The sequence below is a fragment of the Eublepharis macularius genome, chromosome 4 (assembly GCF_028583425.1).
Source record: "Eublepharis macularius isolate TG4126 chromosome 4, MPM_Emac_v1.0, whole genome shotgun sequence".
Lineage (NCBI taxonomy): Eukaryota > Metazoa > Chordata > Lepidosauria > Squamata > Eublepharidae > Eublepharis > Eublepharis macularius.
The window spans coordinates 75,198,876-75,332,754 of record NC_072793.1 but is presented as its reverse complement, the minus strand read 5'-3'; the positions used below and the strand labels follow the sequence as shown (position 1 = coordinate 75,332,754).

Sequence of the window (133,879 nt, the reverse complement as noted above, 5' to 3'; positions counted from 1 at the left end):
TGGGGGGTCACGTGACCCCGACACCATTTTGTCCCGACGAGATTCCTATTAGGCTTCTAAAATGGGAGAAAGCTGTCAAGGAAGAGTGGGAAAGGAATCCTAGGTCAAGAGCCATATCAGTGATTCTCTTTCAGCCCGAAAAGTTAATGAACGGCATATTGGGACGGGGGTTCTTTGGGAAACGAATGACTATACAAAAAGGCGTGTGGAGGAAACGCTAAATTAAACACAGGCCTTTTAACATGGCGTTGCTAAAGACAAATTAATTGGCGCCTGACTGAATGTATTCGTTGCGAACTCAATGGGATTTACGCTCATAGAGTTGCAACAAAAGTTTTGAAGGGGTCCATTGAAATCGGCTGAGGGGATGATAGGAAAGCCAGAAAAATATATAATCTGTTGTGTTATCTTCAGTATTATATGAAAGTCTGCTAATCGAGCTATTTTTATATATAATGCTTTTATTCCTACATCTTTGGTTGCTCCTGCCTAACAGGTTTAGTGGTCTTTCCATTGGTGTTGCCTAGCTATAATAGAGAGGGTTCATAGAATTAAAACAAGCTTAACATTAAATACAGCATTTATGTTGAGGCTGCCTCCAAAGCTGCCATTGTCTCTAAGGGGACTAATCTCTCTGTAGGGTTGCCAGGTCCCCTTACCCTCCGGGGGGGGGGGGGAGGCAGGACTCACCATTTCACTGCTCATATCATACTCTTTGTGTGCAAAGCACACACACCCCTATCCCCACACGGACCCCCCCCCCCCCAGTGTCTTTGGAAATGACATCTTTGCAGGGGTTCCCACCCACTGGGCCAATTTGGGCCCCAAATGGGAGCACTTTCGAGGTGGTGCGATGACATCTCTCCCAGGAGTTGAGACGTTGGCCACTCTGAGAGCATGCCCAGGAGACCTGTTCCCGCACCTTTCCCCCCTGCTGGCCAGATAAGTGGTGGTGGTGGGAGCGAAGGATGGAAGCAAGGGATCTCTCTCTTCCACTGGGAAATGGGATCCCAATTACTGTGACCTGGAGATCAGTTGCAATTCCAGGAGATCTCCAGGCCCCAGCTGGAGGATGGCAACCCTAGTCCCGAGGGAGTGGCATACAAGGAACTTTCAAATGGTCATAGAAATGCATTAAAGCAGGAGTGCTAGGTTGTTTATTCTAGCCCTGCCATTCCTTTGGTGGTATGGGGGGGTACCCCACTCCAAGCTCTGCCCTCTGCCGTCACTCACCTGGCCAACAGGGGAAGGATCCTGGGAATGGGCCTGAGAGCCAAGATGCCTCCTGGGTGTGCTCTCCATGGGCATGATAACTTCACTTCCAGGAGTGACATCATTATGCTGGCAACGGACATGCTTCCACCCTCTACAGAATTGGCCAAAATTGGCCCTGTGAAGGACGGGCCAGAGCATGCCTGCTGGGTGTGGTGACATCACTCCTGAAAGTGATGTCATTGTGCTACCCCGGGAGTGTGCGTGGGGGGATCCACAAAAAATGGAGTACCAGGTCCCTCCCCTTCCTGCCAGGAGGGTAAGGGGACCTGGTAACCCTAGTTCATACATTGGTATTTAGGGATTATTGTCAAATGAATAAAGAAAAACATGGTAGCATACATGAAAGTTGGAAAGTTTACTTCTGTCCCATACCACTGGTTTCCTGTTTTATCTACATTTGTTTTCTTCAGCTTATTTTCTCTAATATGGCACTTTTAAAATCTCATTCCTGTTTATTTTCCTGTGCTCTAGGGTTGCTATAGTACTCAGAAAGCAATCACTCTTCATAATCGTTTCCTTCTTTGACCCCTTCAATTGCTTGCCCTCTTCAAAACCTCGTTCTCTGACACTACAAAGAATCCTGCCCTCTGTTTTGGCTATCTCCTTCCATAGCTTATCCTGAAGGCTGTGGTAGTACTGCTGTCCTTTCCCCCCAAATTTTGCCAACTCTGGCCCTGCCCACAATCCCATCTCACTACCTTCTACCCTTTGAATTGCATTCTGTACAATTTGATTCAACTGCATAACAGACCAATATTTCTCTTCCCCCTGACTCTCAATCTTTAGTTTACACCATGGTTTTTGACTTATTCTTTATGAGATTTTTCCTCTTGCTTCTTGGTGATCTCAGCATCACGAACTGCTGCGTTGCCTGGCACTTTATCTCTTCAACAGTGCACACAAACCATCTTCCTCACTCCCTTTTGCACCTTCTGTCACCTCTTTTCAAAATTTTTGTCCTGTCATCATTGTTTTTTGTCTACAGTTTGTGCCTTCAAGTCATTCCTGTCTTTAACTCATAATTTCTTTGTCCCAATCTCCAGTAAACGTTCTACCCTCAAGCCTTGACTCACTCCTCCAATTCATTATTTCTGTTCATACTGTCATATTGAGGAAAATATAAGACTTGGCAGATTTTGTCAGTTATAATTTTTACTTCTGCCATCTGCCTGGCTAAGCAAACTCACTTATCTATACTATTGCTAGAAATCCTCAGCAATTTTTTCATCACCTTTGATGGCATATTAGGACCTTCTTCACTGCCTCCCTCCCTTTGATATTTTTCCTCTGAAGCAGTGAAACCTACCTACTTCGTGGGTTGTGGAGAGCCACGTTCACAATTACCATCAGTCAAAAGAGCCACATTTATTTATTTACAAACTTTATACCCTGTCTTTCTGCCTAAACTGGGTCACATCATAAAATCAGATAAAACCAAAAATCAAATGATTTCAAAACCCAGCAATTAAAACAGCAGGAAGGAGAGGTCATTGAGGGAATGGAAAATGAATGGCAAACATTGTTTTTGTTTGTTTATTGTGTTTATATCCTGCCTTTATTTCCCTTTGGAATTCAAGGCAGCACACTTAAGATCCCCAAGGGGTTTCTCATGCAGTCTAGGCCTGTACCCACTCACTCCCAGCAGAGTTGCTATGTTTCTATTGCACTGTTTTCTGAATCTGTAATCTGAGTTTCAATAAGAAAGGTGTACTATACATAAATAAGTAAATATTCTGTGCCCCTCACTCTATCCTCTGAATACACATGCAGTTCCCAACCTGATCTAGCTTCTACAGTTGTGTGCTCATGAGCTGTATTGAGATTTCAGTGACAAGCAGAGCTCGTGATGCAGTTTATTCTTTTGCTCCTGGCTCCCTGTCACTTATATCCTCTTTGTTATACCAGGAGACTTTCTGATTTGGGAAGGCTTCAATTAAGTTCCAGTTTGTCATGACATCCAAATGCAGTTCATGGGAAAACTTGAGTCTGACCCTCTTCCCCCAGATTATTACCCAATTTAGAGTACTGGTTTGTATTCCCTGCGGTGTGCATTCAGATGGCACAACAAATTGGAGCTTGATTGAAAACTCCCCAAATCTGGAAACATTCAGTCATGTTCTGTAGAAGAGGGAGAGGAAGGAGCAAGGGGAGCCCACACATACACACACAAAATGCATTCATTCCTGTCACAAACAAAACTCTATTGTGCGATTGGGGTTTCACAATCCAGTCAAAAGTAGAGCAACACCCTTCTAAGTCCATTTATGTCAGTGTAGAAGAGAGTAGTTCTGCGTAGGATTGCAGTGTAAGTCTACCAGGCACGTTTGGATAAGAAATGAAATATATAGCTATGACTTCATTATAACTGCTCAAAAGTCCTGGTTTGTATGAAGAAATCTTTGTTGGCCTTTCTTATAATTTAAATCCAAAATACTGAGTCTTAACCATGCAGCAGTAATACACGGGAATTATTCAGGAGACAAACACGGCAACAGCATTAATACTTTCGAAGTAGGTTAGTGTGTCATGATTCATGAAGGCTGGCTAGCAGGTCTATTAACCAGCTCTTTTCAGAGCAATGTGACATTGAGCCTGTTTTATTAAAGCATAAAGGAGTTTTTGGACATTTGTTTTATTCATTTTTAAAAGAAGCAGTTGTTAATTCTAAAAATTACATTTTTGGATATTTAAAGACCGGTGTGGTTCATCTGCATTTAGAATTCCCAAGCTTAGATATTTTGAAGTTCATTTATTAAGGAACACAGGTTAGTCAAAATGGTTCAATATAGAAATACCAATTCTAAATAATACATTTATTCAATCACACCATTTTATTCTTTCCTGTGCTTTAACAATCGAAATATGATAAGGCAACTAATAGAGCAATCCTAAAAAGAGATACTCCAGTCCAAGTTCACTGAAATCAATGAGCTTAGACTGAAGTAACTCTGCTTAGGGTTAAACTGTAAATATTGTAGGCTGCACACTGTAAGTAACTAAGTATTGTAGGCTGCACACTGCTGTAATCTGAATGTAGACTTCTCAGTAGCTACTTCCTTACTTTGGAATAGTCTTTCAGAGGCAGTAAGACATATTTATACATTGCCTGCTTTCAGAAGAGGCTGTAAAAGGGGGAATGTATAGTAGAGCATTCCGTTTGCATTGTGTTGAAATCTATACTATATGGATATTTCCATGATTAGTGTTTTTGCAATCTGTTCAATTATTTTTGTGGTTGGAGGTTATTTTATTGTTTTTATTAATGTTTGATGGTTTATTGGCTTGTTATCCCCCTTATGTTCCAGCATTGCTAGGAGAAAGGCAGGTTAGAATTGTTCTCAATAAATAAATAAAATTGATATATGCTGGACCTCTGAGATAAGCTTTTGTACTTCAAACAGCATAGAGATATTATGAAAGGGGGATTTCTTCAGTGAAAGGAAAAACTAGAGTTGCCAAATACTTTCCTAGAATCCTTTAGGACTTAATAGACTTAATTATATCAGATGATAACAAGGGTTTTTATTTTTTTCCCAACTCAGTATTTATCCTACCAGTAGTATTTAGGCTTGCAGAAGTTCTCCCACACCCAGCTTCCAATGCAGCCTTTCTGCCCTTTCCTTTCAAGCTCCTTTGATCCAATGATCTTAATAGTAATAATATTCGATTTATATACCACCTTTCAAGACAACGTCCACTCAGAGTGGTTTACAAAGTATGTTGTTATTATCTCCACAACAAAACACCCCGTGAGGTGGGTGGGGCTGAGAGAGCTCCTAGAAGCTGTGACTGACCCAAGGTCACCCAGCTGGTTTCAAGAGGATCTTGAGCAATGGATAAGGGGTCTTTATTTCTTTAAGGAAAATATGGTGAAGAGATACTTGGCCAAAGCCATCATGATCCTTGGATCTCGATCCACCAGCAAATAAGGGACTATATTGTATTTTGGTACAATAGGGGTAGTTTATTTAAAATAAGAGTAATCCACAGTTTGTGATAAGAATTATAGTGAAGGCATTCTAGTATTATACAGGGCAAAGAATCAACGATTTCCATGTCGCATTTGCAGTCTGTCCAAATAGGGTATATTACGGTATCAACCATGTGAAACTGCTGAAGGAACAGCATTCAGATATGCAAGCATCAATGCTCTACAATAGCAAGGAACTGTTAAGAGTTTAATGTAGGCTGGGATTGTTGGAGATGGAAGAATGCCAAAGAATTGGGTTGAGCACGTATAACTGAGCTAGAGTAATCTAGATCTTTTACCCATTTCTTGATGGAAGATAAAGATCCAGTCTTCCCAAGTCTCAGTATATCATCCTTTATTAACCCGAGGCTGAATAGTTTCTTATCTATTTCTTGCATCCAGCCATAGTATTGGTCTTCATTTAGCTCGTAAAGCAGACTATTCTTTGTGGAGAAGAAGACCTTTAGCCTGTGTTTGAATGCATGCAGCCATGCCTTGGCTTCAATACAGCCCTGACCCAGTTCTAATCTTAAAGCTATTCCAGCTATACATTTTGGAGTTCCTGTGATGCATTGCAGAAAATGGCAAAGTGGATAATCTAAATTCTCCTTTACTTGGAGAATCTTTACTGAAACTCCATAAAGGAGTTGTGGAATGATTTTCATATTAAATACATACAGACCTCCTGGGATGTATTTGCCTCCCTTGGAAAAAAAGAAGCTTTCAATCATTGATACCGAAGGTTTAATTTTGTTTGTTATAAATTTAAAATGAGATTTCCAGTTAAGGTGGGAGTCAAAGGTTCCCCTCCCCCAGGTAAGGAAATTTGGAGCCTTAATCTAATTGGACACCGTCAATTCTCCAGACTGAGGGGGCAATTTTCTTGACTTCGGAGAAGACCATAACCTTTGGTTTTGAATAGTTGATCTTGAGTTCTTTATCTTTACAGTATTTTGAAAAACATCTTAAAAGTCTTCTCAGTCCAACCTGAGTGTAGGACATAAAAATGGCATCATCCGTATAGAGAAGTAAATTGAATGGCTTTGAAGATAGATATCGAGGATGGAATTCTTCTGTTGCAAGGTCATTCAAATACAAATTTAAAAGTAAAGATGCTAAAAGACAACCTTGCTTCACTCCTCTCTCAAGGTGAATACATTCCGTAAGTTCTCCATTTTCTCCACAGTGGACTTGGGCCACACATAAGAAGTAGAGATTTTTTATTATCCAGAGCAATCTTTTATCGATTGGAGTGCATTTCAGTTTTCCCCATGGCCTGTTCCTAAATATGGCATCAAAAGCTCTCTTAAGATCTATGAATGCAACATACAATTTACCTCTGAGTGGGGAGGTGTATTTTTCGACTAGATGGGCTAAGATCAAACAATGATCTTGGAGTGTGAAGACCTTTCTAAAGCCAATTTGTTCCCACTCAAGGATGTTGTTTAAGGTTATCCATTCCTCTAATTTAAGGCAAAGATACGATGTATACAGCTTTGCCACTGATGAGAGAAGACTAATAGCAATCCTAATAATTTGCTTGATCTGACATAACACCTTTCTTAAAGATTGGAACAATGATAGAATGCTTCCAAATTGGGGGAATCTTCCCTGAAAGGTTAATCGCAGAAAAAAATGGGGCTAAGATCATAACCCATTGTGCTGGATTAACCTAGAGTGCATTGCAATAGTTCAGTTAAAATGTAACTAAGACGTGGATTACTGTGGCTAGATCTGACTGAGCCAGGAACAGGTGCAGTTGATGCACCAGCTGAAGCTGGGTAAAAGGACTCTGAACCTCCACCGCCTGGTTTTCTAAGGTGACTGCTGTGTTGAGCAGCACTCTCAGGCTGCAAGCCTGACTTTTCAAGGGAAGTGTAACCCTATCCAAGTCAGGAGAGATCTAAAGTTTGCCTCTCTACTAAACCAGAGAACCTCTACCTTGTCAGAGGTTCAGTTTCAGAGGTTCAGTTTCAGCTTGTTCACCTTCATCTAGCCTATTACTGACTCCAAGCACCTGTTCAAAACATCAACATCCTTGGAATTAAATGGAAAAGAAAGTTAGATCTGGGTATCATCTGCATATTGGTCACACTGCAGCCCAAATCTACTGATGACTTCAACCAGTGGCTTCATGTAGATACTCAGATATTCATGTAGATGATATACATGTAGATATTCATGTAGATAAGGCTGAACCTTGTGGGACCCCGTAGGCCAGTAGCCAAAGGGCAGAGTAGGAATCCCCCAGCACAATCTTCTGAGACCACTTTCCCAGATAGGACTTGAACCATCATAACACGGTGCCCCTTAGTCCTAGAACCAAGAAACAACTCAGAAGGATACTATGGTTAGTGGTATCAAAGGCCACTGAAAGGTCTAGCAGGACTAGCTGGGTCACGCTCTGCCATCTAGTTCTCAGTAAAGGTCATCAGCCAAGGCAACCTGTGCAGTCTCTGTTCCAAATCCTGGCCTAAAGCCAGATTGGAATGGGTCCAGAAAATCAGGCTCTTCCAAGAACCCCTGGAGCTAAGAAGCAGCCACTTTTCTAACACCTTGCTCAAGAACGGAAACTGGAAATTGGAAACTGCCTGGAAGTTTTCCAACATAGTAGGGCTTGTGGAGGGTTTTTTTTCAACACATCTAATTACTGCCTCCTTGAGTGTTGGCACAATTCATGTCTGAAGGAAGCATTTACTATTGCCCTTACCCACTGGGCCAGTCCTCCTCTGGCAGCTTCTCTCAGCCAGGAAGAGCAAGGATTGAGAGCACAGGTGGTAGGCATCACCTCTGCAAGAATCTTGTCAACATCCTCATGCTCTACAATCTGAAAGATATTCATATAAATTGGACAAGCAGGTGTTAAAGGTAAATCATCTGGACTCATCACTTCAAGTGGTATGAAAATATCACAGCATCCCACTTTGGCCTTCGGGCCAAAACACGTCTGGTTTTATTGGTTCTGTACCTATGGTAATGATTTGTACAATTATACCTATATATTGGTGATTTTATTTACATACAAGGTTTTAGTATGTATATGTAGAACTATATGATATTTTTAATCTAATTTATGTATTTCTACTAAAACTTTATACCAGTGTTTACTTTTAATTCATATTTTTAGTTATTTTCTGTAATTTTATTTTTCCCGATTCCAACTTCCTTGGTTGCCTTTCCAGCACCAATTTCTGCAAGCAAGATAACAGGCCCTTGCAGCCTCCCCCCTGAAGTGATGATCCTCTTTGGTTGTATCCTTTCAGTGGCAACCCTGCTGGTGGTGGCCCCACTCCTGTAGGACCACAGGCTTTATCCCAGAGTCTGCGGGAAAGAAGATGATGCAAACCTGGTGCAAGCTTGGGCAAGTAAGTGCTGAATCAGGGACCTGCTCCAGCTAAGAGGCACAGATATCAAGGCAGGAGTCCTACTAGTGAGGTCTGGGCAGAAACCACAAAACAGCTGGATGGTATGGCTTATACTTCTAGATGGTTAGTAGTTCCTGGTCTCCCTCTCTTGACTAGGCTGTGGCAGAATTAAGGATATTATCTAAAGCACTTGGATGAAATTCTAAGAATTATCAGCTAAGATTGCTGATAAGTAGTGGTACTCTGATTCAGTGGAATGTGTTGCTAACCAGCAGATGTCACTGTTGTGTTTACAGTATACCAGTGGCTGAATTGGTCAATTAGATTTAATTCCAAAAATTCAGCTGTTGCCTCCTTTGTGCTCAGAAGTGTGTGCATGCATGCACTTGCACCCTGTTAGTTGTCATCAACAGAGTTCATCTTCCTGTTGAGAAATTTTAGGAGTCAAGCTACAGACTATAAATCACAAAGGGAGAAGCTGCTATGGTAGACAACAAAATAAATTCTTTTTGTCTGAGGAGGACAGGAGGTGGGGATTGGATTAATCTTGAAGTAGTGATATGGTGAGGATTTTGTTATGACTACATGTTAAAATTAAGAGTGTATGTTAAAATTATGACAGCATATAAAGAGTAGTATGTATTTTTATATGGGAAGATATAATGTAATCTAAGGGAAGGAAGAAAACTCTGTAGATAGAAACATGGTTAGAAAGCCCATCTAAACCTCTCATTCATTTGTATGACATTTCATTCCCTAATTAGTTGTTACATAAACTTTTTAATTTGTATATACATTTTCTGTGTACAGATATTGAGAGTTCAAGAACATTTAAGACTGTTCAACAGGCTGAGTGGTGGTTACAGGCCCCTTATTTAGAAATTTTCTAGATACAATTGCCCCTTTAGGAACATGCTCAGAAAAGTTCCCTTCTTGGCTGCTTTTCCCTGGACAGGGCTTCCTTTGTTCTCTCCTGTAGCCTCCTCCAGTTTTGCCCATCTAGACCGGTCACAGACTCAAAGACCCTCCATGAATAAATATGTTAAGGCTGTAATTCCAAGAGTATTTTCCTGGAACCAAGCTGGGAGCCCCACTGAATAAAATGGGACTTAATTTTTAATAGGTCTGCTTAGGATCGCTCCTGTAATGCCTGATCCAAAATGACTCAATAATATCCACATGACCTATTCCTGCGGGGAGGGGAATGCTCAACTGAAATTGCTCCATTAAATAAGATATGGCTGATAAATGCAAATTTTTAACTTTGACATCTGTTTGTAAACCCCTTCACTGTTAAGCAAAACAGCTTCAAGAGGTTATGTGGGAAGCAACAAATTTGGGTAATGTATTCCAGCCTTGAAAAAAAATTAAACAAACTTCAGATAAATAAGTGCCAACTTCATAAATGTCAAACACTGATTGTGGTTTATGCTGAACAACTCTAGATATATTGTTACAGAGATAACAGCAGAAAAATAGAATTCAAATTAAACTGGTTAGAAAATCTTTTCAAATTGCGCTTGAGGAAATGAAAAAGCTCCTGATGTCAAAAGAAATTAGCATCTACTACCAGGAAAATAATTAGAGTAAAGGGATTTCAGAATAAGCTGTTGTACTTTTTGGAGGTTTATGACAAGGTAATATGAGGGATATGCTCACTCACTCACACATGCACTCACACACACTATGCTCACTCACACACTCTTTAAACCATTTCATTTCATTTTTTTCTTGGATCAGTCTTTGTGACTTTCTGCTTTTGCACAGATTTCCTTATCCAAAAGCTGTGTCTACAATTCTTTTAAAATAACTTTGTTTTTCTGCAATTAGGAAAATAATTTTCTAGCTGGGAAGGAACAGGACAATGGCTAGGAAGAGTTACAATCCATATCTATACTGCCTGTGCCTCTTTCAACAGGTAGTTAATTTTTGCATGAATAAGCCACAGCAATGGTTGTGAATTGACTTCTGAAACAAATTGGCAACCAATATATGTTTTAACATAAGTGTAATATGGTCAGGCTGGCCAGCCCCAACAACAAATGTTCTGCTGCATTTTATACTAGGTGCATTGTTTGCTATGTCTTTGACAGCTCCACATTACTGCATTACAGTAGTCCTCTGTGAGACTACACATGTATGGATCAGTATGGCCAGACTGGCTGATTCAAGAAAGGAAGAGAGCTGACAAACTATAGAATCAACAAAGGAGCTTCCAACAACAGTATCTACTTTCAAGTAACAAGGCTAGGTCTAAAAGCCTACTTCCCAACACTTTATCTGAAAAGGTTCAGGAGCAGATGTGTCTTCCAAGCTTGCTTCCCATAATTTTGCTTCCACTCAAAAATGTTCACCTTACCCTAAAATGGGAGATTGGAAACATGCCTATAGTGGCTCACATCCTCCTTAGCCTGCAGAGGATTATTACCTTTTCAGATGTTTTGGGAGGACTCCTGTGACAGACAGGACTGGCTCCAGCCCCATCTCTCCTGAGAAACAACCAATGAGAAGAGGCAGAATGTCTGGGTCAGTGACAGACAGTCCATTGAAGACAGTGAGAAAGGAGATGGCTTTGGGTCTGCTGAGGGAAGGCAGCAGAGATACTGCTGGCTGATTACAAACCTTTTCTGTTGCATTGAAATATTCTCTATTTAACTCCAGTATATTTGTGAGTTTAAAACCGTTCACTCCTATGTTCCATCTTGTACATAAAGGTTTTTTGTTTTATTTTGTTTAACCCTGGCTGGCTTGAAGTCATTGGCTGAAGGGAAATCGACCTGAAACACTCTGGTCACATTAAATGGACCAAGTTTAAGTAAATGGTGGAAGCCTACATAGGGAAAATAACCTAAGTTCCTTTTCCCCAGTAGCCCTAGGCAGTAGCTGAGTGAAGAGAAGTAGAGGGAATGGACTACCTGTCTTGTGGAGCCTCTGAATGAGGAGGGGACCCTGTTTATTCGGGTTAGCGCTCTCTTCCTGATAAGAGGTGTTAGATAGGTGCCATGTGGTGACTGCCCTTTACTGCCTGGGAAGTCCCCAAATCTGAGAAGGGAGATTTAGGATGGGTGGTAGTATGGAAAAGGTGGGTCGCCATAACCCCTTTCCCAATGAAGTATTAATAATTTACATGAAGGGTCTTAACACTTTTTCCTGATGAAATTTTGTAATCCAGTGTCTTACTTAATACCAAGAACCCAGTCAGCATCCCTCAATCTACACAATTCTAACAAATGAATGTTTCTGGGAACTAAAGTACCATATTCACCTTCATCTTGTCATCCAAGTCACATTGTAGAAGAGGAATTTTCAGTAAAGACTCTCAAAAATCACAGATACAGGGTAAGTTCCAAATTACCAAAAGGAAGGTGAGGTCTATGGTTTAATCTGATTTGGCATGAGTTTTCTGCAAACTTTGTTCAAGATGTCTCTTCAGGTACAGCATTGTTTTTGTTATCATGATTTTTCAGGATTATTGTTATCAGTTTGGGATTCTGTGAGGGGGGTTTCTGAACATTCAGGACCATTATTTATGTCATCCCCCCACTTCCCCCCACCAGAGGCAGCATGCCTTTTCCTTTGTATCTCTACAACAGAAGGAGCTAGAGACTTACTTCTTTAAAAAATGAAAGCTGGGAATTCAGAGAACCAGATACACATATTGCTGTACTGTTATATCAATATAACATTATCAATTGCAGATTTAAATTTCTTAAAACCTTTGGTAGTCTAGGAACCTGCCATCCTGCCTGCCATTTTCCAGCGGTGGGGGCAGGCTCTGCTGCCTCTAATGCTGGTGGTGGGGAGAAACCTCTAGTAGGGACAATGCCAGCATGGTAAGTCTGGGGCCAATTCTGTCTTTTCCTTTTTAAAAGTTAAAGGGGCATGGGTAGAGACCAGGTCTACCCAACCATAGCTGTTAGTAAGCCATTTCCCAAGCCCTCTTACTCTTTCCCTCCCAACTCTTACTCCATCCTGGTGTTCCCAGGTATAATTTTGGCTCAGGTATACTTGAAATGCACACCCTAAATTTATAAACTGAGGAAGAGAGAAGCACTTTCCTCCTCAAAGTTAGTCACCTTCCCCAATAATGATCCTTTGCAAATATTGCCTGTACCCTTCTCCATGTTTACACTTTGTTGATAGACTGTTCTGTTCTTTTTGTGTTTTTTGAAACTTTGTTGCTTTTTAGCCACCTTGAGTCTAAAGATGTAAGTATTTTAAATAGATAATGTCACATCTGAGGTGAGAGCACCTGTTCCAGGCGCCAGGCAGGCAGGCAGCTCACCAGTAGAGCAGGCACAGGAAGTCCAGGAGTTCAGCCAAAGGGCAGAGCCAAGGAACCAGTCAGACAGGGGTGGGCAGACAAGATGGAGAGTCCAGGAGACAGGCTGAGGTCAGAATCCAATAAGTCCATCAGACAAGGGAGCAGGCAGGCGAGCCATTCCACTCAGTTCTGGGCCAGGAATAGTAAACACAGTTACTTCCACGCTGGGTGCTGCTCAGCATCTACCTTTTATGCTTCTCCTAACTAGGTGCAGGTGTTGTCTATTCCTCTGATAGCCTTGCCCTGTGCTGTGCCTGTAAACGAGCACTCTTGCATCACGCAGCTGATTTTGCCTTGTTCTTCTTTCTCTCAGGTGGTTCAGGTTTCTTCTTAGCTCTGTGGGAGTCTTCCTTCACAACAGCCTCCTCAGAGGTTCCTGGCTGCTCTTCCTGGGTTTCCTCTGGAGCTACAGCTGGCTCCAGAGTAGACCCTGCTGGCTCCTCCAGCTTTTCATCTTTTGAGGAGGACTCTGGGGTGAGAGGCATGGTGGCAGAGCGAGGCTGGTGCACGTCAGGGCCAGACTGACTCATGACAGATAATATCTTTTCATGCTTCAGTATTGGGAGTTAGAGACCTCAAAAGCCCTTTTCCTCCCTACCATTGCAATACTGCAGACAGTAATCTTATAGTGCTGCTGCCAGGGCAGATAGATGGAGGGGAGGTTCAGGAATTACTTGTGCTTAGCTCCAGGAGACCATGCAATGCTGGAGGCTGACTTAGCCAGCTTCCCTGAGGTCTCAGTGCAGAGGCAGTGTGATGCACCACTTCTCTGGTTTGAGGGAAGCCCAGGGTGTCATGTTTGACTGTACCCATTCATCCATGCCAATATTAAGTTTATGGTCCAGAGTTACCTCAGTTACCTGGTCTTATGTTGTAACTGATAAGTATATTCCTTCACTTGCAATAATCACTTTCGTTTTCTCTGTCTCACAGCAGAGACGGCAGCTGTGGACAATCTCTTCTATTGATATTATTTAGACTGACCTTGAGTGTCTGAAGTGTTGCTCTACTCGGTACCTTGCCTGTCTAGTGTGTGAACTTTGAAGCTGTTTCCCAGACTGCCTCTGAGTTTGTGGTTTCGGAGGGAGGGGAGTTGTTGAAGTATATCACTTTGCAACAGCCTGAAGCCTTATTCCTTTCAATGAGAAGTTACCACGCTTACCTGCCTTTAACTTCATGTACTCCTATGGACCTGTGTATATGTAACAAGATTGATTTCCTGAATTAAAGTCATTTAGCCAAGGACATGTGTCTTGCTGAAGTGATCCAGGTATCTGTCTGCCATAACCTGTCATCCATAGTCTGACACAGGGAACCTCAATTTCTTTTTCTCTCTTTAGCTTAAGGAAAACAAGAGCCCTGTAGGTTGCTTCCCTTTTAGCTTAACTTCCAGAGAGTAGAGTGATACCTTATATATGTTTACTTCCCTCATGTTGCTAAGGTTCCATGGCAGCATGATGGAATCAGTCTTGAATTCCTCTGTTTGTAGGGCACCCATCTTGGGGAGTGGAAGGTCCTTTTGAGCCCTGGCTCTGCTCTGGTTGAGGCCAGTCTAGCCTCTATGGGGCCCAGGACCACCAGTAGATGTTTGTCAGCTGATCTCAGTGCTCTCCAGGGCACCTATGGTGAGAGGCGGTCCTGCAGGTATGCCTGGCCCTGTCTGGTAAGGGCTTTAAAGGTCAAAACCAACACCTTGAATTTTATCTGGAACTCCACAGGAAGCCAGTGCAACTGCTGCAAGATGGGAGTAATATGCGCCCTATATGGAGCTCCAGTGAGGACGCATGCAGCAGCATTCTGGATCCACTGTAATTTCCAGATCAGACCCAACGGAAGCCCTGCGTAAAATGAGTTACGGTAGTCCAATCTAGAGGTGACCATTGCATGGGTCACTGTCATTAGGTCCTGGGCCGAGATAGGGACAAGCTACCTGGCCTGCCAAAGGTGGAAAAAAACAGACTGGGCTACTGCTGCAACCTGGGCCTCCATTGACAAGGAGGTATCCAGTGTCACTCCTAAACTCCTGACTCTTGGAACAGGAACAAGTGGTGCTCTATCAAAAGTCGGGAGCTGGATCCCCAAATCCAACAGCCCACAAGCCAAGCACAGGACCTCAATTTTCACAGGGTTCAGCTTCAGTCGACTCTGTTTCACCCAACCAGACACAGCCTCCAAAGCTTTAACCAAGACATCCAGGGCAGAGCCGGGCCGGCCATCCATCGACAACACTAGGTAGCTAACAGCTGTTGTATAAATAATAGTCAATTGCATATTGATTTAGCTCTGCTTGTTTGAATCTGTTTTAAGTGTTGCATTTACAGATTTTAATTGTTAGCTAACTTACGTGAGCATATATTTTTAAAATAACGTTGTAACCTGACCTGAGTCTACTAAAGAGGAAAGCAGGCTGAAAATGCCTTACACAGATATTTTAGAAAGTCATATCTTTCTGCATATCTGTGAATTCCCCCAATTCTGTGAATTCCCTTGTCTATCCATGGCGTAATTGTACTGGGTTTTTTTTATTGGCATGAGCCACCCATTTTATTATAGTAAGTACATAATAATGCTGATAACACAATGATGAAATTACTGAGCTCTCATAGAACATTTCCCCATGTTTTATGTTCAGTACATCGTTGAATACCAGATGCTGAAGATAAACAAGGAGAGATCTTCATGTCATGGCAGGAAGAAGGCACCACCTTCATTCCCTGCCTTTGATTGGTTGCTTTTGCTAGTTTTTACTTTGCATACAAATCCTGTATCCCAAGCCCCCGCAACTCCACAATTTTTGACCACTGGTTAGGGCCTGGCTTGTCTTTCTTTCAGTAGTAAATGCTGAGGAAATACTGTTGCCCACCTGACCAAAACTTTCAGGGCCAAGCTACAAGTGACGAATGACTCTTGAACGGCAAGTGGATCAAGTGGAGGGCAAGTGAACAGGGAGGAATACACTTGCTGTTCAAGTGTCATTTGTCACTTGTAGTTTGGCCCTCAGAGTGACCTTGAAAGGGAGAAAAAATAAGGAAAGTAAACAGAAGAGGAAGTTGCACAATAATGGTGACGTCAATTACCTTCACACTGACTATGTGTAAATGTGCATTCTGTGCATGAGAAACACCAAATTTCCTGGTATCATAAATGATTGTGCTTTGAAGGAGTTGGTTAGGGAGCCAACTAGAGGAGAGATGAATCTCATTGTGAGATGTAAATGGTGTTTCACTCACTTAGGACACTCACTTACTGTTAAATTTAGCATTTATGTAAATGGATAATTGCCCCCAAAGTTCAGCAGGACCACATTTGATTTCAGATGAGGACAATTGTAAAAAATGTGAGGATTAGTAAAAAGGAAGATGGACTTGAAGGTAAAGATAGTATGTCCCTTCAATTTGGGCCGATTCCAGACAACTAACCTGAAGGCGCTGCATGCCGCCATGTTCCGGATCGCGATGGGGAAAACGTGAAATATCGCGTTTTCTCGCGCGAGTTTGGCGTGACGTTGCGCCAAACTCGTGTGAGAAAACGCGATATTTCGCGTTTTCCTCGTCGTGATCTGGAACATGGCGGCATGCAGCACCTTCAGATTAGTCGTCTGGAATCGGCCTTGGTTAGAATTATTTAAATCTACACTGGCTGCCCATTTGTTTCTGGCACAATTCAAAGTGCTGCTTTCAGTTTTACATAGTTTCTGGTGATTCCTAGAGCTGTGACATCTATTCCTGGTTTTCTCCAGAAGTAATGTAATGCCATCTTGCCTATGGTGTCCCCTATGTCCTTGCCCCCCCCCCAACTTCTGCTGGTTGCCAACCATTTGCTGGCACCACTATGTAGGGATGCTAAACAAATTATAAACTTAACAAATCACTGGGTCTAGATGGCAAACCCTCTAAAGCGTTAAGTTGTGAAATTCAAAATTGTTGATCTTCTTATGGGGCTTTTTCTATTTGTGAGAGAGATAAGGAGGACAGAAGTGCCCTTTTCTAAAATTCTAATGGGCGTTCAGTGTTAAAGAATTATTAAGCATACAAAGAAACAATCAGCATGGTTTTTCTGAAAGGAAATCGTCCCTATTTAGAGTTCTTTGGGAGCATTAACAAATATGTGGAGTGTGGACCAGGCTAAGAAAATAAATTGTTATTTGATTTGCATAATTAACTTACTATTTTTGGAAAGTACACATCAGCCTGACTTGAGTTGGGGACTTGGAATATGTCAACATTACATGTGAAGTGCATAAAATACTCTAAAGAGTTATAAATAAAGACAAAAATGGTTGCATGTATTGGTTCCCTGATGTTTATCTCTTGATTTACAATTCCCCATTTTGCCTCTTGCTTGCAACTCCAAGTGAATGACTTATAGTTTATACAACACTAAATCATCTGCCCGCCCTGAATTTACAACTAGTACTGTTCCTGTATCAAAAACCTCCACACACCAAAAACATTTCAAAATAATCCCATGGAAATTTGTAAGCTATCCATATTTTGTAAAGCACATGTTAAATCAGAAAGATGATCTATTTCTTTTCACAGATGAGAACTGCTCTAGGGGTTTACTGCTGGAAGTAAAGTATTAATTAAACTTGAACTACAAATATTTCTGACACATCAGGTTCAATTATTTAATGACAAACAGTAATACACAAAGATTTGTGAAACTGGTATCACAGGAAATCAATGTAATAGAAAGATTCTTTTGACATACTCCTTAGCAGAACTGCTTAAGTCATTTCAGTTATATTAATTCCTCAAATGGTTCATCACAAAACACATATGAGAGTTTAGTGCATGATATGCAAACTCAGTGGTTTCTTATAACTGGTGTGCTAATGAATCCAAAATTTCAGCAATTTCTTACAAGAAATGAACTCAGTAACAGGAAACTGCCATTGACTACATATCTGCATGGCTATTTTGTACCTTTACAGCAAATGTCTGGTATGTTGATAATTTGTTCTGCTCTGCCAATAGTTAGTTAATGAACAGCACAGTCCTAAGGACTGCCTTCCCACTGGAACCTACATGCCAGCATATCTGTGGTGCTCCTTGTCCCCTCCCTATGGACTTTCATTGGAGAGCTACACCGGTGCCCAAGCCAGGCAAGGCATGGTGAGGCCGCAGCAGGGAGTGCATGCCTCCTCGTTTCCCTGACAACCTTACTAGTATCTACTAATGGCCACGCTGTACCTCCTGACAGGCCTGAGAGTGGCAAGCAAAGGCGCAGCCAATGCACAGGCCATGATCTCCACTGCCTGTCAACACCTTTATACTCCCCTCCAGAGAGCAGGCAGCCAGGGACTACAGGCCCCCGTGATCATGGTGCCTGAACTGAGGCACCTAGCTCAGGGGATGTTGTCTGTGGGGAGGAGCCCAGGTGATGGCGAGACGGGCCCCATCATTCCCCATCTGGGACAGGCAGGGCGTTGAGTCTCCACTCCTTGATGGATGGCCCCCTAGCATAGACTGTCAATGTTGCTCACCTCCCCTGCAAAGAGCAAGTGCTCGGGGTGTAAGGACCCCCTGCAATCATGCCACACTCCCACAGAGGCACTTGTCCTGAGAGGAGTCCAGTGCATGGGTGGAAGGAGTTGCTCAGCCAAGCAGCAGGCAGGGAACACGGCAAGGGTCAGGCTGGCAGCCAAGGCGCTAGAGTTCTAGAAGTCCATCACCCCCCGCCACTGCTGCCCTAGTAAACAGTCATGTGCCCCCTCCATGGAAGGTGCAGCCTGCTTCAAAGGTGGCATGAGGTGACTGCCTCATCAAATGGGACAGAGCCAGCAGAAGGGTTTCAGCCAGAGCATGCCAGAGGAGCAGCTTGAGGGCACACTCCCTGGTGGACAAGGAGTGGACAGAATCCTACTCAAGGGCATGCTGCTGTCACTGTCTGTGGGGGGAGGCTTCCAGCGGGCTGGTCACATTGCCAGTGGCTACCTGTGTGCCTGGGCCACCACTGCAGGTGAGGGGATGAGAGGGGGCTGGCGATGGGCCACAAGCTACAGCTGTGACCTCCCCAAGCAGCCCCTCTGTGTGCCTGGTCATCACACATGACAACCAACTGATCCCCTAGGTGGTCCACAGCTGCCACTGCAGATGCAGTCAGACCAGCCATGCACATATGACCTGGGACACAGTCTCCCTCCACTCATGGTAGGTCTCCAAGTGCTCCCTCTTGATCACCGTCCACACAGTAGAGAGGATGAGGAGGATGTGCTGAGCAAGGCAAGATGCCCTGTGCCTGGGTCCCTGACATGGCTCCGCTTACCACATGTCCCACTCTGGTCTGGAGCCCACTGAAGCTCCAGTCTGGTCTAACTACCTCATCAGCTGCTACCTCCCTCTGTGTTCCCTGGGAGTGTTGCCCTGCCCCTATTGGAGGATGTCGAGTTTGCCTTCAGTGGCTGCCAGCTCTCTGGACCCAGTGATCCCTAGAGTCTGGAGAACAGGTGTTCCTGCTACATTGGCCTGATGTGATGTGGTCAGGGTTTAGAGATACACCACCAATCCAGCAGTAAATGTCAGTGTGCAGGCTCCTGGGCTGACAAAACCAGGAGCTCAGGTCATGTGGCCAGACCCCAAGCATGCTGCCTGTGTTCTGGGACACGTCTGCTGCTCCATCTACTCACCTCTGTCTCCTTACGTGTCTGCTTCCCTGGCACTGGGCTCATCCCCCACATTGGCTAGCTCCATTTCCTCCTGGCTCCCATCCTCGGCCCAGAGATGGAGGGTGTAGGCACAGGGTCCCCAGCAGGGTTGCCTGCTGCAGGGCCATGCAACCAGTTCAACCTCTTCTGTAGCCAGGGCTGGCTGGCCAATTCCTGGGTTACCCTCTTCCTCACTGCCTCTTCGCCCATGTCACCTGATTACTCAGGAGTGACGTCCCTGCCGAGCAATTCATCTGCATGAGAGATGTGAGGGTGCTAACAGATAACAAGGGAAGGTGAGGCCAGTCCCTAGGCCCCCCACTCTGGCTGGCCCCTTGGCCATTCATCACACACTCACCAGGCAGGACTTTGATGCCAAGCCAACTACGATGGGTGGGATTACCACACACTTGACTACCTCTGCTTCAGGCAAACCCTCCTGAACTGCCTGCTCATATAGGGTGCCCCTGACCACGAGTGCACGCACATGCTTGTCCACACAGGACAATGGATTGCATCGAGGGAGGGACAAGGGTGCAAAACTTTCTGTTTCTTCCTCTTCTACCAGTGCAGCATTGCTGATGAAAGAGGTAGGAAGAGTGATTCCCCCCCCCCCCCCCGTGTCCTGAATTCCTTCAGGGATTTTAAGGTCCCAGTTGACAGCTCTGTTGAGGCAAAAGTAGGAGCATGGAATGGGAAACTCTGGGAAACTATCAGTGTGGTTATTCCCTTCATCCTCTCCCATCTTTGAGGCACAACCCAGCACCTTGGTTCACAATGGAGCTGACTGATCTGAGGAGAGCGGAGTGACGTCTAGAATGGTATTGATGAAATTGATGAAATGTAGAGCTCATTAGAAATCCTATGAAGTGAGCAGCAAAAAAATCTGACTTCTCTGCTGCCACAGCTTTGGCTAGTTCATGCCCAGCTTAGTTGTTTAAAGTATTTTGGCACTTGTTGATTCCAAAGACTGTCTTTACATTCTCATGATCTAATTATTAGTTACAATGCTTTTGCAAAGCTATTTGCTGATAAATCTCTTAAATACATTCTGATTTTGATGCCTGTTGGAATATAGTTAAGACTAGACATGGGCATGAACCAAAAAAAATTAACGAACCTGTGGTTTGTGGTTTGGTGCCACCGACAAATCTGAACAAACGAACCGTAATGAACATTTCCCGTTACTGAACCACTTTGTGGTTCATGGGCATCAGAATGGCCCCCGTTACACTTAGGGAGTCCATATTCACAGGGAGTGTTTAGCAGGATCTCCTCCAGCCAGCACCCAAGTTTGGTCAAGATTGCAATAGATCTTGGAGTTATACCCTCTCCAATCCGAGGCCCCCAGGAAACTCCCACTCGATACAATTAGAGCCACCAGTTGATGTTGGCCCAGTGTACAAGGGGCTGGCTGTCAGAACTGCCTATCAGGGTTTGCAGGGATGAGATTGGAGTGCCATGGCTACAGAACACCCCCTTCCCCCTCCCTCCCCCCGGGTGTCTTCGCCCATGTAACCAACTGTAACCAATTTGCAGCTACATGGTTGGAAGGAAGACCTGCCAATCAAGGTCAGCTGGGCTTCGATTTGGGTTTCCAGGGTGACAGAAGGAGTGCAGACAGAGTTCAGGCATTCCCCTAGTTCCGTTTCCAAAGGAATTGATTGATCGTGCCAGACTGTCTGGCTTCATGAACCACAGGCGAATGCAATGAACCGGGCTTCCAACAAACGCTGGTTCATTGCCATGGACCCTCACGAACCACCGGATCGCGAACAGACGATCAGGCGCTTTGTGGGGGTTTTTTTGGTTCGTAATGCGGTTTGTGCCCATGTCTAGTTAAGACACTAGAAGGGTCCAGTACATTACATGGTCCATTTATTATTTTAATCCAATGCAATGGATGTTAACAAGACCTTGAGACTGATGAAGGTTGCACTGTGTACTTGTACTATGGACCCGTCAATCCTGAATACTGAAATCATGCAAGGTTCACATCAACCAGGCCCTGATGTCCCTCTTAAATCTATCAGTGACCCAGGGCATCTTTCCCCAGTCACTAAAACAGGCAGTCATCTGTCCACTACTTTAAAAGCCTTCACTAGTGAAAAATGATGTGGCCAATTATTGCCCTGACTCTAATTTACTCTTCTTCAGCAAAATGATAGTGCCATGACAAAACAACTTCAGGCTTTCCTGGATGATTCTTCTGCTCTAGACCCCATTCAGACTGCCTTTCGGCTGGAAGTGGTAGCTTTAGTTGACGGTCTCTGTTTGAATATGGACACAGGCCATGCCTCTTTGTTACTCTTACTGGATCTGTCTGCAGCTTTTGACACTATGGACTCCAATACCCTGCAGGAGGCAAAAGCAGGGATTAAAGGTTCCATTTTGGACTGTTTTTTATCATTCCTTATGGAGAGGACCCAGAGAGTTACTGTTGGAGACCAACTGTCATCAGTGTGTATCTTGTAATGGGGTTCCCTGGGCCTCAGTCTTCTCCCCAATGCCATTCAATCTGTATGTCAAGCCCTGTGGAGAAATCATTCATGGATCTGGAGCAGGCTGTCATCAATAAGCTGATGATACTCAACTCTATCTTTCTTTATCCAAATGGCCTGATGAGGCTGTAAATATCCTGAAGCAGTGCCTTACTGCTGTGGGTAAATGGTTAAGGGTGAAGAAGCTGAATCTGAATGCTGAGGCCTTGAGGAACATTGCGCTCCCTACCACTGCAGTGGTCTGCCTGCCACTCACTGACTCAGTCAAGGAGCCAGGGGTTATACTGGATCCAGTACTTTCTCTGGAGAAGCAAGTAAATGCACCAACAAAACAGGCATTCTGCCAGCTTAATTTAGTCTGGAAAATGGCCTCCTATCTGGGTTCATCTGATCTGGCCAGTTGGATCCATGCCATAGTTACCTCGAGGCTAGACTATTGAACTGTAAATGGGTCCACCTTTAAAGCCTACTGGAAAACTCTGCTTGGTGCAAAACACTGCAGCCTATTTCCTACTGGGTTCTAGACAGAACTCAAACGTTACTCTCATTCTGCAATTGGTTACTAATCAGTTATCAAGTTCAATTCAAAGTTATGGTTATTGTGTACCAAGCCCTTATGGCCTTGGGCCCACATATGTGCAGGGTTGCGGCTCCCACTATGCTCTACTGTGACAGTTTTGTTTGTCTGAGCAAAGCCTTCTAAAGGTGCTCATTCACATACATTCTCAATGGTGGCTCTCGCCTTGTGGAACGGCCTGCCTGAGGAGATCAGAAAGTTTCCTATACTTCTGTCATTCTGCATAATAAGCAAAAATGTTCAAGAGGGCATTTTAGAGATTGGAACTGTAACAGAATGGAACAGCCCAGGAGGGCAACTTTACAGTGGAACAGAATTGTAATCCAGTGCAATGATTATTGCAGGTCTTACCTGATTTTATTACATTGCCTTGTACCTTGTCTTATAGCTTGTAATACATTTTCTGTATTGTTTATGGTATATCTTTGTTTTAGATAATTTGTTTAAATTGTTCTCTCTGTAATCCTAGTTCTATTCCATTGTTCTTTGGTTATCTTATACTGACTGCCTGTAATCTATATCCTATAATCTGCCTGAGTTTCAGTGAGAAAGGTAGACTGTAAACAAAATAATAAAATATTTCTCCACATGAGTGCCTTGTAACCAGGAAATAATTTTCCTGGAATCAAAATGGATTGCTAAGGAAAGGGAAAGGAGAGAAGATCCATAACCGTCAGCTTCTTTCACTGATGGATTGCTGAACCCAGGCCACAATTTCTGAATCAGTGCATTTATTTATAGAGAAAACTCTTGGCACTATCTGTTGGAAGATTAAACAGGATATAAAAAAGACAAGGGGACAACCTTTTTTCTTTTTATGAATGCTAGTTTTAAGGTATAGAAAATTACTGACTTAGTTAAGTGATAGATATAATAAATAATGCTACTTTTACGATTCATTTTCATGTAAGGTATTGTCGATCTGTACCAGTTTTTCAAGGGTTAATAGGACATCTTTTAAAAATTCTCCTACATTTCCTCCAGTAGAATTCTTACATGTTCCAGTACAGAGTAAGAACTGTGGAAGAAATAAAAACCACAGATTCATTATATGTTTTATTTATTTATATAGAAAATTTCTAAGCAGCCTCTCCAGTTTTATAAAGCAAATTTATGAAAAATCTCTTGTACAGTGAAGTTCAAATATCCCTTTTTCACTCTTTCAATCGCAGCTACCCATTTTCTACATATTGGTAAAAAGATTATAACAACCACCTTATAAGGATGTTGTCCTGTTTTTTAAAGCAGTATGTGTAAAGCAGTTTTAATGTTTTGGATAAAGTGCTATCCAAATGGTAAGTAAAAAGGTGCTGGAAAGAACCTCATGTTTGGTGTAGTGGTTAAGAAGAGCAGCACGACTCTAATCTGGAGAAATGGGTTTCATTCCCTACTCCTCCACTTGAAGCCAGCTGGGTGACCTTGGGTTAGTCACAGCTCTTCCAGAGCTCTCTCAGCCAGGGCCAGCGTGCCCATTGAGGCAGGTCTGGCCCCCACCTTGAGTGCTGAGGTGCCGAACGGGGCGCCAGGGGCAGGGGTGCATGCTGTGGAGCTGGTGGCGGCAGCGCTGGTGGCTGAACGGGCGGGATGGGAAGCCACTCGCACACCGCCCCGGCCACTTGCCATGCTTGGCCTGCAGCTGCTGCAGCCTGCCAGCCCTCCCGCCCCGCGCTGCCACCGCTGCCAACATTGCCGCCAACAACAGAGTGGGAGGGCTAGGAGGACACATGTGCACCTCCCCAGCCACCCACCGCACCCTATTGGGAACACGAGCAGCCTCCATGCTCCGTCCCAGCTGCCTGCCGCACCAATGGGGCCAGCTTGCTGCATGATGATGTCACACGCAGTGACGTCATCACACAGTCCAAGGTGTGCGTGCGCACTCTTTGCGTGCACATAGGGGCAGGAACAGACCTGATGCTGTCCCCAGCCTCGGGCGCCAGAAACCCTGGTGCCACCCCTGCTCTCAGCCCCACCCATCACACAAGGTCATTGTTGTGGGTGCAGTAATAACACGCTTTGTAAACCGCTCGGAGTGGGTGTTAAGTTTTCTTTGAAAAATTGGATGTTATCTTCTTATGACTTTGGTCAGGCCTGATTCAGATATACGAATTCACTTGGCTCGCCACTTGTTCTGGATGACTCTGAATCAGGCCTGATTACAGTCATTCAGAACGCCCTGTAAGTACCGCTCCCCTCCTGCCAGATGCCAAGGAGACCTGGCAATCCTATAAACTATCAGACCTTTCTCCACATGGGAATTCAAAGCAGCTTACATAATTCTGCTCGATGACATCACTTCTTGAAGTGGTGCCATTGTGCTGACTGTGAAGTGCTCCTGTGCTTCTCATGGGGCCAATTCTCTGAGGATCTGCCTGTTTGGGGCCAAAATCAGAAGTGATATTGTTGCGCCCCGCTGGGTCACCTGGGTTGCCCAGGTGACAGGCAATCACTGAGCAGCTTGCCACCTCCTGCTGATCAACAGTGATTGGTGAGCACAGGAGCAAACCACCGAGACTTGCCCACCACTGGTGGGCTCCTGGGAACCCTAGGTATTTATTGAGTAAATAAATAATAAAAATAGCTGAAGATGAAGAGCAAATTAAAGGTTGCATGGTAGGTGGCAAGGAGAGAAGGAAGCAGATAAGGGTGAGGATATGGAGGTAAAGAGGAAATAGTGTGGGAAAAGGGGAAATGAGGTACCCCTTGTCTTTACAGATTCCCCTCTGTGCAATTAGATCTTGCCCAGAAACTGGCACCACCCAACTATGGGGAGGGGCAGGTAATGGCAGGTTAGCTTGTAGGAGGGAAAGAGAGACGAAAACAAGAAAAGGGGAAGAGAAAGAAGAAATAGTGGGTAGGGGAAATGAGATCCACCCCCCTATATCTTTGCTGGTTCCCGTTTGTTCAGTGTAAGTTTGAAGCCATCAGAACTCAGGATAAAAGGAACTTTGTTCTTTGGGTTCATTACACACCAATAAATACATACACTTTCTCACTCTAGTAACTGAGCACATGGATGGCTTGATACTGATTCCATATATAGCTAAATTATGCTATAGAGCTACTCCCATGCAATTATGGCTTCTCATCTGAGTTTGGCCATGGTTGTTGATATATGACTGGAGATCATGAAGAAAATAAATTCTGTTGATAGTCTTTAAAATTGTCTTTAGAGCTATTGATTATGAAGTCTTAGTGATACAACCATGTTTGACTCTGATATCTTGGTGAAATTTAGGAGCACTGCAAATCAAGCAGCACCGTTTTTCATTGACAAATTAGTCTTCTAAAAACTCGTGCATGTGTATTAGTTATTAACTTACTTTGCAATATTTTTTTATTTCTTCTTCACTTGAACTGAGGACAAGAATTTCTTCAGCACACAAGGAGTTTGGTTGTGGAAACTTATTTCTTATAACATCAAAACCTTCATCAACGCATGTCCACATACAATCAGTTTGGTACATCTACAAAATATTTTAATATTACTATGGGTTGTATCCAACCAACTGCAAACACTTTCATTGACAGAATAATAATGATCATGATGATGATGATGATGATGTCATCAGGGCGCTGGGAACTATTTTGAAAAACTTCGCCACTTATATGGAAAAACTGCAGCTTTCTGATATAACACCTACAGAACTGCAAAAGACTGTGTTACTTGGAACAGCGTACATTTTACACCGATACCTGGCTGATACTTAGGTCTCTGGTGGAAACTTGTATCAGCTCAGCAAGGCCAATCAATGATAACATGTGATCTTTATTTATTATTGATTGTTTTGTGTGAAATTTGAATAACAACAACAACAACAACAACTGCACTTATATACTGCTCTTCTAAACATATTGGTGCCTCGCCAAGAGAAGTGAACGAGTTAGTGTTATTATTATCCCCACAATACAGCTGGGGAGCTGGGGCTCAGAGGAGTGGCTTACCCAAGGCCGCCTACTGAGCTCATGGCAGTAGTGGGATTTGAACCAGTAGAGTGCTGATTCGCAGCCAAACCACGTAACCACTGTGCTACCACATCCCCTCACCCTCAACATTCTCTGAAATGCTGTCTCCCAAGGTTGAAGGGACACCTATGAATATTTTTAGGAATGATTTAGGGGTTTGCAATGGGAGAGAGAAAACAATGAAAAGCACATGCCTCCACTGTTGACAGAAGAGCCTGACAGAAAACTATCATTATATAAAACTCTATGGCTCATTACTCCTATAATAATTGTGGTTGCAGAAAACAAATTAACAAGAAAAAATACAGGATAGAAAATGACTAAGTAATATCTAACTCCTTTGGTATATTAAAAAGTGGTTAAAAACTTACATTAATAGAAATGTATAATTGTCTGACACATTTGGCATATTCCTCATTTGGCAAATTCCTTCCATTTATTTTCTATGAAAATATGTTGAGAACTCCACTCACCATTTATCTTTCATTCTTTTTAGAGAAAGATGTTCACCTTTGCATATATATTGAATCATTTAATAAAGTGGATGGCAAGAGTATAAATGGAATTGATCACTTCAGGTTTCTATACCAAAAGCAATATTTTAAAAATATAATCTTACCCAGTTAATAGGAAGATGTATATGTGCCTAAAAAAAAGCAACAAAGTCAGTATTAGGGGTGTGCACAAACCGTAAAAATAACAAAAATAACTGTTTCTGGGTCTTACTTGTGCCTGTTCAGAATGAACTGGCTGTTTGGTAGTCACAAAACCATGTTTTTGTTTTGTTTTTTTGTTTTTTGAGTTCTGGCATTTACCAGCAATACAGCGTGAGATCACATTCACTTTGAATCTGTACTGAATTTCAGCCTTCCAATCAGATTGTTGCAAGGGAAGAGCAAAGTACAATCCCAAAGGGAGCTGTCATTCCCCTCCTCCCCCCCCTCCTTGTGGGCTGGAGAGAGACTTTTTTCCTTGTGAAAGTAAAAAAAAGCCTAATGGTGAGGGAGGGGGGTTGCTTGTAGAATTCAAACACTTTGCTCAGTTTTCTTGAAACTTGGGGGGTTCTTTGAAGGACAGGCACAAAACACTCCCCTGCAATTTTGGTGACATTTGATTGAAAAATAACTCAGCACCACTAGAAATTCTCCATAGGGAATAATGAAAGTATAAAATGGGGAGATTGTTCAGGGGCCTGTAGAATTCAAATGCTTTGCCCAATTTGCTAGAAACATGGGGGTTCTTTGAAGGACAGGTGGAAGATTCTCTGCTACAATTTTGGTGAAATTTAGTTGAAAATGACAGACCCCCAGAAAGTAGGGTTGCCAGGTCCCTCTTCCCTCCCAGTGGGAGGGGGGCTAGAACTTACCTTGTACTGCTCGTGTGTCCCTATTCATGCAGGAGCAGAGTGCGTATGCACTCCTGGTGCATGCACAATAACATCACTTTGGGGAGTGACATTATTGTGCCGACTGCATGAAAACTCCCACATTTTGCATGGGGCCAATTCAACCCATTGGGGCCGAAATCGGCCCCAATGAAGTGCAAGAGAACTTGCACGGCCAGCGCAATGACATCACTTCTGGAAATGACATTGTTGCACCCCCCCCCCCGAAGCTCATGCACCACGCATATTCCCGGGGTGCCTGCCACTGGTGGGTGACCTCCAGGGTGCTTGCCACCTCCCGCTGATTGCTGGCAGATCAGTGGGCAAGGAGGCAAACCCTCAGTAGTTTGCCTACCACTGGCAGGCACCTGGGAACCCTACCAGAAAGGAATGATGAAATTGCAATGTTGGCTGGGGAAGGGACCCAACAACAGAGGCCTTCCTCTCTTTCTGAAAGGAAATAAACAACAAACCACAACAAGGAAGGAAGAAAAATGCAAGAATTTTCAGTGAAAAGGTTAGTCACTTTAAGAGTAGGGAAATGAAATGAAAGCAAACGGCATTTTTTTGAAAAATGCTGGTGGCTGGCTAGAGATCTCCTGCTGGCTGCTGTTTGATGGCCATTTTAGGAATTAGAAGAGAGAACATAGTGTGGCTGCACAGAGAGAGCAACCTACTTCGGGACTCTGTAAAATCACCCCCCCTTTGTTCAATCTGCTTGAAATTCAAGAGTTCTTTAGATTAGAGAGAGGGCTGTGTTCTGTGCAATTTTGGTACCGTTAAGTTCAAAAACAGCTGCCCAAGATAGTCCAGTTTGCCCTTCTTCCTCTTCCCCATTGGAAACAATGGCCATGAAAATCATGAGAATTGAAAAAGGCTAATGTATTCCCCACCCCACCCCAGCCCAGCAACACCCACTGCAAAACTACCCCATCACGATAAACATTTCACTCAACAGCCCTGGCTATGAAAACATAATGAATATTTTCTAGACGCACCCTTAGTCAGTATTGCTATCAAAACTGTTTGCATATAACTGAACAACATAAAAATAAAATTTGAAGCAGATGAATTTACTTACATATTCGTTAGTCAGGCAAAGTTCAATTTCATTTGACTGAAAGGATAACATTGGAACAATTTTGTAGTTGATTGTTTTTTGGTTTGAAAACACTTTTTTAAATGGTAGGCAACAGGGCTATCATAGATATACTTACCTGGGTAAAGTTGATTATTTTTTTCTTAAAGTCACGAACTTGACATCTTCCCATGACCTCTACTAAAAACAAACTGCAGAATACTATGTAGAACATCATTGCCATATATAAGCTTGAGAGCTATTCAAGTGGATGTTGTCAAAACAGTTAGAAGGACTCCTTGAGGCTTATACTTGAATAAAACCGTTTTTCTGTTGGTGGGAATAAACTGTTCACAAAACTAATATTAAATACTCACTATTTTCACCCCTTTGAGGGTTAGAGTACATTTTAGTAGAGTTTAATTTAAAGATGAACCCTCTGATCTGAGGCTTTTCCTGTACATTGTTGGAAATTCAAAGACCTTTTACCAAAATGAATATTTTGACCATTCTTAGATAAAATCACAATAGGAAACAATGGATTAACAAATATCTATGAAAGCATGGTGATTTCCTAGACCTAGCAGACTCTTATTGAAAACAGAGATTCTTCCACCAGCCTTCTAAAGATACAACATCCCTCATGATTCTAATATGTACATCATAATATGGGATTCCAGTAGGAATGTGAGTGTAACCTTTATACTCTGACAATTCCACTTAGAAGAACTGAGCTCTTGAGGATGAATGACTCTGTAGCTAGTAAGTGCTGCCTTGAGGAACATAGATCAGAATGATCTATACCAGTGGTGATCATTAAAGTCAGACCTGAAAAGATTCGCAGTTCTGCTTAGACATCCCACTTGAGGAAGTGATAAAAGAGCCAACATGAGTTTCAAACAGTTATATAAGAGCAGCGTTTGAGTCCAGTGGCAGTTTAGAGATCAATGAGAGTTTCAGGGTATGAGCTTTTGAGAGTCAGAGCTCCCTCCTTCAGATTATGTAACTGGCTCTTGTCCTTTGAAGCAAGACACTCCCAAAGATATATTTCCAATCAGTCTGGAGGGTGAAAAATCTGTCTCTTTTCTCTTATTTTTTTTTAAAAAAACTTTTATTGATTAATCAAAACAAAACACACAAAATGTACAATAGTCCAATACCCAATATCCAATATTTTTAAAAACTTAAAATTAAAAAATTAAAATCAAAGGGGAAATAACAATTTTTTAAATTTTGTTTGACCAGATAAACTGGTTCACTATTTTTGCCACTTTTAAAATGTATTTTCTGATATTTCTATGAGTAAAGTTCTAAATAGATATATAAATTTAGGCAATATTACACTCTTAACTGTTGTAATTCTATCATGCCATCATTCTATCATTCTATCATGTCTCTTTTCTCTCATATAAATTATCCATTGCTCCTATGCAACTACTTTTCATCCCAATATTCCAGATCTATCACCTTATCACAGGTATGGTACATGGTGAATGGAAAATGATTGAAAATGGCTTGAAGACAAAATTCATCCCCTTCAGTTCTTTGGTCTCCTTTGTCTTGTTACTTTGTGGCATTTATCTCCGTTAAAGCCTCGGGAGGAAGGGAAGAAGGAATATTAGCTGCTTTGTCCCAGAAAAACTGCTCAATTTTGTAGGTGGGAGTCAGAAACAGAAATAGAGGAATCCTATGAATGAGTTCCATGCTTGCTAATAACAACAACAACAACAACATTCGATTTATATACTGCCCTTCAGGATGACAACATCCACTCAGAGTGGTTTACAAAGTATGTCATTATTATCCCCACAACAAAACACCCTGTGAGATGGTTGGGGCTGAGAGAGCTAGAAGCTGTGACTGACCCAAGGTCACCCAGCTGGCTTCAAGTGGAGGAGTGGGGAATCCAACCCAGTTCTCCAGTTTAGAGTCCCACGCTCTTAACTACTATGTTACCTGAACTGGTCTCCTTGCATAAATATGATTTATGGGGGAATTAGCTAGCAAGGAAGACGGCTATACGAGAGGCGGTAACTGGAATCGAATCACCTGTGTCTACGGGGTCCCAATCCCAATAAGCCAAGTGAGTCTGGTGCTTCAAATCAATCAGTAACTTTTATTAAAGAACAGAACTTCATGCACATATACGCCAATTACTGGGGGAAAATAATCACACACACACACAAAGAGAGAGTCCTAGTAAATATAGCCAGAGGTGTGGGAATAGAGCAAGAGGGAGTAATTATATCTACCTATCCTGGAGAAGAGGTCCAGTACATGGAGGAAGAGAGTAGCTTCAAACACCAGCATCCTTAGCCAAGAAAGCAAGAAGCTTAGGGAAGTGACCCTAAGGGAGAATCCAGGAAGCTTGCACAATTTGAATGGGGCCAGGGCCTACCTTTATAGGTGAAATGTGTCCTGAGGTGGAGGAGAGTCCTCCGAGCAGTTAGGACAAAAGCACCAACGGCTAGTTCCTGGGCAAGACAAAAGGCTTGAATACTTTGATTGATAGCTGCTGGGGTGTATGAATATAAATGTAAAACTAGTTCTCGCACTGCATAAAAGGACGGTTTTCCTAATGAAGTACACTGGAACTAGGTTAAGTATTTTTAGGGAGGAGATAAATTCTGCCAGGAACAACTGTATGTGCTTATGAATGTCATTTGATCAGTTCCTCAATCACGGATAGGAGATCTCATCACGGAAGGAGGGAGAGGAATGTGCTAAATGGGTTTGACGCTGCGAGTCCTTCGTTGTGCTGGTCATGGGCGAGGCCAGGAAGATAGCAAGTCCAATCACCGATTAATCACCCCACATTCCTTTGTGGCATTCCATTCATGCCATGTCTCCCTGGCGGGATTCAGCAACTGCTAGAGGTCCTCTGATGGCCAAACCACAGCCATTTTATTCCAGAGGCCTGAACATTTTTGGTATTACCAGCAGCCATAAATATGAAGCTGTTATTAAAATGGCGGAGGCCAGGCCAACCGCTTACAACTACACCAAACTGGCTAGATATTCTCTGCTATGAGGCACACTCTCCTTTTCACTAAAACCTCTATTTGCAGAAGATCAATAGTTTTCAATGGGCTTTTCTCAGAAACAAAAGGATCTCTCCCTTTCTATTCCTGACTAGACATGGGCACAAACAGCATTACGAACAGAAAAAACCAATGAACAGCCGAATCTGCTGTTCTTGAACAAGCTGTTCATGAGGCCCCATCCTAAATGAACAGGTGGTCGTTGCAAGCCTCGTTCGTTGTCTTCAGCAGGCGTTTGGCAAGCCAGAGAGTCTGGCACCTGCTGCAATCAATCCCCTTGGCAACCGGAGGCTGGGAGGGACTGAACTCTGTCTGAACTCCTTCTCGCTTTCCTTCTGGCTTTAACCCTTCAAAGTACTTCCAGCAGAGAGTCCCGTTTTTGCCTCTGTGAAGAGAAAATTACAGCCAACGGGGAGACCTGTGGATCGTGCCTTTTCCGAGGTGCAATCTCTCTGAAACTTGGGGGGTCTTCAGAGGACAGTGAGGACTATGTCCCCTGCAAATTTGGTGGGTATTGGACATTGGGAAGGTCAGTTTCTGGGGTTTTAAAAGGACCCTGCCCCTTGCACATGGCAGGTAAGGGCCCTTTAAACTATCAGCTAGCAGGCAGCAGGGGGGAATCCCCCCCTGCCGCCTGCCAGCTGATAGTTTAAAGGGATCTTTAAAGGGCCAGGTAAGTGGGTTTGAGGGGGGGGTAAGTGGGGGAGTTTGGGATGGGGTTCTGGCCCCCACGAACAATGAAGAACGAACATGTCCGGGAACAGTTCATGTTTGTCCATGTTCGTTGTTCGTGGATGGCACCGAACGACGAACAGGGTGTTCGGAGTTTTTTTCCAGTTCATGCCCATGTCTATTCCTGACTCCTACCTACAAGACTGAGTAGCTTTTGGAGGGGGGGGCAATATGACTGATATCCTTTCTTCCTTTAGGTTTTTTTTCTGTGTAGCTCATACACAATTCTACATAAGCATTCAAAACAGGGCCTACTGTTATTGTAATGGTAGATCACAGTGATGTATTTGGATCATGGCACAGATCAAGGGAGAAAAGTAAGGGAAATGGAAAATGCTACCATATAAGCTTTTAAATACACAGGTTTACAATGGGAACAACCTAACTCTGAATTTCAATATTATAACTAGCATTGATTAAAATAGAAGGGGAGGTCACTCACAAGCAAAGATTAATGCTTGTTTTGCCTCAGGGTAGCCTTACTGAACAGTCCCTGGGTTTGTACAGAAAGCAGTAGAAATAGCAGGAAGATTAGAAATATAGATCCAATTCTACTGCATTTCCGTATAACCATATATTTTTATTCTTTTACTACCATATAACCATTTGCTTTTCAGTTACTTTGCAATATATATTGTTTGTAATCCCACTTCATCTTTCCTTTTAGTCCTTTACCCTTTCTTTTATGTTTCATAAAAACCACTTTGTTTGATTCAGACAAGCATAACTGCAAGTTCAAGGATTTCTACCCACAGACCATGACTCTCACCTCTCTCAACAACAGCCCCAAATGCACCCAGAATAGGATTTGGAGGACATATCTGAACAGCTAGTTTAGATCCAAACCTGTGTTGCCATTAATGCAACATAAATGGCATTAACACTTTTTGCAGCTATAGTTGTATCTGTATAGGATAATAGTGAGGCTGGTGTCCTGGAAAGGAATACACCACATACCATCTTTGAATGAAAACTAGCAACTTTATTGATTACAGCCATTGGATCATTGGCGAGGCATAGGGCTACAGATCTACTGCATTGAATGGTACCTTGCCACTTGATGGTATGCTTTCCCAGCACGCCTGCTGGGCACCTCGGGATGGCAGGGGATGTACTCCCACCCAGGCATGGCCCAGGCAGTGTCTGCAACCCAGGGTGAAGCCTGCAACAGCCAGCCCAGGTGTGTACCCTTTGGCTTCCCCAGGGCTCATTTCGAGGGGGAACACGCAGGAACGCAGTTCCAGCAGTTCCCCAAAGAGGTCACATGTCAGGTGGCCCCACCCACCTGACTCTTGGCCATTTTGGGCCCGTTCCAGCCTGGATTGGGCTGAAACAGCCCGGATCAGGCCTCTGACGGGTGGTGGATCACTCTCCCACTCAGCAGTGGCCTGATCCTGACCATTTTGGACCGCTTTTCGGCCATTTTCAGCCCCTTTTTGCCATTTTCAGCCCTGTTTCGGCCCTGAATGGCCAGGATTGGGTCCAAAACAGTCAGGATAGGTGATGTCAGGGTATGTGGCATATGCAAATCAGTTATGCCAATGACACACTTCCGGTGATGGCAGGGGGTGTGGCATATGCTAATGAGTTATGCTAATGAGTTCCTCCAGCTTTTTTTTCTATGAAATGACCCCTGGGCTTCCCTCAGATCCTTTAAGGGGATCCTGAAAAGGGGGAGGAGCTGCAACACAGCACAACTCACCCCGGTAGATCTGTCCCAATGCCTCAAAACCACTGTAAAGTTGTGACGAGAAACCACCTGGCTGTGGCAGGCACTCAGGGAGGGAGGGTAACAGTCTGCTACCTTTGCTGCCCAACAAAGGAATGGTGGCGTTGACCACAAGGGGCTGCTGCCAGGTTCCTCCTAAGCACCCTTCACTATGGTACAATCCATGCTCTCCACCCCAGCTGCAACTTCACCCTCCTATAAGCTTGTGAACCTCTCTCTTACAGTTCAATCCTGTGCAAAGTTATTCACAGCCTAAAGCCAATATGTTACTGGAGTAACTTTGAATAGGATTGCATTGCCAGGCTGGTAACAATGTCACATCCATACAATGTTATTTTACTGTATGCAGATGATATTGTGAGCCCTCAGGATGGCTGGGTTCCTCCTCCAGGCCGTTTGCCATCCTAGCTTGCTTCCTTTGGGGACCCGTGGCCTCAGTACTGGGAGAGCAGGGCCATCCTGGGACAGTCAGAGGAGGCAGTGGCTGGCAGCATGGGGTGGCTGGTTCTCCTTCCCTTAGGACTTGGGGTAAGTCTGTGACCCATGAAGAAGCCTGAGGGGATGTCTGTGGGTCCTCCCGAGCTGGGAAGATCAAGTTGGGGGGAGGGATTTATCCCTGAAGAATCATACTTTGAATCATGCTGTTATTGGTGAAAAGAAGGAGCCCATGCATTTTCCATTAAAAATTAAATGCCCTGTCTTGAGTCCTCTCATGGAGATTACACACACACATGTCATCATTATCTCACTAAAAGAGAAACATTCAATGCATGACATCCTTGTTAACTTTTCTGAATACTGATTGCATATCACCAACCCGTTTTGCATTCTGACTTCTCAAAACGTATGTCACCCCGACAATAAGAAAGAGAAAAGGAAGGAAGAGGGTAGAAATGTAAAAAGGCCATGGCTGGGAAGAGGAAATGAGTTTTTAGGTTTCCATGACAGAAACTCCAATGTCTGACTTAAAAAAAAATTGTAAAATGAATGCTACATTGGCGTAAGTGCGGCTGCCCCACTTCCCTTTAGTGGCTGGATCTAACAATAAATGCTTGAGAACCTGTTGCTTTAGTTCACCTGCTGCTCACCAACTGTCAGCAGGTAGCCGATTGCTCGGTGAGCTGTTTGGATGTGACTGACTAAATGGGATATGTTCATTTTGTTTGATGACACTGCTTTCTCATACATGGTAGAAAGCATAGTGCTGGTTGTCAATCCCTGCTTGAATGGTTTACCACAATGTAAGGAGAAGCAGTATTATGTATCCAGATATGGTGCTTTTTCATAGCAGCCCTCACCTTCATGTTTGCTAAATGTTTCCTTCATGTTTCCTAGTAAAAAGAAAACATTCAACTTGAAGTGAGTCTTATAGTTTAGGTTCTTTGTTTGCCTTCAGCATCTTCTCCTTATAATCATTAATCTGCTTCCCCCTCTATTTATTGATATTGGCAGAAAAATACCTCTCCTATTTTATTTTCCGTCTGAGGTGATTAGTGCTGTTATACCATGGCATTGGAGATACTGCCTAATGATAGAAATGGTGTAAAAGGAACAATTAATAAAACTTAAATGGTGACCACAGCAAACAGTTCAAGACTGAAAGAACTGAATCTGCAATAGCAAGCAGCTATTTCACAGGCCAAAAAGCTTCTTGACTAGAGATGGGCACGATAAAAAAAAAATACCGATTAAGCCGTTCGTGGATCCGGGCCGCTGCCGAACCCAGGCCACCGATTCTAACCGATCAAGTCCCATTTCCAATCCGGAATCGGGAAGGCCAAAGCAGGAGGGCGCCCTGCTGTTTCCAGCGATATAGGAATGGTGGTTTGTGGCAGCGGCCGCCAGGCCCTTCGGGCAGGGGGAGGAGGCGATGATCCGCCTCCCTTCAGGGAGGGAGGGAACATTCTCACACACACACACACACACACTTAGAGTAGAGGGGGGGAAGTTTTTAACCCGGCAACGAGCCACCTCCCCTCAGGGAGGGGACATTCCCAGGGCTGGATCTACGGTTGCCAGCACCCAGGGCAACCGTAGTCAGGCTCTTGCGCGCGCGCTCCTGGGTTGCCCCCCCCGCCCATGCAGCAAGCCGGCTGTCCCGGTGCGCTGCGGAGCTGGTAGCAGCACAAGTGGCTTGGCAGCTGCCCGCGCCGTTCACCTGCCCCGCAAGACAAGGGGTGACCGGCTTGCCCACGCACCCCTTGTCCTGGGGAAAGGCGAACGGCGTGGGCAGCCTCCCAGCCTCCCGCGCTGCCTTTTGCCTTTCCCCAGGACAAGGGGCGGTTGGGTTGCCCATGCCCCCCTTGTCCTGGGGAAAGACGAACGGCGCGGGTGACCTCCCAGCCTCCCGCGCTGCCTTTTGCCTTTCCTTTGTGCCCATGGCTTCAGAACACCCCCTTCCCCCTCCCTCCCCTGGGTTGTTGCTCCGTGGTTGGAAGGAAGCCTGCTAATCAAGGAAAGCTGGGCTTCCATTCGTGTTTCGAGGGCGACAGAAGGAGGGCAAACACAGCTCATTCCCCTGGCTCCGTTGCCCTGGGAATAAATTACTGGCGCAAGAGTGTCTGCAATTCCAAACAGAAACCAATATATCCGATCAAGTCCCAAACAAGCAAACCCCCGACTGCTGGATCGGTTGCCGTGGACGGAACCGATTAGCTGAGTCACGATGGCGCAAACGCCAAAATTGGGGTTTTTTTTGAAATCGTAATTTAGATCGTGCCCATGTCTATTCTTGACCAGACTTTGACAATCACTGAAGAGACCCAATCAGGTGCTTGTCTTGTATCTCTCATTTAGAAGAAAGTATATAAATATATAAATGTATAAATAAAGGCTCCCCTGAGGCTCCACACCAGGAATGCAGAGGGACATGTGCGAGCAGTCCACTGTACCCACAACGTTTAGGAACCCCATGAAGGAGGCAAACCTGGCCCAGAGGGGGGCCAACTGCAGAGGCCAGCATTTGGGGCAGGGTGCAAATGGGGGAAAGGTGGAAGAAAGGCAAACAAGCAAGTCAAGCAGACGCCTCCCCAGCTCCATCTTACCTGTCAGTGTGCCGTTGCCCTTCCCTGAGCCAGCACTCAAGAGATGGGTAACTTGCAAGAAAACTCAGGTGGAAGTTGTTAGATATTCTGAATAAGAGTCTCCTCCCACATGTGAGTGTGAGGTGCACCCTGAATTTTGCTAAATTCCCCCAGTGCACTCTTGCCCCACCACTGCAAACACTCTCTCCTGCCTCATGCTCTAAGTCCCCACAGCACGGGACTCTCAGGCAGAGCCTCTGGCTGCCTCTCCACTTACCTGGGGTCATGAAGGAATGGCCAGAGGTTATGTAGCATTCCTGTGGAGCTGATTGGACGCACGGAAGGGGGCTCAGTTGCTGCGGGGTTGCGAGAAGATTAGTTCCCAGGGAAATCTGCATCCTAAGTTCCAGATGTCCCTGTTATACCCATGCCAAGCCACAGTGATCGGGTGGGCGCCCTAGGAGGAGTATCGCCAGGCTGCTGTGCCATGGGGGGGGGGGTTACAATTGTGTAAGTCCAGGATATGCTGGTGTAACTCCTAGTCATCTTCCAAGGTGCCCCCCCCCCAGGATTACACTGATAGTTTTGTAAGCAGAGCCAATAACATAGGCAGTTTAAAGAGGAGAAAAAAAGAGCAAAGAAGACTGCACTAACGTCTGCCTGTGCCCCCTTGCCATGAGTAGAGAAGGACAAAAGTGAGTCTGGGAGATACAAAACTCCCATTGAGCATCTACTTCAAAGTCCTGGTGTCATCATCACTCAACAAACACAAGGACGTCATAATGTGTAAACTGACTTTTAGTCTTCCATGCACACTATGTTCTCCCCTCAAGAGAACTAATCATTATTGTGAAGTATAAACAAAAAGCAATGGATGTGGTTAAAATGTATTTTTGTGTGTGAGAGTTAAACCTAAATAAATCTAAGAGCAGGCATATAAATCCACCTTGGGTACATTTTGAGTTGAAAGACTGGGGGGAAATAATCTGTCCTCCATCTGGCTCCACCCCATCTCTCCTGAAATAGCATTTCTGCTTATCCTTCTAAGAGTCAGCAACAGCAATATCCTACATAGTTATTTTTATATATATATTTATTTTTTTCCTTTTAATTCTGGTGGCATGCTTTTTTTTCTCCCTTAAGCAATAATTTCAAACATATAAACAGTTAAATGTTGAAGAGGGGAGGTTTGGAGATCTATTCTGAAGTTCAGTTTACTTTGGCAGTGTATAAGCCCTACATCTGTTAATGTATAAGCTGGTCAAAGAAATGTACGTAGCATGCATCTTTGAGATATTAATGCAGCTTGGAGCTTTGAATTAATGTTTAGACCTTCTTCCTGGAAAACTAACTGGCCTGTTTCGTGGAACATCATGGCTTAGGGTAATTTTGATATCCATTGATTAAGAGCCTTCTTGGTACTCGTAGGTTAAGGGCCGCATCCCATTTTCTGGTCAGATACACTGGACATTTGCACTCTCTGGTGTGCTACAGTGATGTTTTCTCAACTCTGACAAACTTCAGGGGTACTGTGTGTTTGGGAAGCCACAAGGACCAGCATTTATGTATGATTTAGTTCAGTTCCTTGTTGAATGGAAAATTATTAAAAATGCAAATTAATTCTTGCTGATTAATTATTAATAATGTCTCAAGACCAGTGGGTAATCAGACCACCACCCTATGGATCGTTAAAGAAGGAACCCAGAAACTACAGCACTTCAACTAATTTAAGGCATTTTTTATTTTCAATCTACGGGATAATTTACATCTTATGCATCCTATTATTAAATTCCCATTCAGCACTTACACAAGTCTTAGAATGGTTAATGCTCTGTTCAGCATTTCTTCAACTCTTGTGTATTGTATTTCTGCTAGTTTAAAGCTTTGAATATTTGCATTTATTTACCTATTACATTGTTTATTGAAATATCCTCAAAACTGACTGTACTAACTCACATTGTGTGATCATCCTTGGGTCTCAGTGAGAAAGGTGAACTATAAAATAATGTAAATAAATAAATAAGACAAATGGCCCGTTTGATTTGCAACTGGTGATATTTGTGAGGCAGGAGTCCTAACAGTTGACCATTACCTCTGAAATTGCCCTGTTGGTCTCCTCTGCTGATGTGGGGGTTCAGTTTTACTTCGATAGCCTGCCCTTGTCATTTTTTGTATTGGTTGCCTTTCGCAAACAGTCTTGGACCATTTTCCCCCTTTTGGGTAGTTGATTGTTGGGCCTACTAATCTTTGCATAGCCCCTAACTTTTGCAAGTTCTCTCACAGAACTCAAGGCTCAGCAAAAGTATAAACTGCCTGGTCAAATCATATTATTGGAGCAGGTGCTGGTCAGTGCTTGTATTATCTAGTTTTGGAACTGTTTCTTAAGACTAATTTGTTCTGGAAACCAGATGCCCCTTGTGACAGAACCCTAAGATTTAATATGGCTCAAGAGTGCCACCTAGAGCATCTGGATTCTTGGACCCCTGGAGCTTACTTGAGAATAACGCTTTATACGCCATTCCAAATTAGGGCTACCTAGCCAACTTAATCCTGTTTTGACAAAGGACAACTGGTTTGGGCCTGATCCCCTTTTTGTCTTGTTAGTGCAAAGCCATTAAAACGGCAGGACCATCCTATAATAATTCTCTGATTGGTAAAAATAGTATCTGACATCAGAGATGGAGCTTTGCTTGGGATTGGTTAATTTGCTAATCAGTCTCAACAAGGAGACTGATTTAGATCATACTCCATTGCCCATAAATATCCAGGAGCTCTGGACTTTTCTTTCTTCCCACTTTGGAACATCTGGAGACCCTAAGAGCAGTGGGCCAGGGGTTAAGGACTGCTCCACTAATTTGGTATTGTAAGGAACTCTGTTCATGCTCTGAGGAATCTGCTATAACTTAGGTAAAGTGTGTTCAGCTAAGTTCACTCAACATTATTGTTTTATTTGAGAGACTGTGTGCTTTCCTCTATATTTTGTATTTTGTCCTCCTTCCTACCTCTTTTGAATCTACTCACCCTTCCCCCCCCCCTTTTTATAATAAACCTTCCTATAAAGGCATTTTTTGCTTCCTTGGTACAATACATTTCTCTGGGTTATTTCTCTGACTCTCTTCCCTACGTGCCAGACCGTTTGGGCACTACCTAGTTTTCTATAAAAAAATTTTTTCAGGATTTCCACTCAGTTACTTTATTATTTTCTTAGGACTGAGCTGGAAGGGCTGCTTCTCAGTGGATCAGTCTAGCTGTTCTCAGGAGCTGCCTGAGTGGTGGCCAGCAACTACCAGGGTGCTTTCTGGGGAAACCTTGGTCTAAGGTTGTTCCCAGCAAGGAAAGCCACCCCCCTTTCCTAAGCATAACACTTTTCCTAAGGGTGTCAACTACAAGATTGCCCAGACTATTTCTCTATGTTTGAACTGTCCATTAGTCACATACATGAAGTTCCTTTTTCTTGATTTCTGTCTGTTGACCTCTGCTTGCTCCTTGAGACATGATTCAGGACACCTCATGCCACTTTTTTTCTGGTCTCTGCAAGCTAAGCTATAAACTATCATTCACACACTCAAACCATGCTTTTAATCTAATGATTGTTAGCAGTCAGATCCCTCCTGCTAAGGGGCAGTTTATAGATATGAAATCAAAAACCCCTTCCCTCAGATACCATAAGTGCAAGACACTGCCTGGCCTAAAACAACAAAAAATGGATGCCAGCCAGGTAAGAGTTCGTAAAAATATTTTATGAGTATTTCCCTGTGAGGTGGTCTATCTCTTATTCCCTTAAGTTTTGATGGGAAATGTAGGCAGTTTGGCAGAATGTTGGACAAGTGACAGTTGAAAAGTCCATTGGACAGCAGTCGGAGAGCCAAGCTGCAAGACCAAGATGCCTACATTTCCCATCAAAACTCAAGGGAAGCTGACAAGTGTCCAACCTGTGTCAGGTGTCACTTGTAGTTTGAACCTCACATGTATTCCTCCCTGTTCACTTGCGCTCCACTTGATCACATGTGATCACTTGTGTTCCACTTGTGTTCACATGTGATCAAGTGGCACACAAGTGGAACACAAGTGAACAGGGAGGAATACATGTGAGTCTGTTCACTTGCCGTTCAAGTGTCATTCATCACTTGTAGCTTGGCCCACAGTCCTTCAACCAAAGCTCTCTCACAGGGTTTTTGTGAGGATAAAATGGAGGAGAGACGAATGATGTAAGCTGCTTTGGGTCCCCATCATGGAGAAAGGTAGGGTATAAATGAAGTAAAAAAAATTAAAACATTGCTCAAACCTCAACTGATGCAATTTGCTGTCCTCATTGAGTGATGGAAATATTACTTTTGCCTCCCAGATATGGTCATGTGGTGAGTGTATTGTAGAAGATATGTTTATTCTTATTGAAATGCTTAATTTCTGAGGGAGCTTGTTATAAGCTTTTTTTATTTATGTCTAGAGGAATAGTGTCAATGGTCCAACTTTTGACTACTTGATTATTTAGGGGCCACGTTATTAGATTCATGGCTGTCTTTCCATTAGATGGAGCCAAAAGCCAGCAAAATGCAAACAATTGTAGATTGAATGAGTGTGATAGTTAACTTCACGCCAAATTTTACTACTGGTATTTTCTGTTTGCATTGCTGCAATTTTGATTTGCAAAGTTGAACCTGTACATTTTGTTACTGTGCTCTATCACAAATATGTAAACGCAATCTTACTTTTGTTGGCTTCTTATTGGCAGTGCAATGGACTGACTAGAGGAACTCTGTGTAAGATTGTAGTCAAGGGGTAATAAGTCGTGCTTCATAAAAGATGAAGATATGTTTATCAGAAGGCAACAATGATAAAAAAGGAAAAATAACTTTGACACAGAATTACATTTGTAAAAAAAACAACTTAGAAGTGTAAAATCACTTTATTTAAATGATTGAAGTCTTATAGGTGTTATTACATTCATTCTTGTCTTTCGATGGACAGAGTATTGTCATACAAAGACAAGGAAGACAGTTTCATCACATAAAAGGCATGACTAACAATTGCAAAAACTTGTAATTTTTGTAGGTTATTTTGTTTGATTTCTCTAGACAAAGGAGTCCAATTACCTTATTATAGATACTGGCAGAAATGACATAAAAGTTTAGGTCATTGTCAGACTACCAGATACATTTTAAAGTTACCTCCAATTTTAATAAGATACATTTTAGATTAAGAAGGTTTGGCTCAAAATTCAACTCATGCCTACTCATAGCTCATAGGAAGTCCATTCCAGATATGGAAGGTTCTCTGGCATGATGAAGTTTGTTCAGTTCATGCTCCATGTTAGTGACATCAAGTCCCTCCTCAAGGCTGTGATGTTCATTTGGCTCAGGATGTGGAAGTGCAGAAAACTCTTCAAGAGGAGCAAAGAAAAAAAACTGCCAGTAAAAAAACATGTAAAGTTTGCATGTAGACAACCCATTTTAAGTCTTGTACAGAGATTGATATTGTTGCTTGTTGTACGAACATAAAACATCCATGTCCTACTGCCACAAACCGGCTTTTAGAAGTTTTTGTATAGCTTCAAACTGTTTAATGGAAATGCCAAAATTAGCTTCCAAGTGCACTTGTCCACTTCCAATCCTATGAACATTGTTGTTCTAGAATTGTTCTGCTTTGAAAACAAGAATTACTTATTTAGCTCTTTAAAAAAGTAAACAGAGCCAAGCTATTCTCTCATCCTTCAGCAACAATCCTCTAAATTATTTTTTGCCGTTGCTCAATGAAACACAAACTACAGTAAACTGATCAAGGATTAATCTCAGTTTGAGCCACTAAATGTGATTGACACCTCTCATTGTAACTAACATCAAAAATCATTTTTGTTTTATTGGACATGGATTGGCAACAATCCAATGCAGAGAATAGATTCACAGTCATTCTGAACATTTTTACTCAGAAGTGGCATTGAAGAGATTACCAGGTACAGTTTTATAATTGATTAGGTTTACATTGAATTTGACTTAACATGTTTCATTATTTTGCAATTGACATCATCATATAAAGATTATGTTTAACTGGTTTCAGGAATGTTTATATTCTAGTAAAAACACTTGGGCTCATTACCTATCTTGACATTAGAGTAATTACCTCATTAAATAACAAAGTTTTAGAACCTCTAAATCTGGTTATGAAGCTGACCTGAAAGTCAAGGATTTGTCTGCGCTTGGTTTCTTATGGCTTTGAGTGAAAGTTCATATCCAAGAAACATGGCAGCACTCATAGGGAATCCACGCACTGCATTGACTGTGAAGCCCCTAAAAAAGACCTGTTCAGAACAAGATAGTAAAAGTTACTCCAAAAGGGCCCATCAAGTTTGTTTTTTAAACAAAAAACACTATTCTAAATCAAAATGTAAATGTGAATACTGAATGAGAATGTAAGGTTGGAACTGTAACAAAAAAAGAATCATAGCAATACTAGAGAAGCGTTCATGTAGGCAGACTAAGTATTAGCTTACAGGCACAGTCTTGTGTCTCCCCTCCCACTTCCCATGCACTTGCTTGCACAGTCACACTTCAATTTCCTCTGCCTGAGTGCATTCAAGCATTCGATATCAGTTCCTCCTCAACTGCTAAAAGTATCCCAGTTTCTCCAACCTCCCACATCCATTCATTGAAATGCAGCCCTTGACAATTTCTCACACCTTAAAGAAATACAAATTGACAAGTCAAAGGAGCCCACAATACTTGTTCTCACAGCAAAAACAGAGCTGAATTGGCACTCTGCCCTCCAGACTCATTTGCAGATGCAACCACAGAAAGGGATCTCCCATGAAAGTGGCATGCATGTGTGCCGAGTAAGAACCTGCACATGAATTGAGAACCACACATAAAATCCTACACTTGAGCATCCCCAGGAAATTCGCAATGTGTATTTCCATTCCATGCACCAACACATGCACTCCACAATTCATTGGTATCATGTTATCTAATTTTAATTATCTAAAGTAGAGGTACTATCTTCTGTGAAACTGAATTATTCAGGAGGACTTTTTCACTCAGGTAATAGGGCTGTGTGCTAAGAAATGGTTCAGAGTGATGCTTTACTAAAGGGACAGGGACTGTAGACTATACTAAAGGGTACTGTCTGTTGATATAGATATATTCCTACTAGCAGCATTGCTGTTCAACATGTTGTTTAATATGTTGTGTCAAATTATTTGTGTTTGTTTCAGCAATGTTTTATGTTGGTATTCAGAATTATGCTTGTTTTTAAATTTCCGTAATCCATACCCTATTGTTTATTGACAGTCCCAGCTGTTGATCGTATTGATTTATTCTATGCAATTTACCTTAAGCATCATTGGAAAAGGCGGACTATAAATAGACAAACAAACAAACAAATAATAAAAATTTGATTCTGTCTCCTATCTAATCAATGAATTACTTATCTGACTACACTGCCAGAACAAGAGCACTGAATGAGCACTCTCCCTTGCCAATGGCATCAGCATCTGTGTAAAAATGCTACTGCAGGCCAGAAAGTCCACTGGCTGTGCTGTTAGATACAAATGCCAGTGTTGGGAATTCAGGATATAGGAAAATGACCAGGGATGGGATAGAAGTATGCACAATTCTCTGCCTCCACAGAGGCTTTATGCAGATTGAACAAACATGAAGGATGGGGATTTTAATTTCTTCCATGTGCTTCTATTGACTTGGCATACATTTGAAGCCCTTAGGAGCTGAGACTTTCATGAGTTTCCTCTCATGCAATGCCTGCTTACACAATCAGTTCAAACATAAAGACTGCTTTATAAGTCCTCAAGGGAGTCTGTATTCAACTGCTTTTCCTTCATGTGTTAAATTTAGATTTAACAACCTAACTTGAAATATCTGATGATAACCTCTAGAACAGAATTTGGCCTCCTTGAAAGTAAGGGAGTGGTATGTTGGGTTGAACAAATAGAATATGAAAGTATAATTTGTGAAACATAGGGGAGAAATGAAGTTATTTTATTATAACTGTTCATTCATACTGGCAACTGGAAAAAAACCCATCCTCTACTGAAACGACATTGTTACACAACATTTTGTGGACTGGAGAAAACCCAGCTCTAGGAAAATTCCATTCAGATACAGTGAGAATGGACCATTTGCTTCCACTCCCTATGCAGAGTTGAGGCCTTAACAGAGCTCAATGCCCCAGGAGAGAATTGCTGTTTGTTGGAGCTCACTCCCTAGAACTGACCTACGGTCTCTTTTAGTCCCTTGTTGTTCTTTTTTCCCCAACTTCTTGCTTCTTCCTCCCTCATCCTTCATGATCAACTCAATCACAAAGACATTGCCCCATCTGTCTCCATGTGTATGTAAGACATTGTACTCACACATTGTCTCTGTTCTGTGTCTCGCCTTGTACCGAAGTATGATCATGTTGCCACTCTTAAAACTAACCAAACTCCTGCACTTCCAATCACTGCCAGTCTCTCATACCATCCCTCCCTGTCAACACACAAGATACCTATCTCTGGCTCTCACATCCTCCTCCCAAGCTGACAAGTGCTCTGTTTGAGACAATGCTGCCACAAGCACAACACAAACACAAGCTAATTAACTGCAACAACAAGTGAGGAAGCAAAGCAGAAGAGTACTTCCCCAGTCCTTCTTTATTCCTGTATTTGAAAAAGATTAATTCATCATATTCAGAGAAAGATAATCCATCACACATACACACTAACTATCTTTTGTCTCTCTTCTGCTTATTACTAAATATTGTAACAGATATGGATATGCAAACTGATTCACAAATATTTTGTCATCACAGACACCTGGTAGCTTTGGCTGTGATTTGCCAAAAGCCACCTAGTAAGGTAGTTCATGGTTGAGGTAAGTTTCTACATGGAAACTTACATTGAGGTAAGTTTCTGCATCCAAACTCAACACCTTAACCTACCCTAGTCCTTTCTTTTGGAGAAATGAAATAAGAGAAGAGAACATTTGGTGCTTTTATGCATGTGTGTAAGTAAATCCAAATATAAACACTGATTGATATTTTTAATGATCTTAATAATGGTTATTTTGATGGATGCACAGACTTACCACCAAGTCTTGAAAGTCTACAGTGGTGTTACTTTAGTCTTTTATGTATTATGCTAAGAATATATAGAATGACAGATTTCCACTAAGGGCCCAGATTAAATCATTTTATATAGATGTGTGAAAGTTGGCATTAAAATATTTTATTATAAGGCTGGTGCTGAGATAAAAGATAGGGCAATGATTAAGCTACATGCTGAAACAGCACTTTCAAAGTATCTAGAACCCAGCGCTGATTTATATTTGCACTTCGTAAGAATATGCTTCCCCACATTACAAATTAGGCTGAATTAAATCCAGGTGCAGACACACATTAGCTCTCTTCAGTTATATATGAAAATAGTCTCTCATGAATTACAAAAGAAGAAAATACAAACTACCCGCATGGCTGAAAGATCAAGAGCCAAGCTACAAGTGACGAATTACACTTGCCTGGCAAGTTAACAGACTCATGTGTTTTCCTCCCTGTTCACTTGCCATTCACTTGCTCTCCACTTGATCAAGTGGAGCTGTTCACTTGCTGTTCACTTGCCAGGCAAGTGTAATTCATCACTTGTAGCTTGGCTCCAAGGCAGAGCTTTTCCATTGGTAGAAGAATTTCTGTTTGTACAGCATGACTTTCTCACTTTTCGTCTCCCACTACAGCTCAAAATGCTCCTCCCAGCACTGTTTCTAGGGATTCCAAGCCAGAATTTCTATGTCCATATACTTTGCAGTGGCACCTAACAAGCAGCTTTTCCCTGGGAAATGAATGTTTGTTAAAGGTACAATTTGTGGATGATGATCTATGGGCTGCCCCTCTGCACAGCAATGAAAAGGGGATCAGGCCTTTTTCACTATGTGTCAATGCTGTGTGCATATGGAAAGACACTAGTATTTCCACAAAGCTTTATACCCTGTTTCTAGGTAGAAAACTTTTGGCACTCCATAGAAAGCAAAAGGTTTATGTATAAGTCCAGGCATCACCTCCACATATCTAGGAATCTCCCAACCAAAGCTGGCAACCCTAATGAGAGCAGCAGTATGCAGCAAGCCACACATCCATCTTCTATTGAGTTTAGTGCTATCTTCTGTAGCCTCATAACATAATGGCTGTAACTAGCTGTGAAGTCCTATGTTTTTGTTTTTAATTTGCTGATTTTTTAAAAAACAAAACTTCTGAATTAGCAGTTCATTTTAACCAAGTGTTCAAGTGGAGTGAAATATGATCATGAAAAAACTGCACCATTACAGGGCCAAATTTAAATAAATTGGTCTCATTTTATATTACTTTCAACAGCCTCTCCCCCCACTCCACACACTGGCTGGCAACCACTCTAGACAAAGATGATGAAGGTTGTTGTGGGTTTTCCGGGCTGTATTGCCGTGGTCTTGGCATTGTAGTTCCTGACGTTTCGCCAGCAGCTGTGGCTGGCATCTTCAGAGGTGTAGCACCAAAAGACAGAGATCTCTCAGTGTCACAGTGTGGAAAAGATGTAGGTGTGGAACCTACATCTTTTCCACACTGTGACACTGAGAGATCTCTGTCTTTTGGTGCTACACCTCTGAAGATGCCAGCCACAGCTGCTGGCGAAACGTCAGGAACTACAATGCCAAGACCACGGCAATACAGCCCGGAAAACCCACAACAACCATCGTTCTCCGGCCGTGAAAGCCTTCGACAATACATCAAAGATGATGAAGACTGTTTAGTAGGGTTACCAACCTCCAGGTAAGGCCTAGAGTTCTCCCAGAATTAGAATTGACCTGTAATCTTGAGATTACATTGATCAGTTCACCTGTAGGAAATGGCAGTATCAGAAGTACATGAGCATCTGATCCATTCCATTGAAACTACCAAATGACTGTGTTTCAGGACAACAGTGTAAATTTTTTTACATGTTTAGACATACTAAGAGCAGCAGAACAGCCCTTGTGTGACTCCAAGGATTTCACCTAGTCCAGTATCATATTTCAGATGCCTCCAGGAAGTTCAGAATAGCATTAAAGTATCAGCTTTATTTTGTTACTTTAATTAATTAATTCCTAATATCAAGTACAGATGGGCACGAACAGCAATATGAACAAAAAAAAAGCCACGAACAACCCAATCTGCTGTTTGCGAACAAGCTGTTCATGAGGCTCCATTCTAAACGAACAGGTGGTCATTGCAAGCCTTGTTCATTGCTGTTCGTCTTGCTGTTCGTCAAGCCAGACTGTCTGGCACCTGCAATCAATTCCCATGACAACTCAGGCAGGGATTGTCTGAACTCTGTCTCAACTCCTGCTGTTGCCCTGGAAACCCCAATCTAAGCCCAATTTAGCTTGATAGGCAGGTCTTCCTTTCAAGTGTGGAACTCCAAATTTGTTACAACAAGGGAGCAAAGAGCAGGGGGGAGGGGGGCTCCCAGCTCTGGCTTAGTTTGCAGACAGTGGAGAGACAGTTGCTGTTGGCATTTTGATAGAGAGAATGCATTGGAGCTTGAATTTTCTTTGTGTGTGGTGGGATAGGGATCTACCCTTTCAAGTTCCAGGGCTGCTGCCAGACTCTGGGGCTAAGCTATTATATATTATTGGTACCTTTCCAAGTCAGGTTTCTGGGAGTGGTGCAGTAGGGATCTTGACCAAACTTGGATGATGGCTGGAGGAGAGCCTGCTGGCCCCAACAAACAGCCAACTATGAACATGTTCGTGAACAGGGCCATGTTCGTGGTTGTTCGTGAGTCCCTGTTCATGGAACAATGAACATCATGTTCAGTTTTTTTCTGTTCGTGCCCATCTCTAATATCAAGTGGATATCATTTGATATGGCTTACCTTTAGACCATTGTTCTGATAACTTTGGTAGATACAGTCAATTACTCCTTTGTATTTTTTGAAATAAACCCCATCTGCTTGAAGACGACTCTTCACAACATCCATAGGAGTGGCAGTTCCCCAAGATATTGCTCCTAAGACAAAAGAGGGAAAATATTAAACAATATACACAATTTAAAAATTTCAAATGTATTCTTAATAGCATAAATCCTTAGGGATAAAATTATAGGGATAAAGTTATAATAAGAATAAAATAAAAAATCAGTTATAATTAGGGTTGCCAAGTCTCTTTACCTTCCTGGGAGGCTAAGAGCCCTGCCAGGAGAAGTAAGGACAGCGAGGAGGGGGCCAGGGCAGAGGAAGAAGACACAAGAAATAAAGACAGCCAGACAGCTATCTTACCGGCAGGACAGCAGAAGCAGCACAGGGCCATGCCCCAGGCTGCAAACAGAGAGTAATAGAGACCAGCTGAGGCTGCTGGAAGCTCAGAGCAGCCAGCCAAGAGAGCACAGCTGTAGCTGTCCAACACAGCCAAACTCGCTACCCCAGGTGCAACTGCTTGAGGCAGCCCAGGCCAATGTTAGGAGGCAAAAGAGGGATGTGAATGAATGAATGAGCGAGCGAGTGAACGAGCAAGCAAGCAGTGGAGAGGAGGTGGAGGAGAGAAGAGGAGGACAAGGAGGAGTAAGGCCAACAGCTGGATGGGGGCAGCTGTCATGGAAGGCTGCCGGGACAAGGTCAGGTTAAGGGGACCTGCAAGTGGACTGAGAGGGTGTGAGGGTAAGGTATACCCTCCCTCCTCCCACGAACCGGGATCCCACATATTCCCTGAAGGTCCTTTAAGGCAGAGGGCAGGCAGGCCAGCGTCTCACAGGTTGGCACCCTGGGCAGAACCTGACATCCCTGAAGGTCCTTTAAGGTGGAAGTCAGGCAGGCTGGTGTCTCACCAGGCGGCACCCTTGGCAGAACCTGACAGGAATACCCACCCTTTATCAAATGGTATGAATAAAAGCATGGTCAAAACTTGTTCAGGGGATCATTATGCTATGTTGAGCAATGCCAGGTGCCTACTGATGGCCTTAGGAAACTTTGTATGAACTTCAAAGTGTGTCTGCTCTGAGGAAAGAATAGCTTATACATGCTTCCTGAAGGCAAGTAGATAAGGGACACAGCAGATTTATAGCATAGGTAACTCCAGTCCCCGGACTTTAGGGACTTTTGCACAGCTCTTTCTGAGCTCCTGATTAGTGTGGACAACTTGGATTAAAAGCAAAGAAATACATTTGGTGTTAATGGAATTTATCTGTTTGGCGAAAGGCTCTACCTTTTAGAAAGCATAAATTTCAACAATAACTTCAAACCATACTGTTACAAGTACAAGCAGAGTAGTCAAGCACGTGAGACCTGCCACACACTACCCACCAAGTCACAAACATAATACACATATAATTAAAGAATTAATCATTTAGAAGATATTCTAGTAATCATTTACAGTTTAACAAACTGGGAACACTGAATCAGAGATTAGTCCTAAACAGACTGAGCGACCCTGTTGCAGAAAACTGAAAGTACATGCTGAGCAGATAATTCAAGAAAAAATGAACAAAACTGCCGTGTCAAGTCATCTCTATGTATATGGTCAAGAAAAAACTGTTGCCCACAGGACCTATCTCAGACTAAACTCCTCTCCCCCACCCCCACCTGAGACACACCCTCACAGCCTGCTTGCATAGCCATTTTGGCACTGACTCAGCTGTATTAGCAGCTTCAGCACTCCACTTTTCTGCCTCCACCTGCTATTCAAGCTCAGCAGGTTGAACAGTTACCTCAGGTCAGAATTAGCTGATGGTTCTGATGAGATTAACTGACACAAGGAAAAACAGCTTCCTTCTCTGCCCTAGTAATCTCAGTGATAGAGAAATATTCATACCTGCAATACCACCAGCTATCCACACAGAAAAGGGGCTAGGAGACAGGCATCCATCTGGGGTGATCCAGCCACAGAGAAATGTGTAAGGGATAAAGTAGAGGCAATATCCAGGAATGTCCCTCAGAATCATAGCACTAGAACCTCGGTATAGTCCAGCTAAACCATCCTGCCGAAGAATTGTGCCAACACAGTCAACTGGGCCTCTGTAGGCAGGCTTTATGGAAATGCCAGTGACTCTGTGTTTCAGGTCTAGGTCGGCTGCAGAAGCAAATACAAATGCCATTGATAAAATGCCTTAGAACTCCTCAGACTTATTATTTAAAACATTTGTACACCACCTCTCCACGAACATATGGTTAACAATATATAGGTCAGTAATAAATCCAATCCATGAACAGTAACCAACAATAAAATCTGAAACAAAATACAAAAAACCCAACCAAATTGTCAAGGATTTTTCTTTTGTTGTGGTCGCTTTCTCAGCAATGATCTTCTCTAATTAAGAACTGCTCCATAAATTATGCAGCAGTAAATACCAGTGCTTCAACATCTACACTGGCTACCTTTCTGCACCCAGTTCAGTGTGTTAGTTCTTACATTTCAAGCCCTTCACAGCCTGGGACCCTCCTGCCATATCTCCTGATATATTCCTGTGCACCAACAATGGGCTGCTATGTTTCTTTAGGCTGTTTTAGAGTTATTGTATGTATTGATTGAATTTTATGTTGATTTTATTGTTACTGCAACCTGATGTTGTAAATATTTTAAGAAACACCTTTCCCACTAGATGGATGTATGGGACCAGGAATGCCTGCATCTCCAAAAACTCAATAAGCAGAGCAGTGGTTGGATGCTGAACAGTCACATAATAGAGAGTAAGGGAGGTTTCATGGGGTAAGTAGCAGCACAGCTTCTGTGGCAACAATTCAAGATGATAATGAAGACAGCAAAGATGCTTGGTGTATTGCCAGGAAATTGCCAAGATACAGCTGGAGGTTAATGTTCAGATGTCTTATGGAACTTATCTAAGAAGTCCAAGCAGATCTAATAATGCTAGGATATCTTTTGGTACTTCTCTAAGAGAAGTCCTTAAAGAAGTCCTTGTTGCTACCTCAGCAATGGCAACTGGTGGAAGGTTTAGTGGGGCAGGGGCATGCTAACAGGTATTGTTCCGATTCAGCATGCAATGTCACATCTGGGGGAGGTGATATCATTGCTTCAGTGTGACACTCTACAGCATCACCCGATGTGAGTCATAGAGCATCACCCTGACACAATTACATACCTTCCAGGTCACACAGGAAGTGACCTCGGGATATCAAAATGATGCTTTCCCCCTCACAACCCCATCCCGCTTCTTTGCTGATTGGCAGCAAGCAACCTAGGCTGTTGGTAGGAGGTTTCCCACCACAGTGGGAGATCTGGCAATTATGAGATCATGTGCAGGCAGCTTTGGCTTATTTAAGGTTGATTGGGAATAAAGGGCAAAGGGAGACACCACAGAGATAGTTTGTGTGTGTTGGTGGGGAGAGGGTGTAGAAGAGGAGAAGGATGATATATTACCTTCTTGTGTATCTGAAGCTCTGGAGGAGAGACTGGGCAGTTGCTGTAATAATAATAATAATAACATGCAGTTTATATACCGCCCTTCAGGACAACTTAATGCCCACTCAGAGTGGTTTACAAAGTATGTTATTATTATCCCCACAACAATCACCCTGTGAGGTGGGTGGGGCTGAGAGAACTCCAGAGAACTGTGACTAGCCCAAGGCCACCCAACGGGCTTCAAGTGGAGGAGTGGGGAATCAAACCCGGCTGTCCAGATTAGAGTCCCGCGCTCTTAACCACTATACCAAACTGGTTCTCAGATATGCTCTGTAGGTATATCTGGGATAGGAAAGCCAAGATGAGTCTAGCAGCCAGGGAGGAAGCAACTTTACCTGATCCTTCCTCAGAGAGCCCCTGAGAGAGTCATGGTCAATCTTAGGTCTCTGGTCATGTGTTTATGTGGTATCTATGATAAAAACATGTATTTATCATGTGCCTCCATTCTAATGTGGGTATAGACATAAAAATATTTTATGTAAATTACTGTAATTTCTTGACGTTTAACTGGACTTTGTTTAAAATAGGGCCAAATTTGGTCTTCCCTGATATGTCCTGACATGCTGGTGATTACAAAGCTTGCCTGAAGAGCTAAAGACCTCTGACTTTTGCTGTTTGCATCTTCCATGTCTCTGGATAGGTGTGAGATGTCATCAGGCCTTTTGCCTGGACCCAGAGGTTTCTGAATCATTTGTATACACCACAGTTTACACAGGGCCTCCTTTTTATGATTCAGTCAAGAAAGCAGGAAGAGTAAATCCATGCTGTGACATTTACAGCACATCTTAGGCTCCAAGGTCTAGAGAAATTTGGACCAAAGAGGCCAGATTGGACCTTGAATCAGGAGTAAGATGACATATATTTATTTTGTTACTGAACAAGGACATATATCGTTATGCACCATGTTATGTGAGTAATTTGACATTCCTGCTTTTTCACAAGGAAGGCTATTAATGGAATACAAAAGTACTCTGAGGTATATATGTTTTTCTTCTCATTTGGGTGTTTTTACTTGGCTGAGTTTTGTTTTAAACTGTCCCTGTTGGCAAACGAGAGGTAAAGATTAATGGCAGCAAAATTATTTTGGAAAGAAATGGTTTTGGCCATTGTAAAGGTAGGGGCCACCACCTTGTGGCTGTGGCAGCTCACTTCCATCTAAGATGCTGCGGGAAGGGCCCACCAGTTTACAGTGAGTCTTGCTGTAGTCAGGGCTGGGGTAGCCCTGGGGGGAGGATGGCCGTCCATAGGCCATCAGCCCACAAACACTTTCCTTTGTGGCCTTAATGGCCAAACTGCCCCTCCTCTGAGGGCATGGCTAGATGATATGGCCAATGGTTGTTGTGGATTTTCCAGGCCAATCACTGGGCCCTTTCACATTTTCATTTTAATCCAGTTTTTATCTGTTGTTGCCCCAACTCCATTTAAAGTATTGTGGGGATGGTAGTTTCAAACACCATTTACATCCATTTATGAACAATATGTGAAGCATTATGTCCCTTTTAAACCACACTGCTCTTTCTGGTGCCACAAGTAGCCATGCACATATACCTTGGGCACCAGGGCTTCTACAATTAAAAAAAAATGCCACTAGAATATTGTTATATTGATATACCATTGTAATGATAGTTGTAGTAAGTTCTCTGATTTCATTAAAAAAAATCTAGCCCCTTCTCTTGTGGAGATATATCTTTTTCCTTATATTTCCACAAGGAAAGGGGCTGGATAATTATTTTTATAAAAATGAAAACTGAGAATTCAAAGAATTTGAGTAGCTCAAGTGACTTTTCTCAAGAAAGGGCCAGTAACTATTAAGACATGGTGGAATATGCACATTGATTGTTAAACTGGCCTGTCAAAACTCTTTGGACATACATAGATGATCAGCTGAGAAAGACCAGTTTGTTCCATTTAACCTTTTGTTTCTTATAAACCCTTGTTCCATTTTCTCATTTGCAAATATATTTGAATATATGCAAAACTTAAATGACTCACAGAGTAGTTGTAAAGCTAATATTTCTGCAATAAAATATAGGAACATTGCAGTCCAAAAACGGCCTTGCTGCCCCTCAAATGGTTGCAAGGCCATTTTCAGCCTCCTCCATTCCTCTGCGGGCCTGCAGAGCGGCAAAGGAGGCTGAAAACGGCCTTGCCACCCCTTAAATGGCCGCCGTGCAGCCATTCGAGGGGCGGCAAGGCCGTTTTGGGCCTCCTCCATCCCTCTGTGACCTCCTTCATTCTGCGGCCCCTTGCAGGAGGAGGGGGAGGAGGCTGCAGGCCTGCAGGAGTGTGAATCAAGGTAAGGGTGGGGGTGGGGGTGGGCTGGGGGTCCCTTTAAACTATCAGCTGGCAGGTAGCGAGGGGGGATCCCCACCTGCCAGCTGATAGTTTAAAGGGCCTGCTTGCAACCAGCAGGAAAAGTTTAAATGGCCATTTCCTTGGGGAAATGGCCATTTAAACTGCCCCTTTCTGAAACCAATACGACCCAAACAAACCAGTAACCAGTTCGTGGAAGTTCATGGAAAGGAGCTTCCATGAACCACTGGTTCGTGAACCACGAACCGGGCTGATTCATGGGTTTTTGGGGGTTGTATTCAGGTTCGTGCCTATCTCTACTCAGAAGTATATCTCATAGATTTCAGTGAGACTTACTTCCAGGTACAGTATACATAAGCCTGTAGTTAGGATATTTTGGGAGGAAATCTACATAGCCCTAACTGGAGATAAACTAGGAAAAAAACTGATTCATCCATGTAATATCAAGTTATATGCTCAAAAAAAGTGAAGGAAAATTCCATAATGCTGAATGATTGCATAATGTAATTCACAATTCATATTTAAAGACAAATTTAAAACAATAATAGGTTTCTTTAGCCATACTAATATTACAGTCTCTCTTTTCTTATCTGTTCACTGTTTTTTTCATGATTATATGTTTTAATTCTCTGCCACTCAAATATTTGAAAGTATTGAGTAATTCTCTATTGACATAACACAGATCTTCTCTTATAATATTTCTTCTGTTCTCCATATTTTCCTTGACTTGAAGTCAAAACTCTGGCCAGCTGTTTATATGAATGGTATTTGCTTATTCATATAACATATTTTTAGCAGATTTTGGCCTTTGCTAAATTAAAATTCTAGTACAATTCATTCCTTGAACCTTGGATACACACAGTACTGTCAAATATTTTGCTATTCTTCTTCAGTTCTATATATCTACTTGGAGCAGTTTCAAGTTACATTCTAACAAAATCAACAATTCTTGCCTCATTCATACAGCAGTTAACTCTACAAACTACAACCTCAAAAGAGGACTAATGTTTATCTGTCTTTATATGGGCGACCAATAGATCTTATTTAACCACTTTCGTTTTTGTTTCCTCTCCTCTGTGCAAATAAAATACATTCTAATACACAACGCTAGAAATATTGTGAGCTACAGTCATGTTTGTTTTTGCCTTCACATCTCTGCATGAAATTCTGACCTCAGGCTATCTGGAATTTACTCAGATTCAAAATGCTACGTTGAAGAGGCGCACTAGATAGCTTCTGCATGAAACAAACAAGTCAAAATGGAACCTGGTATGAGCAAGTATGAACATACACTAATACAGAAGGAACTTCTTTTCTCTTTGGTGGCTAGGTTTAAGTTGTTATTGGCACTAGACTTTTAATCCTTAAATGGCATGGGCCCATTCCATATCAAAGAGTGTCTTCTCCTCTACAGATCCTTCTCCATTTATTGAGATAATCTGGACAAGATGGAACCTTGCTGATGGTTCCATCTTGCAAGGAAACCAGGTTTGACACCACATGCAACAGGTCTTTCTCCATTGTTGCCCCAGAACGCTGCACATATTTGTCCCAGGAGTTTGTTTAGCCCCCATTTTTACAAGCATCCTGCCAAGGAGAAAAATGTTTCTGTTTCCCATGTAAGGTTCCCAGTTGCCTGATGGGGGCAGGGAATCCCCCAATCCCAGTCTCTTCTCCCTGCTGCCTCTTACCTGGGGGTGGGGAGCAGGGAATGGGCTCGCATCATTCCCAATGTGACATCGAAGGCTTCAAAACACTTGTGTGCTTTGCACGCATGCTAAGCCCCCCCTGCCCACCACAACCTCTTCGTCCCCCAGTTTGGACTCCAGGGGAACTGGCAACCCTCCCATGACATTTAGTCAACTCCAATGTTTTCATTGCTGCCGTTGTTTCATGCTGGTTTTAACTGACCAACAGAATTTTAAAATTATTTACTATTTAATTACTGTTGTTTTAATATTGTTGTAATAGCTTTATTATTGTGGAATTTATATGCTGTATGCCACTTTAAAATTTTTAAAAAGCAGCTAAAAATTTAACATAGAAACTGTTGTAATTTTGACATTTCTTAATTTTAAGAAAAGTGAGTGGATGGTTTAGAGGTAATATCTCTATTTTATGCAGTAATTCTGCACACAATTACATATAAATATATGATATGAGTCACATTTTATTACCGAACTATTACTTCAGAATTATAAAATATATTAATATATGACTAGGTTAGAAGCACAAACAAATAATATGTAAAAATAATAATAAGGAATTTTGGATATTTACCTTCAAGAAAAGTTTGGGTCTGCATCTGAAGCCTTATCTTTACCAGATCAACCGGACCACCAATTCCTACTGAAACAATCCCTGTTGCCATGCTTGCTAATGCTAAGTCCATAAGTGCTGGAGAACTATTAGAATTCCCATAGCGATGCTGACTAATGAACCTTTGGGTATTGCTGAAGACACCAAACACCACTGAATTGTAGACAGCGATGCTAACCAGTGGGAATGACATTCCCTTGAAGAACCCAGCAGCCTACAAATAAAAATAAACAGATGCAAATAAGAGTAGACTTGATTGCTCTTAAGAAATAATGGAAACCTCAGTATTGCTTGGACCCTTGTTTATTCATTCAGGTATCTAACTCTACATAGCCCCTTCAAGCACACTCTTGTCCTTTTAGTGGTTCTTTAGCAAACTGGTTTTCCACTCTTTTATTAACAGAATGAATCAGCGTATAGCACAATTAAATTGTAGTTTTGAACTTCAAAAACTTACAAGATATCTGATTGGAACTCACCATTTCATATAGTTTGGCCCAGCACCTACCAATCTCAGTACTTTCCCCAACAATATATGCTATATAGAAAAGTTACTGTTTCCTATAGATAAACTCCCCCTGGTATCCTAGTCCCCTCTTACTGATGAGCATGATGTTGACTATCCCAGAAAGTGGGATAGTCAAGTAGGCCTTACCTATCTTCCTTTTCCCTGTTTAGTTATGGCTTTCTTCTGAAGAGCCACACAAGTAAGGCTACCAAGAATAAGGAACTGAAACATACTTGTAGCTTACATTTTAAATTTTGTCTGCTATGTATCTTGATACTATGTATCTGTCTGCTATATCTCTTTCCTTCTTGTTTGCTCAGGAGACGCATGGAACAGGCTGTAAGAGAAACATCCCACCTCCCGTGGCTCTTTTTTATTTGTGCAAGTGAACTGAGTAAAAGCTAGGGACAGACATAGCCACTTCTGCCTCCACGCACACATAGGAGACATTTTCTTTTCCCCCAACCCATTTGAAAGTGAGGGTGGTCACATATTAAACTTAAGTACAGTTGGAGTTTCCCTCAATCACACATGAGTTTAGCACATTGTGACAAGAACCGCAGTCTTTCTGTTTATTGATTCTTTTATGAGGTGTTTGGATCTAAGAAAAGCACAGCTTAAAATAGATACGTTATATGTACAAAAAAGGACGGTATGTTATAAAATTATTGATTGCCGCATTCATAATTTCTGCAAGGTTCTGGAAAAAGAAAATATTCCAAGTATAAGGAATATATCTGAAAAGTCATAAATATTATAAAGGCTTACTTGAACAAGAAATGCTCATACTTGTGGTTTGAATGTAAGTTTAATTGAATTTTCTAGAACTGGAGTGAAGGTAATATGTTATTGGAATGTGAAGTGATATATAATTACTGAGTATTAGGTAAATAACAATTAATAATAAAAAGGAGGGAAAAAAGAAGCATGCTGTGCTTCACCTGTTCCTGGTATTAAAAAGAAGTGACATAGCAAGCCATGGTACAGGTAAAACAAAGAATGTGTACATGCCCTTAGTCATTTCAAATTGCAGTCTACATTTTATATCATGGTTTTACATTGCTTCAATTCTGAACACTTGGCATACCTTTATTTCTGGATAGTTGATGAGTAGGGATGTCATTCCTCCACTGGAGGTGGCTGATCTCCTACTCCCACCCTCTGCCCTGCCTCTACTCACCTGGCTGGCAGGGGAGGAAAGGTGGGGGAACACCACCCTGGGCGCACTCCTGGGGCAGCGCAATGACATCACCTCCAGGATCGACGTCATCGTGCTGCCCCTGAGAGTGCTCCTGGAAGTGATGTCATCGTGTAGCTGTGGGAGCATGTGCGTGTAGTAGGCACACATGCGAGGAGCACCTGGGGTGAACAAAGAGGTATGTACCAGGTTCCCCCACACTCCCACTGGGAGAGTTGGGGGACCTGGCATCCCCTAAGAGATTGTCAATGAAAAAAGCATCAGTTTCAATTTTTCAAACAAATAGCAACATTGATAGATGATTCAAATAGGGCCATTTTAAAATTTATATTAAGGGTGTTTTCTGAATGTAATAAATGTTCAGTGCATTCTGGAACCTGTTGCCAATTGCAGGGCCATTTTCCCATGGCCTAAAAATAGTATCCCACTCACTGAATGGTGGCTGCTTTTCCATGTGATTTCTGATGTCACTATTTCCAAAATGGATGCAGGCAGTAACGATTCCATTTTTGTGGTGCCATGAAAACAGAATCATAACTGCCTACATCTGTTTTAGAAACGGTGATGTCATCATGCAGAAAAGCAGCCAGTATTCAGTGAGTGGGGCGCTATTTTTAAGACATGGGGAAATAGCCCAGCTTCTCTTTGAGTGTATATCCAGAAAAACAGGCTGGTATAATCTCAATATGTGGCAGTAGTTTTCCTATACTCAATACACCATTCTATATGAACTAAGTTTTAGAGTTATGAAGTGGATCTTGTTGGAATGGGTGGGATTGAATTACAGCTGAAGAATAATCTAAACTTTCTGCAAATTAGATTACCTTTATGTATTCCAATAACCTGAAATCACAGCTCTGAGACAGTGATCTTTACAATCCATGCAAATTGTACTAATGCAACAGAATCTCTAATCCATTTGAAGACCAGTAACCCTTCTATCAATGCTAGGACTTGGAAGCTAAATTCATCAAGACATATTTCTGTCGCAACTGATCATCGTTTACTTTTTCTGTTTACTGGCATCTTTTACACAAGGTGATATACTTACACTTTCATTTCTGTACACAGTGAGGACACAGTTAAAAGTACTCCCATAGCCTTGTCCAGCTTGTAAGCGTGTCTGAAGAACACAATAATAAAATTTAATGTTCTGAATCCTAATGTTTCCAACTGAACTGAAGCTTGGGCTGCCCAAACAATGCACATGTTTATTTGACTATAATTCTTGCTTTGTTCTAAATAAAAAACAAAGCAGCAGAGAAAAAACCGAAACAAATCACACATCTATCCAGTTTTTTGCATTGCCAGAGCAGATCTACCCACACAAACATAATTAAATTCTCAACTGCCAACATGTTTTGAAATATGAAAAATAATAACTCTCAATATATTGTCGAAGGCTTTCACGGCCGGAGAGCAATGGTTGTGGATTTTCCGGACTGTATAGCCATGGTCTTGGCATTGTAGTTCCTGACGTTTCGCCTGGTGTTTTTCAGGACTGGAAACCATGCTCTATTCATTCTTAAAGTCTCTTCTTTCCAGCATAGCTAAAACACCAGGCTAACAAAACACTCTATACCCGACAATAGCCCTGCAGAGAAGATTAGCACATCAAGCACCAATCCATATGCAAAAGAACCTCCTCAGGATACAGTGAAGACTCCCTCTATTAGCATTCCACACCCTGGGAAATTCTTACAGGATGACTCAGCCCAACCCCACCCCTGCTGAGTAGATATAAATGACCTGCCAACATCTTTTCCACACTGTGACACTGAGAGATCTCTGTCTTTTGGTGCTACACCTCTGAAGATGCCAGCCACAGCTGCTGGCGAAACGTCAGGAACTACAATGTCAAGACCACGGCTATACAGCCCGGAAAATCCACAACAACCAATAACTCTCAATGTTGCTCATATAAGTATAAAGTCTAGACTAGCACCTCCCAGTCTTTTTGACTAATTTACTATTGTAACTATTAATATCCTAGATAATCAAGCACTTTTATTTTTAGTATTTACAATTCCTTGTAATACCATCATTTTATACTTAATATCATATATCATAATTTCATGCTTACTATCCTAGTAAAATGTCATAATTTTATGCTTAAACAAAGTTAATGTTAGATGAAATTTCTTCAGGAACCGCAGAATAATATCCTTTATTGCTGTGGCATGAAGTTCTGCATAGAATGTTGGGAATTTGGAGAGATTTTTCTGCATATATAATTACATTAAATAATTATATAATTATATTAATCTTACTGGAATAATTATATTAAATCTTATTTCCATAATAACTAGCTTATTATAGTGGTAGGGATGCTTGGACACCTGCCACTTTGGCTTGTGTCCTGTTCGCTGAGTGCAAAGGGCTGATTTTTTTGATAATCGGTTCAATATTTTTTGAGTCTGGTTGTTGTAGATTTTCCGGGCTGTAGGGCCGTGGTCTTGCCAAGACCATGGCCATACAGCCCAGAAAATCTACAACAACCAATGTTCTCCAGCCGTGAAAGCCTTCGACAATATATTTTTTCAGTCTGTTTGTGGGTGTTCAGCATGATGTTTCACTGTACACCTTACTAACCATGCAATGTCTTCAAAAATGTAACTTTCCAATCTAGTCCACCTCTTTAAAACTACCTTAAAAAATCCTATCCAGTAGGAAATTTAGCTATGCTGGTAAGCTCTGGCCATGGGACTTGGTGACAAAGAAAGCAGTAGAAGACAAAAGTAGAAGCACAGTAAATTACTCAGAGCAATAGGTGGGAAAATCAGAATCACAAGTTAAGGCAGCAGCAAAAAATGCTTTCTACAACCTTACTCTAGCCTGGAAGATGGCTTCTTATCTTGACACGGCTGACCTGACCACCTGGATCTATGCTATGGTAACATCAAGGCTTGACTATTGTAATGCTCTATACATAGGTCTCCCATCTAAGTTAACTAGGAGGCTTCAATTAGTGCAAAATGCTGCAGTTTGACTGTTATCAGGAGCATGAACATTACTCCCATCCTACAGACACTCCATTGGCTACCCATCAGTTACTGTACTCAGTTCAAGGTATTAATTATTATTACATACAAAGTTCTTCACACAAAGTTCTTCACAGCTTTGGTCCAGCATACCTACGCGACCGCCTCCCTCCCTATGTTCCTCCACAGCAGCTTCGCTCATCTGAACCGGGTCTCCTGCAGGTGCCAGGCTGCAAACGGGTGAAGTCAGCAACAGCCCATACACGGGCTTTCTTTGTGGTGGCCCTTATCCTGTGGAATGACCTGCCTGAGGAAGTCAGAAAAGCTCCCACTCTCCTGGCTTTTTGTAAATGTTGCAAAACTGAACTATTCAGAAAGGCTTTTACACAAATGGGAGGGCTGTATTGTAGGGATGGGGTCTCAGATGCTTCGCTTATAAGTTAGGGACCATAGACTTCATCACTATATTGCCTTACATATTATCTGCTGCTTTAAATATGTACTCCTATGTACCACCAGTGCTTCATATTGTCTAATGTTGGTCCTAGACTTGATTATATTCTGCTTTAGTATTTTTTCTACTCTGTAATGGATGCTTGCTAATACTATGCCTTTTAAACTTGCATCTATTTACCCTATGGCATTGTTTATGGAAATGTCCTTGATACTGTATTGAAATGTACTCAGTACTGATTGTACTAATCTAATACTGTGTAATCCTCCTTGAGTGTCAGTGAGAAAGGCAGACTATAAATAAATAAATAAATAGAAATGTCCTTGATACTGTATTGAAATGTACTTGATACTGATTGTACTAATCTAATACTGTGTAATTCTCCTTGAGTGTCAGTGAAAAAGGCAGACTATAAATAAATAAACAAACAAACAAACAAACAAACAAACAAATAAAAATTCTCTGCAAAAGGAAGTCAAGTGATAAAGATGAAGGAAGACAATGTAAAGAAAATTCTACCAGTGATCATATTGGCACAGTTGCTGCAGGGATCAGAAAAAGCAAATTGAGTTCAGATTACTAAAGAAAGGTAATTCCTTACTAACAGCAGTTCCTAGGGTTGCCAACTCCAGGTTGTGAGATTCCTGAAAATTTTGGAGATGGAGCCTGGAGAAGGCAGGGCTTGGGGATGGGAGGGACCTCAGCAGGGTATAATACCATAGAGTCCACCCTCTAAAGCAGCCATTTTCTCCAGGGGAACTGATGTCTGTCAGCTGGAGATGAGCTGTAATTCTGGGACATCTCCACCTACCACCTGGAGGCTGGCAACCCTACTAGTTCCTGATGGCTACTTTATTTTTTTTTAAGGCAAATTTTGGCAAACTGAACACTAGATTGGAGGGGGCTTTATTTTCAAAAAAGTAGTCATGATATAATTGTCCACTGGGATCAGAATGCAAATGTATAACAAAATTGGGAAGTTTTGAATATATATGATTTGATTGTTATTGTGAAGAATCCGTCAAGGAAGTCCTATGAATACATTGTACAACGATAGCAAAGCCAGCCCTCATGAGTTCAGCTTTGCTGTATGTAGCGTGGAACTTAGGGCAGAAAGAGAGGGAGAAGATGAATGAAGAGCCCAGCTCATTCTCAAGTATTTTGGAAGAAGAAAGTGGAAAAATGGAAAGAAAAAAGCAGAGGTACATGTATATGTTCTTGAATAAGATGTCCTAACTTTCTCCCTGCTCATTGCTGTGATAAAAAATACATCTATCTACTCCAGCTAATTTCCTTTTCACATGGAACAATGGCATTTCGGTGGTTTCCATATGGGAACAGCCTTCTTTGGTTTCTCCACTGCTGGTATGTTTGCCAGTATAGCACATGGGCAAGGGGGCTTCCAAATGACACTTTCTACTGCAGTTTCCCTTCCACAGAGCCCCAGCAGGGGTCATCCTCCATCCTCTGAGCTACTGGGACCCCTTTTGTTGGAGAGATAAGCCTTTCCCCTTATATCTCAGCATTCATTCATTAATTTATTCATTCACAGTATTTATAGTTTGCTTTTCTCACTGTGAGTCAAGGTGGATTGCATAGGGAATGTCAATATGATCCATGGCCGGGACATTCAATAAACAATGCAATAGGGTAGGTAAAGTTAACTTTGAAGAAATTTGAAATCTAATACAGAGCTGACACGTTAAACAGAAAACACCCAGTAGGAACATATTTAACAGTATACAATATTATACAATATAGTACATCTCTCCTACCCATGTTTAAAAAAGCCCACATGAATAATTCAGTTTCATTTAACGGTTGGGAAATCCAGTATATAACAGCAAACAGTGTATATACTGTTATAAAAGTATATCAATATAACAATATGAAATGGATTATTAAAAAAAAAAACTGGGAGGGGGTGGTATGGCAGCCATCTCAGTTTTACTAAACTAAAACACAGCAAAGTAAGTTTGAGAAACATCAGGAAAAAGCCAGGGAAACCACAGGAGGTGCATGAATGCATGTGATGCGGTAGGAAAGGAGGAAAACCCCCACTTCCCAACAGCATTGAACTCAGGGCAGATAACCCATGTGGATAACCCATGATCTTCTATGCAAATACCTTCACCTCAGTGATTTCAAATGCAGGAGTCCTGCAGCTTCAATGGTTTGGGATTTCTAAGTGAATTATAGTAGAAGGGTGAGCATGACTTGCAATTCTTTTAGATATACTTTTGAAGTCTGATATAGGCTATCCTCTCTACTTTTCTTTTACACAAATGAAGACACCAGAATCTTATCTTCATTCCATTCTCAGTTATGCAGTGAATATTTACACTGAACCTCCAATAGATGCCTCTTGGTCCACACAAAATGGTGATATATATTCTAGAAAACATTTGGATGTTGTATTTTGAAGGTGATCCAGTTTTCTGGAATAATCTCAGAACATGGTCAGGAAAAAATTAGTTCCTTAAACAATAAAGTACTCATAATTTTTGTGCTCGCTTTACTGTTTTTTCATCCTGGCTATGATGCATTAGGCACATGTAAGAAGCAGACACTGATAATGAGCTAAGCCTCAAGACAAAAAGCCCTGGACTGCAAACACCGAGCATTTCCTGCCTGTTTTCATTATGTTTTATAGAGGCATTCAGCTTTAAATATCCTTCAGCAACCTGTATGATGAGTGCAGCATCACCCAACTTGGAAATGAAAAGCCAGAGGCATTCACAGCTCTTGCAGATATGTGATTACAATCATGTGTGACTCTATTTCAGCTACTGGAATGGACTTCTTGCCAAAATGCAAATTAATGTATTTTCTTCTTTGGGCTTCATTGATTTTGTTGATGAAACTAATTGACTATAGAAAGCTGAGAATGGTTGACACCTACTGGTGAACCCATATTAAGAAGAAGAGTGGGATCCAAGCAGAAATGGGAAATACTACACCAGAACAATGGGATATGGCCCTTTAGTCACACAAAGCAAATAGCATTAACATTAGGATTTGAGTCAAGTGGCATTTTAGAGACCAACAAGATTTACAAGATATAAGCTTTTGAGTCTCAAAGCTAACCCTAACCCAGCCCTCAGAAACAAAGACGGGCGCTTTAACTCTTAAAAGCTTATATCCTGAAAATCCATTTCATATTGTTATATCCTGAAAATCTTGTTGGTCTCCAAGGTGCCGTTGGACTCAAATCCTACTGTTCTACTAAGTTGCCTTAGTTATTTGGGATTTTTATAGACTTCATAAAGCTGGAGCAGAGGGCTGGGGTAAGCCTCTGTTATCAGCTGAATTATATGACCTTACACCATCCTTCCTACGGATAAACCAATCCAGAAGTTACATTAAAAAAAAAATTTAAAAGCTTCCTATTGTTCACAGACCATCATATTCATTGATTCATTCCTTGAAATCAACACAGAAAGATCCCTTACTTGGTATACTGGGCTCAATTTTTTGTAAAGAGCCAGGGGACTCACTCTGAGCATGGTTTACATGTTGGAGGGAGGAGACCTGAAGTCCTGGAACATAACACACATTCAGGACTCTTGGCTATTCAGCTCTTTCCTCCATTCTCACTCCTTATGCCTCAGGATGCCCCTTGGATATGTTTGTGAAGGATCATCAGTAAATGCTGAATTGTTCATGATGACTCTGCTTCTGAATTCACTATTTCAGACCTCTCTCCCCCCCCCCCCACCCCACTCATTTGGAAAGGTAACAAAGCTGCCTAGTTGCTATTCCCAAAGCAGTGTTCAGATCCAAGAGCAGAGAAGGTGCCAACTTGACAGTTGTCTTTTAACTACTGAAAGATGCGTGGCTTGTTTCTTGGCAGTGCTCAAGCAAATGTCGGAAACGTAGCAAAAATGTTCCCACAAGAGCTATTGTCAGCTTATAGCACGCACAACCAGCAAGGACAGCAAAGCCATCTGTTGCCAGTAATACAAGGCACATATTCCTTCAATACTTACTCTAGAAAAATTCATGAACAGCATGGCAAATTGACAATATACAAACACAATTAATGCCCTGGCACAGCTACTGCAGCTACTGCAGGAAGGGGGAGCATTCAAACAAACACAGTACTTTGTAGCTTTTTACTTTAATACCTTCCAAGTGCATACACCAACAATACTGTTCATTGGAACACAGAAATGGTTACAGTGGATCAGCCTCCTCTAACATCCTGTCTCTGATGGTGATGAGCATCAGAGAGTGTACAAGCTCTGCCAATTAGGCAAATCTGCCCTCATGACAGGGATGACTTCCGCATTGTGTTTTCAAGCTTCTTTCTTATCTGCAGTGAAATTTTTAAAATATCATTATGTATTGAAATCATCCACAGATCAGAAAGAGCACTTGCAATTTAAATTAGATCTTTGATGATGCTTTGTACACTTAAATGGTTATTTTACTATGGAAAATTTCAATCTATGATCAAAAGAAATCACTATAAAATCAAAAGGATATAGGTTTGGGCCAGTGGTGCACCTCAAAACCCTAAATTCACATCACCTGAGAATTTGTCAAACCACAGGTTGTTACATTTGTGACATGACAACTTCCATTTCATGACAGAGATGTTATTTTTAGAATAAGGAAGTTATTAAAGGAAGGTATTTAGTATAAATAGATAAAGCTTCTGAACTTAAAAATAACTGTTTTTATTCAAAACATTGAAAAGTCTTGTTGCATCTTAAAGAGCAATGAATTTATTATGGGATAAACTTTCATGAGCCAGAGTCCATTTCATCAAATGTATGAAGACACACACAGCTACAAATGGCAGAAAAGTAGAGCAAGGGGAGTTACATTACAGAACAAAGATGAAAACAAGATCCAGTCAAAAGAGTGAGTGTGGACCAGTCCCAATTGCTGATGGATTAGTACAGTGAAATGACACTAAACAGTGTATATAAACCTGTAAAGAAGAACATTAACTTTTTGCAGTGAGCCAGCCAGCCAACACAAGTCCTTCTTTAGTTCAAGTATGATAATATCAAATCTGCCTACAAAGTCCAACTCAGCCCTTTCCGATAGGCCTCCAACCTGAATCAACTATGCCCCTACAACAGTGGGCTACACAATAGAATTTACAAACCTACTGACCAATCCCTACAACATACCCCACTGCCAATTCTATTTCTATATCTATTCAAGTGACACTATCAGAGGACCCAACAACATCAGCCATACCTCATTCACTGGCATACCAAATAAAGTGATATATGCTTATCATGTGCCAGCAACTTCCTCCTGCCATTTACATGGGACATCTCTATACAAGAAAAAAAACCCCATATTTGACATTGAAAAAGGAAACAACCCAAAACTGTAGGGGAATGTTTTGACCTTCCTAAACATTCAATAATAGGCTACGATATTTCAGTCAAAGAATTTCAAAGTCAAATTCCAGTGAGAAGCTGCTGAGCTGGAAATCACAGAGTTGATACTATTGGGTTTTGTCTCAATAGGGACTATGGTTGATCCTCCCTACATAGATATATACCCTAGTCAAATTCATCATACCCTGCTGATTTTCAATAGCTGGGTGTAATCCATACCCACACTCTTTTGACTGGATTTTGTTTTTATCTTTGCTTTGCATTGTAATATAACACACCCATATTTCTGGAAAACTAAGCCTTCTGGCCTCTTTGTAATAATCTCTTTCCTCCTACCCCAAGTCCTTTTGTAGTTTTTAGCCCTAGCTCTAATTTTTCTCTTCCCACTGGAGTATGCATCTTATGAAGTGAGTTATGTCTCTCTGAAAATATATGCCAAAATACATTCAATGGCTTGGATCCAGTGATCCTTCAGCAGAGGATGCTGACAGATATAGATCTTTTCCTTGTTCCCCTCTCCTCAGGGTTGGAAACGAATAGTGGAAGGAGGAGAACAAAGGAAAGATCGACTATCCTTGTGCCCATTACAATCATTCTTGGGCTTTGCCAACTTCTACCGTCCATTCATTAAGAACTTCGCCCAGACTGCACTGCCATTGACTGATCTGTTAAAAACTAAGGGGAAGGGACCAGATAGGGTAAAGCCAAGCTTTAAACTGGCTTGGACCAATGAGTTCCAACAGGCATTTGAAAGACTAAAGGCTCTATTCACCTCTGAGCCCATTCTGTGCCACCCAGATGAGAATAAAAAATTCATTATACAAGTAGATGCCAACAATGTGGCGATGGGAGGGGTGATTTTACAAGAGGGCTTAGAGGGAAAGCTGCACCTATGTGCTTATGTCTCCCAGAAATTCTCAGAGGCAGAGAGGCACTGGTTGGTGTGGGACAAAGAGGCAGCAGCTATCAAACTGGCATTCTCCACCTGGCGACACTGGCTAGAAGGGGCAAAGGTACCTTCTGAGGTATGGACTGATCAAAAAAATGTAGAAGCCCTCCGATCGCCCCGAAGGCTGGGCAAAACAGCTTTGGTAAGCGGAGTTCTTTTCAAAGTTTCAATTTACACTCAAGTACCTCCCAGGGAAGTAAAAAATTTCGGTAGATGCCCTGTCCCACCTCCCGCAACATAAGAGTCAGAGGGAGGAGATTATAGACACTATGTTCACACCCACCCAGCTGGGAGGAGTGGTAATGATGAGGTGACAAGCGCGAGAGTTCCTTTCAATCCTGCTCAACCCCTAGCTGGAAAAAGTCAACGCAGAACTGGAAAGGAAGGGGGAAGAGGCTTTTCAGAAACCTCTGGTGAAGGGGGGGAATGGATTCTGGTATAGAAATGGCAAGTTGTATGTACCAGAAGCCCTTCACGGGGAGGTGTTGAGAAAGTGTCATAATGACAAACCAGCCGGAAATTTCAGGGTTGCAAAGACCTTACATTTAGCACAATGACAATTCCGGTGGCTGGGAATGAGGAAAGACATTTCCCAATATGTGACTACTTGTCAAGTCTGTTTGATGGGGAAGAAGCGGGAAGGGAAACCCCCGGGACTATTACAGCCACTAGAAACACCCCCCCCCCAACCCTGGTGCACAATTTCCATGGATTTTATTACTGACCTCTCCCCTAGTAAAGGGAAAACTGTGATTCTGGTGGTGGTGAATTTTTTCCTCAAAACAAGCCCACTTTATACCCTGCTCCAAGCTTCCTATGACAAATGACTAGCCTGTTCAGTCAGAATGTGGTGCGTTTGCATTCTTTCCCAAATAAAATAATTTCAGACCACGGGAGCCAATTTGTTGTCAAATTCTGGCAGGAGCTTATGAATGTAACGAAGATTGAGCAGGGGCTTAGCTCAGTGTACCACTCCGAGACTGATGGACAAACAGAATACACAGTTCCTGAGATGTTATTTTAATTATCAACAGGATGATTGGGTTGACTTTCTGCCCTATGCAGAATATTGCTACAACAACAGTGTACCCAGCTCCATTGGAGCATCACTATTTCAGGGGACCCAGGGTTTTGAAGGGAAGCTAATGCCACTCCTGGGAATGGAAGTAAAGGTCCAGGGGAAGACTTGATGGACTGGTGGACTCTGGAAAAAGCTAAACTAGATTACAAAGAACAAGTGGAAAGCACTCCCCCCACCCCAGGGGATGTAGTCTGTGTGTCAACAAAAAAATTAAGGGGGGTTCAGCCAAGTAAAAAACTGGTTTGGAAATACCTGGGGCTATTCAAAGTGACTCGTTTGATTAATGATGTGATGGTTGAACTCAAATTACTTAAAAATCTAAGACATGTGCACCCTGTTTTCTGCTTTAACCTTCTCAAGAAAGATCCTGGACCAGGCAAATGGCACCTGGAACTGGTGGCCCTGCCTTCTATCATGATTGAGAGGCAACTACACCAAGAGGTCAAGCAGATCTTGGACACTAAGTGGAAAAGGGGGATGTTGTTCTATCTGATCCAATGGAAACATTTTTCAAAAGGCCATGCTGAATGGGTTGAATCAACTGATGTTAGAGCTAACAAATTGGTTTGGGCTTTCCATCAAAAATACTCAGAAAATCCAGGGGGAGGTTGAGGGTTTTTTGGGTGGGGCAGGATGGCAGGTGCTTAGCATTACCTGCCATACCTAGCATCACCCTACTGTTCCCTGCTGTTGTAGTCTGCCGCTTGATGTTATGATTAGGGTTGAATGCTGAGACTATTCTTTGACTGGACTGCAACTGTTAATTACCTTGCCTTTCAGACCTGCGATGTGAAACTATGTAAGGGAGGCGTTTGTTCCTGCTGTTATCTGTATGTTCCTCTGAACTGCACCCAGTAGTTCCCAGACACCATGACCTTGAAAATCCCATATATCAGTTCTGCTGTGTTCCCGCTGAGCCTAGCTAACCGTTAGACTAGTGGGTGGGATATTAGAATTTGCCCGTGCTTTGAAAGCCTGTATATGTTTGATACTTGCATGTGACCATCATTCAGTTAATTCATGAACTAGCAGCTTTTCAATAAAGTTCTTTTACTGCCTTCAGTGAAGTCTTTTGTGCTTGGCAGATCCTTACACATGGATCACTCGATCCAAACAAGTAGTCTTAAAGGTCCCATAAGAATCTTCATTATATGAGCTTTCAGAAAACTAACAAGTCTAGACTCTTGGAGCTGTTCTTATTTAAATTACATTATTCTGACATTAGTATTTTAAAGACACCAAAATGCATTTCTCTTGCTTCTGAGGGCATCAACAGTGTACCATTCATTACCTATCAGTCCCATTTGGAAATATGGAACCCCTAGATAGTGAGGAAGGGTGGCTTAGCTTTGACTTGCAAGTTCCCAACCTCATTTACTAGCTACCAGTATCAAGAATAACAGCATGGATCATCATAACTGAACCATATGGCACAAATGACACAAAAATGCATACTAACTTTCTTCCACTCACAAAGCATACTGACTGCCATAGCTTACCTCTGCCCTGTATCTTCCTGTCAAGTACAGCTAGAGTTGCTAGTTTCTCACCGGTCCTCCTTCTGTGCCTTAACAGCAGTCTGACATACTGAAATTAAGCAGGTAAGGTATGGTGATGAATTATTATAAAGTTTAATTCCTGTTTGTTAGGCTGTTAAAGGCACAGGAGTAGACATACAACCATAAATTCAACTAAATGTCACCAAGAAGGAGATAACTCTAAATAAACTTATGTATATTTATGAAGTTAGATGGGCAGCTGCATGCCACCACCCCAGCGGGGCTGGGGATTGCACTGCCTAGGAGGTTTTGGTGGCTATTTTGGGGTTGCTAGACAATTTGCCACCAGCATTGCTGAGGATTCCAAGCACTGGTTAGTGTCAACATGGGAGACACTGAAAAAGGTAAAAGGCAAGAGGAATGGAGGGTGAAACTAGACGAGTGAGAAGAAAAGAAAGGTAAAAAGGAAACCTGAAATTGAAGGAAGGGAACAGAAGAAGGTAGGTAGGTGTGTGAGTGAAGGGTCAGAGGCTACAACAGGCAGGGAAAGCCAAGGATTCTGAGAGGAACAGAAAGATGTAGCTTAGTTAGTGGGAGAGAAGGAAAGATGCTACCGGCACTGTCAGGGGGAGGCGAGAGGGAGAGGAAGCGGGTCAGTGAGATTCCCTCCTGCAAGTCCTTATAGGTCTCCCTCTTGGGTGTGTGTGTGTGGGTGAGTGGGTTTGTGTGATAGGAAGGCTCCTGACAGGCCAGCGAGAGATAAAAGGGGCAACAAGGAAACTAGTGCAATACCAGATGGAAACTCACCAGTGGGAAAGAAGCCTGGTTCAGTAAGAGAACCTAAAGGATTAACTCAGGCTCTGGAGGAAGTAGAAGCTAACAAGCAGCCAGGCAATGAGTCAGGCAAAGATTGGCAAGGATTTTCAGGTGTGAAAATTGGATGAGGAGCTCTGCTGTCTGGGAGGTTTGGGCAAGGCTATCACTGGAAAGGGTAATCTCAGCCTGGAGGCAGGGCTAGCTCATAAAAGAGATGTGTAGCAAGCCAGAGGGGATGGAACTGCAAAGAGAATGCTGTTGTGTGCTGGCAGGTAGAGTATTGTTCGGTAAACTGCATTGGCCTGTGAATTAAACAGTGCTACTGATATATCTGAGGCCTCTGTCTGATTACTAAAGCAAGAAAAAAGGTGAGCGCAGGGGCAAATGTCCCCCCCTGCAGTTTTTTTTGCAGCCGTTGCTGCTCACAGTGAATATGTGTATTTACGTATACACAAAGAGAAAGTGCACATGGTAATTTGTATTTGAGCATTATCTAGAGAAACTAAAGTACATGTGAATCTCATATACTGAATTAAATGCACATTTTATTCCCAGTAATTCTTTATTGGGCATATTTTTTCTGGATTTTGCTCATCATGAAGACAAAATGTATCCCACCACAGAAAGCTTTTATGGCAGTCCTCTGTAGCAAGGGATTATATTTTGACTACTTGTATTCAATGAACTGAAACATTAGAAAAAGCTATTTACCTTTACGGTGTCCAGAGGATGTCCCACAATTACACCTGCAGCTCCTGGAGATTAAAATAAAATTAATTGCATAAAAGGAAGCAACCAAAAGTCACTGCATAGATATGTACTGCAAGGAAGTGTATGACTTGCTTAACAAAAATCTCTATATCCCATCAGATAACTACAAAAAACCCTGATAAAACATGAACCGTAGCTGGCTGCTGCATGTGCACCAAGTAGAAATTGTATGTCAACAGAAACCAGCAATTTTGTGTACTTTCTGAAGATGGGAGCAAGGATGCAAAAGATACTACTACCAGTAGGCAGAGGCAACAGTGAAGAAATCCGTATATCAGTAATTCTCAAATCAAATTGCCATTGATGTTCCTGTACTGTGTTAACATTAATAACACCACTATTAGGTACCACATTTACTTGAAAGAAGGACAGCTGTGAATGTAGGATGATGCCCCTAAAGAAAAGTTACATACAAAAGGGTATTATTATTATTGTACGTGGCAGTAACTTGTACATATAGCCTCTTCTTTTTCTTGATGTCAAATACGGGAAAAAACTAGTCTACTTATTTAGTTCTTGAAATATGTGTAGGTATTGCACCCCCAATCAAAATGAAGAGGCAGACACAAGAGTTGGGAACTAAAGGGCCGCTTTATTAAAATAACAACTCCATCAACTCGACAAGGGCCTAACTAGAGGTACAAGTCAGACCCTGGGGTTGCATCTGGACCTCCGCCCTGACCTGTTTGGGCAAGATACCCACTGCCCCAAGTGTGAGCCATCTATTGTATGTCTGGGACCTGGCCTAGCCAGGCAAAGTGGTTCCCCACCAGGGCATCTGTCCTCGCAACTAGGTTGTGAAGCAGACAGCTACTCCTGGCAGACCCCATTTCCCCATCAATGAGAATGTGCCAAGGGTGCTCACTGGCCTGCTTATTTTTAGAGATGGGCACAAAAAGGGGAAAAAAACTAGCACAATGTTCATTGTTCATTGCCATCCACAAACAGGGATTCACAAGCATCGACCACCATGACCTGTTCACAAACATGTTCATGGTTGGAAGTTCATGGGAGCCAGAACGGCCCCCTTGGGACTTAGCTGAACTTCAGCCAGGAAAGGCATGATCCATGGGTCTCCCCCTTTCCTGTCATTTTGTCTTCACAGTGGCAAAAACTGGACTGTCTGCTGGAAGCTACTTTGAGGGGTTACAAACTAACCTTCCCAATGTTCAATACCCTCCAAATTTGCATGGGACATAGTCCTCACTGTGTTCTAAAGACCGCCCCCCCCAGCTTTAAGAGAGATTGCACCCCGGGAAAGGTATGATCCATGGGTCCCCCTTTTCCTGTCCTTTTCTCTTCACAGTGGCAAAAAGTGGATTGTCTGTTGGAAGCTACTTTGAGGGGTTAAAAACTGACCTTCCCAATGTCCAGTACCCACCAAATTTGCAGGGGATATAGTGCTCACTGTCCTCTGAAGACCCCCCCCCCCAAGTTTCAGAGAGATTGGACCCTGGGAAAGGCATGATCCATGGGTCTCCCCCTTTCCTGTCATTTTCTCTTTACAGTGGCAAAAACTGGACTATCTGCTGGAAGCTACTTTGCCAGAAGGAAAGCCAGAAGGAGTTCAGACAGAGTTCAGACAGTCCATGCCTACGTTGCCAAGGGAATTGATTGAAAGGTGCCAGACTGTCTGGCTTTACAAACAGCTGACGAATGCCATGAACAGGGCTTGGAAGAACACGTTCGCTGGGAACGGGACCTCATGAACAGCTTGCTCACAAACAGCAGATTGGGCTGCTCGTGGCTTTTTTTGTTCGTATTGCTGTTTGTGCCCATCTCTACTTATTTCCCCCAAGTTCTAATCTGCCCAGGGAGCGTCCATTCGACTCACCATAGCCAATTACCTCCCTCGGGTAACACACTCAACTGCCACTTGTGGGAGAAGAGAAAAAATTCCTACCTGGCCCCGATAAACAGTGACTGACTAAACTTGTGCTGAAATAGGGTGAGGTGGGTGGGCCAAGCATGAGGCGCACTGTGATACTGAGGGGCAGGGTTGCTCTTTAAGGCAGCCAGCTCTGCCCCTCCAGCATTCCCGGCTGCTGGAAAGTGCCACTGTCTCCCCCTCCTCCACAGAGGCAAATCCCAGTCCCTGGCTGAAGCAGCGATTGCCACTGGCCAGGAGTGCCACATTATTTACAAATTATATAAGCAGAAGTACCTAATTCTGGATTTCTGTTTCTTTCAGGAGGGACTAATACTAATGTCATTTTAGGCTACATTTTCCATAATTCATCTTGGCTCTGAAGTGGAGACACACACTCTGGGAAAGGGGAGGAAAGAGTGAACCCCTGACTGTTCATATAAACATCTCAGGATAGTGTTGCCATATCTTCTAAGGCTAAATCTCTGATGATTTAGAATTTGAACATAAGAGGTCTGGGGGATAGTTAATAATAGGCTATCTGTTGAGCCATGGCAGTAATTCTCAAACTGTGCACCAGATATTTTTGAGAGAGATTTGCTAGTATGCCACATGGTAACGTACTTTATTACATATACTCATTGCTCCCATCCTGCCCCTATTTTCTCTGTGTGGAATTATGTAGCCAATGACTACATACAGAGACCCCACATCAAAAATTTCTTGCATCTGTTTGTCAAGATGTATTTAAAGATCCTTGTTGTGTTTCGTGCTGTAACGTTCATGTTTACCTAACCTAGGACTAAGGGCCCACATATATAAAACAACTGACATGTGCTGGGTCACCAATGTGTTACCTTACTTACAGTTAGATGTACATTGGAGAAGCTTTCCTTAAATAGCACTTGCTTGCTTGGTGCTGCAAGGGAGCACTGTGAGGGGGAGAAAGGACATGTGGAACCAGAAAAAGGGGTTAAAAGACCCCTTCCCTATTGTGGTCAAGCTATTGAACAAATCTGCAACAAAGATTTTGCTAAACTAGTGGCTTGCTTCAGTGGACACATCCACTCTGCACTGTAATGGTGGATCCTGTAAAAACACAAGGTATAGCTGCAACTCAGTGACAGAGCATTTGCTTTGCATTAAGGAAGTCCAAGTTTCAGTCTTCAGCTTTTTTAAAAAAGAAAGAATCTAGTAGTAGGTGAAGTGAAAGGCCTCTACCTGAGACCTTGGAGAAATGTTGCCAGTCAGAGGAGAGAATACTAACCTTAAGAGACTCAAGATCTAACTCAGTGTAAGAAAGTCTCATGTGTGTTCATGAGATAACTGCAACGATAACCAGATTGTGTGAACAGATAACACAGAAGAATAATCTGTGGCAGCCATACAACATACTGCATTGAAAGCAAACACTTCAGCCAACAAGGTTCAAAAAGGTTTGTACTTTTCAATTTGTCTTTACCAAAAAACTCCAGGAAATTTTGCAGAGAACTTTAAGTGGAAGATCTGCAGGGTTATTAGATATATTTTTGAAAATAAATAAAATAAATATAGCACAGAACAAAAATAGTGTCCTGATGGACACAATGAAAATTATGCAGTACACACAGATTTGGGTTCAGCCACTGGTTTATTGAAGACTCTTGTGAGTCCAAAATACATATATACTCTGCATAACCCTGATTAGGAGCCAAGTACTTCACACAGAAATATAAGGAATGAGTGTCATGAAAAAGCTCTTCTTGATTAAATGTTAGATATGTGGAGAAAGCCAAAGGCTTTCCAAGCTGCTCCCAGTCTGGCGCTTTATTCATGCAGCTTTCCCTGTTTGTCAGAAGACAAAAGAAGTTGCCACATGAGACTTGCTGCTGAAAGTTGACCCTTCCATGTGCCAGTGGTGGAGAACAGAGATTTGGAGGAATAAAATTCCAGAGAGTATTCTTCCTGGTGTCTTCAGGAAAAGCCTCTCTGTCTTTTGACCTGCCCAGTAGGTGGGCAAAGAGAGATATTAAAATCTTCTGGCAGAGGGAAGAGGATCTCTTTTGCTGATTTCACCTGGAGGCTGAAGGAGCTAGGACCTGCCTCCTTGCAGGCTGTGACCCCATGAGTCATGTGATGGCTAGAGGACTGAACCTTCTCAGTAAGATGGAACCTTGTAAGTTAGAGGGCCTGCCTTATGGGAAGATCTAACTAGCGCATGTACAGAGTGAGGGACATAGGAATTGTGTTCTTACACATTTTTTTTGGGATCCCTTGTTCAAATATGTTGCTGTTCTTAAAAGTATGAGTGTTAAGATTTCCCCATTTTTTCCAGATTAAATGCTTTTCAAATTCATAAATGCTGTCAGCTTTTCTGTAACACACAGATTTCCACTACTGATGCACCCTATGAGCCATGGGAAGGGGCTGTCTGTTGTCAATTTGCTGATCTCCCAGTGGTGCACAAGTGAGGCAAGCAGTCCCTGAAGTAACTAGGCAATGAGTAGCAGGAGACTGGGCGGGGCTCAGAGTGGCAAGCCTTATCAGGGGAGTGGAAAGTTTTAGTCTTCCCCTTAGGCAACACAAAGGCCAAGTGGTGGCAGCAGGCACAAGAGAGAAGGAGTGAAAGCCTCTTTGAGGGTTGGGGGGGGGGGACCAGATAGGTGGCACATTGCCAGACAGAGACTTGAACTGATTAATCTTCTGACACCTCAGAAGGTAAGATGGGTGGTGCTCATGGGTCATTGGGGCTGTTCCACCACAAAATACAATAATATAGTTTCAGGTAGGTAGCCGGGTTGGTCTGTAGTAGAAGAGTAACATTTGGGTCTAGCAGCACCTGAAAGACCAACTAGATTTCCAGGGTATAGTAGCACCTTAAAGACCGACTAGATTCTTGAAAGCTTATATCTTGGAAATCTAGATGGTCTTTAAGGTGCTACTGGACTTGAATCTTGCTCAAGATACAATAAGTAATCTACAAACTCATCCACACAAAAAGTTGGCAAGTCACATAATGTGATTCTTGTTTTTAAGAATGCCTGTAGCCTGGAAATCACTTTTGGCATGCCAGTAACCATTGCTTGTTAAGAGGTTTACCTTTCCTTTATATAAAAGCCTAAATGGCTTTTAAATTAATAAACTCTGCAAGTATAACCTCTTTAATATTATAAAGACTGAAGCTGAGAACCTTATTAGCATATTAAGGGTTGGATCCAGCAAAGCTTCAACAGAAGATGCTGTTGCAGATTTGGGTTGCCAGAAAAAGGCTGGCAGGAGACTCATCGTTGGGGGAGGGGGGCACTTCACCAGCAGTGTGATATGTTGATGTGTGGATGTCACTTTCAACAATGGGCGGCGGGGGGGGGAATTGCCATTATCCCAATGCACTGATATCACTCCCAGTCCTGCCAGTGACTCCACCATCAGCAATAGTGTAGCTCTGTGGTTTAATCACAGAGTTTTGGCTGTATGCTAAAGTGTTGCTTGTGACATGCTGATGTCACTTCTGGTCACACCAGAAGTGGCATCAGTGTACCAGGACACTGGTCATTGCTCCCTAATTCCCCACAAACACTTTTCTCCCACCACTTTGCTGAGTAGTGGAAGGAAGTGCTCGCTGGAGCTGGGAAACATCCCCAGTGGGAACTGGGCATTCCTATTGCAAATCTTTCCTGCTGTGGTGTATATATTGCATACAGTACAATGGGACAGTGTACTTTCCCTTTCTGATATTTGTGTGTGTTAGTCTCATGGGGTAGATTCCCTGCTTGGATAGTTCTGTGTGCTAGTTAGAATTGTAGACTTTATAAACTCCCTTGTCCTGAAACTAATTGCTCTCACCTCTGGATCACCTTGCTAATAAGAGAATGTTTTATCGAACACACCTGTCTCTGCTATGTGAACTTAAGAAAACAACCTAAGTGAATATCCTATTCCTGACCTGGCAGCAAAAAGAAAAGTCACATGGTGTCAGAAGTGGTCACTGTTTCATCTCCTCTAGCTTTCCTTTCTTACACTAGAAATTTTATTTTTGAGATATCAGGATACATCTTCCTTAATAGCTATGTGGAATGGGATTCTACATTGGGGAGAGGGAAGAGAATGAAACCGCATTCTTCTCCCTCTTTCACCAACAGTTTCACTGACAGAAATAGAAGGTGATGGTCATCTTTCCCCATTTCTCCTCCCCTCTGCAGCCTCCTGAGTGGCATACAGGTCCTACAACCCCAAAAATGATTTTTCCCAAGGTCAGGAAGGGAACAGAAAAGATAAATGATCCAAGCCTCTGTGAAATTTACCATCCAAACTGTCCATGTTTACCTGCCCAAGGAAAGTAGGTATGCATATTGAGTGAACCAAATTTAACATCTTAAATTAGTTCAGCCACTTGGAATTTATTGGGCCAGTGGGGAGTATTAAATAATAATAATAACATTCGATTTATATACCTTCCTTCAGGACAACTTAACACCCACTCAGAGTGGTTTACAAAGTATGCCATTATTATCTCCGCAATAATCATCCTGTGAGGTGGGTGAGGCTGAGAGAGCTCCTAGAAGTTGAGACTGACCCAAAGCTACCCAGCAGGCTTCAAGTGGAGGAGTGGGGAATCAAACCCAGTTCTCCAGATTTGAGTCCCGCGTTCTTAACCACTACACCAAAGAATCTAAACACCACATCTGAGGATGTTTGAAAAGAGGAGAAAGCTTTGTCAGTGAAAAGATGTTAGACTTGTTCCATGCTATGACATTTCTGACCATCTGAAAATGCAAATATTATAGCAGGCTTGGCCTCAGATCACTACAACTCAGATTAATTTTACTTTATCTATTTATTTATAAATAATATAAATTCTCCCCAACGGGAACCCAAAGCCACATACATCTTTCATCCTACAAAATGAATGGTAGTGTTTCTTGACAACTGTGGACATCTCCCTCAATGAACATTATTGTCTCTGGTTAAGCAGCCGCCAGAGATTGGAAGAGGTGATCTTTGCACTCTTGGCTGAAGGGAGTGGGCAACACTGGGTTTGTTCACAAGGGGAGAAAAGCACATCTCCAGTGCCAGAGCTAGCTTCTGCTGGGGCTACCTGACCCAAGTTCAATGCTTTGGGAAAGCAGTTTCCCCCCCCTGCTGCCCTTCAGATAGGGTTACCATTCCCCTGAATTGGGTGGGGGATCTTATGTGCTCTAGAATGCTTCTGTGTTGTGCTGGGAATGATATCATTCCTGACCTAACTCAGAAATGTGGGGTCGCGCCAGGTACCAATTTGATAAAAATCAGCCCCAAACACTAAAACTATCACTTCTATGCCACGCCAGGAATGACATCTTTCCTGATGCAATGAAGCTTTCCAGAGCATTCATGTGTTGCCATTGGAAATATGATTGATTATGCAGGTTTTTTTTAAAAAAAAATGCTTCACAACTGCTGCCACCACAGCACAAGTATCTTCCCTGCATTACTCTGTGTGTGTATGCAAGAAAATATTTTTGAACACTATGTTCATTTTCAAAGACCGTCCTAAACAGTCAGAATTCTAAAGGTGCCCACAGTCTTTAAAAAATTGGGAACCTCTACTCTAGTCCCTTCCCTTGCAGAGATATAAGGGGAAAGGTGTATCTTTGCATCCAAAGGTGCTAGTGACTTACTTTTTAAAACAGAAGCTGGGAATTCAGAGAATCTGCTACACCTATCATTACAATGATATATTAGTGTAATAAAATTCTAGTGCTGATTTTTTTAAAAAAACTGCAAAAGCCCTGATGGCCTAGAGGAGGGGGCTAGCTGCTGCTGGGGGATTGGGGGAGGGAAACTGGGAAATGGTTGCCCCACAGCTGCTGCTTTCACTGCAACCACACCAGCAGTGTGGAAACCACAACCTGTCCTCTGGTAGAAGCCACCAAAGAAGCAGACAGACCTGAGCACCTTGAAGCTACATGATCTCTCTCTCTCTCTCTCTCTCTCTCTCTCTCTCTCTCTCTCTCTCTCTCTCGGGATCTGATATGGGGTAGTGGATTTGCTGCACTGTAGAACTAGCTCTTTGCCTCTACTGTTCTCTGTGTCTTTAAAGTGTGGTTTCTGATGAGCCTTCTGGTTGCCAACCTCCAGATACTCTTGGAATTAAAATTGATCTCCAGACTACAGAGATCAGTCGCCCTGGAGAAAACAGCAGCTTTGGATAGTGGACTTTATCTCATCATATCCTTACTGAGCTCCTTCCCCTTCTCATAGTTTATTCTCCCCAGGAACCACCCACAAATCTCCAGGAACTTCTTGAGCAGGATCTGGCAACCCTATCAATTGGGTGGGAAGCAGACTTTTTATGGGTTCTTGGACAGATAGCCATTGATGGAGCTATCCTCCATTAATCTGTCTTATTCCCCTTTTAAAACCATCTATACTTGTGAACATCACTACATCCCCTGGCAGTGAATTGCACAATTTAATTGCTCACTGAGTAGAAAGTTTTTTTCTTTTGCTTATTGATAAAAAAGAGTTTTCCATTATCCACTGAAAAGATCAGGACAAAATTTGTAAAATTTCCATTTCTTGCCATGATGGCTGTCTTTTTAAAGGAAATTCTGGGTACCCAAGTAGTTCTCCACTTTGAATATCTCTTTTGGCTTGACATGGTTTTTTTAGCTAATGCACTTATATAAGGTGCATGAAGAAATAATATTTCTGTTTTTTTCTTGGAATGCCTCTAAATCGGATTACCTAAAGTCATGTGACAGTGATCCTGTTAGGTGTATTGTCGAAGGCTTTCACGGCCGGAGAACTATGGTTGCTGTGGGTTTTCCGGGCTGTATAGCCGTGGTCTTGGCATTGTAGTTCCTGACGTTTTGCCAGCAGGGCCGATTCCAGACGACCCCCTGCCTCGCGAAACGTCGCGCGTCGTCATGCAGAAAACGTGAAATATCGCGTTTTCTTGCGCAAGTTTTGCGCGACATCGCGCAAAACTCGCGCGAGAAAACGCGATATTTTGCATTTTCTGTGCGACGACGTGCGACGTTTTGCGAGGCGGGGGGCCATCTGGAATCGGCCCAGCTGTGGCTGTCATCTTCAGAGGTGTAGCACCAAAAGACAGAGATCTCTCAGTGTCACAGATGTCTCACTGTGTCTCACTGTGACACTGAGAGATCTCTGTCTTTTGGTGCTACACCTCTGAAGATGCCAGCCACAGCTGCTGGCAAAACTTCAGGAACTACAATGCCAAGACCACGGCAATACAGCCCGGAAAACCCACAACAACCATGATCATGTTAGGGTTGTCAACCTCCAGATGGGGCATGGTGATCTCTCAGTATTTCAATTGATCTCCAGACTACAGAGATTACTTCCCCTCTAGAAAATAGCTGTTTGGAGGGTGCAATTATGGTATCATAACCTGTTAACATCCCTCTCCAAATGCTACCCTCCCGGGCTCCAGCCCCAATTTTCTAGGGATTTCCCAACCTGAAGTTGGCAACTCTAGAGCCTGTATATTTTAGAAACTTTTTGGCCTATCATTTAAAATATACTTATATACATATACTCAAATATATAACATATAAACTACTTTCTTTCCTTAGATTTTTTTTTCTTTATACAGCAACACTGTGGACAGATCTCCCAGGTCAATCAACCCAGTGTCCCCATAGGGCCTCTTCACATATTCATTTGTTAGTACAGTACATACTAAAAAAGGTAACATGTAAGACAAACAAACCAGTATCTTTTCATTATATGTATATGCAGTGCATAAGCAGAGGTTTATAGTGCAATCCTATCAAGAGTTACTCCAATCTAAGTGACTGTGACAGGAGTAACTCTGCATTAGGACTGAACTGGCACAGATGGATGGCCCTGAAATCTGTTCTTTTAGCAGATATATGAAGTGTTCTGACTCTGATATAGTACAAGTGCATAGATCAATGGAACAGGAACAATATGGCGCCCCATGTATATTTAATGTGCGGTAAGTTTAAAGATACCATTATGTTATTCAGGAATATTCAGGAATATGGCTGGGTTCTGCTTGGTACTGTTCTGTGGTGTTTCTCCACTGGCTGAACCCAGTCCTGGCTGCTGTGAATGACACTGGTTGCGTTGGATTAAGTTGCAACAGTGTTGCTTGCTTCAGTTTGGTTTGGGTAGAATGGATGTGATTCTCCAGAGTCTAGTGTGATGTTGGTCCCCTTCCTTCACTATGGTTCTGGGGGAATTCCATTCCTTGGTTCTATCGAGGTTTCTCTGGGCTGAGCTCAGCTTGCATTTGGGAGTGTGCCATGGTCATGGCAGTCTTGCTCAAGTGTGTTTCTGCAATAGGATTCAGCTTTGACTTTTTCCCCATAGGAAACAATGGAGTGGCTGGGGGCACCTTGTTCAAGGGCCCATAGAATTGGCCCACGGGGTCCAATCTTCTTGAAAACTGGGGAGTCTTTAGAGGACAGTCAGGAGTAGGTTCCCTGAAAATGTGGCAAAGTTTTCTTGAAAAATGCCACCTCCAGCATCCAGATAGCCCCCAGATATTGTCCTCATAGGGAATAATGGAGGTTGGGTAGGGGGCACCTTCTTTGGGGGACCATAAAATTGGCCCCCAAAGTTCAATCTTTATGAAACTTGGAAATCTTTAGAGTACAGTCAGGACTAGGTTCTCTCAACATTTGGGAAAGTTTGGTTGAAAAATGACCCCCCCCTCCCAGCCCACCAGATTACCCTCCAAGTGATTTCCCCATAGAAAACAATGGCCAAATTTTACCGTTTCCTCCCCTGAAAATTTGGTAAAAATTCAGGATACCTCTTTTTTTATTCAGAATGCCCAGATTTTACCAAATCAGCCAAAATTTGGTATTTTAATCCAAATTCTGAACCAAACTGCACATCTCTATGAGCTAGCTCCCGTTACCTGTGTACTTCACTTTGGTCTGAAAATAAACTCTATTTTTTTATACACAGGTGTGATGTTGCCTATTTTTCTCCTCTAGCAAGAGTAGTGATGTAGGGGGATCTGAGGCTAAGAAGCCTTCACAGATGTTTTTATGGAATATTAAGGACATCAAGAAAGATCAGGCCTATTCTCATCACTGATATCTTGCATCTCATCTGGGTTTTTTTATTACAGATTGAAGTAATATTTGCACATTAAAATGGTTTGACAGATATTTCTTATCTCTGGAGGGAAAAGATAAGTGTGGATTTTGCCTCTATTTCCCCCAAGATGCCATGCTGCCTGGCGGCCTATACAAGCAAAATGTTTGCCTTTGTTTGGCAAGCAGCAAATTGTACCCAGAGCTAGCCTGCTACAAGACAGATGTAAAGATAGTAACAACAGAACACCACTGGTTTTTACCTACAACTCACAACTTAAATAACTTCAATACACCATGAATGACCTACTGCCTCTCCTAGATAAGGATATTTGTCTTTCACATGACTTGTTAACGAACATGTTCATTGTCCATTGTTCATGGGGGCTGGAATGGCCCCCTTGGGACTTAGAGAGCCCATATTCACAGGGAGTGTTCAGCAGGCTCTCCTCCAGCCATCACCCAAGTTTGGTCAAGATTGCAATACGGATCTTGGAGTTATACATTCCCAAATCTGACGCCCCCAGGAAACTCCCATTCGATACAATTCATGCTAGAGTGTTGTATGGTTTTTATTTGTATGGATTGTAATGGCCTTTGGCCACAAACAGTAAACTTACCTTACAACTGGAGCCATCAGTTGACTTTGGCCCCGTTTACAAGTGGAGGACTCCCATGATGGGCCGCCTCCTTTTCTCAGGGGCGGAGGGTTTGGCCGCTCACCGGCAAAACCCCCATGTGCCCGCCCACAAGGCCTCAGAGAGACCGCCTTCCAGAAGCCATTAAGATGGGTCATGTCTGCAGCCGCTGGTGGCACTGGTGGGCTGCCTCCCCTCTAGAGGGCAGGAAGTTTGGATGCTCGCCAGTGGCACCCCCTATGTGCCCGCTCACCAGGCCTCAGAGAGGCTACTTTCCACATGGCTGGAAGATGGGTCATGTATTAGTGCCAGATCAGGCACTAATAATAATCACTGTGAGCCCTCAGCCGAGGTGCCCACTGAGCAAGGACCCAGGGCCTGGCAGCAGCTCTGGAACCAGAGGGAGGGGCTAGAGCCCTAGCCCAGCACTCCTAGAGACCTGACCAGATCAGGCACTAATAATAATCACTGTGAGCCATCAGCCAAGGTGCCCACTGAGCTTGGCCCCAGAACCTGGCAGCAGCCCTAGAACCAGAGGGAGGGGCTAGAACCCTAGCCCAGCACTCCCAGAGACCTGACCAGATCAGACACTAATAATAATCACTGTGAGCCCTCAGCCGAGGTGCCCACTGAACAAGGACCCAGGGCCTGGCAGCAGCTCTGGAACCAGAGGGAGGGGCTAGAGCCCTAGCCCAGCACTCCTAGAGACCTGACCAGATCAGGCACTAATAATAATCACTGTGAGCCATCAGCCAAGGTGCCCACTGAGCTTGGCCCCAGAACCTGGCAGCAGCCCTAGAACCAGAGGGAGGGGCTAGAACCCTAGCCCAGCACTCCCAGAGACCTGACCAGATCAGACACTAATAATAATCACTGTGAGCCCTCAGCCGAGGTGCCCACTGAACAAGGACCCAGGGCCTGGCAGCAGCCCTGGAACCAGAAGGAGGGGCTTGAGCCCTAGCCCAGCACTCCTAGAGACCTGACCAGATCAGGCACTAATAATAATCACTGTGAGCCCTCAGCCGAGGTGCCCACTGAGCTTGGCCCCAAGGCCTGACAGCAGCCCTGGAACCAGAGGAGATAGATCCCTATTCCACCCACACAAAAAATTCAGTCTCCAATGCACTCTCCCTGTCTCTCTCCCAAAATGCTAGCAACAGCTCTCTCCCACTCCACTGCCTGCTGAAACTGAAAGCCAGTGCTTGGAGCATGCTTCCTTTTATAACCAGAGGTCCCATAAAGCAACACAAGAGGTCTGTGGTTGGCAGTCAGAACTGCCTAACAGGGTTTACAGGGATGAGATTGGAGTTCCCATGGCTACAGAACACCCCCTCCTCCTCCCTCCCCCCTGGTCTTTGCTCCCATGTAACCAATTTGGAGCTCCACACTTGGAAGGAAGATCTGCCCATCAAACTAATTTGGTCTAAGATTGGGATTTCCAAGGCAACAGGAGTGCAGACAGAGTTCAGGCAGTCCCTGCCTCCGTTGCCAAGGGAATTGATTGAAGGCACCTGACTGTCTGGCTTCATGAACAGTGGACGAACGCATGGACGAGGCTTGCGACAACCACTTGTTCATTTAAAATTGCACCTCACAAACAGCTTGCTCGTGGACAGCCAATTGGACCATTCATGGCTTTTTTCCGTTTGTATTGCTGTTCATGCCCACCTCTGATCATACTATAATCCTGTATTAACATCAGTTAATTTTCTAAACTTCAAAAAAACTTCCTGTCCAGCTGTATTTAGCCTGCTTCATTGCTTTTTTCATTTGTAACCCAAGAGAGGGTGGAACCTCTGACCTCTCTCATCATCCATTATGTGTAAGGACTAATTTCATTCTCTTTCATAGATAATGACACATGTAAGATTTATGATAGGATTCACACCAAACCTCTTTCTGACTCAACTCCTCCTCCCCCTTAATTTTTTTATATAAGAAATCTCAAAATGATTTTCTTTTCACATATCTGAAGAAGTGAACTGCGGTGAATGCTCATCTTGAAATAAAAGTTGTTAGACTTTAAGCTGCCACTAAATTTTGTTTTCTGTAGTGGCTGATTTGTGCATCAGTAGAGAAGTAAATGTGGTATTTGCCTCTATTCCCCTAAGTCTGCAGAGCTGCCTGCCACTATTCCAGTTTATGCAATCACAGAAGTACAGACCAAAAGAGAAGAGAATAACAAGGAAATAGGAAAGCCCTGTATTTATACAGAATCAAATAAACTCCTGTACAGAAATACAGCAACATGAAAACAGACTAGAGAATTTTGCATGATATTGCTGACTGATAAACATCCCTGTCATTTACTAGAACCGCTAAGTAACTCTGCCTCTCCTCCTTACAGTCTTGAACTATGAACCAGACAACCAGGCATCATAATAGCAGCTAGGTGCACCCCCCATTGCTATTCTTATTTTCCAATTTAGATTGTTATAATGCCTATACTATCATATCTCTATTGGTAAACAAGCAATAAGTTATTAGGCATGAGCATTCAAAGTCAGAACAATTCTAGAGACAGAGAATGTCAGCTTTAAATCCTAAAATTTAATAGCTTTTCCTGACACTCAAGAAAAAGTGGACCAAGTGACAGATCTCTGGGTTGGACACTGAAACCTAGCAAACGTATCTAAGGAATAAGAGGAAACATGTATTCTTGTTCTTATCCAAAAGTTCTCTGTCATGTAACATGTGAACATATAACTTATAGCACATATAACTTATAGAACTTCCTGTTCTGTGCTTCTTTTTTAATGTTGAAGCAGAATTCATACATCTTCCTCATAATATGATATGAGTGCTAGATGCAAAGACAGCACACACATTTCATAGTAGAGGAAGGTATAATGTTCTGATTCAGGCATTACAAAGAGTACATGGAGCATAAGAAACAAGAGAGTCACTCAACCTTCCTGTTCTCAGAAAGTGTAATATTCAAAGTCACTATCAATTGCAAGAACATTCATAATATAAAGTATGTTTATGTGATGTAACTATTTGCACAAGTAGAGCTTTTGCTAGTCTGGGGGGATATTCAGAGGACTATACATTATTTCTGTGCTATTCACACAACTGTTAATATACAGGGTATGTATTGCATTTTTGTTTTCATAAAAGGAAGGTGCATTCAGAGATGAATTGGAAGGATATCACAGAATCTGATTGCTCTTTTTACTAGAGAATTAGTTCTTTTTATCAAGGCTTCCTGAGAATCAATGAGACAGAGATCAGATTTCGTTCCTTTCTACAAGGGTAATGTTAGGGCCATATGGGAAGGCAAGAAGTGGTTTAATCCTTCTAGTCTTGCAAAGTTTTGTCTACCCCCCCGGCCCCCCCAGCTAGGTCACTAGGTCTTCCTATTAGCTTTGGAAGAAGAAAAAAAGATGAGTATCTGCCTCTCTTTTTTCCTTCCAAGGGAATTGGGCCAGTGCAAGGAAGAAGGCAGTTTCAACAGGAGAAACTGTGCAGGAGATGGTTTAATCTAAACCTCCTCTACCAATACAATCTTGAATCAAATGGTTCTGGATCTCCCAGTGATTCACCTATTTTGACGTTAAGCAGGAGGTGAGTGGCTCTGCTTTACAAATTTCAAGAAACTTCATTTACCTCATTCTTCCTTTGTTTAATCCCTGTGTTGGCAAGAACCAGATCAAGTGCTGAAGTTCAGGCAAAAGTTAATTGAATGAAAGTAACTATTGTGTAAATGTTTCTTCAGCGAGAATAGAACAAAAATACTGAAGAGACTAACTGTGGCAAAAGCTTCATGTACAGTACAATTCAAAGATGACTTACACCACTGAATACAAGGGGCTTAGGAGGGTGCAACTCTATTTAGGACTGCATTGATAGTAATTGGAATTCTTCAAAAGACATTGGGAAGAGGGGGAAAGTAGACCGTTTGCCCTTACACTGGCATAGATTGTAAAATAGGTTGAAAATGTTGGCAGGTATTCATATTTTCTTATCTCTGCATTCAGTCAGCACCAGAGTTCATGAAGGGAGTAGATGAAGAAACTTTTCTGATTGGCCAAAGTTAGGTCCCAGCTGTTTAAACACCGGGATCCTTCTCCACCACTAATTTCATTTATGAAAGCATATTAAATTGTGATAACATTTGTGTTGACATTTGAGTAAAATTATAAGATCTTGTGCAATGTAGATCCACACAATAAATGATTCCTGAAGCAATTGCTGTCATATACAATGGGCTGTATAGGTATAACAAGCTGTATATGTATAACAGCATCAGGGGTTGCAACTACTCCTTAATTCAGAAGAACATTTTACCTAAACGGGACATACTACACAAAGCACTCACAATATGTGAAAAATGCATAGAATTTCATGTGTGCCATCAGTTAAGATCAGTTACTAAGTATTATGCTAAATATGTACCCCTTCTATAATACTTCTTTGCTGCCTTTTCAACTCTCCCAGAAGGCTCACTTACCTCCTACCCATCCAGCTACAAAATCATCCAACTGAAGGCTGCCCATATTATTATGTTTTAATCAGTCCTGGTCAATTTTATTCTTGGGGCTGTTCACTTTCAGCTCCTTCATCAGCAAGCAAGCAACAGAAGAGAATCTGTTTATCTTTTCTCTTTCAGCCTGTTTTTTTCCACATCCCACAGTGTCCTAGAGTGGCACTGCAAAGCAGTAGTTCGTTTCTTTGACAGCAGCCTGAAAACTGAAATAACTCTGATTCAAACCTCTCACACACAGACAGTCCCTCAGAGTGCCTTCAAAGCTCACAGTGACATCATATTCACAGAGCTTAAAGGAACAGTACAAAAACAGCCCCAGGGACAGAAATAGTCATGCAAATAGTAAGGTATTCCATTAATTTTATGATAAAGAGAAATGCATTTTTTTTTACATATCTACCATCATTTTTGCAATCAAAGAAATAACATTTCTTATGTGGAGGCAGGGTTGACTTGACATCACTCAAGCACCCCAAGAAATCAATGATATATTTTGGGGTGGAGCTCATGATGAATGGGGGTTTAAAACTGTGTTCCTCAGGAGAAAAACTTAAAATAAACAGAATGGAATAAAGATAAAATATTAAAATTCCTACTTCATAAAGATCTTGACAGATTATCATTAAGCATTACTGTGAAAACTGAGCAGATCTGAAGAAAGATGTTAAAAGAGTACTGTGATTAAATACACTTATCGATATGTGAGAAGAAGTTCGTACAAGAAGAATCACCTCAGCCTTCTCCTGTCCCCATCAGCTTTCTTTGTACCTCTAACCCCCTCTGCTGGGGTCAAGAGGCCCTCATGAACCAAGTATCATGTGGCATGGGAAGCCACAGTGAAGAGGAAAAATTGGGTAAAATTGCCCCCTTATATTTACATGAGGGCATTCCCTTATGTCACTTAGAATGAGAGCCCCCTAGCTCTAAGCAAATCATTTCTGGGGTACACATAGGGCAGCCATGGGAAGGGGAAGATGGGAAACAGCCACCTGCATGAGTTCCTTCTGCTTGTATATGCACAGAAAAAAACACATTAAATGTAATGAAAGCCATCTTTGAGTTGCTGCTCCTGTGGTGTGAGTTAGAATAAGATTTGCAAGTCTCACCCCTTTCCCTATGACTGTTACAATTATCTACTGACTGAAGGCCTCTTACCAGACTAACCCTGCTGTGTTCAGGGATCCTATTCCCAAATGATTCATATATCCCAACTTTTCTGAATTCCAAACCCTTCGTGGTCAGTTTTATAGATGTACTAGGACCATTTTTAAATAATTACCTAGTAGGCACAAGCCCTGAGTAGATATTATAAATTACAGACACAGTATGCACACAGAGAGGAACAAGATCTTGCCTGTTGGTTCACACCCCTGATAGATACGTTTTCAGCTGAACACTAGCAAAGAGCCCTGTACAAGTGTACACAGATGGGTAGCTCTTCCATGTGACCAGTAAATCTGCAATAAGTAGCAGGTTGACTGCATGAAAATCATATATGTTTATACATACATAGGGCATACTTCAGATATTTAACTGAACTCATGAACATTATGGGCAGGAGTACCAGGTACTATTTTGCTTCATTCTCTCTGAGTACAATGTACTCAGTGTACAATGTCTGTTGGCAAAACTGAACCTCTGTGTGTAATGTGAGATATATTTTACCATGTCATTTCCTCCCATAAAAAGGCTGTGTAGCTAAGACCCTCTGCTACCAAATGCCTCTCTTGTCATACTTTCTATTTGTTCAGTTAAGAATAATCCAGGGAATAAATGATTTATTGATGCATTCTTAGGTTTTGCACCTCACAGATTTGTATTAACTCTCGGAACTAGCTGGATGTGACCAAACAATCCGGATCTTTGCCTACAGTTATCCATTTCCAGATAAATCTAGTGGCACATTAACAAAGGTATTATAGTCTCACTGTATGGTATCTTCAGTTATATATTTTTGTACCAAAGTAAGCTCTTTCTCAGTTTGAACACATCCCGTACACAGAAAGGGCACAAAATTAACTTCTGTTGTACATTAAGTTCTTCTCTGAGACTATTTAAAAACAACAACATAAACATGCCGTTAGCCCTTCTAGATAAAGGAACTCTTACTCCTCAAAATGATATGCAGATGCAAACCAATTCATTGAATTACAATAGTGAACACGAGTCTGGATGGAATAAAAAAAACAGACTATTAGCAAGCAAGTTCCTCAGAAAAATACAACCACAATTACTGAAAAATATGTATTTCTGAGCAGTGAAGACAAAATATCTTTGTCATTTTCATTTGGACAGACACATTAGTTTCACCCAAGCATAGTCATATGGGAAGGGGGCTGCAGATCAATTCCAAAGCATTTGCTGCAGAGCAACTGCTTTGCATTGAAAAGGTCACACAAGTAGAGATGGACACGAACAGCAATACAAACCAAAAAAAGCCACGAACAACCCAATCTGCTGTTTGTGAAAAAACCGTTCGTGAGGCTCCATTCTAAATGAACAGGTGGTCGTTGCAAGCCTTGTTCATTGCTGTCCGTCTTGCTGTTTGTCAAGCCAAACAGTCTGGCACCTGCAATCAATTCCCTTGGCAATTTAGGCAGGGATTGTCTGAACTCTGTCTGAACTCCTGCTGTTGCCCTGGAAACCCCAATCTAAGCCCAATTTAGCTTGATAGGCAGGTCTTCCTTTCAAGTGTGGAGCTCCAAATTTATTACAACAAGGGAGCAAAGACCGGGGGGGGGGCTCCCAGCTCTGACTTTGCAGACAGTGGAGAGACAGTTGCTGTTGGCATTTTGATAGAGTACATTGGAGCTTGAATTTTCTTTGTGAGTGGTGGGATAGGGATCTATCCCTTCAAGTTCCAGGGCTACTTCCAGGCTCTGGGCCAAGCTATTATTTATTATTGGTACCTTTCCTGCTGCCTGCTCAGGTAAAGTTTCTGAGAGTGGTCTGGTAGGGATCTTGACTTGGATGATGGCTGGAGGAGAGCCTGCTGGCCCCCACGAACAGCCAACCACAAACATGTTCGTGAACAGGGCCATGTTTGTGGTTGTTCATGAGTCCCTGTTTGTGGATGGCAATGAACAACAAACATGATGTTCGGGTTTTTTTCCTGTTTGTGCCCATCTCTAGTCACAAGTTCAGTTCCTCACATTTCTAGTTAAAGGGATCAGGTAATAGATGAGAAAAACTCTCTCTCTCTCTCTCTCTCTGACCCCTTACAATCATTATCAGTCAGAGTAGAGAATACTGACATGGCTAGACCATCATGTGTTCATATGCCTGTTTTGACAAGGGGGACATTGGCCTATCCATGCTTCCCAATTTCTCCCAACGGGTTGCCTGCTGCAGCAGGTAACTCTTCTTCGCTCCCTATTTTCATTAGCAGATGGCCAATGTGCCACAATGCCAGAAAAGACTCTCATGCTCTAATCTAGTCCTCACTTTTCCATTGTCACTGCATTGACATTTTTCTGTGACTCAGTGCCCCAAACCCTAGCTCTATCATGTCTTTTGCACATGCGCGATGAAGTCTGAGGCTATCTAGAAGATGTTACTGGCCTGGCATGTCAGGTCATGGGGCTGGGCCATCTCACCCAGCAAATGAGTTACATAAGACTTTGGGCATGTTCACAGTTAACAGTGAACCTTGCACCAAGAACTTTAGTTAAATGTTCATTTAAAAAACAACATTGTTTGTATGTGGTATAAATCACTTCCTGGGAAAACTCAGAAGTGCATAATATCCCTCCAGGAATCACCAGAAACACTATGGTTTTACCAAAGAGTTTTCAGCTATTCCTAGAGTGTTGCGATGCTGGTGACCTCCTCTCTCCCACCCCGCATATTCTGCTATGGGTTTTTTATTACAGCAACAAATGAACAGGGTTTCCCCTGTCCTTTCAGCAAGTCTAAAGATAGCTGAAATATCAAGGCACCACCTTTCCTTTATTGCTCCCTGCAGACAGTTCAGCTAGAAATATTGTTAATCTCAATTATTCTAAATCACCTATGAGGTTAAAAAAAGAATTATTAATTAACATTATTTATTGTTCATTTAACATTATTTATTGTTCTATGCCACACACTGTCAATTTATTTTAAACGTAAAAACAACAACATTCAATTTATAAACCGCCCTTAAGGACAGCTTAATGCAGCATAAGAAACAGAAAGCTTTCTTTACTGAGAGTGGAGGGAAATCTTCCGCCCTTCTTTCTGAACCAGAAATCAGTCCTTTTTATGCGCGTGAAAACTTCACACACATTTTACCTCTAGAAAGGAAGTCCAAACTCTGACACCAAAAGACAGAAGTTTAAATTTAGAAAAATCATGCTTACATTTTAAACTGCAGGCTTATATAAATTTGATTTGTCCTGTGACATGACCATCAAATGATTTTTTAAAAAATAAAAACTGTTCTCGTACTGCCATCTGCTGTCAAAACATTTAATTTCCCCTTAAGTTCCCTCCTCCCTCTTTTTAAATACACTCCAAACTTTGTGCAATGCGATTGAGTGATGGAACAAACATGATGCTGAAGAACTGTGATCTGATTTATTGTCTGGGTTTTTTAAGCCACCGTGAGAGGACAGAGGCTAACCATTTGATCAGAGCAATGGCACCATGGAGAGAGTGCATTAATTAACCTTTTTCTCACCTTTTCCATGATCTAAGTTGTTTCCTATCCTAACCCAAGTTACTATTCGTTTAGCAGCTAGTCTGCTGCTAGCATCTAGGCCAGGTTCACCTCCCTGGCTATATTGACTTCATACTTCTGGGGAGAATCCTTCGTCCTAAATATTTTTAGTACAAAGGTATGATCGTTGACAGGGGCGGCGCAAGGGTTTGTGGCAATTGCGGCCAGCCGGCCAGGCGCCCTCCCCACACGCGCGCACCGGGCTGCGTGATGACGTCACTCGTGACGTCATCACGGGGGCGTGTGCGCTGCCGCCAGCCCGATTGCTGTGGCAGGTGGCCTCCGAGCTCTCCTGCTTGGTTGCCTGCACCGCCGCAGATGCCTGCCCGCGGTGGCTACGCCCGGCCAGGGACTTGTGCTGGCGGTGGTGGTGGCGCGGGGCGGGAGGGATAGGAGGCTGCTGCTTTGTGGTGCGCGCTCCCACCCCTGCGCCTCCTCCAGCGCTCCCTCCGGCACCCCGCGCCTGAGGCCACCGCCTACCTGGCCTCAATGGGCACGCCGGCCCTGATTGTTGAGCAAAATTATGTTTATTGCATGCAGACTTTACAGGTTGTCAGAGAAGTCAGAGAAGTGAGAGACAATGGGATGTATAGTGGTTAGAGAGTATCAGGCTAGATTTGGGGAGACCCAGACTGAAATCCTCTGGCTTGGAAACTCATCCTAAAATGGTCGTATAATCACAAAACACAAGAAGAGTATTTTATGTTGACAGAGTGCCTTTGCAGCAGTCAGGACAGTGAACAGATTAAAGATTAACAAATGCTTTATTATTAGAACTGATAGACCAGATAGGAAAGTTGAGAACTATATATAGCTTCCTAGCTAGCCTGAGGGCCAAGCTACACATGACGAATGACACTTGAACGGCAAGTGGATCGAGTGGAGGGCAAGTGAACAGGGAGAAATACACTTGCTGTTCAAGTGTCATTCATCACTTGTAGCTTGGCCCTGAGAAAGAGTGAAGTGGAGAGTTCTAAAAGGACAGTTTAAGATTAGAATTCTGCAGACAGACAAGGGGGTGAAGTCCTTAAGAAACTAAGTATTCTCCCTTGCAGAACTGTCTATCTAGAAGTTGTTACTCCATGCAGAATCCTCTCCTCTCTAGACATTGCTATATTCCAACATTTTATACCACCAGTGATAAACTAAGGAGATTAGGGTTCAGATAAAAGCATTTGGGGGACAAAATAGGCCACATAACTAATTGCTATTAAATCTTCTTCACATGTCCTGGAGGGATGGAAGAGATGGCAAACTTGGCTTTCAATGAAGTTATGGCTTGGTGTCCCCAAAACTGCTGCATCAGCTTCAGAAAAAAATGCTTTCTCCAGTCAAGTGGATTATTTAGACGTGGACCTTCTAGAAGAATTGGAAGTTCTGTGGGAGCATAGAGCTGGAGCATAATGCTGGATCTGATTCTATCACAGTGGCTGTTCGAGCAACTTCTTGGCATTCCAGCAGAACTTAACTAAGGGTGACCATAGGCGTAGCCTGATGCTAACAGATTGATGTCAGATTACAATGCTTAGATGGTGCTCTCAAATGAAGTAATTCCCTAGGGAAATAAGAGAGGGGAGACATTTGAAACGTGGTGAACAAAGTTGAGTGATATAGACTTACCTGCAGAAACTATGCAAATACTTCATTGTTCCCTGACCCTGTCATTGAAACATGGCTTGCGGGTCATATATATTGTAGTGCTTCTCCCTTCAGTTTATTGCTGTCATGTGGCTGCAGACATGGAAAAACATGGATGTAAGACGGAATGTCTTATTTTGAAATTACAAGCTTCGGTTCACAAAAAAATCTGCCACTAGAATATGAAATCAATCCACTAACCACCAGCAGTTGTTGGAGATTTTCCTGCCCTTCACTACTGCAGCTCTGTCATGAACAGACCATCCATTTCTTACCATCTGCAATGTGCATCACATGGAATCTGCCAATATGTTGTCTTGGATTGCTAGCTTTTCAAGCTGTGCACCATGATTGGTTGTTGGATTCAAAGCGTAACTGCAGTGAAGCATACCTACTGCTTCACTGAACGTTTCTTCTCCATTTGATTTATCTGGCTTCTTTTGGAATCTGTATAATGGCTTAATGTTGGCAGGTGTGAAGTGGTGGGGTGATTCAAATTCATTGACTTTCAGTGCAATCCCAAGGAGGGGGAAGTGCTCAGGGAGCTGACTAGTCCTGATGCCAGCATATCTCACTCTTACATTGGCGTAAGTGTGAGTTACACTGGTGCAGCTCCCTATCACTGCCCTGCCTGGATGCTGTGCTGGCATTGCCCCACTAGGGACAGCTGCTAGTAGGCCTGGGCATAAATCCCTGCACTAGTGCTGGAGCAGGTGGGCCAGGGAGCAGGCTAGTAGTTCGTCACCTTCCTAAGCAGCTCCAGTCTGGGCTATGCCCCCAAACAATTGCGAACAGCTATGCCATGAAAAAAGATGGGTAGCCCATAGGTACCCATGCAAAGGGAAAAGTCAACCTCCCCACACCATAGCCCCACCCAATTGATCTGGAGGAGCTCAGAATGCCAGCTACAGCTACAACCAATTCCTTTGCCTCCCTGCAGCCAATCCTCTTCCCCAACACCCAATCATGGCCCCCCATCCTACATAAACTCACACAAGGCTGGGAGCCACTCTCACAACAATGGCCTCCACAACCAAGGCCAGCAGCATGTTTTTTGGGGGGAGGGCATCTTGTAACAATGGAACAGGCTCCCAGGAAAGCATACTTGACAGAGCTGCATAGAATGGGAGGTGGGGCAGGGAATGCTTGCATTCCATAACAAGGCTGTTTGCAGACTTCCTTGTTGGGACACCCCCCCCCCATGGGGCAAAAGACGGGGCACAACTGTGCATCAAGGTGGCCAGGAGCTGCCCCTCTAGAATTCATTCCCGTGCAGGATCAGAGCCCCATGCAGCAGCAGCAGTAACAAACCCATCTCTGGCAGCTGCAGAGCATTTCCACGCTGGATGGGTGAGTGTCTTTGGGATAGTAGCAGCATCTGCTTCAGTGGGGTCTCCCCCCCCCCGCCATATGAGGTTATGGTTCCTGCTGGGGGATTGCAGACTTGACTGTGGCTGATGCCAAGGCTGTGCCTGTTGCTGGGGGACCCCCCCCCCCCCGTTATGGAACCCACTCTGGACTGTGCCAGTTTCCTGCCTTGTGGTTTGAGACTCTGCCAAAAGACTCTGTTAAGGGCAGCCTTGCCCATGCCTGCTTCCTGTTCTTTCTGCTGTTATGGACTGTGTCACCTATGTCTGTTTTCTGCCTCCTTGGACACCTACCTCACCTGGTCCCAGAGCCAGGCTGCTAGCAGCACAGTGCTAGCCGGAGGGACCCTCCGCGAGCTTGGCCAGGCACCCCCTGGTCAGTTCCCACGGGGAGCCCCTTGCAGGATGATCACTGGGTCTGCCCTTGCCACTAGGCAGCCTGCTAGCCAGCCCATGAGACGAGCCAAGGAAGAAGCCATGTTCCCAGGTGGAAAAGACAGTTGTTCGGAGGCTGCCATAGCAAGACCTGGCTCCTGTCACGTCCACGGAGCCCGGCCTCACCCTTCTATGCATATCGCTGGAAGCCGCCCTGGGATGGAAGCTACGTGCTGGCTGTCCAGAACACCTAATGGACGCATGTCAATACAACCACCGCATTCCAGAGCAGATGCCATTAAGACAACTCCAGTTTCCTGGCAGATTCAATCAACCCGCCCGGCACTCCCCTCCTTTGTCCCCTCTTCCCGAGGTGTCAAAATCATATATTCAGACACTAAAGTGGCCCATTAGCGATAGTTGTAGAACCATCAAGCTTTTATTTCCCCTCCTGAGAACCACATGGAAGGCCTTCGCCTCAGGGTATATTTTTGGGTACTTAAGCAGGCCCATGAGGTGCGCGCCATTCCTCTCCTAAACCCCGACCATCACTCTGCGCGTCTAGTGCAGGCATTAGATATCGCTCCGCCTCGCTGCTGCTTCTCTGCTTCTTGCTGTGATCAGGTAACATATTGCCCCGCTTCTTTGATCTCAAGTGGGCTCTCTGCTCATGCAAATGGCTCTATTTTTCTGCTCTGTATTTCCTAGCTCTTGTACATTCCTTGCTTGTATGTGCTATTGTAGGCATACACAACATTTCTAGTAAACATGTTTTATACTTATTAGCCATTGCCTCTTTATTGCATGAGTAATCTGGAAGACGGACTCTGGTATACATTGGTTAAGATATGCACTAATTTAACCCAGACTGCATGCTAATTTCCCTATAAAATAGCAGTTCTGGTAACAGGCCCTTTGCCAATGCAGCACATGTCACTTTTTTTCTTCATGCAGGTGGCAATCTAACGGGGACATCTGGGTGCACAACTATTGCAGTTCCTTTCACTCTGCTCAGACTGCATTACCAGCCTGGCTCCTGGAGCATCCTTCTTCAGGCAGCAGTTTGACCTGGGAGTCTGCCTTGGTCACAACAAGCATGCAGTGCTAGGGATGGTTCAGCCTGCCTCCATGAATTGGCAACCTGGATCCTGGGGCCCTCTTCATGATTTGCAGTTCAATAAAGTCTGGGTTGTTCCACAACTCCCTCTCTGTCTCTTTTTGCTCATGGGTGGATGACAGCAGCTCCAAGCTCTCCCTGCCCCAACTCCATTCCAGTTACTTTTCTGTAGGGCTGTTCCTCCACATATCCCAGATGGTGGACTATGGATCAGGGTGGTAATATTAGGATGGCTCCAGAAAGGTTTTCAGGTATCACTGGACCTCTGCTTCACAACAGAACAGTGGGCTGCTGGCACCCTGGAGGCCAAGCCCACAATTAGATCTGTACTGAGATGTGTTCTTTTAAGTCCTGAAACATCTCATATCTTAATAATTTTTTCATTTCCACTTCCAAAAAACTTCATAGATGCATAAATGAACCCCCAGTATCACAAACCTTGTCATGAACAAATATATATATATATATATATATATATATATATATATATATATATATTGTTAATGGCTCTTGTAGACATAAATGGGTAAAATAAATAAATAATATAAAACATGATTTTGTCAAGCAAATTCACTCTCAAAAGTTATGCTCTATTTGGTTTGGGAATCAACTGCATGAACCATTTGAAAGCAGTTTTAATTGTATGACGGAATCCTGCCAAACTTCCCTCAAAGGCTACAAGCTAATTCCAAATTACTCTGTAGGCAGGGTAGGTGGGCCAACTCACAGCAAACCTTGCCGTGGTGAGTCGATGGGTGTTAGTTAAAAAACATAGCTGGTCTCATTAGCTGCAATGCACAAGGGGAAGGGGGATGGTCCAGTCGCATCCACTGTCCCATGCCTTATTTTAAAGGGGGCTGTCCACAAAGTCTTATAGACTGGGAGACAATTCAGCCATCCCGGCCAGTGGCAACAGCCACTCAGGCCAGTGGCTGCTTTTGCCTCCTTGGAAGGAAGAAAGCAGAAGGCACACCCTGGCATCCAGGGCTTAGCATTGGGGGCAGAGTCTGTAGCCTTAGCTGGCTTCTCCACCCCATTGCCTTCAGTTGTGCCTCGTGCTCGGCCTACCCACCTCACCCATTGCAGTGCAGGATTAACCGGTTGCCTTTTGGGGCCAGGTAGGAATTTTTCTCTCCTTGTCCCTGATTGGCACTTGGGAATGGAGGTTTTCGCCTACCTTGCACTGTGAGAAGAGGAAGGTAATTGGCATGGTGGGACTGAGGTAATTCCCTGGTGGCAGGATTTAAGTTAGGGGGAAATTTGAGTGGACCAGTGAGCACCCTTGGCACCTCCCCATTGGTGGGGAATTGGGGTCTGTCAGGAGCGGCTGGCTGCCGTATGGCCCAGTTGCGAGGACAGACACCCTGGGTGGGGAACCCCTGGACAAGCCAGTCTCCCCCCGCTGCCGTACGGCTGGGTGGGGGAGCTTTACAGGGGTGAACCACTTCGCCTGGCCAGGCTGGGTCCCAGCCATACCATGGATGGCTCGCACCCGGGGCAGCAGGTGTCTCGCCCAGAAAGGTCAGGGTGGGGTCCAGGAGTGACCCCAGGGCCTGATCTGTACCGCTAGTTAGGCCCTTGCTGTAGTTTATGTTTAATTGTTGTAATTTTAATAAAGTGGCCCATTTTAGAACCCGAATACTGTGTCTGCCTTTCATTCCGACTGAGGGGACAATTGGTGGACTGTGCTCTGTATGCTTACTGTAGAAGTGTTTTGAAATGCCTTCCAAGCACAGTATTGGAAAACAGTATTCTAGCCCAAACCAGACCAAAGAGAACTGGACTTCTGCTGGCAAAGTAACTTGATATTCACAGATACTGTAAGTTCTCTATTTCAAATTGCTGAAGTATTTCATCTAAAAATTGTCCAGATTTAGGGGGACTGTCATAGCTAAATATAGTTTTGTCCATGTTTACCTCCTCAAGAAATTTTCCGCCCCTCTTGTTTTGTTGTTTGCTTTCTGTGGGATTATTTCAGTGCCAACACTTGGCTCAATGGGAGCCTGAGGTCATGGTTTAGGAAGGAGAAGCTGGCTGACATTAAAGGCAAATGCCTCTGTTTACCCACAGACATACTGACAAACAATCATGGGGGGAAATCATGGCAGTAAAAACAAAGATTTCCAACAGGCATATCATGAAAAGCCCTAAAAACTGCTGGGAAATTTTAACAGGGCAAGGAAATGCTATTTGTTTATGAGATGCCACTGGAACAGACTGAAAGAGGTCATCTCTGTTAGCAGAAAAACATTTTGTTTTTGTTAAATCTCAGACTTGGCTTGGTACATGAAATGTTCCATTTTGGCCCCATTCCTTCTGCGGTCATTCATAGGAAGTGCTGCATGCCTCTCTTTGCTGTAATCACTCATTTTGTTCTGAGAGGGAAGAATAAGTTGCAAGATAAAAAAAATCCAAGAGTTGCAAACAAAATGTGTTTGAAATTATTTTTTTCCCCAGACGGTCATGTTCAGAGGACACAACTGCATAGAGAATAATTTAGGTGAACTTTGGGAAGGTTAAACATAGACATATAATACTAGCAGTGTGTATAGCAACTTCCATTTTTATAGCTCCATGAACACAAGAAACGGCTATAATCATCTTTCTTCGTGGTTAATGCAACTGTTTCTCAGTATTTTTTTAATTTCAGATTTTCCTGAAAACCTGTGTTTTTTCTCCAGTCTCTGGATTTAAGTACCCACCACTTTGACCGTATTGAGAATTAGATATGTAAATTTCCCTTCCAAGGATTATCTATTTAATGTCATTATTTTATTAGTCAGTAGGTTGTTTGGCATTTAAGGTTCCATTGGTGGAAGTTATCCAGAAGTTTTGAATAAAATGTCCTCAAAATACTGATTATACCCATTTCTATTTCTCCTTTTTATCAGATCCAGGTGTGGCAGTGGGTATTCTGGATTAGTTCCATAATCAGTTGGTAGAGGAAAATAAAGTGAATCACTCACATGACAGGGATTCTGTTAACATGAAAAAGTCTTATAGGGATGAATTTTATATTTAGTCTATTTTGGACATGATTGTACTTCTAAAGGAACAGATTCCTAGACTGGGGGTGCTTTTAGGTCCAACAAAAATGCCAAGTATAATCTGTAGCCCCAGATGCCTTTTAACAGTTTTGGTTAATTAGTATGCCAGCTATGATGACTCTTCCAGACTGTAATTAGTGAAAAGTCATCAGATAACAGGAATAGTCTATTTGCAAAAGACCTCTATGCTTGTCAAACCTCAGTTCTGCAGACTTCAGAAATCTAGAATTGCTTGTTTATGCTGCCTTCGTTTCACTTGGTAGTTATACGATGACTGTGGCTACAGGGAGAAATTACAACTTCTGTCTCCTAGACCCATAGAGATGACTTATTAACGCAGGCAGCACACACCTTCCCTGTTAACCAAGTAACACAATATTATCTCAAATCATACACACTTACTATTTGTTACAATGTAATGCCTACCATTAGAGAGTAGGTTTTCCTTGGTGGGTTTTGTAGAGCAGTCAAAAGTCTACCATACTAGTTAAGCACACCATTAGTTCTGTTAAATATTAATAGAAATGATTCTGACAGATGCTTTGCATATAAAGTCATAGAATGTTAGATTAGGAAGAGACTCTAGAGGCCATTCAGTTCAACTCTCTGCTCGATGCAGGAATATGCAACTACGGAATCCCTGACAGGTGGCCATCCAGCCTCTGGTTAAAGACCTCCAGTGAAGGAGAGTCCACAATCAGTTAAGGTAGTCTGTCTCACCACTGAAGACCTCTTACCTTTAGGGAGGTTCTCCTAATATTTTACTTCATTGTACTTTCTTCCCATTAGTTATAGCCATATCCTCTGGAGCAAAAGAGAATATGTCTGTTCCATCTTCTACGTGACAGTTGTTCGGGCATTTTAATATGGAAATCGTGTCTCCCCTTAGCAGGGCCGGATCGAGGGAGCAGGGGGGTAGTCTGCCCCCAGCACCGTCAGGGAGGGGGTGCCAGAAGCAGCTGCCAGCTGCCGGAGCGTGTGGGCAGCAGCGTGGGCAGCCTTGCAGCCTCCCGCGCTGCCTTTTGCCTGCCCTGCGGGACAGGAGGCAGCTGGCTTCCCATGCACCCCCTGTCCTGCAGGGCAGGCAAAGGACAGTGCAGCCACCCATGCCATTCGCCTGCCCCACAGGAGAGAGGGCAGCCGGCCACCCCCTGTCCTGCGGGGCAGGAGCATGGCGCGGGCGGCCTCGCAGCCCCCCCACGCTGCCTTTTGCCTGCCCTGCAGGGCAGGGTGTGTGTGGCAAGCCGGCTGCTCCCTGTCCTGCGGGCCAGGCGAAAGGCAGCGTGGGGGATTGCGAGGCCGCCCGCACCATTCGCCTGTGGGGAGGTGAATGGCGCGAGTGGCTTCCCAGCCCCGCGAGCTGCTTCTGCCGCTCTGTGTGATGATGTCACCAAAATGACATCATCATGCCACGCCTGTAGCACGAGGTCAGACTAGGGTTGACCCGGGCGCCGGCAACCCTAGATCCGGCCCTGCCCCTTAGCGTTCTGCTCAGTTTATTCAACCTTTCCTCATGGGGCTTGGAATACAGAGCCTTTGTCATGCTAGGTACCCTCCTCTGCACATGCTCTTAAAATGTAGCTAGAACTGGACACAGTACTCTGTATGAGGCCTGATTAGAATGGAAGAAAGTCCCAAGTGCTAGAGTTATCCAAGTAAGTCTAAAGTCTTAAGATTGTTTTGAATCCTGACTCTGTCTTCTTTGTTGTTATCTATCAGCTTTATGCCATCTGGAAATCAGATAAACACCCTGTTTAGGTCCTCATCCAAATCACTAATTAAACTGTTGAACAGCACAGGGCCTTGAACAGAGTCCTGAAGTCCTCCACTCCAGACCTCCCTCTAGGTTGATGCAAAGCCATTATTGGCATTGGTGGGGTATGGTTGTTCAACGAACTATGAGTCCACCGAACAGTAGTATTGTCTACCCAACTTTTAATGATCTTTCCCATAAGGATACCATGAGACACTTCATCAAAAGCTTTTCTGAAATCAAGATATACTGTGTCCCTGCCATTCTCATGATCCCAAACTAATTATTAGATAAACTTGGTCTGGCATGACTTATTCTTAATGAACCCATGCTGACTCCTAATAATGTGTTAACGGGTTAAAGCGCTTCTGGCATCGCTGGCAAGCAGCGCTGGGAGGGCTTTAACATTTAACTCCCCCCTTGCTCCAGCTGACTGGCGGGCCCACCAGTCAGCTGGAACAAGGCAGGGAGTTAAAGCACTTGCAGTGTCGCTGGCAAGTGGCACTGGGAGGGCTTTTATGTTTAAATCCCCCCTTGCTCCAGCTGACTGGCGGACATGGACTCATGAACCGGTCCACGAACCAGCGCAGGTCTATGAAAAGTTCATGATCCATGGTCCATGAAACGTGATGGACCATGGCTCAACAGACCATGAGATTTTTCCGAGTCCGTGCCCACCTCTAATGGAGAGAGAGAATGAGTAAAGAGAATATGGAAGGCATGAACAGATGTGTGAAAATGAAGGAAACAGGATTACATTGACCCCTAGGGAACCCCTCCACATGTGGGTGCTTCATCCTTGCATGGGAAAAGCTTTCACCTAGTGTTTTGGAAGTAGAACTCATCTAAAAGAATAAAGATTGCTGATCAAAACTGCAAAGATGAACATGATATACTTCTGAAAACTATTTTTCAAAGTTGGGGGGAAATAGTACGTAGCATTACTAAACTGGTGAATTTAACATAATTAAAAAGCTAAAACACCTGCTGAATGCCATTGGTGTACATCTAAGGCTATAGATGCAGAGGAGTTAGCCATGTTAGTCTGTAGTAGCAAAATCAAAAAGAGTCCAGTAGCACCTTTAAGACTAACCAACTTTATTGTAGCATAAGCTTTCGAGAATCACAGTTCTCTTCGTCAGATGCATGGAAGGCAAGAAGAAACTGGTCAGATATATAGGTGGAGAGCGGAGGGCGGAGTAGATGTAAACAGTAGCTTCTGATATGGAGATCAGTTTGCTTCTGTTAAGGAAGTCAGAAGTAACTGACTTCCTTAACAGAAACAAACTGATCTCCATATCAGAAGCTACTGTTTGCATCTACTCCACCCTCCCTTCTCCACCTATATATCTGACCAGTTTCTTCTTGCCTTCCATGCATCTGACGAAGAGAACTGTGATTCTCGAAAGCTTATGCTACAATAAAGTTGGTTAGTCTTAAAGGTGCTACTGGACTCTTTTTGATTTAAGGCTATGTAATTATAATGGATATATATATATGAAAATATCATGCAAAGGTTTGGTTTCAAAATTATCACGTAGCTAAATTAACCATTTGCAGTTTTAAAGATAATACTTTCAACTTTGTTCTGAGTCATTCCTTGCATTTCCTTTAGGCAGCAGTGTGTGATTAAATTTGATCACATTTTTTCAACAGCACCTATCCATCTCAGCTGATCAAGAGGGAAAGGAGTTTTTTTAAACATTTCCATATTTTATTTTGGTGACCACATGAGGGCAGAAAGGCAGGGTAAAATCTTGTTAATAAATAATATTACCATCTCCCTAATATTCTGCTTTAATAAATTCAAAATAGTCTCATACCCACTATTACAATGCAGACTTGGGGTTTATCTTTGATTCACTCCTTTTTATTACTGTTCAGATTCAATAGCTAACATCATGTCGCTTCTTCCTGTAGAACATTACAAAAATCTGGCCATTTTTCTCATTCGCTCTCACCAAAACACTAGTTCATACTCTGGTTACTGACCATTTTGGCTACTGCAATCTTCTTGTTTTCTGCTATTACACCTCAGACCTCTATCCACAAGAATTGTACTACCAAAAGAATCCTTACATACCGGTACACAGACCATATGCCTACTCTCTTTCAGTCTTTGCACAGGCTTCTCATTGTCCATTCAATGCAAACTCCTTGGCCTTCACTTCAAAGTTCTCCAGAGACTTGCATCTCTTTGCCTTTGTCTCATTGTTCGCTCTCATCTCCTATGATCCCTGATTCTGCAATTTTCCCATTCTCAACAGCCAAAAGTCTGCTTTCTCCATTGACTTTGCCCATTCTACACTTTTTTCTCTCCATGAATGTGTACATGGCACCTTTGTCAAACTTTACACTCCTCCTTAAAGCTCACCTTTTCAATAAGCCTTTTGCTTAACTCCTTAATCTTCACCTTAGCTGTACAGCCTTAAGAATATACTACACCATTTGATCAGATTCATTCCACACTACTTCTTCACACCTCTTGCCCTCCCTCATTGTCTTCTGAACTTTCCTCATTGTCTTCTGCACTGACAAAATGTAGACTGTAATAACAAAAATATACATATTATTGTATTCATTATACAATAATCCATATATTATTATTGTAGTTGTTATTATTATTATTATTATTTTTGTTGACGGCATAAAATGATAGAGAACACAGAGCTTACTCTGCCTCAAATGGAGTCTCTTTTATTTAGTTGGTAGAAGAATATCTATGTACAGTTTCACTCTTGAGGTACCTTTTGCCACAACAATAATCAAATTGGCTGTATCAGCTCTGCATCTTTCAAACAAAAAAGTAAGATAAAGGCAATAACTGGGTCCCAATTTAAAACTTTGTATTTAAAAGCCAGTTTTGGAGACAATGGCAATAGATATTTATTTATTCATTTATGTCATTTATAGTCCACTTTTTTCACTGAGACTCAAGGAGGATTGCATAGTGTGAGATTAGCACAGTCAATATCAAGGATATTTCAATAAACAACGCTGGGTTGAGAATTAGATACATTGGTGAATAGAGATGATATATATTGGTTGACCGATTTTTATCAGGTGTGTCCAGTATTTTTGTTGAAACCATCTGGCAACCCTACATTTTACATGTTTCCTTACTAAAGATTACAGAGAAGAGGAGGAGGAGGAGGAGGAGGAGGATCTGCTTATTTCAGCAGTGACCAGATGGCTGGGATAGGACTTAGAACAGGATGTAGGAATTCTCTACTTCCAGCTGTCTTCCCTTGTGTGTATTTGTGAGTAAAAACACAACTCTCATTCCTGCCTATTACATTTCCTGGCAGAAGTGGGCACATCTGTATGCCTTTATATACCAGTCTTAGAAGAATGTTAGCAGGTGGAAATATTTAAGCCTCTATGTTGCCATATTTTAGAGGAGGTCATAGTGTGAAAGACATGCATAGCACTCTTCAAATGAGCATGGAACTCATTGTTTAGTAGACTGTTTATCTCAGTGTGACTGCTGCTACTATTACAACCACATTGGGTAAGTGGATGGGTAAGGAAAGTAACTTTTTTCCCATCCATCCCATGGATTGCTGGAAGTGGAACCACTGACAAAGATGCTCTGGGCTCCACATTTCTCACAGAAGTATGTTACCCTGACTGACTTCCATAGTACAGAAAGCTGATTGTGTGACTAATATACAATATAATCCTAAAGAATTATACCCTTTTAATTACACTGTAGTCAATTAGCTTAAAAGGGTGCAACTGTGTTTTGGATTGCATGCTATTTCATAGGGCAACATAGCCCAAAGGACTTCATATGATTCCCCCCTTTAATTATTATTTTTTAAAAGCAGATTAAAACAAAGCCCAAAGCAAAATTTTGTTGAATATGTAGCTACAATCTTAATCTTTAAAACAAGTATCAAGCCAAAGTGTTCTATTTCTTTCTGAATATCAGGAATTGATGATACTGGGAAAGTATACATAAAATGCGTCGGGTATTGCTTCAGCAAGGGGCTCCACTGTGAGAAAAAGGAGGGCTGAGGCAATTCTGATGGGTAACTGTCCCAACAGCAAATCTTAATCAGTTTTCTAGGAGCCAAGCTAGAAGTAACGAATTATACTTGAATGGCAAGTGAACAGACTCACATGTATTCCTCCCTGTTCACTTGTGCTCCACTCGATCACATAGCTCTCCATTCCATGTCTGTGCTTGAACTGGTTCTACGTGATTGAGTGGAGTGCAAGTGAACAGGGAAGAATACATGTGAGATTGTTCACTTGCCATTCAAGTGTAATTCATCACTTCTAGCTTGACTCTAGGTCTGGCATAAAGGGATTCCTAGAGAAAATGAACACCTATGTTTTAAACGTCATGATTTAATTTAATTTAATTTATTACATTTATATTCTGCCCTCCCCACTTCAGCGGGCTCAGGGTGGATAACAAAGATACAAAATATTAAATATCACTAAAACTTTAAAAACACTACATCTAATCATTAAAATTACAACTATGCAGATATATAAATTTTATATACCTACATATACATGAAATATACAAATTTCATATATTTACATATACATAAATAAAGAAGCAGCACATAATTTGGATTTGGCGTTCCATACAGCAGTTCTTCCAGAGCAAATATATGCAGTATCAAGTATGGACAACAGCATATGCATCTGCATAGGAGGACATATGATTTTTTTTAAAAAAAACCTCAACGGGGTGGGGGGGCACCGCCTGGCATCAGCCGTATGCCTGGCAGAATAGCTCCGTCTTACAGGCCCGGCAAAATGCTAGCAAATCTTGCTGGGCCCTAGTCTCGTAAGACAGAGCATTCCACCAGGCCGGGGCCAGGACCGAAAAAGCCCTGGCCCTGGTCGATGCCAGGCGGGCCTCCCTGAGGTGTGATAAGTGTGAAAGATATGAAACCTCTGCTCTCTCTCTCTGTATCTAGAGATATAACCTCTAAAGGAAAGCCCTTGCTTTTACAGTGTGCATCCTGCAGATGCATTTTGTCTTTCATTGATAAAATGGGTTTGGTCTTTATGAATGTAATGTGTTATCTAAGTGTTGATTTGTTTAGTGAAGTAAAGATCTTCAAGTCTGTATTCAATAAAGAGATTAAGTGATATGCCTCATTTTATCTTTCCCAGGTTTTGGAATGGCTACAATGTGTACATCCTCCAGGTATCAGGAATCTCTAACTTAGTAAAAGCTTCGTTAAAATCACTAATTTCTCAGAGGTTCAACAGAAAAGCCATCAGATGCAGGTGCTTTTCCTAATTTATATCTCTCTACTACTTCTGCAGAGATGGGCCTGATTAAAATGTCTCTGTGTTGATTACACCAAGATTTTACATGAAAATTGTACAAGTATTTTGTTATCTTACTCAGATCTGAACTGTCTGATGTGGAAAGTTTCTCATACAAATTAGCAGGCTATGCATATTTATTTTTCATTGTCAGTAAGACATTTATCTCTTGATTCAATTGTTATTCCACTTTTTCTCCATGGAGCTCAGGATAGCACACACGGTCCACCACTTCTCCATTTTATTCCCCACAACTGAGATTGCATTAGGAATGCCAAGTCCCTTTACCTCTAAAGTGGGGGATGAAATGTCTGCAGGCAGGCGGGGGAGGGGGTTGATTCTAAGTCCACATGCTCATGCACTCCAGAGGCCCAAATAATGTCACTTTCCATTGAAAAATGGAAGTGACACGATTTCAGAGGAAGGTAAAATTGGCCCCAAACATAGCATTTTCACCATATATGGGGCTTATTGGGCCCCATTGAGAGCCATGAGATTATTGTCCTCCATGGCCTATTGTGATCAGAGCAGACTATCCAACGGCCTCAAGTGTGGTGGGACAAGCAGAGAGAACAAAAGTTAAGTATGATTGTGGTAGTGTAGAAGTCAAGAAAAAGAATGAAAATCCAGCCCAGCATACTAACTGGCCTTTAGGTAGTGATTAACAGTGCATTCTAAAGCAGCTATACTCTGAATCCTACTCTGAAGCCTACTCACTGTGGCTTACTCCCAGGAAAGTGTTCTTAGCACTCTGTAATTATGGAAGCATGTATTTCAAGCTTCATATTTCCACTGATGAAGACATTTCCTGGAAGATAACATTCCAGTCCTCAAATAAGCAGGACTTAGATATCTGAATAGCAATATATCCCGACAATATAGAAGAGAGGACACAAATGGGTTGCAGTTGTGTCTATAGGATGATGCTTTTCAAAGCACCATGCATAATACATTTTGCAGACTATTTTTCAATTTACCAATTATCTAAATAGAAATAAATTACTTATAAACAGGCTATAATGGCATTAAACAGATAGTAAAAAGTATTTCAAGCTCAACATTTTCCCCGAACAGATTGGAAAGTGGAAATTCCTTCACTCTCCTCACTGTGAGGCAGACTTTCCTGCCCAAAATTTAGTCTCCCTGGTTTCATTGAGCTACTCCAAGTACTGTGTTAATATTTGTGGTTTAGAAATCTGTTTATCCTACCCTGACATGCAGATATAACTTTGGCTTTTAGCCCAGTCGAGGAATTTGATCGGGAAATACAGGAGCCCTCTTCCTTTTTTTCTTGGAGATGGCACGAGAGATGGTTAAACATTCAAAAAGAATTAACATCTTTATTTAACAGGCAGGGATTAAGTGTAGTCAGGGGATGGAAGTGCAGAGGTAAAATTTTGTTGGTATCACATAATAGGCTTTGTGTAACAGCCAAAATAGTATCCTTGAAGCTTATTTTCATATATTCTTGGTTCTTAACAGTGAGAGGTGTTTTACTTCATAATTTAGTTACAGCAACAATGTTTCTTAAGTAAGTTTCCTATGACAGTTCAAGTTTTCTGGAGTTGGTCACTTTCTTTGTGCACCTAACTTGCTCATTCCCTGAAACTAGAGGGTATTTCTATCTCCTGAGTAGGCTAAAACTGTTTTCCTTTCACAACAGACCCGGGGTCCTCCTCAGAGCTAGCCCCCTTCAAAACTGGGTGGAAATTGTCTTGAAAGGGAGTCTCAACTCACTACCCAATCACTCTCAACAAAAATACGCCCCCAGTTCTCTGGTATCTGGGTAAAGAATACTTCAGCTTATGCTGATGCTTAAATTTTGAATTCTTAGATAGACGTCTTCCTCAGGACAGTAATACTACAGTTAAGGCAAAGAGTCTTCTCCCTTTATTCTAAAGGTGAACCTGTTTGACTTCTCTTGTCAGACTCTTTGACTCCAAATCCTGTCAGAAAACCAACTGACTTCCTTCAGACTGGTTCTAACTGACCAGTCAGAGAAGAGGGAGCAGCCTGTCTCTCAAGATCTCCATTCTAGGGAATAATTAACCTTTTCCCTTCCAGCTCTCTGATTTTGCTGCACTGTGGAAACGTGTCATTAAGTGCAGTCTATCACACCTGTCTTCTCTAAGAGTGCAATCCAAAGCAGAGTTATACGGTTCTAAGTCCATTAAAGTCAATGGGTTTATAAGGGCATACCTTTGCTTAGGATTCCACTTAAAAGGTCCCTTAAATTATATTCTGTGGCCTTGACTTGTGTGGTGTTGTAACTAGCTTTCTACAATTACTAATTACTTAAGCATGTCATCTCTGTAGCTCTCACTTCATCTATTTATTATTTAATTGTAATAACATTGGATGACTGTATGTAAAAGGAAGTTCTTGTCTAAGAAAGAACACTGCTATTGTAAAGCTGATATGAATATGGAATTATACATAATAAGGGGTTGTTTCAAAGAAGTGTTCTCCAAGTTGCTGCATAATATTTCAGCTGTGTACTGATGACTAAGACTTAATAGTTGAAACAATCCTGTGGGACTACATCTGCCAGATATAAATATTAATGAAAGGAAAACAGAAAAAAGATTAAAATTCATCCATCATCTCTTATCATAAACCATCAGGTGCTAGGTAGGTTCATTTGGAATCTGACACTATCACCTTTGCTTCTAAAATGCAGCTAACAGAACTTTTTGTTTAAAAGAAGTTTGAAATGAATACATTAATTGCAAAAAGAACACCCATCATTAGGACCTTGTGGTTGGTCCATGCCATGTTTCTTTCCCTATTACCAGTGATTTCCACAATCATACCTACAAACCAAAAAATAAAGATGAACCAAAAAATAAAAATAAAGAATGGGGTGCAAATTATTTTGCCTGATGTTTGTCATTCTGAGTCCCCCCCCCCCCTCCTGTTTGGTTCCATAAGACAGTGTTAGATCTTCTGCATATGCACAGATACTTTAGGTGCTCCACACATAATGATGCTAATGCTTTGTTAACATACATGAAGCACAGGAGATATCTACACATAAGTAGCAATACTGGACATGCCTAATAGAACCACCATTAGATTTTGGTATGCTGCCCTTCCAGACTGACAGGAATCCAACAAAGCAGAAGCAAAAATCCACCATTAAAGCTTCCATGTTCTTTAATTATTTACTGGGTCAATGAGAAACCCTTTAAAATAGATCCTTCTTTGTAAGCTTGTTCCATGGCTGATGTGGATGGGACAACTGTGGGGGTCATCATGTATAATGTAGCTGAAACACACCCTGTTCAAGAAGGAATAATTGGGTGGCGCGGAAGGCATTCCAGAACTGAAATTCAGACTAGCAGTCATATAGCTTCACTCACTAGAGATAAAAATATCTATGTCTGCATCAGTGCTCAGAGTAGAATCTTGGACCCCTTAAAGGAGGTATTGCTGATCCTGGGAAAGTGGAACCAGGCTGGGTCTTCAGGGCTCATAAAAGAATTCAAGAGTGCAGACTGACTCGGAGGCAATTCTATCCTGGAGCTGTTTGAAATCCTACAGCCCATGCGCAAGTAAATTCTGACCAACTACTAGTATCCCTTTGATACCCTATGATTACACCTCTTCTAAAGATTCCATGTGAGCCTGCAGGCCCTGCTCTGGGTCAGCACAAGGCAAGCTGCCTTGAAGACTCTTTGAAGGGAAAAAGTGAGAGATGAATGTATTAAATGAATAGGGTGGGATTTTATGCAGCATGAACAGACTTCAGAATCCTTTTGTCCTGTTTTTACATTCTCCTATTATCTGCGCTGTTGATATGATTCAGGAAGCCTTTATTAACGCCAAGTAGTGTTACAACTAATATTATACCAGTTTTGTCCTCTCTAGTCATTCTCATTAACCCATCTTGCAGTCCAGTCCCATGGCTTGCTGTGTAAAGCAAAATGTGGATAGGCTTGAATGCATGGGCTTTTTCATTAGTCCAGCACTGAGAACTGTGATATTGTGCACAAAAAGACCCAGGCCAGGAAAAAGCACTGGACCAGCAGTTCTGGACATGACTACATTCAAGAAGCTGCACTGTACAAGGTCATGCATGAGACAGATATAGGCAGACAAAAGGCATGCCAAGAGGAGGATGTGGGAGTGGCAGCATTAAACAACAGTGTGATCCATGCTTGAGGGATGGACTCTCCAGTTGCGCTGGTGCAGTGTTGCAGCTACAAAACATGAACATTGACTCAAAAATCTGAGTACCAAGATCCCCTATGAAGCATGGATGAGTCACACAAACAATCTTATATCACCCAGCCAGGAATTTCACTCTCGTGATTGTGCAGTGCCATAAACACCATAATACAGTGTACTCATATTATACAGAAATAAAAACAGGATATTAATTGTAACACTTAACATTATATAATACTTATTGACTATTCAAAGTGCTGAGTATTCAAAGCGTTTGACATATAATCTCAATAATTCACGTGACTTGTCAAAAAAAATGTATTGACGCATCTACAGTCCTTTAAAGATTTCTCGTAACTTATCCTTACGTTTTCTCTTTTATTCTCATAGAAGAAGCAAGATAGTCAAAAGTGAAAAGAGTCACCTGGGCTCAGGAGCACATGGTCTGCAGCTGCTAGAGGAGGTAAGGGCTTTTTGCCTTTCTTGGCTGTGGTGGGTTAAGCTGAGAAGCTAAGGGTGGTCCTCTCTAGCTTTGGGGCTTTTTGTGTGTAGTTTTGTGTTGATTTGAGTGTAGTTTTGAGGCTGAGTGTGTTTGGGCTTGATTGTGTTTGAGGGTGAGTGTGTTTGTAAGGCTGCTGGGGGTTGCTGGAGTACAAGCCACACACCCCCCTTTGTGCTCACCTCCTGTGCTTAGCAGGAAGTGACCTTTTGCATTGAAAAGGCAACTGCTGGGCAGGGGCAGGGCCGGGCAGAGTCACCTGGGCTCAGGAGCACATGGTCTGCAGCTGCTAGAGGAGGTAAGGGCTTTTTGCCTTTCTTGGCTGTGGTGGGTTAAGCTGAGAAGCTAAGGGTGGTCCTCTCTAGCTTTGGGGCTTTTTGTGTGTAGTTTTGTGTTGATTTGAGTGTAGTTTTGAGGCTGAGTGTGTTTGGGCTTGATTGTGTTTGAGGGTGAGTGTGTTTGTAAGGCTGCTGGGGGTTGCTGGAGTACAAGCCACACACCCCCTTTGTGCTCACCTCCTGTGCTTAGCAGGAAGTGACCTTTTGCATTGAAAAGGCAACTGCTGGGCAGGGGCGCGAGCCTTTGGCGCGAGCCGAAGGGCGAGAGCTAAAGGGCTCTTGGCCTGTGGCTCTTAGCCGGGGGATCATAGCCGTTTTCTTCCTCTTAGTGTGTTATTCCTAAAACAGAATAATGAAGTCAGAATGCCAGCAGGGGGTTGGGGGCTTTCCAGTGTATTGCACTGAGTGTCACATGTATGACTATCTGCCTTCTGGTCAGAAGTCCTGGATGTGTGCTCGCTGCAAGGAGCTCCTGGTTCTCAGGGAACGAGTACGTACCCTTGAGGCCAAGGTGGCTGACCTGGAGAAGCGGAGACAGTTAGATAGGCACGAGGACAAGATTCTCAGGGACAGGACAGATGTGTCCCACTCTAAAAATGGCAGCGTTCTTGTTGTCAAGGAGAATGAGGATCTTGTGGAATCAGGGCACCGTATTGAGGATAAGGGGAACATGCCCTCAGAAGGGACCTCTTCTTCAGTTGGTGAGCAGGTTTCCTTTCGCATCAAGGAACCATCCCTGGGTGGGGCGGGAGGGAGGCTCTTGGTAGTTGGTGATTCGATCCTTAGACAAGTAGATAGCTGGGTGGCACAACCGCGTTCTGACCGTATGGTGACTTGCCTGCCTGGTGCGAAGGTAGCGGACATTACGCGTGTTATAGATAGGCTGGTAGATAGTGCTGGGGAAGAGTCAGCGGTCGTGGTCCATGTTGGAACCAACGATGTTGGGAAATGCAGTCGTGAGGTCTTGGAACAAAAATTTAGGCTGTTAGGCAGGAGACTCAAGGCCAGGACCTCCAAGGTAGCCTTCTCAGAAGTGCTACCTGTTCCACGCGCAGGGCCAGAGAGACAAACGCAGATCAGGAGTCTCAATGCGTGGATGAGACGATGGTGTAGGGAGGAAGGGTTCAAGTTTGTTAGGCACTGGGATTCTTTTTGGGACAAGCGGGAGCTGTACAAGAGAGACGGTCTCCACTTGTCCCGAGAAGGAACCCGGCTGCTGGCACTTAAAATCAAAAAGGTGGCAGAGCAGTTTTTAAACTAAATGCTAGGGGAAAGCCGACAAGAGATAAAGTGTCTCTGGTTCAGGATGGTTCATCTCAGAGAGATGAAGGGCTAGGTATAACACTTCTACAGGGAGATAGATTAGAGTTGTCAACTGAGATGGAGACAAACAGTGCAGATGACCTAACTACGTCTCGAGGCAAAGTGTGCCGGGGAAGTTACAGGTGTTTATATACAAATGCTAGAAGTGTCCGAGGTAAAATTGGGGAGCTGGAATGTTTAGTGTTGGGCGAATCCATAGACATTGTGGGCATATCAGAAACTTGGTGGGATGAGGAAAATCAGTGGGACACGGTGATTCCTGGATATAAATTATATCGGAAGGATAGGGAGGGAAGGGTTGGTGGTGGGGTGGCTCTATATGTCAGAGAAGGTATACATTCCAGTAAGATTGAGAAGGTAACTGAATTAGATTCGCTTCTGGAAATGCTATGGGTTGAAATTACGGGCCCAAATGGGAACTTAACTGTGGGAGTTTGTTATCGCCCTCCAGATCAGAAAATAGAGGAGGATTATAAAATGATGACAGGATTAAAGATGGCTGCTAAACAAAAAAACTGTGTTGTAATGGGTGATTTTAACTACCCACACATTGACTGGGCCAATGGGTGTTCGAATCGGGGGAGAGAAAGTGAGTTTCTAGACTGTCTCAATGACTGTGCTATGGAACAGGTGGTTACAGAACCTACTAGGGGAGAGGTGATCCTGGATTTGGTCCTCAGTAATGCTGAAGACCTGGTGAGAGATGTAAATGTGATTGCACCACTTGGGAACAGTGACCATAATGTTATTGAGTACAACATATGTATAAATAGGAAATTGCCAAATAAGACCAACACAGCCATGTTTAACTTCAAAAGGGGTAACTTTTCTGAGATGAGGGGGTACGTGAAGAAGAAACTGAAAGGGAAAGTAAAAAAGGTCAAAACACTTGGGGAATCTTGGAGACTATTTAAAACTACAATCCTGGAAGCTCAAATTAAATATATACCGCTGGTTAGGAAAGGCACAAATAGGTTTAGGAAAAGGCCAGCATGGTTAACAAGCAATGTAATAGAAGCTGTAAAAGGTAAAAAGGATTCTTTTAGGCAGTGGAAAACTAGTCGGAGTGAGGTTGATAAAAAGGAGCATAAGCTGTGGCAAAAAAAGTGCAAGTCTGTGATCAGACAGGCAAAAAGGGAATATGAGGAGCATATTGCAAAGAACATAAAGAAAAACAATAAACAATTCTTTAAATATATTAGAAGTAGGAAACCAGCTAGGGAGGCCGTGGGGCCCTTGGATGACCAAGGCGTAAAAGGATTACTAAAGGGTGATAGGGAAATGGCCGAGAAGCTGAATGCGTTCTTTGCTTCTGTCTTCACTGTGGAAGATAAGAAGTGCATGCCCACTCCGGAAGCACTGACTTTGGGAGGGGTTTTGAAAGACCTGAGTCACATTGAGGTGACGAGAGAGGAGGTTATGCGACTGCTAGATAATTTAAAAACTGATAAATCACCGGGCCCAGATGGCATACATCCAAGAGTTCTGAAAGAACTCAAGTGTGAACTTGTAGATCTCCTCACAAAAATATGTAATCTGTCATTAAACTCTGCATCTGTTCCTGAGGACTGGAAGGTAGCTAATGTTGTCCCCATCTTTAAAAAAGGTTCCAGGGGAGATCCGGGAAATTACAGGCCAGTCAGCCTGACGTCAATACCGGGTAAGTTGGTGGAAACTATTATCAAAAATAAAATTAGTGGGCACATTGATGACCAAAAGCTGATGAGGAAAACTCAGCATGGGTTCTGTAAGGGAAGATCTTGTCTCACCAATCTGTTAGAGTTCTTTGAGGGAGTGAACAAACAAGTGGACAAGGGAGACCCGATAGATATTGTTTATCTTGACTTCCAGAAAGCTTTTGACAAAGTTCCTCATCAAAGGCTCCTAAGTAGGGATGTGCGTTTCGGCATTCAGAATGCCGAAAGAATGCCGAAACAAAAGTGTTTCGGCTTCTTTCAGGGAATGCCGAAACGTTTCAGGGAATCCCGAAACGTTTCGGGTAGCCGAAAGAAAAAAGCCGAAACGTTTCGGGATTCTTTCGTCTTTCATTCGGCTTTTCAATGGGAAAATGCCTCCGTCTTCCCGGACGTCTGGGGGAGGCATCTTCCCACCGAATAAGCCCAAAATTGGTGGGGACCTTCCTCTAACCCTTCTCTAACAACCACCCAAGTTTCAGACAGATTGGACTTTGGGGGGCCATGTTATGGCCCCCCAAAGCAGGTCCCCCCATCCTCCCATAAAGGAGCATCTTCTTCATTATTTCCTATGGGGAAAAAATGAAGAAGCAGGCTTCCTTTGCCAGGGGTGGCATTTTGCATGCAAAATGCCCCCTTACCCTCAGGGGCCCTTCTCCCACCCCTCCTCCCACCCCCCACCAAGGCTCAGCCTGCTCCCACTTGGGGGGGCCATTTCATGGCCTCCCCAAGTAGGTGCTCTAATCTCTACCACTGACAGCTGGGGGAGGCTTGTGTTGCCAGGGGTGGCATTTTGCATGCAAAATGCCCCCCAACCCTCTGGGGCCCTTCTCCCACCCCTCCTCCCACCCCCCACCAAGGCTCAGCCTGCTCCCACTTGGGGGGGCCATTTCATGGCCTCCCCAAGTAGGTCCTCTCAGCCCCTAAATTCCACCCCTTACAGCTCCACACAAACCCAATTCCCCCCAGCTGCCACACACAGACCCAAATCCCCACATTAGCCCCTCACAGACCCAAATCCACCCCCACCTGCCCCACACCCATAACCCCAGGAACAGGCTGGCAAAGGCCAGCCCTCTCCCTTTGTTCCCTATGCTGGGAACTTCTAAACTCTCTTTCCCTGGGCAATTCTGCACAGCCCAGGGGTGCCACAATGGTGGGCACACTTCTGAGTGCCAGCTGGTCCCTGTGAAAGAGCACCTGAACCACAGACACCCTCCCTCAAATTCCCCCACCACCTACAGAGATGGCTGGCCAGCCAGCCCCATTGTTCCCTATGATGGGAACCAACTGCACAACAAAGAATAAAACAAGAACAACACAAAATAAAGTTTTTTAAAAATTATTTTCTCCCTTCCAAAGTACAAGTAGGCAAAGCATTATGACACATAACACCAGCAGTCCCCCACACAGAAAAATAACACAACTCACTTAACATCAGAGAATCACAAAGCACGATTCCTGTCAAAAACACTTTATTTCTTGAACAGCTTTAGGCTACACAGCAGGGGGGGAACACCAAAGGGCATGGCAGCAGTATCTTACACAAAAATAACACAACTCACTTAACATCAGAGAATCACAAAAACACAATTCCTGGCAAAAACACTTTATTTCTTGAACAGCTTTAGGCTACACAGCAGGGGGGGAACACCAAAGGGCATGGAAGCAGTATCTTACACAAAAATAACACAACTCATTTAACATCAGAGAATCACAAAAACACAATTCCTGGCAAAAACACTTTATTTCTTGAACAGCTTTAGGTTACACAGTAGGAGGGCACAAAAGGGCATGATAGCAATGTACTACAAAAAATAATACAACCCACTTCACCGTTTTTGACAGCAATTGTGTTTGTGTGATTCTCTGATGTGAAGTGAGTTGTGTTATTTTTGTGTAGTACACTGCTTTCCTGCTCTGTGGTGCCTTCCTACTGTGTAACCTAAAGCAGTTACAGAAATAAAGTGCTTTTGACAGCAATTTTTTGGGGTGATTCTTTAATGTGAAGTGAGTTGTGTTATTTTTGTGTAAGATACTGCTTCCATGCCCTTTGGTGTCCCCCCCCTGCTGTGTAGCCTAAAGCTGTTCAAGAAATAAAGTGTTTTTGACAGGAATTGTGCTTTTGTGATTCTCTGATGTTAAGTGAGTTGTGTTATTTTTGTGTAAGATACTGCTGCCAAGCCCTTTGGTGTTCCCCCCTGCTGTGTAACCTAAAGCTGTTCAAGAAATAAAGTGTTTTTGACAGGAATCGTGCTTTGTGATTCTCTGATGTTAAGTGAGTTGTGTTATTTTTCTGTGTGGGGGACTGCTGGTGTAATGTGTCATAATGCTTTGCCTACTTGTACTTTGGAAGGGAGAAAATAATTTTTTAAAAACTTTATTTTGTGTTGTTCTTGTTTTATTCTTTGTTGTGCAGTTGGTTCCCATCATAGGGAACAATGGGGCTGGCTGGCCAGCTATCTCTGTAGGTGGTGGGGGAATTTGAGGGAGGGTGTCTGTGGTTCAGGTGTTCTTTCACAGGGACCAGCTGGCACTCAGAAGTGTGCCCACCATTGTGGCACCCCTGGGCTGTGCAGAATTGCCCAGGGAAAGAGAGTTTAGAAGTTCCCAGCATAGGGAACAAAGGGAGAGGGCTGGCCTTTGCCAGCCTGTTCCTGGGGTTATGGGTGTGGGGCAGGTGGGGGTGGATTTGGGTCTGTGAGGGGCTAATGTGGGGATTTGGGTCTGTGTGCGGCAGCTGGGGGGGAATTGGGTTTGTGTGGGGCTGTAAGGGGTGGACTTTAGGGGCTGAGAGGACCTACTTGGGGAGGCCATGAAATGGCCCCCCCAAGTGGGAGCAGTCTGAGCCTTGGTGTGGGGTGGGAGGAAGGGTGGGAGAAGGGCCCCAGAGGGCTGGGGGGCATTTTGCATGCAAAATGCCACCCCTGGCAACACAAGCCTCCCCCAGCTGTCAGTGGTAGAGATTAGAGCACCTACTTGGGGAGGCCATGAAATGGCCCCCCCAAGTGGGAGCAGGCTGAGCCTTGGTGGGGGGTGGGAGGAGGGGTGGGAGAAGGGCCCCAGAGGGTTGGGGGGCATTTTGCATGCAAAATGCCACCCCTGGCAACACAAGCCTCCCCCAGCTGTCAGTGGTAGAGATTAGAGCACCTACTTGGGGAGGCCATGAAATGGCCCCCCCAAGTGGGAGCAGGCTGAGCCTTGGTGGGGGGTGGGAGGAGGGGTGGGAGAAGGGCCCCTGAGGGTAAGGGGGCATTTTGCATGCAAAATGCCACCCCTGGCAAAGGAAGCCTGCTTCTTCATTTTTTCCCCATAGGAAATAATGAAGAAGATGCTCCTTTATGGGAGGATGGGGGGACCTGCTTTGGGGGGCCATAACATGGCCCCCCAAAGTCCAATCTGTCTGAAACTTGGGTGGTTGTTAGAGAAGGGTTAGAGGAAGGTCCCCACCAATTTTGGGCTTATTCGGTGGGAAAATGCCTCCTCCAGGCGTCCTGGAAGACGGAGGCATTTTCCCATAGAAAAAAGCCGAAAGAATGCCGAAAGAATGCCGAAAGAATCCCGAATCCCGAATCCCGAAAGAGATTCTTGTTTCGGCTTTCAGCTTTAACGATAGAGAATTTTCTTTCGGCTTTCTACTTTCGGCTATAGCCGAAAATTTTTGGCTTGCACACCCCTACTCCTAAGTAAGCTCAGTAGCTATGGGATAAAGGGCCAAGTCCTCTTGTGGATCGAAAACTGGCTAATTAATAGGAAACAGAGAGTGAGCATAAACGGGCACTTCTCACAGTGGAGGGTGGTGAGCAGTGGGGTGCCACAGGGGTCGGTATTGGGTCCAATGCTTTTTAACTTGTTTATTAATGATTTGGAATTGGGATTAAGCAGTGAAGTGGCTAAATTTGCAGATGACACGAAATTGTTCAGGGTGGTGAAAGCCAGAGAGGATTGTGAGGCACTCCAAAGGGATCTGTCGAGGCTAGAAGAGTGGGCATCCATGTGGCAAATGAGGTTCAATGTAGCCAAGTGCAAAGTAATGCACATTGGAACCAAAAATCCAAAATATAAATACAAGTTGATGGGGTCTGAACTGGCGGAGACTGACCAAGAGAGAGATCTTGGAGTCATGATAGATAACTCACTAAAAACGTCAGCACAGTGTGCGACTGCCATAAAAAAAGCTAATGCTATGCTAGGGGTTATTAGGAAAGGGATTGAAAACAAATCAGCCGGTATCATAATGCCTCTGTATAAATCGATGGTGAGGCCTCATTTGGAGTACTGTGTACAGTTCTGGTCGCCACACCTTAAAAAAGATATCATAGCACTGGAAAAAGTACAGAGAAGGGCAACTAAAATGATTAAAGGGTTGGAACACTTTCCCTATGAGGAAAGATTGAGGCGCTTGGGGCTCTTTAGCCTGGAGAAAAGACGACTGAGGGGAGACATGATAGAGGTTTACAAGATAATGCACGGGTTAGAGAAGGTAGAGAAAGATGTGTTTTTCTCCCTTTCTCACAATACAAGAACTCGTGGGCACTCTATGAAATTATTGAGCAGTCAGGTTAGAACAGATAGAAGAAAATACTACTTTACACAAAGGGTGATAAACACATGGAATTCGTTGCCACAGGAGGTGGTGGCAGCTACAAGCATTGCCAGCTTCAAGAGGGGACTGGACAAATATATGGAGCAGAGGTCCATCAGTGGCTATTAGCCACAGGAGATAGATGGTATTCTCTTTGTGGGGAGGTGGTGCTCTGTTGTCTTGGTGCTGGAAGGAAGGCAGTGGGAGGGCTTCTGGTGTCCTGGCCTCACTGACAGTCCTTTAGATGGCACTGGATTTCTAGCCACTGTGTGTGACAGAATGTTGGACTGGATGGGCCACTGGCCTGATCCAACATGGCTTTGCTTATGTTCTTATGTTCTTATGAAAAAGTGCAGCAGAGAGAGAGAGAGGGGGGTCCAGTCACACACTATGAGCGTACCCTACTTCACTGGATTGTTGTGAGGATAAAATGGAGGAGAGGAGAATGTTGTCAGTAAATTGCCTTTGCATCCTGCTATTGCCTGCTGATGCTATGCTTCCCTGCACTTTATATTTTCATTCCCACGAAGAGGGGTAAATCCTTCTTTCTGATGCTCAGGAGGAACTGCCCACCAGAGCTGATGTGGGTGGATCTGACCAAGTTCCTTCTTCAGTTGTATCTGTACTCCAGAAATGAAAAACTTGGAGAGAAAACTGCAGAGTAGTTTCCAGGCTTCAAAATTAAGAGCAATTTGTTCCCCTAAAGGTATTAATCTCATCATCAGATTTCTTGTCACAGTGGACCCACTATCACAGTAGAGAGACCTGCTGAAACAGTGACTGGCACTTAACTTGATGCCCTCTGCCTTTGAGTGCCTGTTGTTCATTGAAAATTACTCTTTTTTTGACCAGAGTGGACTATGCATACCACATTACCATGATTCTTTGCATTTGGTCCTCAATCTCTCTCGACTTGACAGGGCTATAATGTTGTTTCATGCCTGGGGTTGCCAGTCCCCCCGCTGGGGGTGGGGGATTCCCCGGTCCTACCCTGCATCCCTGCCTCTGCTTATTTGGCCAGTGGGGGGGAATACATCTCCCAGGGCATGCTCCTTGGAGGCACGGCGCATTCCCGTGCACCACAGCGGCTCAATTCATGCCAGATCGCGGTCAAATCACAGAAATTGGGCTGCTGCAGAGTGCGGGAGCTCTCCAGCGCTTCTCAGCAGCCTGATTTGGCCCAATTCGATCCCAAATGGGACCCTATTGCCCCCCCTGCGAAGCACCAAAGCTCTCCCAGGGCAGCACGTGGCCCACATAATGATATCAGTTCCTGGAAGTGATGTCATCATGTGGACCAGGAGCATACACACAAGAAGGACAATGACAAGGTAAGTCCCAGGCCTCCTACCTCCCACCCAGGGGGTACAGGGAACTAGCAACCCTATTCATACCATACACAAAACGTGATAGAACACAGAAAAGAAGGCCCAAATAGGTTGGGGGGTGTATATATGGAGCCAAAAACTCACATTCACTCACTGGTGGCTAGAGAGTTCAGATATAGGGCAAAATGCTCCCTGGGGCAAGCTGACATCTTTGCCCCCAAAACATGGGGATGGCACCCCTCTCACCAGATATCAGTTTGGGGCAGTTACCGGCAAGGTTCTCACCAGACTAGGTTTGGCGGGTGTTAGATTTGGCACCCATTCCTTTAGGATTGGGGCTGCTTCAACACCAGCAGCTATGGGCTTTCCTGGGCCTACTGTCCAGAAGGTGGGGCATTGGTGGTCCTCTGCGTACAAGGGTTATGTGCGACCCCTGACATCCTTGTAATTTGTTGGTTCTTTTTTTTCTTCAGGTGCTGTGTCTCGCTGCGAGAGTCTTCAGATCCTCATCTGCGGGCACAGTATGGGCTTTTGGGCAGTCCACCAAGCCAGAAGGACTCCAATCGGGTCTCAACTCGGCCATAGTGAGTGGGCCACAGTCGAGTGGCAGGGCCGTAGAGGCCTGCATTGGCCGGGGTTGCTGCCACTCCTCTTTGAAGGGAGAACCGGTCCATCTCCTCACATCTTGGTCATTCATCTAGGTGGTAATGACCTTGGCTTGGTTAAGGGCAAAGCCCTGTCTTTAAAGGCCCGTGAGGACTTCCTGTTGATAGGCAAGTTGTGGCCTGAGGTGCTGATCAATGCTTCCACGCTGAGTTTGGCAGGAAGTGTTACATCCTGCGAGGATGCAGCAGGCTAGGCGTAAGGCCAACAGAGCCCTTGAGAGAGCCCTAGCGCAAGGCCTGGGGATTTACTTGCCACACCTCTTAATTGAGGCCAAGCGGGCCGAGCTTTACAGGGGTGATGGGGTCCACCTCTCGGGGGTGGGCAACAACATATTCTTGAATGATCTACGGCAAGGGCTCAGGTTTGCCATAAGCCATCTGTGGGGCCAAGGGTCTAAGCAGAGGCTTGACCCTTGGAGTTGGCAGGTTAGGATGGCAAAATGAGCAGGCCGGTGACCCCCTTGGCACATCCTCATTGGTGAGGAATTGGGGTCTGTCCGGAGCAGCTGGTGGGCTGTACAGTAGCCAGTGGTGAGGGCAGACTGCTGCATGGCTCCCCTATACAAGTAAGGCCCTCCTGCTGTACGGCGAGGTCCTGCAGACTTGGAGGGGGAACCATTTGCCTGGCTGCTGGGTAGAGCCATTCAGCAGATGGCTCACCCCTGGGGCAGTGGGGGCTCACCCAGACAGGTCAAGGCGGAGCTCTGAGGTGACCCCAGCACTTGACCTGTACCACTAGTTAGCTAGATCCAAGTGGCAAGTTGGCCCCTTCTCGCCTGAAAGTGCAGCGGCTAGGGTGGGGGCCACTTTTGCCACCGTGGAAGAAGGAAGGCAGTATCCTTCTTCCCAGCATATGGGTGCTTGAGGAGGGCGGAGCTAAAGGCATATAAGCCTGTTCCGCCTCTCTCACTATTGCAGAGGACGTTGGATGCTCGGCCCACCCACCCTTCCTATTACAGTGCAGGCTTATCCAGTCGCTGTTTGTCAGGGCCAGGTAGGAATTTTTTCTCTTTTCCCAGTTGGCATGAAGAGGGAGAAGGGTTTTTTGCCTACCTTGCACTATGGGATGTGTTTTGTGTAATTGGTTGGTGGAGCTGTATATAGTTCGGCCACTGGCAGGTTAGGATGGCAAAATGAGTGGGCCAGTGACCCCCTTGGCACATCCTCATTGGTGAGGAATTGGGGTCTGTCTGGAGCAGCTGGTGGACTGTACAGTAGCCAGTGGTGAGGGCAGATTGCCATGCGGCTCCCCTGTACAAGTAAGGCCCTCCTGCTGTTCGGCGAGGTGCTGCAGACTTGGAGGGGGAACCATTTGCCTGGCCGCCAGGTACAGCCATTCAGCGGATGGCTCACCCCTGGGGCAGTGGGGGCTCGCCCAGACAGGTCAAGGCAGAGGTCCAAGGTGACCTCAGCGCTTGACCTGTACGGCTAGTTAGCTAGATCCTTTGCCGTAGTGACAAGTTACGTTGTAATTAATAAAGAGGCCCAATTTTAATCCCAAGCTTTGTGTCTGCCTTTCATTTCGACTGTGGGCGGGGGGGGGGGGAATGGTGCTCGATGATGCTTTGAGTACTGGATGGAAAAAGCTACCAAGTTTGGTGAATAGCTTTATGTGGTGCTTAATCAGGGGAAATGGGTGAGGGAAAGTGAGGCCGGGCATGGCTGAGATTAGTCAGGAGTGTCTTGGGAAACCTCATTGTCCTAAGTTATGTGTCTCTCTGGTGTGTGGAGGAAGTCTTTACTCAGCCAGCCACTCTGATTCTTCTTCTGAAATATTTTCCAGGCCCCTACCTGGCTGGCATGCATTTTGTTTTATTTCAGGTCAGGCAGTGTCTTCCACTTATGCTGTATGAGGAAGGGTATTTATGATTTCATGTCTATAGACTACCCCTCAGTGAGAGGATGGATCTGACTGCTAACAGAGTAGGGTGAGATGCCATCCTCCATTGCAAGCCTTACAATGCAACAGAAGAAATAAGCCAATTGTCATGAGAAGTTATGTCTGGACATTGTCAAAACTACTTAAATAAACAATGATACTAATTACCTAGTGGTTGTAATTTAACCCTGGCCACATACCTATATTTATGCAACATCCCTATATTTATTACAGAAGCAGGGAGATCATGAATTATTTATTCACATTCTCTCACCATGTCTGATGGATAGGGAAGCTTGTAATACATCTTCATGTAATTTTACTCTCCCACTAACCTTTGGAAATAGGTTTGGCTGACAGATAGGACTTGGCCAAAGTCAAGTGTGACAGAAACAGTTACATTTGCTTCGAAGCATTGCCCAATCCAGTCTCTTGTGCTGATTCTTCAAGGAATCGGTGCCAATGCACACCCCCAATTTAATTATTTAAAGGGAATGTTTTGTTGAGGCATGTTTATAAAAATTAACTTTGTGGCTTTGTGAGATTAAAGGATTATATGAGATCAATGAAACAACATAGTGTGCCTCTAAGTAATTGTGGATTGTTTTACAAACTTGAAAGGATCACTAATAATATTGAAATATTGAGTTCTCAGAGTAATAATTATGAATTTTTCAAGTAGAAAGATAAAAGTAAATATACTTCAGTTTTGCCAAGTCTTTATTGAAATATTTGTCATTCCCAGATGAGGCGTTTCCTTAGTAAAGGGCTACAGCATACTGATTTCTAATGCAACATGCATTAGAAAACAGAAAACATACTGTAGTTTGAACTCTACAGAAGTTAACAGACCACTTGGAAAAACAAATGGTAATTGGTTTGGGGAGTATATGACATTCAAGGGAAGGAAATTGCATCCAGTTTTTCGACTCATTCTCCCTCTCTTTCCTTTGCAGAGACAGATGGAAATTTTCCATGGGATAATAACTTTCTATATGCTAATGTAAATTACAATGTTTAATTATTTGCTTTAGATTTTACTTCCTAATCCAGAAGGTCTGTAGTATACTTATTTCCAAAATCCTTGATTTCACTGATTCATTGTTCATATAAATGATACAAAATTATTGGTATGGATCAACAAATTTTAGATATATTCAGTAACGGGAAATGAGCACTTTCTTTGATCCTTGGAGAGTTTGGACATGCAAAAATTAAGCTTTAAGATAATCTTTGTGTTTTTGCTACACATCAGGATTCTTTTGATGCTGAACTCATTTGGCTGGTGTCAGTTCAGACATTTTCCTGCATTTAGTTCTTAAGGGACAAATATGACATCAATTAATTCTACTGCATTCATAACTGATGCTACTAAGAAGGAGATTATTTTTTTCAATACTTGTGAGGTATATTTATCAATGAAATGATAATTATAATACATGTTGATTGTCAGAATGAACCTGGTGTGTGAAAACTGCTTGAGAACTTGCCTGCTTGAGAACTTGGATCATCTGTTTTCTGTGTGAAGTGCTGACTGGGAGGGTGCAAAACGGATAAAGCGAGCTGAAATTATACACAGAACTTGATGGTTCAGCTCATTAAAGCAGCTTCCAGAATGCTGAACCAAACTGAGACTAGGCTGTAGGCTGTAACAAACCCCCACCTGGCAGCCAAAAACGTTTTTTGTCTCAGTATTTACTGTGCAGAGGCCGTGCAGGCAGGCCAGTCAGTCAGGAACTGTCTGGCAGCATCTTGTTTTCCTTAACAGCAAGTCTGTCTGCACTCATCATGCAACCAATTGGCTCGAAAAGGGAGAAAGTGGGCCCTTAGCATTAAGTCTGTTGGCAGGAAGGTATGTGCATGGCGTGCTTGAGTGCATTATTTTCAGCACTTCCTAGAAAATGGGGTTATGGCATTGGGAGTGAGGGGCTCATAGGGATCAAAGGTTTGCTTTGCACCAAGTAAGGGGAGCAGTGGACAGCATGGCACCAGCGGCGCCATCACCATCTCTTTCTGTGCACTTTTAAGTACAATGCAAGGAAAGGCCAGCCCAGCAACATCCAAGTGGGCATGCACACGCATGTGGGGTTGAGGAAGGAGGGGCTCTCCTTCATCTTTTGAGCCCCTGGCTGCCACAAAGTCTCATGTTATGCCAATTAGGGTAAAACTGGAAAGAAAAAGAAATTATTAAAGGGCAGCCAGGAGGGCTCAGGTGTGTGGATCTGGTTGATGCCCATTCAGTGACCTTCTGCTGCTGCTGTCCTTTGTTTAGGTACCATGATTCCCCTGATGCCACTCACTGTGATGTGAGAAGTCCTCCAAAGATAGTGGATCAAGGAATGCCCAGAGGAATTCCGTCTGGCCCAGAAAACCATCAGGCTTTTTGGTCTTCTCTGATTAAAACTCTTGACCCAGCATTAAATGACGGGGAGGTAGCAGGTGCCTGCACACACACACTGCCCCCAAGTCTTTCCAGATCTATATTTCATGTTGAAGGACCTATCTGGACTTGTTCAATTCTTGAGTTTAACAGTTTCAGGTGGAAAGAGAATCTGGCAGCCAACAACCTGTCCAGTTTCTTACTTTCACTGGGAACAAACACAAATAAAAAGGGCCATTTTCCCTCTACTTACCTTCTCATGAAGGAAAAGCCTTAGCCCTTCATTTCTGTTTGCTTTTACACACAGTGCAAGGATAGGCCAACAGCTGGTGGATTTAAACAGGGTATCCTGTCCCAGCATGGGTTCCTGCACAGATTAGAAAGGAGGATTTGCCCGAATGGCCTCTTATCATGGAAATGAAACTACAAGGCACCGGGAATCGTGGCATAATAGAAGGACTCAAAGGCAGGACTTTTTTCAGCCAGAACACAGTGGAACAGCATTCTGGCACCTCTTTAAAAAGCACATGTGACTGGTGGGTATTCAGCTATTTTGGCCCAAAATGGCCAAAACAGGCCTGAAACGGCCAGGATTGGGCCACTTCCAGGCGGGGGAGGGTTTCCTCACATGGCATGGCCCATTCCAGGCTGATTCAGGCCCAAGTTGAGCCATTTCAGGACCATTTTGGCCATTTGGGGCCAGTTTCAGCCCAATTCAGGCCTGAAACAGCCAGGATCAGGCCGCTGCCAGGCAGGGAAACGCTCTCCCGCATGGCAGCAGCATGTTTCAGGCCAATTTGGGCTTGAATCAGGCCTCCTGTGGAGTGTAGAAGCACTCCTGGGGCGGCTATGGCCTGTGTGAAGATGTCACTTCCCGGAAGTAATGTCATCATGTGGTCCCAGCCGAAACAGGCCCGAAAAGGTCAGGATAAGGGTGCTGCTGGGTGGGGGAGGGTTCCCCATCCTTGCTTTTAAGGTGCTCCTTCCCCCCCCCCTTGAGCCCTACTCACAGTTGTAGTAGTTAAATGGAGATTTTTTTAGTGCTAAAAACAAGCTCTTAGTTTTTAAATGTGAACTACTCTGAGGTTTACAAGTTTGTAAATGTGGTGAATTACAGACTTGTTTGGAAGAATAGTTTGGATGAAATACTCTTCCAGGTGAGGAATGTATCCACTGGCCTCATCCTGGCTACATCCCTCATTGCATTAGAGTTGTTGCACTAAACAAATAATTTTAGGATCTATCTATCCAGGCTAAAAGAAAGTGCATTCATTTTCTATTATGTGTCAAACCTGTAGCATCACTTAGATATCTCATGTCCTCATCTGTAGGTTGATGTTGCTACACCTCTAGAATTCAAGTGATCAAATGTAGCACAATATCATACTACAAAGCTATTTCACAGCATGTAATTGGGTAGCTTGGCACATGCTGGTTATATATGCTTCAGAAGATAAAATGTCTAAAATCTCTGAAATGTTTTATTGCCTGCTTTCCCCGATCATCAAATTCCACCTGCTGGATCTCCAAACCACTACAGTCTCAAACACAATCTACTATTAGTAAGCCATTGAATACATAAAGCTCCATATATGACTTACAAGCCGTGGCATAGTATATATATTTTATATTGTCCCACGATCCAAACTTACATAGGGTCAGCAACCATTTCAAAGTCTGGGAAAGGTTATGTCCAGAGTAATTGAACTGGAGTGGAGTAATAGCTTCACAGGCCAGGAAGATAAAATGAGGAGGAGGCAAAATTAATTCCTGCTTCCTCTTCCATGAGTGGAGTTCTGCTCATGCAAAAGGCAGAAGGGAATTATTTCAGTCTCTTCCTCCTCTCCACTGCAGCCTCCAGACCTGCATGGCTATTCTACATGGGTCCCATGACCACTGGGAATTAATTTTCCTGGAGTTGGAAAAGGTTGCTGGTGGGAAGAGGATTGGCAACTGTTGAGCCTTTAATGCTAGGCATCACAGAAAGGAGGCAGCATAGTTTCAAACAGGAACACAGTTTAATGTTGGGGCTTTTTTCTGTGCTGAGCTAAATTGATAACTTCCTTTCTCACTGTTCCTGCCCACACTAAACCCTGGAGTAGACTGGGGCAGTCTAAAACACTGATCCGGATTAAAGGAACAAAATTGTCAAGACATCACAGTGACCATCAGCACCTTCTGCTACTGGATCAAGGGATCCAACTCAATGAGATGAATCAAGCCAGTTCTGCTATCTGACACAAACAGTTAGCCAACATTCAAGTGGTGCCTGAAGATTTCCTGGAAATGCAGCTGACCTCTAGACTACAGAGATCAGTTCCCCTGGAGAAAATGGCTGCTTTGGTGGGTGGACTCTATAGCATTATACCCCATTGAGGCCTCTCTCCTCCCCAAACCCTGCTTCCCCTGGCTCCACCCCCCAAACCTCCAGGAATTTCCCAATTCAGGGTTAGCAACCCTAGATACAACCAACTCACAAAATTAGTGATGGAAGTAGGAAACTTCATTGTTTCTCTAGTTTTCTTCATTCTACCTTCAATGTATACTGTAGTTGCTAAGACTATATGGGCCCAATGAAGACAGCTGAGTAATTCAAAACTCATAGTTAATAAAGCCCTTCAATTTACCTTGCTCACATGAGGAGACTCACCACTTTCAAGGACTCCACAGATACTTCACATTTTGGGAACTGTAGCCATCAGTCTTTTATTTATTTACTTATTATTTATTATATTAGATTTTTAGTCCATCCTCCCCACCAGTTGGGCTCAGGGCGGAGTACAACATTCCAGTTTACATAAAATACAATTCAAAACAGATAAAACATTATAGTAAAATTAAAACAACTGTATACAATAAAACTTCTCTTCAAGATGGTGATGGTAAAATACTGCATTTCAGGCATGGCCCATATGTCTATAGTGTGGTGGACAGATCTTTTCAGTATGGCCAGCGGGGGCCCAGCCTAGCTTCCACTATATGCTTGGTGGAACTTCTCTGTCTTACAGGCCTGGTGGAAGGATAATAAATCCTGCCATGCTCTGGTTTCATCAGACTGAGAGTTCCACCAGGCTGGTGCCAGGACCAAAAAGGCCCTGGTTCTGGTTGAGGCCAGGCGAGCCTCCCTTGGACCAGGGACACCAAAAGTTGTTTATTTGTAGAACAAAGTATCCTCTGGGGTACATATAGGGAGAGGCAGTCCCGTAGATATGCTGGGTCCAATCCGCATAGGGCTTTATAGGTCTGTCCTGTGCCTATCAATAGAGCAGTGAAAGGGGCTATTCTACAGACAGGATGAGGGACGTGCATAATATACAAGAGTATATACTAAGTATGATGAAAAATGTTTGAAGAAAAATTAGAGGATTCCTTCTCATGTAGAATATTTAAACATTGCAATCCTGGGTGCGAGTGAACTAATGTGGAGCCATTCAGGACATTTTCAGTCAGAAAACCACCAAGTGTTTTACTGCAGAAATGACAAACTCAAAAGAAATGGTGTTGCTCTAATAGTGAGGTGAGACATAGCACAAACAGTCAAATGCTACAATGTAATGTCTGACCAATTAATATCAATCAGACTTCATGGAAAGCCTGTTAACATAATCATCATTCAAGTTTATGCCCCAACTGCAAATGCTGAGGAAGAAATTGAAAAATTGTATACAAGTGTCCAAGAAGAAATTAATCATACACATAAACAAGATATGCTGATAATCATAGGTGATTAGAATACAAAAGTAGGAGACAAAGCAGAATCAAACATAGTTGGAAATTTGGACTAGTATCACGAAATGAAGCAGGAGAAGCCAATAACCTGTTCATTGCTAACACATAGTCAGACAACCAAAAGATAACCATGGTAACCAATACAGGAACCAAACAGATTACATAATTGGAAACAGAAGATGGAGAAGCTCTATTTTTCTGCTGAAACAAGACCAAGGGTTGATTGTGATACAGATCATGAGTTGCTTATACCAGAAATCAGAATGAAGCTGAAGAGAATCACTAAAAGCCCTATAGGGTCCTAAACACAATCTAAATAATATTCCTGAAGAATTTAAAGACCATGTAAAGAACAGATTTGCAATGCTAGGTTTAATTGATCATGAACTAGAAGAACTATGGGCTGAAACCAGAGATATTACCAAGGAAGAATTTGCAAATACTATTCCTGTAGCCAAACGAAAGGATAAGCCTAATTGAATGACTGAGGACACTCTTAAAATTGCTAAAGATGATGAAAAGCAAAAGGAGACAGAAATGGAGACAGAATTCTAAATACAGTTTTTCAGCGACTTGCACGCAGAGAAAAAGAAATTTATTATAATAACTAGTGCAATGAAATAGAAGAGAACAACAAAAAAGAAAGAACAAGAGATCTGTTCCACAAGATCCGGGAGATCAAAGGGAAATTTAAGCCACAGGTTGGGATGCTGAAAGATCGACATGGAAATACAGTATCTGATCAGGAAAAAATAAAGATGGAAACAATACACTGAAGAATTATGCAGAAGAGATGGAAGTATAACAGATACTTTGGAAGACGAATCTTTTGACAAAGAACCAGGAATCTTCAAAAGTTAAATAAAAGCAACTGAGAGAAACAAAACACCTGCAGTAGATGGAATATCAATAGAGCAATTTCAAGCTACAGAAACCTGACTCCATCAAAATCTTGACAAGAATTTGTCAACCAATATGGAAAACAAAACAATGACCTGCAGACTGGAAACACTCAGTCTACATTCCAGTTCCAAAGAAGGGGATGTCAAAAAGTGCAGCATCTATGCCAGATGTTCAAGCTGGATTCAGAAAAGGAAGAGGGACTAGAGTTCACTTTGCAAATTTACAATGGCTAATGGATCATAGTAGGGAATTTTGGAAGAAAATCAGCCAATGTTTCATAGATTACAGCAAAGCTTTTGACTATGTGGATCATGAAAAGCTATGGATAGCAGGGGTGTGCGATTTGGGTTTCTGATTCGGGATAAATACCCAAATTGGACCCGATTGGTAAAGATTCGGGATTTCTGAATTGGGCCCAGCACACTAGTCCCGATTTGGAAACACCAAATCAAAGCTTCCTGAAGCGATTTTGGTTGCTTTGGGAAGCTTCAGGGCATTTTCAACCTCTGGTTGGCTCCAGCTGACCGGCAGAGGGGGATCCCCCCATGGGCCACCAGGAGTTTAAAGAGCCCTTTCCCTGCCACTTGTGCAGGAAAGGAACCTTTCTGGGCTTCAGCTGGCCCATGGGAGGGATCTCCCCCACAGGCCAGCTGGAGTTTAAACTCCAGCTGGCCCACAGGGGATCCCCCTGGTCCAGCTGAAGTGCAGAAAGGGCCCTTCAGCTGGCCCACAGGAGGTCCCCCCCACCAGCCAGCTGAAGCACAGGAAGTTCTGCTGCCACTTATTTCACCTGATGGAAGGGGGCGGAGGGAACCCCTTCCTCCCCCTCTCATCAGGTGAAATAAGCGGTGGGGTGGGAAGTATTGGCTTATTTCTGATACTTTTTTCTGCTTCAGAAATTCCAAAGCGGGAAAACTGAATCTTTCCATCCCTGCACATCCCTCGTGTTAAAAGAAATGGGGATGCCACAACATCTGATTCTTTTGATGGGCAACCTGTACACTGGACAAGAGGCTACTGTTAGGACAGTATATGGGGAAACAGAGTAGTTTCCAATTGACAAAGGATTTAAATAAATAATAAATATTTGCCCAAGGTTGCCCCTAACAGTTTAGAGTATTGTGTAGGGGGGATTAGGGTGAGGGGTATACAATGTAAGGATAATATCTTTCAACCTTAGCCATCATCACCAATGCAGAATGCTATGAAAAGGAGAATAAAAGTTCTGGTACAGACATTCATTAGGACTAGAGGAAAAATATTTTTCAGATTCTAATTAATCATACCCAAGAACTCTTTAAGATTCAAAAGAGAGAAGAACCACTAACAACTGTTAGTATCCTGGAGTTCCAGTAAAAATAGTGTTTGGAAACAGGCTGCGGTGAGGCATTCATTCTTTGATCCCAGTACACCTTGTCATAGTATGGAAAAGGAGAGATCAAATAAAAACCCTTCCTGCGTTATAGCACTCATGTTCAGGCCTAGATGAGCTGTTTTGGTATTCAGGGAAACGTCAACTGCGCTAGTCTGCAGAGTATGGTTGCCAACGTTCAGGTTGGGCCTGGAGATCTTTCAGAATTATTGCTGATCTCCAGACAATAGAGACCGGTTCCGCTGGATAAAATTACTGCTTTGGAGGGCATTATATCCCTCTGAGGTCCCTCCCTTTCCCACACTCCAACATCCCCAGGCTTTACCCCCAAATCTCCAGGAATTTCTCATCTTGGAGCTAGATGCAGAGGAGTTAGCCGTGTTAGTCTGTGGTAGCAAAATCAAAAAGA

General features: G+C 43.2%; 1 protein-coding gene and 1 long non-coding RNA gene across 7 annotated transcripts; both read right to left on the bottom strand.

The window, feature by feature from the left end:
• Positions 1-17,633: 17,633 nt before the first annotated feature.
• LOC129328379 (uncharacterized) lies at positions 17,634-38,299 on the bottom strand. 4 transcript variants are annotated; one of them, XR_008596867.1, is made up of 3 exons: positions 27,247-38,299; positions 25,985-26,309; positions 17,634-23,679 (listed from the first exon to the last, which is right to left on the bottom strand). It is a non-coding gene; the product is annotated as an uncharacterized LOC129328379 (long non-coding RNA). The 4 variants fall into 4 exon arrangements; XR_008596868.1 differs by having other exon boundaries at positions 25,985-26,128; XR_008596870.1 differs by having other exon boundaries at positions 25,985-27,273; positions 29,093-38,299.
• Positions 38,300-42,554: 4,255 nt separating this feature from the next.
• SLC25A48 (solute carrier family 25 member 48) lies at positions 42,555-89,513 on the bottom strand. 3 transcript variants are annotated; one of them, XM_054977675.1, is made up of 9 exons: positions 89,276-89,310; positions 73,202-73,245; positions 71,675-71,762; positions 60,399-60,470; positions 57,603-57,855; positions 51,405-51,662; positions 49,475-49,608; positions 43,783-43,909; positions 42,555-42,994 (listed from the first exon to the last, which is right to left on the bottom strand). In XM_054977675.1, the coding sequence occupies exons 5-8, from the start codon at positions 57,832-57,834 to the stop codon at positions 43,790-43,792; spliced, it is 744 nt and encodes a 247-aa protein (XP_054833650.1). In that variant the 5' UTR covers positions 57,835-57,855; positions 60,399-60,470; positions 71,675-71,762; positions 73,202-73,245; positions 89,276-89,310; the 3' UTR covers positions 42,555-42,994; positions 43,783-43,789. The 3 variants fall into 3 exon arrangements, with proteins under 3 accessions (XP_054833650.1, XP_054833649.1, XP_054833648.1); XM_054977674.1 differs by lacking the exon at positions 71,675-71,762 and having other exon boundaries at positions 42,555-43,019; positions 89,276-89,513; XM_054977673.1 differs by lacking the exon at positions 71,675-71,762 and having other exon boundaries at positions 89,276-89,513.
• Between the last annotated feature and the right edge of the window lie 44,366 nt (positions 89,514-133,879).

Coding starts and splice junctions, on each gene's coding strand:
- SLC25A48 (XM_054977674.1), bottom strand. CDS start 89,321: ATGGGCAGCCTTCAGTTGGATGATTTTGTAGCTGGATGGGTAGGAG. Junction 73,246..89,275: donor TGTAGCTGGATGGGTAGGAG/GTAAGTGAGCCT, acceptor TTTAATCTCCAG/GAGCTGCAGGTGTAATTGTG. Junction 60,471..73,201: donor ATCCTCTGGACACCGTAAAG/GTAAATAGCTTT, acceptor TGTGTTCTTCAG/ACACGCTTACAAGCTGGACA.